Source organism: Hylobates moloch, unplaced genomic scaffold (genome assembly GCF_009828535.3).
Source record: "Hylobates moloch isolate HMO894 unplaced genomic scaffold, HMol_V3 SCAFFOLD_6, whole genome shotgun sequence".
Lineage (NCBI taxonomy): Eukaryota > Metazoa > Chordata > Mammalia > Primates > Hylobatidae > Hylobates > Hylobates moloch.
Genome location: NW_026652281.1, coordinates 136908647 through 137052825, shown reverse-complemented (window position 1 = coordinate 137052825; position 144179 = coordinate 136908647). Strand labels below are relative to the sequence as shown.

General features: G+C 43.7%; 2 protein-coding genes, 2 long non-coding RNA genes and 1 pseudogene across 6 annotated transcripts in view; 3 read left to right on the top strand and 2 right to left on the bottom strand.

The window, feature by feature from the left end:
• Nucleotides 1-13377, bottom strand: part of TTC1 (tetratricopeptide repeat domain 1) — a 56926-nt gene extending 43549 nt beyond the window's left edge. The window contains exons 1-2 of one of the 2 annotated variants that reach the window (XM_032158525.2): nucleotides 13295-13377; nucleotides 11632-11990 (exon numbers count right to left, since the gene is read on the bottom strand). In XM_032158525.2, coding sequence (XP_032014416.1) covers nucleotides 11632-11961 — 330 coding nt within the window. In that variant the 5' untranslated portion in view covers nucleotides 11962-11990; nucleotides 13295-13377. The remainder of the gene's footprint in view (nucleotides 1-11631; nucleotides 11991-13294) is intronic. The other variant, XM_032158526.2, reaches the window with a different exon arrangement.
• A 37438-nt stretch (nucleotides 13378-50815) lies between these two features.
• Nucleotides 50816-106854, bottom strand: ADRA1B (adrenoceptor alpha 1B). 2 transcript variants are annotated; one of them, XM_058440093.1, is made up of 3 exons: nucleotides 105474-106808; nucleotides 97719-97826; nucleotides 50829-51943 (listed from the first exon to the last, which is right to left on the bottom strand). In XM_058440093.1, exons 1-3 carry the CDS (start codon nucleotides 106420-106422, stop codon nucleotides 51336-51338), a joined length of 1665 nt encoding a protein of 554 aa, XP_058296076.1. In that variant the 5' UTR covers nucleotides 106423-106808; the 3' UTR covers nucleotides 50829-51335. The 2 variants fall into 2 exon arrangements, with proteins under 2 accessions (XP_032014409.1, XP_058296076.1); XM_032158518.1 differs by lacking the exon at nucleotides 97719-97826 and having other exon boundaries at nucleotides 50816-51943; nucleotides 105474-106854.
• On the top strand, nucleotides 72206-73199 carry LOC116471788 (glyceraldehyde-3-phosphate dehydrogenase-like; annotated as a pseudogene).
• Nucleotides 85601-90147, top strand: LOC131383681 (uncharacterized). The gene is made up of 2 exons (XR_009213884.1): nucleotides 85601-85680; nucleotides 89678-90147. It is a non-coding gene; the product is annotated as an uncharacterized LOC131383681 (long non-coding RNA).
• Nucleotides 106855-138677: 31823 nt separating the features above from the next.
• The window catches only part of LOC131383708 (uncharacterized), an 8153-nt gene continuing 2651 nt past the window's right edge, over nucleotides 138678-144179 (top strand). Inside the window, exons 1-2 of the long non-coding RNA XR_009213945.1 lie at nucleotides 138678-138762; nucleotides 140321-140452. This is a non-coding gene — a long non-coding RNA (uncharacterized LOC131383708). The remainder of the gene's footprint in view (nucleotides 138763-140320; nucleotides 140453-144179) is intronic.

The window sequence follows — 144179 nt, the reverse complement described above, 5'->3', positions numbered from 1 at the left end:
TATGTGCCAGACATTGTGCTAAGAGCTTCAAATGGATTGATTCACTTGCTTAAAATATTAGAAGTAGCTTGAATATAATTTTTTAATTGGCAACAAAAAAACCACCCTCCAAAAAATCCAAAAATCCAAGCTGGAGAACTTCAACTGATATAATTTAAAATCCTGGGTAGCATGGCAAAATGTTAGAAAGTGCTCCTCTAGACCCTTATAAATAAACCACTCTTCAACAGACTACAATGCAGTGGCTGAGTAGGGTATTTCTTTTACTTTAGGTCAGTGAATACAACATAAGCACACTTGACTTCGAGCTTGTAAGTGTATACCCCATCTATCATCATTAAATAGTTAAAAACTTGCATGAAATACATTTAAACAATAATCTCATATTTAAATAATCCTATGGTAAGCATGTGCTCAACAGACAAACAGGGATAAAACCAAGACTCTCACACCGGCAAGCTTATGTGCATATTACAAATCGATCAGCAGCTCTCTGCTGCCCTCTGCAGTTTTGTGAAGTAATTGCTACAAAATAAAATGGCATACACTTTATGCCAAGCACAGTACCCAGCGATCACAGTACCCAGAGATCAATCGCTGGAGTAAAAGAGAGCGTAAAGAGAGCTACATACTTGCTCAACTGCTGGAAAATGGAGGCACATGCAACAAAACTTTCTGCTTTAGTCTTATCTAGGTGGGACGAGAAAACTACACTTGGAATGCAAATATTGGAAGGGCTAGGGACACCAGTTCTACAAATTATTCTGAAGGGAATTCCTTATTATTAAAAAAAATAAGCTTTTGGTTTTGTCTTCTTTGAAATCAGATATCACTTGCTTTACATACATAAAGACATATCTGTTCTTTCCACAAGTCACCTTTACAGGTCCTCTAGGGAGGCACGAGGGAGGATCTTTAGATCTAAGCCACAGTTAGAACCTGCCTCTCAGTAGGTGTTATCCTTCTGAGGAAAAAAATGACTGATCTATGAGGAATTAATCTTGGAAATAGCCCCTTGTTTCTTAAATCAGAAAATTCTATTTCCCAAAACTCAATCTTTAACAGAAATAAATTTTCTATGTCAGGACTGCTTAAATTCGGCCCAACAAGTTGTTTTTAGACCTTGATCAACGGATGTGGGTAAGAGAAAACCTCCTATTCAGTTCTTCCGATGTTGGATGCAGTCAATGTACGGGTTAGGTCAATACTTCTTGTTTTGGAAGCTTAGTCATCTGTGTCCATCTGGATCTGTTTCCCACAGCGTGGCCACAGTTCTTCCTATATCAAAATTACCCAGGAGGCTTGCTAACAAAGCAGATGCCTGGTTGTCACCTCACAGGTGTGTGGTGTCAGACACTTCTCAGGCTGTGCATGGTTAATACATTTCCTGTGATGCTTAGACACAATAAAGTCTGGAAACCACTGATCTACACAAAGTGACCTTTCTTAATAAACACAGGAAATACTGAACGTCATTTTAACTTTTCTACCAGCAAATAATGTAAACACACCTCACTAACTTCCAAATGTTTTACAGCAGCAGTCCCTACCCTTTTTGGCACCAGGGACTGCTTTTGTGGGGGACTATTTTTCCACAGACTAGGGTCTTGGGGAAGGGGGTGTTCGTAATGATTCAAGCACATTACATTTATTGTGTACTTTATTTCTATAATTATTAAACTGTAATATATAACCAAATAGTTATACAATTCACCATAATGTAGAATCAGTGGGAGCCCTGAGCTTGTTTTCCTGCAACTAGATAGTCCCACCTGGGGGAGATGGGAGACACTGACAGACTATCAGGCATTAGATTCTTGTAAGGAGCAGGCAACCCAGATCCCTTGCATGTGCAATTCACAACAGGGTTCACGAGCCTACGAGAATCTAATGCTACCACGGATATGACATGAGGTGGAGCTCAGACAGTAAAGCAAGCGATGGGGAGTGGCCGTAAATACAGATGAAGCTTCGCTCACTAGCCTGCTGTGTGGCTCGGTTCCTAACAGGCCACAGACTGGTACCAGTACATGGCCGGGGGTTGGTGACCCCTGTTTTAGAGCAAGCAACATTTCCGCTGGTTTAAACTCAGGATCAGGCCAGGCAGGGTGGTTCATGCCTGTAATCCCAGCACTTTGGGAGGCCAAGTGAAAGGGCCTCTACAAAAATAAAAATAAACTCGGGATCAGAAATCTAAGCTCCTTCTAGGATTTGATTTAATCGTTTGTAGACGGCATTAAGTTCAACAGTGGTAACTCTAAGAAGTTGGTAAAACTGACCACCTTAGTTCCAAAGGATGCCCATTAGAAACGAAAGAAAAGGAGGCTGGGACAGGCGGATCACTTGAGGTCAGGAGTTTGAGAATAGCCTGGCCAACATGGTGAAACCCTGTCTCTACTAAAAATACAAAAATTAGCTGCGTGTGGTGGTGGGCACCTGTAATCCCAGCTACTTGGGAGGCTGAGGCAGGAGAATCACTTGAACCTGGGAGGCGGAGGTTGCAGTGAACCAAGATCATGCCACTGTACTCCAGCCTGGGCGACAGAGCAAGACTCTGTCTCAAAATAAACAAACAGAAAACAAACAAACAAACAAAAAAAAAGAAAACAAGAAATGAAAGAAAAGGGAGGCAGGAGGCAGGGCGTGGTGGCTCATGCCTGTAATCCCAACACTTTGGGATGCCGAGGTGGGTGCATCATGATGTGAGGAGTTCGAGACCAGCCTGGCCAATATGGTGAAACCCAGTCTCTACTAAAAATACAAAAATTAGCTGGGCGTGGTGGCACACGCCTGCAGCCCCAGCTACTCCGGAAGCAGAGACAGAATCACTTGAATCCGGGAGGCAGAGGTTGCAGTGAGCGGAGATCGCACCACTGCACTCCAGCTTGGACAACAGAGAGGGAATCCATCTCAAAAAAACAAAAAATAAAAATGAAAGAAAAGGGAAACAACAAAATCAGAAAGGTTGCTCATGAAGTTAACAGGACTATGCAGGCCACTATGGAAGAAGTTACTGAAAACTTTTTGGAAGCAATCAAGAGAGTATTCCCTGCAAACACACCCACAGCCACAACATTGGTTAGATTAGAAAATGGTGCAATAAGGTGGTAGAAACACGGAAGTCCAAAAGATTAAGTAATGTGGAATTTAGGAAAAATGACAGAGGGAAGAGACTGAAATATAACTTCTGTTCTAAACTGAAACTTCTGAGCTTTGATAATGGTTCCTAAAGAGAAAATGACCTTAAAGAATAATCCTTAAAATTTTCAGAGCCTAATGTTTTAAAATCCCAGATACCAGGCATTCTGAATGCATGTTCACCAAGCAACAGACTTTTGGATCCCTTATGTGTACATGTAAATGAATACCATTTGCAAACCACTAGTGAAAGGGAGCAAACCCATTGAAATGATTAAATCTGCATTTTGGCTTACAAATAAAAAATATATGTTTGCAGGAAAGAATTAAATCACCAGAACCTGGATGAGTTCAAAGTTCCTTCATCTTCTTCATATTAATAAAGGCCACCACCATCCATCCAGTAGCTGAAGACAAGGAATCATTCTAACGTCTCACTCCATCCCTCCAATCGAATCCACTGCAATGTGTGGTCAGCTTTACCTCTGACATATATCCCGAAATCATTCACTTCTCTTCAGATCCACAGTTCAAGCTACTATCATCTTCACCGGGCTACTGCATTAGAGCCTAATTGGTCTCAAATGTTCTATTGATGTCCCTCCTCCATCCTCATACCCCTCCATTCTCTGTACAAGAACTGAATTCTCTTATTAAAATATAAATAACTTCCATCTCTCCCTGGCTTAAAATTATCCATCTGTTTCCTTCTGCACTTGGAATAAACTTCAAGTTCTTTACCACGGCTTAGGAACTATTCCATAATCAGACCCTTGCCTACTATCAGCCCACTCTCTTCCTTAATCATTATGCTTCAGGCATCGGCTCTTCCACTCCTTGAACATGACAAAACACCAAGCTTATTGTTACTTTAGGGCTTTATTCAACTGCTTTCTTTGTCTGCAATGCTTCCCTCTCAGACAGTCACACACTTGGCTGCTCCCAGCACCACCCTCCCCCAAGTCTCTGCTGAAAGGCCACCTCTCCAGAGAGGCTTTCCTGACCAGCCAATCTAAAGTAGTCCTCTCCACCTGTCTTAGTCAGGTTGCTATAACAAAATAACAGACTCGGTAATTTATAAATAATAGAAATTTATTTTGCACAGCTCTAGGGGCTGGAAATTCCAAGATCAAGGCACCAGCAGATTTCGTGTCCGGTAAGGGGCTTGTTCTCTGCTTCAATATGGTGCCTTCTTTCTGCATCCTCACTTTGTGGAAGGGGAGTAGAAGGGCCCAACAGGTTCCCTCACGTATTTTATTGGTATACTTTATAAGGATACTAATTCTTCTAATCACCTTCTAAAGGCTCCACCTCTTAATACTATACATTGAGGATTAAGTTCAACATGAATTTTGGAGGGAAACATTCAAACCATAGCACCATCCTTCCAACCCAACCCATCCTTCATCTTAACATTTTGTCCTAATTCTCCAATGAGAGAACAGAAACCCTGTCTTATTCACCACTGTATCCCTCAGGGCCTCAAACAATGTCTGGCAGGTGGAAGAAATGCAAATATTACTTGAATAAATGTGAGAAGAAGGCCAATTATGGCTCTCATGGGGGAGAAAAAGAAGCTATTCATTCAACAGCTATTTAATGAAGGAAGACTGTGCAAAGCCCATGACAGTGGTCCTCAAGCCTCAGCATGTGCATATGAATTACCTAGGAAATTTACACATGAGACCTAAGAAACTGCACTGTGACAAGCAGTCCATAAAAGGTGATTTTCTTATGGAATCAATACCAGCATTCTGCAGTATGTGCCATAGGTCCTAATACTATAAACACTCGCTATGGTCTGAATGTGTCCCTCCAAAATTCATGTTGAAACATAATCCCCATTGTGTTGGTATTAAGTATAAGTCATAAGGGCTCCAACCTCATGAATGGATTAGCGTACTAATAAAAGAGGCTGAAGGGAGCTGCCCTGCCCCTGCTGCCATGTAAGGACACAAATGGTGCCATCTGTAAGGAATAGGCCCTCATCAGACACTGAAATTGCTGGCACCTTGATCTTGGACTTCTCAGCCTCCAGAATTATGAGCAATAAATTTCTATTATTTATAAGTTATCCAGTCTAAGGTATTTTGCTATAGCAGCTCCAACACACTAAGATAGCATTTTTGTATCATAAGGTTATTATTGCAATTCTCTTCTGCTGCTACATCTGTCCTTCACCTTAGCCAAGCCTCTCAGAACCAGTTATTTGCTTCACATACCTAGTACATCTCAAATGTTGGCTAAAATTCCATTCCTGTGGGTAGTTATACCTACATTTAAGCTTTCACAAATAGTAAGATTTACTGCTGAAATAAACACACAAATACACTATACTCTCATTGAGAGCTTTTCCTGTTTTTACCAAATCTTAACTGCTTTCCTCCTCAATTACTCTGGATTTACGAGTCCTGCTGAGAAGTGACACTACATTTGAGCCTGAATTATCTTCCCAGCCACAGGACAAGTGAAGTTAGCTTGATTAACAGACTTTGGCTACTATTATTTGGTTGTGTCCAACAAGAAACCTTTAATAACACATAGACCCTATATGGAATAGCACTTCTTTCCCAAATCATCAGGGGTCAGCTTCATGTGCTTTTGTGGTAGGGCACACACTTTGGTTGTAAAGTAATCAATTTTTATTTATTTAAATTCTTAAAATGGAATAATGTAATATAGGCTTACTGTAAAAAAAGCAAGTATTACAAAATTGCATTACATATAAATTAAAATTCCCTAATAATCACACCTCTCAAAGTTACTTACTGCTTATACTTTGGTGTATACCCTTCAAATTTGTATGTATAAACATATTTTCACATAGCCTTAACTTAAAAGAAATCATCACCGTTGTATAACCTGATTAATTAATTTGACATTATATTACAGGCAGCTTCCCACGTCAATACCTATGATTCATCTTTTTAAAAAAATTTTTAAAATTATTTATTTATTTATTGAGACAGAGTCTCATTCTGTCACCCAGGCTGGAGTGCAGTGGCATGATCTCGGCTCACTGCAACCTCCGCCTCCTAGGTTCAAGCAATTCTCGTGCCTCAGCCTTATAAGTAGCTGGGACTACAGGTGCGCACCACCATACCTGGCTAATTTTTGTATTTCTAGTAGAGATGGGGTTTCACCATGTTGGCCAGGCTGGTCTTGAACTCCTGGTCTCAAGTGGTCTGCCCACCTTGGCCTCCCAAAGTGCTGGGATTATAGGCGTGAGCCACTGCACCTGGCCAAGATTTACCTTTAGCAACTGCATTGTATACTACATAAATATAACAACAAAATTTAAGTAATACTCTGGGAAGAACATATTTTTCTCTCCTACTATACCCTCCCAATAGGTCTGACACCAGATGAGAGTTTTTTCCACACTAAACAATTCTCCAATGGACACCAACAGGGTGTCCTATAATTCAATTCAGTTCTGTCATATCTCCAGGTAGACAGTGTTTGATCCCACAGGTTAAGAGTTTAGTCTCACAAGCCTGGCCCCTCTTCAGACACTAATCACAAGTCCCAGGTTGTGACCTATGATTCCGACTGAATGGTTAGCACAGGGTTCTTACCACCCCCTCTGTGGGTTCAATAGTTTGCTAGAATGGCTCACAGAACTCTGGGAAACACTTTACTCACACTTAGTAGTTTATTATAAAGGACATTATGAAGGATATAGAACAGCCAGGTGAAGAGACACACAGGGAAAGGTAGAGAGAGAAGCAGTGCAGAGCTTCCACGCCCTCTCTGGGTGCTACCCTCTTAACACTTCCATGTGCTCATCAACCTGGAAGCACATCAGACTTCTTGTTCAAGAGTTTTTATAGGCCAGGCGCAGCAGCTCACACCTGTAATCCTAGCACTGTGGGAAGCTGAGATGGGAACATTGCTTGAGTCCAGGAGTTCGAGACCAGCCTGGGCAACATAGTGAGACTTCATTTCAAACACAAAAAAATTTAGCACGGTGTGCTGGAGGGCGCCTGTGGTCCCAGCTACTTGGGACACTGATGGAGGAGGATTGCTCGAGCCCAGGAGGTTGAAGCCTGCAGTGAACTATGAGCGCACCTCTGCATTCCAGCCTGGGCAACAGAGCGAGACTTGGCTCAAAACACAAAAAGAAAAAAGTTTTAATGGAACTTAATCTCCAGCACTTGCCCTTCTCCTTTCCTGGATTTCGGTAGGTGGTACCAAAAGTTCCAACCCTCTAAACCTCTAATCACTTAGTCTTTTTGGTGACTGGCCCCATCCTTCCTTAGGCTATAGATAGGCCACACCCTAAAAGTTATCTCATTAGGATGAACTCAGGTGTTATCAAAAGGGGTACATTAAGAATAACAAAAAATACACTAGACTATCAGAAAATTCCAAGGGTTTTAGTGGCTCTGTAACAGGAACCAGGGACAAAGACCAAATATATTTACTATACTACAAATACCCTGTTTAACATTGTCTAGCTTTCCAAAATTATGAATGATGCTGCAACACATCTGTATATACATTTGCATATATTTCTAATGTTCTTGAAATATTCCTTGAAATAAATGGCTACAAGAGAATCAGCGTTAATGCGGTCATGTCCAATATGGTAGTTACTAGCCACATGTGACTATTTTATTTTAAAATTATTTATTTATTCATTTTGAGACAAGGTCTTACTCTGTTGCACAGGCTGGGGTGCAGTGGCGTGATCATGGCTCACTGCAGCCTTGACTTCCCAGGCTCCAGGGATCCTCCCACCTTAGCCTCCTGAGTGGTGGGGCTATAGGCTTGTGCCACACGTGATTATTTTTATTTTTAAAGGCTTTAAAAAAAATTTTAATTAAAAAAAATTTTTTTTATGGAAAGACAGGGTCTCACTATGTTGCCCAGGCTGGTCTCAAACTCCTGGGCTCAAGTGATCCTCCAGCCTCAGCCTCCCAAGTGCTGGGATTATAGGAATGAGCCACAATGCCTGGCCCATGTGACTATTTATTTATTTTCTGAGACGGAGTTTTGCTCTTGTCTCCCAGGCTGGAGTGCAATGGCCCAATCTCGGCTCACTGCAACCTCGACCTCCAGGGTTCAAGCAATTCTCCTGCCTCATCCTCTGAGTAGTTGGGATTACCGGAGCCCGCCACCAGGCCTGGCTAATTTTTTTTATTTTTGGTAGAGATGGGGTTTCACTATGTTGGCCAGGCTGGTCTCGGGTCGAACTCCTGACCTTAGGTGATCTGCCCACCTCAGCCTCCCAGAGTGCTGGGATTATAGGTGTGAGCCACCCCGTGTGACTATTTAAATAAATTAAAATAAAATTCAGTTCCTCAGCCATAATAGCCACATTTCAAGCGCTCAACAGCCTGACGTAGTCAACAGCTACCATACTGCATGGTGCAGGATGTAGAACATTCCTATCATTGTAGAAGAGTCTATTGATAGCCCTATCTAAAGAAATGTTCACATAAAAATTTGCTATCTGCGTCCCATGAAGTGACACAACAATTTAAATTCCCAATATTAGTATATGAGTTCCAACATCCTCTCCTTGTCAACATCAGATCAATATTCTGATCTGATAGATGAGACATAATGTTTTAGTTTGTATTTTTTTTTTTTTTTTTGAGACAGAGTCTTGCTCTGTCACCCAGGCTGGAGTGCAGAGGCCTGATCTCAGCTCACTGTAACCTCCATCTCCCAGGTTCAAGCAATTCTCCTGCCTCAGCCTCCCAAGTAGCTGGATTACAGGTGCACACCACCATGTCTGGCTAATTTTTGTATTTTTAGTAGAGACGGGTTTTCATCATGTTGGTCAGGCTGGTCTCGAACTCCTGACCTCATGATCTGCCCGCCTCGGCCTCCCAAAGGGTGCTGGGATTACAGGCGTGAGCCACCACGCCCAGCCTGTATTTTTTATTATTATTAATGAGGCTGAAAGTCTTTTCACATTTTTTGGCCATTTATACTTTTTTAGTCATTGTTGAACTATCTGAACTTTATTTTAAAAGATCCAAATATAATACTATCCTGTTCCTGATGAGCTATTAAAGCTAAACCATATATGCAGAAGACATTTCTTCAATCTGTTTCGCTGGCTTCTTGAAAATTTCGGAAAGATATTTATCAAAATAGCATAAAAACACCTAATAATGTAGTACCACAGTTAGCTGAAGGCAATCTGCACTCTTACAGGTTGCTTCCTTAAAGTAGAGTCAGTGGCTTTCATTTCTCTAAATAATAGGACTAGCACTGCAGTATGTTACTGTTATGAGATATTCTTACAAATTTTCAAATTAGCTATGAAAACACTTAGACTGGTATATAAATGAATAGAAAATATTTATGTTTTAAACATGAATACTACTGTATGATTATGTTTATATGAATGTCTAGAACAGGAAAAAACCACCTATGGGACAGGAATCAGAAGAGTGGTTAACCAGAGACTGGCAGGGTTGGGAAAGGAACGACTGATAAAGCACACAAATGGAGTTTCCTGACATGATGGAAATGTTCTCTATCTTGATAGAAACGTGAGCTATGCAGGTGTATACAACTGTCAAACTCATTGCATTCTACCCATGAGAACTGATATACAGTTTCACTAAATTATATCTCAATTTTTAAAAGGAGGGAAAAAAGTGAAAAAAAGTATTGTTCTACTTAGAATATTAAACTTACAGGCAATAAAAATAATTATCCTCACTGGGTGTGGTGGTTCACGCCTGTAATCCCAGCACTTTGGGAGGCCAAAGTGGGAGGACTGCTTGAGCCCAGGAGTTGGAGACCAGCCTTGGCAACGTGGTGAGACATTGTCTCTACCAAAAAACCCACAAAAATTAGCCAGGCAGGGTGGTGCAAGCCTGTTGTCCCAGCTACTCAGGAGGTTGAGGTGGGAGGATCCACTTGAGCCCAGGAGGTTGAAACTGCAGTGAGCCATGATCGCATCACTGCACTCCAGCCTGGATGACAGAGTGAGATCCTGTCTTAAAAAAAAAAAAAAAAATCCTAAAAGTATTTATAGAACTTAAAGTATGATTTTCTGGCCTAAGAGACATGAAAAATGTTTTACTAAATTAGAGGTGGGGATCAGATTTTGTGACACCTTGAGCCAAACCATTCAACTGTCAAATCTAGAGGGCACTAGAAAATTAATATAATTTCAGGGCAAAATATATTAAGGTATCAGAAAAGCACTGCTAACTTTTTAACACAGATGCATAATCAGTGCTTCTAAAAAGCCTGAAACCTGTTATAATGTTATGGAACAGTACTTAATTTTTTTGAGCTGTATTTGCTGTGGTAGTTTATGAACTTGGCTCATTTTTGCCCTTTTTCCTCCTGTTCTGGTGGCGCACACTAGCACAAAAGCAAACACGTTCACATTAAAGCTAACTGATTTGATAATGAAAAGTGTCTAAGGAGAGAGAAAGAGAAGATGCTCCTTCCCACCCCAGGCTACCTTCCCACCCCCATTGTTAGGCTTAGGCTGAACATTTATTATCTCAACTCAATACCAATGTATCACAACCTGTTCAGTGAGTGAGCTCCTTAGTGGCATAAACTACAATCTAGTTCAAGTTCTTTGTAGACAAACTCAAGACATTACAGTAACTCTTCAGAGACTACCTTGCTTGTGCAATCAGAAGGAAGTAGGACAGCAGGACTTCAGTCTCCAAAAGTGAAGGCTTGCCCAGTTAAGGGTGTGGCCCCAGGGCAAAGAAACAGGAGAGTGTACATTTTATTAGTCTATCTGCTTTGCAGCAAGACAGATGTTTTTGTTATTACATTCTACATTATACTCTAGCTTTGGAATCCAACAGATTTGATTTGAGAATTAGTTTTGTAATTCATTAGGTGTTTGATCTTGGGCTAGTTACTTCATCCCTCTAAGCTGTTTCCTTATGGGAAATAACAGTATGTATCTCATAGGCATGTCGTGATGATTAATGAAAACACAAGTAACATTTTAAGTCAGTGGATGGCACATTGTAGGCATTCAACAAAGGATAGCTAGCTATAATCAACACAATTCTGTTCCTCAAGACCTCTGCAACCAAAACCCCACCAAGATATTCAGGCAGTCATATTTTGCTAATAAGGGATTAGCATAAACAGGAAATGTTTATAAACATAAATGTAGCATAAACATAAAAATGTTCATTACAGAAATTTCAACAGCCAACCATAGAAAAGGTCATAACAGAAAACTAAAAAGTATATATAGTTTTGAAAATAAACAAATAGACTCTTACATTACAGACTCCTGAAGTACAAGATGAACATAACTCAAGGTTCACAGAAAATAATGAAAATTTCTTTGCTAAGCAGACACACTCAAGTGCTTCCCTGTCATGCCACCGATTTATCTCAGATCCAACACTACTAAAGCCATAAGAAGACAAAGGGGCAAGTTATTCTTTACCACAGATGAGGTGGTCTATGATACAGTATCGACCACATTTTAAAATGCAGTGTAAGTGGCAGATCCTGCACAATAAATAAAATACTTACCTGTTTCTCTTCATCCGACATGTTTTTTTCCAGTTCTATTAGGTATTCTTCATCTAGTTCAGAGGAATTCACATCTTCATTAGATTTGTTCTCAACCTTGTCCGCTCCTGGCTCCTCTTCAAATGAGGCACTGCAGTCATGAAAACACTCCTCTTCTCCCTGGTGCTCCTGGAGATGGACCTCATCATCCCTGAGCAGCTTACTCTGGGAATGCTGATTTTTGGGATCAGGAACTGGAGGGCCAGCACACTCGGCTTCCTGAGTATCTGTAACCTTCAAACCATTTAACAGATCCTCTGGAACCCTACAGTTCTCTGACTTCTCCCCCATGCTGCCCAGTGAGGGAGGTGACGCTAAAGCTGGGGGAAAACAAAACAAAACTGCTATGTAATGGTGCTTATATTTTTAAAAGTTCTGTTTCAAACCTAAACCAACCTCTGCATTACAGCCAAAAAACACACCGTAACTTCCTTTCACTGGAATTTATTATTTAAACATATAGCTTATCATAAGTAATAATAATAATAATAATGTCAAACGTCATTTTAACTGAGACCCCTTTTCTGGTCAAATCTGGTACCAGATCTTTTTTTCTTTTTTTGAGACGTAATCTCAGTCTGTCGCCCAGGCTGGAGTGCAGTGGCGCGATCTCGGCTCACTGCAACCTCCACCGTCTGGGTTCAAGCGATTCTCCTGCCTCAGCCTCCCGAGTAGCTGGGATTACAGGCGCCTGCCACGGCGCCTGGCCCAGAACTTCTTAAAAGCAACAAAAGAAGCCGTTTTTAATGTAACTCTTCCACGTTCCACACCGTTCGCGTTCTGTTTGGATAGCAAAAATTAGGCAGATACTAAAACAGTGACAAGAAAAAGGAAGCAGCCCTAATCTCCATTCAGAATGAATAACCAAGGCACGAATAAGAAACTACGGTCCGTCTTTTTAGCACCACCACAGGAAACCCAACAATACGTTTCTAGTGGACTTCAAAATAAAATCCGTGCCAAAATTGTGATCACTTTAACCCAAATGCGTGTGGTAGAGCCCACGCAGCTTACACTGGAAGGGGAACGCTGGCGCAGGTGACTCTAATCAGGATTACCGCGGGGGCCAGAGTCAGGCATTAGAAAGCGTGACTCTGAACCCTAGCTGCCCAAGAGAACACTAGAGATACTTTAGAAAATACCACTGCTCAGACCCTGACCAAATTCTGATTTATTAGCGTCGCGTCAAGCAAGGGCAAAAGGTTTATTCATTTATTTATTTTTTTCATCCCAGGTGATTCTGATGTGCATCAATTGCGAACCACTGCTGTAGAAGCTGAGTCAGAGCATCAGCAGCCCAGATATTTGCAAAAATTTGCTAGAGATTTGCAAAAATGTAAATTGCTCTAGTAGCAGCAAAATCACGCCAACGACCCTTGTATCACGACAAGAGTCTGAATTTGCCCTAGTATGTTCCAAGAACACTTAAAAAACCAGCAAGATCTTAATACGGAGACTTCGCCTCCACAGCAATGTCTTGCTTCTCTTCGCTCCCAGGTCTACTGGAAGAACACAGGAGTTTGAGCTCCTAGGGTTAGGGAAGTGACGCCTCGCGCTTCCCAGAAGATTATTCCCCAGCTTTGTTCCTCAAAGCCAACACGCTTAGACCCACGGGGTTACTCACAACCTCACAGCTTCTCCGGTCTCCACCTTCTTAGCCTCTGAGAGCTCCTGCTTCCGCTCAGTCAGGTGCACTTCCGGCGATGACGACTAATAGCGTCGCTATTGGCAAAGCATCCTGGGAAATGTAGCGAAACTCTCAGGGAGGAAAGGCATGGTCGCTGTGTGACGTCATTGTACGGCGTGACATTTGAGAGATAGTTGCCATCTTGGGTTACGGCCAGACTCCGCGTTAGTCTGTACGAAAAGAAAAAAGGACAAAAGGAAGTCTGTCCCTGTGGTGTTCGTTTCACTATGTATGTATGTATGTATGTATGTATGTATGTATGTATGTATGTATTTATTTATTTATTTATTTTTGAGACAGAGCCTCAGTCTGTCGCCCAGGCTGGAGTGCGGTGGCGCAATCACAGCCTCTACTCACTGCAGCCTCAACCTCCTGGGCTCAAGCGATTCTCTTGCCTCAGCCTTCTGAGTAGCTGGGACCACAGGTGCGCGCCACCACGCCCAGCTAATTTTTTTGTATTTTTAGTAGAGACGGAGTTTCACTATATTGCTCAGGCTGGTCTTGAAATCCTGGGCTCAAGCGATCCTCCCTCCTCGGCCTCCCAAAGTGCTGGGATTATAGGCGTGAGCCACCACGCCCAGCCCATTTTTATTTTTTAACGGCTAGCCAACTCAAACAGTGGGAGTGGAGAAGAAACAAAAAGATCTGTAACTGGTTGTGATCAGTTAGTTGTAAACACCACTGCACTCAGACTAACCTCAATAATATTTAAGAATGTAAGGGAACCCTGAGACCAAAAGTGGTTGCCCTATACATTCATTTGAGAAATGTTCTTTGAAAGTTTATTAGCCCCTGGGCATTGTGCTGGGATCACAGAATTGAAATATAGTACCCATCCTCGAGGTAGCCAGACAGGTAACCAGCAATGACAGCAGATAATTCGTTTTCTGTAATTCACAGAACCTATTGCAGAGATAGATAGCTGGAAGAGACTTTTTCAGGAAGAGTATGAAACTTGTTTCTTGAATTTCCGTCTAAATGAGGTTATGCATACAGTTGTATTTTTTGTAAGTCGAAAGCTTTATATACCAAAAGAAAACATCAAAAATATATTATATTTTTGGTTTTAATATTTCTGAATTTAAAGAAATACACCCAGAATTTAAAAAGTGTAAATGGAGGCTGAGTGTGGTGGCTCATACCTGTAATCCCAGCACTTTGGAAGGTGGACATGGGAGGATCTCTTGAGGCCAGGAGTTCAAGACCAGCCTGAGCAACATGGCAAAACCCATCTCTATCTATATATACATATGTGTGTGTGTGTGTGTGTGTAAATTAGCTGGGCACAGTGGTGCATATCTGTAGTCTCAGCTACTCAGAAGGCTGAGGTGGGAGGATGCTTGAACCTAGGAGTCAGAGGCTGCAGTGAGCTGTGATCACGACACTGCACTTTGGCCTGAACAACAGAGGGAGACTCTGTCTATTTTTAAAAAAAGAAAAAAAAAAAAGCAAATGGTTAGGCCTCTTTAAGAGGCCCTGTTAATTCAATTCTGGTGTAATGGAAAGGCTCTAAACTTTGGAGCTAAATAAATAAGTAAATACATAAAACTTGAGTTACAGTCTCAGCTTCCTTTACTAGCTGTACAACTCTGAACAATAATTCCCATTGCTAATATTCATAGACTATATGCTTATTAAGCACCACATGCTGTGAAAAATGCTTTAGGTGGCTTATTTGAATACTGAGTTCTAATTCAGGCTCTGCCACTGAGTAGCAGTGTGATTTTGGGGCCAGTTACTTATGCTTCTAAGGTTTTTATTTTACTTTTTTTTTTTTTTTTTTAAGAGACGAGTTCTCACATTTCCCAGGCTAATTTCAAACTCTTGGGCTCAAACAATCCTCCTGCCTCAGCCTCCTAACATGCAGGGATTATGGATGTGAGCCACAGGGCCCAGCTAACTTTTTAGTGTATACATTTACCTCATATGTAAAAATTGGGATCGATAACTGTGGTACCTACCTCACAAGCTGGTTGGGAGAAAAAAATACCTAGAAGACAAGGAGCACAGGGCGCGGGAGAAAAAAATATCTAGAAGACAAGGAGCACAGTGTTTAATGAATATTAGCAACAATAATATTATATGGCGGGTCTTGTGCCAGTAGCTGGGGACAGAAAGCCTAATAAGACAGAATCCTTGTCCTTCCCCATCATCAGGAGCTCACAGACAAGTGGGGGAGTGAAGAAGGGAAATAAAGAAGTTACTGAGCCCAAAAGAAGAGCAATCTGCCTTTCTTTGTATGCCAAAAGAAATCAAAGTGCAGCTGGCCCAATTTGGTAGGTCTTCACTAATAAGATACTCGAGTTAGGCTGTAGAAAGAGGAATAGTTCACTTAGTGGAAAAAAAAACAAAAAACCAGGATCGGTAGAAGGACATGGAATCTGGAGCATAAAAATATCAGAAGCATTTTTAGGAACAATAAGTAGTTGGATGCTGTTTAAGTGTATGTAGAACACAAAGCAAGAAACAAATTTTTAATGATGAAAGCCAACTCATCCATTCCTGGAAACATGAAGATTTTGTTTCTTAGTCCTTCCAACTATCCTGTAAAAGGACAAGAAATGTTTTTGATTCAGAGGGTGGCTCTGTTTGCATTTTCCCAGGGCAGAGACCATGTTTGTCCTGTTTACAGTTGTAAGGGATCAGTGAACATCCTATTTTAGAAATTTATGGCCAAAACACTGGCCACTCAGCTGTCTGAGTTGAGTAAGTAGATACTGACACTTTTGGAGTTATAGGGTTGTTGTAAGAATTAAATGGTGTCATGTCTTATCTAAAACACAGAAAATGAAGTGCTCAAGATAGAAAAAATACTTAAAATATTTTTTGAAGTAGATTCTCTCTCTGTCACCCAGGCTGGAGTGCAGTGGTGCAATCTCGGCTCACTGCAGCCTTGACTGCCTGGGCTCAAGCAATCTTCCCCACCCCAGCCTCCCGAGTAGCTGGGACTAATTACAGGTGCTCACTACCACATCTGGCTAATTTTTGTATTTTTTGTGAAGACGAGGTTTTGCCATGTTGCCCAGGCTGGTCTCAAACTCCTGAGCTCAAACGATCCGCCCGCCTTGGCCTCCCAAAGTGCTGGGATTACAGGAGTGAGCCACTGCATCTGGCCACTTTAATATTAATAGCACGTAGCACAGTAAGTACTCAATAAATGTTTGTTGTTATTGTAATCATTATTACTATTAATGAAGATCTCACAGATATTACCATTATTATGATTAATTACTAATAGTGATTTTATTATTACTATTGTTAATGAATACTACTACTACTATTAATAGTGGCAATATTTGTGAAGCTTTCATTCACACCCCCCAGATAGGGAACTGAGCACCCAAGTTTGTTGAAATAATCAGTGCTGAACATAAATTATTGAATAATGAATAAATGCTAGGCATCATACTAGGTCCAGTGGTGGGTATAGCAATAAATCAAGAAAGTAGCAAAAGAATCAGTTTCCCTCAGTGTTTTTTTTGGGGGTGAGCAGCTCAGTGGTTTCTTAATGACACATGTCCATCACCTAATCAGTTGTATTGAGCCCAGTTGGTTTTGGGGATAAAACCTTACATTCTGGGACCCTCTAAGTCCTGAGCTCCATCCTCTATGTTTCCCCTGGGACTGAGCTTCTTGAGCTTGCCAAAGGAGGGTCTAAAATCCAGGAACAGTCAGGGATGCTAAAAGAACTCCTTGAGAATGAGATGTATATAAAAATAAATAAGGCTGGGCATGGCGGCTTATGCCTTAATTCAGAACATTGGGAGGCGGAGGCAGGAGGATTGCTTGAGGCCAGGAGTTTGAGACCAGCCTGGCCAACATGGTGAAACCCTGTCTCTACTAAAAATACAAAAATTAGCTGGATGTGGTGACACAGGCCTATAATCCCAGCTACTCGGGAGGCTGAGGCACGAGAATCGCTTGAACCTGGGAGGCAGAAGTTTCAGTGAATTGAGATCACGCCACTGCCCTCCAGCCTGGGCAACAAAGTGAGACTCTGTCTCAAACAAAATATAGAATAAAATAAAATAAAAATAAATAAATAATTACAATGTAGGTTATGCCTTCCTACAGTGTTTCCAAAAGATGCTTTTGTTTCTTATTTTTTCCCAGTTCCAATCTTTGAATTAAAATTTCTGATGAGACATAATCAAGAATTAGCATTCTGTGCATTTATGTCTACATTTTTGTTTTCCCTTAGATCAGCATGCCCAATAGAAATACAATGTGAACCACATATGTAATTTATTTATTTAGTAGAGACAGGATCTCACTCTGTCACCTAGTGAGTGCAATGGCATAATTGTAGCTCACTGCAGCCTCAAACTCCTTGCCTCAAGTGATCCTCTCATGTCAGCCTCCCAAAATGCTGTGATTACATACATGAGCCACTGTACTAGGCCACACATATTTTATTAGTTTATCTTTGTTTCGTGACAGGGTCTCACTCTGTCACCCAGGCTATAGTGCAGTGGCACAATCATAGCTCACTGCAGCCTCGACATCCTGGGTTCAAGCCATCCTCTCACCTCAGCCTCCCAAGCAACTGGGACTACAGGTGAATGCCATCGTGCCTCTTTTCTTTTCTTTCTTTTTTTTTTTGTAGAGAGAGGGTCTTGCTATTTTTACCAGGTTGGTCTTGATTTCCTGGCCTCAAGGTATCTTCCAGCCTTGGCCTCCAAAAATGTTGGGCTTATAGGTGTGAGCCACTATACCTGGTCAAATTTTAAATTTCCTGGTATCGGCATTAAAAACAGTAAAATAAGTAAAATTAATTTAATATTTAGCATTATTAAATGCAATTAATGTTTTATTTAATCAAATATGTCTAAAATATCCTTTGGGCATGTGATCAATACAAAAATGTTTATCAAGTGTTTTTTGTTTTTTTTTTTTTTTTGAGACGGAGTCTCACTCATTCTGTCTCCCAGACTAGAGGGCAGTGGCACGATCTCGGCTCACTGCAACCTCCAGCTCCTGGGTTCAAGTGATTCTCCTGTCTCAGCCTCCCGAGTAGCTGGGATTACAGGCATGCACCACCATGCATGGCTAATTTTTTGTATTTTTAGTAGAGATGGGGTTTTGCCATGTTGGCCAGGCTGCTCTTGAACTCCTGACCTCAGGTGACCTGCCCACGTCAGCCTCCCAAAGTGCTAGGATTACCGGTGTGAGCCACCGTGCCCAGCCGTAACAAGTTATTTTACATTCTCTTTTTCTTACTAAGTCTTTGGGGTCATGTGTGTATTTTATAGTATATCTCAATTTGGACATCAAATTTTCATAAAAAATACTTGAGTCTGCATTCACATTTCATAAAATCTATATTTTAAAACATTGATTCATATATGTAAGCTTTTTTCAAACATACTTCCCAGTAACTGAATTGAATATCAGTTTTTAAATTTAAATTAATTAAAATTAAATAAAATCAGAAATTTAAGTCCTTGGTTGCACTAGCCACATTCCAGATGCTCAGTAATCACATGTGGCGAATGGCTGGTGTACTGGACAGGACAGGCTTAGACTTTCCAGAACAACTAACTATCATTCATAGAGAATTTACGTGCATCAGGGGCTGTGCCCATTACATTTGTAATTGCAGGTAATCTTTATAATAACCCTGGCCTCTCTTGTTTCTTATAATCTTTTCACAAAGCATCAAAACTGATCTTTTCAAAACACGAATCATAGCTGGGCATGGTGGCTCATGCCTGTAGTCTCAGCACCTTGGGAGGCTCAGGCAGGAGGAGTGTTTGAGGCCAGGAGTTCGAGACCAGCCAGGGCAGCATAGTAAGACCTTATTTCTAAAAATGAAAAATAGCCAGGTGCCATTTCAGGTGACTGTAGTCCCAGCTACTCGGAAGGCTGAGTGAGGAGGATTCCTTTACCCTAGGAGGTCAAGGCTGCAGTGAGCCATGATCACACCACAGCACTCCAGCATGGGTGACAGAGCCAGACCCTGTCTCAGAAATTTAAAAAAAAAAAAAAAAAGAAAAGAATATATGAACCCTGTACAATTCTTTTATTGACTTCCCACCCCGATTAGAATAAAATCTAAAATCCTTACCACTATGCATAAAGCCCATGTGATCGGGCCTCTGCCTCCCTCTCTGACCTCATCTCGTACCGCCTTCCCTCTTGACACTATGCTACTCTCTGTTCCTAAAACAACATTTTTTTTTTTTTGAGATGGAGTCTTGCTCTGTTGCCCAGGCTGGAGTGTAGTGGTGCAGTCTTGGCTCACTGCAACCTCCCAGGTTCAAGTGATTCTCCCACCTCAGCTTCCCAAGTAGCTGGGATTACAGACACACACCACCATACCCTGCTAATTTTTCTACTTTTTTTTTTTTTTTGGTAGAGACGGGGTTTCACCATGTTGGCCAGGCTAGTCTTGAACTCCTGACCTCAAGTCATCTGCCCACCTCGGCCTCCCAAAGTGTGGTGTTACAGGCATGAGCCACCGTGCCCAGCCCTAAAACAACACCTCTTTTCCCATCCCCACGCCTTTGTGCTCCATGTTCCTGTGGCTTGATACCATTAACAGCTCTTCCCATGGTTATTGCTCATTCTCATACTTCAGGTCTTCCTTCAATGTCACTTAAGTGGCTCACTCTATTACATCACCCTCTATACCCCTTCGCATCGTTTATCACCATCTGTAATAATCTTATTTACTTGATTATTATAGTGCCTTCTATTAGATGGTAAGATTCACAAGGATAAGGATCTTGTCTGTATTATTTGCTGTGAAATTTATAGCTTTTCACAGTGCCTGGCACACAATAGGCACTCAAATATTTGTTGTGCAGGTGGATGAAATTGGTAAGTACTGTTATTGCAAATGATAAGACTGAGGCTCAGAGAGGTTAAAAGTTTTTCCCAAGGTCACACAGTTAGTAGAATGGATCAGGGACTTAAAACCCAGTCTAACCACAAGTCTATATTCTTCTAAAGAACAAAAGTGCTGGGCAGATTTAGTAAACTTAACTGCAGAGAGGAGAAGTGACTTGAAGGTGATTTAGATCTATAAAGAAAAGTAGATATATATTTGGCAGGAAAACTCAGCCGTTTTTCAGTGTCAGGCAAATGGCTCAGTGCCTGGTTAAAGATTAGGCTTTTAATGCTGGTTTTGGATGGGTGGAGGGACCAAGACTGACAGTCTTGGAAAGAGTCATTCAGAGGGTGCCCTGGCAAGCATTCTGCTCCCACTCACTTGAGTGCTCATTCCCCTTTTGCCCTCCACCTTGGTCTTCTGGACAAAGAAAGATAATTCACTGCCTCAACCATAATGGAATGGCTGACCTGGCTGACCTAACACATTCCCCTCACTGCACCCACCACCCTCGCACTCATCAGCTGGACCCAGTTTATTCTGAGTTGTGAAACTTACTTCCAACCCTCACTTTATTGTATGAAATGTCAATGTTGGTTTTAAAGCATAAAGCATTGTGTCCATGACATACAAACCATTGCAAGTTTAGGCAGGTGGCCAATTTTGGTCCAGCAGGTGGCAAGGGCAGGTGTCGGAAGGAAGGGGACGTTTGCTGAGTGCTGACTGGGTGCCAAGCACCGCACAGAACACCTTCAGCTGTCATTTAGACTCATTTTGAAGGGTAAGGAAATATTTTCACACCAGAAAGGAGACAAGTTTCTTTGTCATCCTCTGTTCACGTCAAAGCAAAGATAGTGGGTATCTGGGGAGCTGACTAAACTACAAATTCCTCAGCAACAAGCTCACTCTGGGGATTGAGATCTCAGCTTGGAAGTTCCCACTCTGGGGGCTCACATTTTAAAGAGGATGACTCTACGCTCCACCACTCCAGTTATCCACAACTGCTCAAACGCTGTTGTCACACAAAAGCAGCCATGCACACCACATAAATGAATGAGAATGCCTGTGTTCCAATAGAACTTTATTTATAAAAGCAGGCATGACGCGGGACTTAGCTTTTGGTCTGTGGTGTGCTGACTCCTGTTTTAGAGATGAACTGTGATATCAGACTGGCCAAGACTGAATCCCAGCTCTGCTCCAACAAGTCCTATCACCTTGGACGAGCTCCTTAACTTAAGTAAGCTTCAGATTCCCTATTCGTAACATGGAGACAATGACAGTATTTTCATCCCAGAGCTACTGGGATGTGTAAATGAATTAACATATGTAGAACGCTCAGAGCCTGTCTTTTAAAAAGTAACAGCTGGGTGTGGTGGCATTTGCCTGTAGTCCCAGCTACTCAGGAGGCTGAGGCGGGAGGATCACTTCAGCCCAGGAGTTCAAGGATGCAGTGAGCCATGGTTGAGCCACTGCACTCCAGCCTGGCAACATAGTGAGACCCTGTGTAAGGAAAATAAAAATAAGTGATCCACATGTCTCAGCCTCCCAAAGTGCTGGGATTACAGGTGTCAGCCACTGCCCCCAGCATAATCAGTTGATTTTTTTAAAAAAATATAAAAGTGGGCTTTTCAGGACGGGACGGTGGCTCGTGCTTGTAATCCCAGCACTTTGGGAGGCTGATACGGGCAAATCACTTGAGGCCAGGAGTTTGAGGCCAGCCTGGCCAACATGGTGAAATCCCATCTCCACTAAAAATATGAAAATTAGCTGGGTGTGTTGGCAGCTGTATGTAGTCTCAGCTACTTGGGAGGCTGAGGCAAGAGAATTGCTTCAACCTGGGAGGTGGAGGTTGCAGTGAGCCAAGATTGCACCATTGCACTCCAGCCTGGGTGACAGAGAGATGCTCTGTCTCGAAAAAAAAAAAAAAAAAAAAATGGGCTTTTCTTTTTTCTTTTTTAGTAGCATAGAAATTTCCTCAAGCCTGACTTTTAGCCAGATTATTTATATGACTCAGACCCCAACATCATCCTGAAATTCTCTTGAAGCGAGAAAAAAAGAATAGCTTCCAGTGTGCAAATCAAACATCTTCCCCAACATAAATATCTCAGAGTATTTCCATAAATATTTGGAGAAACTGATCAAAATAGTAGCTTGTTTAGGAACTATCTTGCTTGTCCATGTAGTCTACCTCACTCACAGTAACCTGTGTCTTTTAGTTAAAGACTATGAAAGCATTCAGCAGTACTTCAAACATAATTTGAAGTACTTTCTTAAACATAATTTAACAAATAAGATATTCATAGCCTGGGCATGGGGGCTCGTCCCTCTAATCCCAGCAGTTTTGGAGGCTGAGGTGGGAGGATCACTTGAGGCCAGGAATTCAAGACAAGCCTGGGCAACATAGATCCCATCTTTACAAAAAATGAAAAATTAGCCAAGTGTGGAGGCATGTGCCTGTAGTCCCAATTACTTGGGTGGCTGAGGTGTGTGGATCACTTGAACCCAGGAGATTGAAGCTGCAGTGGGCTTTTGATGTGGTTTGGATCTGTGTCCCCACCTAAATCTCGTGTTGAAGTATAATCTCGAGTGCTAGTGGCGGGTCCTGATAGGAGGTGATTGGATCATGGCATGAGTTTCTCATGGTTTAACACCATCCTTGGTGTTGTGGTCACAATAGTAAGTTCTCGTGAGATCTGGTTGTTTAAAAGTGTGTGGCATACCCACTTTTTTTTTTTTTAATGGCAAATCCACACTGTCGGATGAGGCCCATGGCCTTTCTAGTGTTTTCCTGCACTGTCCTTAAAATGTGTCCATAATATCCCTCTTCCAGGCAGGAAGAAATGTGACAAAGACAAAAGGCATATACAAGGCCAGGTGTGGTGACTCATACCTGTAATCCCAGCCACTCAGGAGACCAGGATGGAAGGGTTGCTTGAGCCTAGGAGTTTGTGACCAGCCTGGGCAACATAGCAAGATCCCCTGCTACAAAGGTAGAGGGTGTAAGGTATTTCTTTATAGCAGTGCAAGAACAGATTAATACAGCTGTGTTCACACCACTACACCCCAGCCTGGGCGACAGAACAAGACTCTGTCCTAAAAACAAACAAACAAACAAACCAAAGATATTTGTAGATCTTTACTGGCTATTTGAAACATTAATTATGGCCACCTAAGCTGACTTTTAGATGAATATTTAATAAGTATTCACAGATATCCAAAGACACAGATTATGAACAAGACAAACCAACTTTCCTTATTTTTCTGTCCTTGGTCCAATTATCCCTGTTTAGAAGTTGTAGACAAAATGAACTGTGTTTGATCTATAACTTAAAATCACGATACATTGACTCAAGCTTTTCAAAGAGCCTAAGATAATTGGAGCTACAAGACCCATTGGCGAAATCTCATTTTATCTTCTATTTTTGTAAGTAGTTCCATCCAAGCGCACTTAAGATGCATTTCCCCCTTTATTATTGAATTTTATATGAATTCAGTCCTAAACTGGCACTAAAAAAATAATATATGGTTATAGCAGGACACTTACATGGAAGTGACAGGAAAACATCAGCGTCTCTGGGAAACAGGTCTAAAGTTGAAGAATATAGTAAGACTCAACATTCACTCAGCACTACAGAAGCCGATCCTGTGTAATTGAATATGCATAAGCTGTGCATTTGTGTGTGCTTATATGAAGATTACTTTGGTTCCCGTAAGAGCTCTGAGCTAGACAAAGCAAGTATTACTTCCATTTTACAGAAGAGAAACTGAGGAAATTGAGAGCTGAAACGACTTGTTCAGGAGGACCACGATAGCTTATGACAGAGTTATATTTATAGCCAGAGGGACTAAGAGATCTCTGTCCAGTTCTTCATATCATTTGTTCTGTGAACTCCTTTGGTGGGCTGCTGAAGCCTCTGGATCCCTTCTCAGAGAAATTTTTTTAAATGCATAAAACAAAATACACTGGAATATGAAGGAAATAAATTATATTGAAATACAGTTCCTATAATATTAACAATAAAATTAGCAAGATATATATATCTACATATCTATATATTCTGTCTGTCTACACACACACACACACACACACACACATTCCTTTTTATTAACACATTAAATATAGCAGGTGTAATAGCTACCACAATTTTGAAGTAGTGATGAGTATATTCAATATTTCAAGTCATCTGAAACAACTGTAATATGCTATGAAATATCTGATATTCTTTTGGTGACAAAGTCAAAAGCTCTGCTAATATTACTATGGTCTATTGGCTAAATTCATAAAAGAAGGAAAAACTAAATTTCAGTTAAAAGTTAGAGGCCAGGCACAGTGGCTTACCCCTGTAATCCTAGCACTTTGGGAGGCCGAGGCAGGAGGATCACCTGAGGTCAGGAGTTCAAGACCAGCCCGGCCAACATAGTGAAACCCCATCTCTACTGAAAATACAAAAATTAGCCAGGCATGGTGGTGATCGTCTGTAATCCTGGCTACTCGGGAGGTTGAGGCAGGAGAATTGCTTAAAACTGGGAGGCGGAGGTTGCAGTGAGCCGAGATTGGGCCACTGCACTCCAGCCTGGGTGACAGTGCAAGACTCTGTCTCAAAAAAAAAAAAAAAAAAAAGTTAGTGAAGATAAGAATGTAATTTTCCCCCCATCTAAAGTCATGACCCTTCCCTCTGAATTTTATCCATTGTCCCTTTAGGGGTTTGTAGATCTCAAGTTAAGAACTCCTTATCTAGTCCAATCCCTCATAAAACAGATGGAAAAATGAGGTCCAGAGAGGGAATGTGATTTATCTAAGACATTTTAGCCACATAGCAGGGAATAAACTAGAACCCAGAGGTTGATAATTCCTTCTCTACAAGGCTGTTATGAGGAATAAATGTAATAATACATGTATTAGCACAGTACCAGTGACACAATAGGCATTTGTAGAAAACTGGCCACACAACACAGTAGAAGCAGAGAGATGAGACTTTCTGGAAATCTCTTTAACAGAGGGCAAACTCAGCTGTATGTGTCTTTTTGTTTGTTTTTATTTGATTTCAAAAATTCTTTTTGCCACACTGGAGGAGAATGTTTGTTTGTTTGTTTTCAGACAGTCTCACTTTGTCACCCAGGCTGGATTGCAGTGGCGTGATCTTGGCTCACTGCAACATCCGCCTCCTGGGTTCAAGCAATTTTCCTGCCTCAGCCTCCTGAGTAGCTGGGACTACAGCCACCCGTTACCATGCCCGGCTGATTTTTGTATTTTTTGTAGAGACGGGGTTTCACCATGTTGGCCGGGCTGGTCTTGAACTCCTGACCTCAGGTGATCCACCGGCCTCAGCCTCCCAAAGTGCTGAGATTACAGGCGTGAGCCACCACACCTGGCCAGTTTGTTTGTTTTTATAGACAGAGTCCCACTCTGTTGCCCAGGCTGCAGTGCAGTGGTGCAATCATAGCTCACAGCAACCTGCAGATCCTGGGCTCAAGTGATCCTCTCGTCTCTTGACTGGCTGGGACTATAGGGGCGTACCACCATGCCTGGATAATTTTTTGTTTTTAAATTTCTTTGTAGAGGAGATCTTGCTATGTAGTCCAGGCTGGTCTCAAACTCCTGGGCTCAAGCAACCCTCCCACCTCGGTCTCCTGAGTGGCTGGGATTGCAGGTATGAGCCACCACACCTGGCCCAGTATGTGCCTTTTGTCTTTGTCACATTTCTTCCTGCCTGGAAGAGGGACATTATGGCCACATTTTAAGGACAGAGTAGGGAAACACTAGAAGGGCCATGGGCCTCTCCTGACAGTGTGGATTTGCCATACTGTCCCCACTGTCCCCAGACTGTCTACTTCCAGACTTCTCATATGAGAGAAAAAATAAACAGCCCTTTTTGATTTGTTCAAGCCACTATTATGTGTGTTCTGTTATGTGCAGCCAAACTCACTCCCCTAACTGATACACAGCTCTTCCTGGCTGGGTGACTTACTCTCTCTGAGCCCTAAGTCCTCCATTTAGGGTTTTTTGGTGAGGATTAGAAGATACAGAGGACTTAGGCAGTGCCCGGCACAGCAAAAAGCAGCTATTATTATTATTACTGTTTCAGTGGATTGCAGTTCAGTGCTCTTTCTACCAAATTGACTCACAGCTTAAAAATCACTCACACACACTCAAAATCCCATTAAACCCTCCCCAACCCCAGCCCGCTTTATCCAGCTGCAGCTCTGGTCCACTGCCTCAAAGTCAGCCTGAGGAAATGCTTATCATGTCCCAGGGAGAGGAACAGTTTATGAAAATGCTGACACAGACGAAACACCTAATAATTAGTGGATAACAACCACAGGCATGGAGGCAATTAAGAGGGTTGTGTAAATCGAGGGGACTAAAGCAACTTCTCATTTATTCCTCAAATGTTTTGCCTAAGCCTCCGAGATATTTCTTCTGCCAGCAGTGCTGACTTTACAGGAAGAAAGTGGGATGAGAAGTGGTGGAGAGTTTGTAGGAGTTGTGAAGAAGCTTTGGACTCCAGATGCCTTCCCTGTTCCAATGACCACTCTGCTAGGCTTTCTCCCATATGAGCTGGGGCCATGTGGGTCATGCAGGGCATGCGTGAGCCCGTAGGACTTACAAGGGTTCAAGGGGCAAGGATGGCCTGTGGTTCCCGAAGGCACAGTTGGCCTACAGTTCTGTCGAAGGATGGTGCCATTTATCTACCTGGCTTTTTTGTTTTCTTTGACACTACTTCCTTAGCATTGATGGTTAGGGACCACCGAAGATGTTAATGCCTACCAAAGTGGCTTCCTTAGATGTGGGGCTTAGAAGTGAGGCACATGTCTCTCTATACTGGGGGCTGGTTGGGTCCCCAGAAGTACACTGGGCAGGCTAAAATTTGCCATCCCTTCTAATTAATATCCCTTCATCATCATCATCTTTATAAAAATAACACAATTTAAAAAATCCAAGTGTTAAAATAGGACTAACTTGGAGCCCCAGTACCACTCTCCAGAAGTGATATTAACAGGAATGAGACCAATGAACTTTTCCAGTAATTTATCCCAGCAATGTTTTAGCATTTCTTTTAGATTCTCCCTCTCCTTTCCTCTCCCCACAACCACCCGAGGGGGCTCTGTTTTGCTACTTAATCCAGCTGTCTATACGAAAATTTGGGGGCTCTCAAGGCATCAGCTTGAAGGACATGAGGGAAACTCTCAAATTTCCATTTTCTTATCTAGGGAGATTTTCCTAAGGACTAAGGCACAGTGAGTTGCTTTTGTTATTCCTTATAATGAACAGTCCTTTAGATCTTAGATTTAGGAATAATGTTCATTTGGGATTCCTTAGTAATTACTGCTCTGGACGGCTCTTGGCATAAGATGAATGATGAGAAGGAATATGAAGGCTTGTGGGGGGTGCTCTGAGAGTTATCTTGACCATGCTTATTTCTTACGGGAACTGACACCGCCAGTAGCATCCCCTTGGAAGGGTAAGTATGACCAGCAGTGTGAGCACAACTTATGAAGGCCTATTTCTAGAAGATTCTCTCACCCCTGTGGGATAGGTGAAATATGGGAGGCAGTGAGAGTGACTGGGCATTTTCTTCCCTGCCGTCCCTTTCCCTGCTGAGGGCTTCTGCAATGGAGTCACATCAGAGTGCCCAGTTACTCCTAGGGCCTGCACAAAAGGTCTTGGACCTGAAGCCAGTTTCTGTCCCCTCAGCTTTATTTTCCAAACTGCAGGCCTCCCTGGCCCATTGCTCCATAAAGTGACACAGTGGGATTGATGAAGCACGTATGATCTGTTCTTAGCCAAAGCTTTGTCCACAGCCTATAATTTATTATTTTTTCTTTTTCTGAGACAGAGTCTTGCTCTGTTGCCCAGGCTGGAGGGCAGTGGCACGATCTTGGCTCACTGTAACCTCCTTTTCCGAGGTTCAAGTGATTCTCCTGCCTCAGTGCTGGGATTACAGGCACCTGCCAACACATCTGGCTAAATTTTATGTTTTTAGTAGAGACGGGGTTAGGCCATGTTGGCCAGGCTGCTCTTGAACTCCTGACCTCAAGTGATCTGCAGGGCTTGGCCTTCCAAAGTGCTGGGGTTGCAGGCGTGAGCCACTGTGTCCAGCCAACAGCCTATAATTTCTAAAGGACTGATGGGCTGTAAGTCCTGCTTTCAGTTCCCAAGAAGTAGCATCAGTAATTGAATAGTGTACTGTTTCTCAAACGTCAGTGATTAGCATATCTACATTATGATTTTTGCTATTTCTGCCGTCTTCTATTAAGTAAATTTAAAAAGAATTCCATCACTTTTTGACTCAATAAAATTTATTTTAAGAAGAAAATTTTATGTCATCTGTACAGTTGAAATACTAGTGTCACTTGTGCTAAAGAGATGTTTTTAGCAGAAGTAAGTATAATAGAAACAAAATAATGTTATTAAAATTGAGGTCTGAGGTTGTCTGCCTAAATTTCTGAGCCTGAGGTCTGATATCTCTTTACTTAAAGAAATAAACAAGTTGGGGGTAGCGGCTCAGTTTGTAATCCAGTGCTTTGGGAGGCCAAGTTAGGAGGATCACTTGAGGCCAGGAGTTTGAGACCAGTCTAGGGAACATGGATAAATCCTGTCTCTACAAAAAGGTAAAAAAGTAAAACATTAAAAACAGCAACAACAACACACATAAAGAAAGAGATTAGCAAGCATTAGAGGGGTGTTAGGTGTCTACTAGTAAGACAGTTCTCTGGGTAGCCTTGGATGGACCCAGTTCTCCCCCTCGTCTTACTTATAGTTCTCAAGCATAACTATAGAATGTGCTGGGGATATAATATCCTGAGATTTGGAGGAGCTGACTGGTACAGCTTGGGCTTTGTTTTGGTCCCTCCTAGAAACAGGATGTCCTTCAATGCTTTAGCTCAGTGAGTCCCATATGTCCTGGTATAAAACCCAGGATGAGCTGCTTTCCTTCAGCTGTGATGCAAGAGGGGCATGTGCAGATGAGTCTTCATCTGCCCCAGGCAGCTTTTCCTGAGCCTTGAGGGACTGGCTAATTGTGAATCCTGGGCTTCTGTTGTCCCTTGCTGCCTATCTGTGAGTAATATGTCCATTTCATGTAATGGGTTGTATGTGTGAATATTCTATCTCAACTTGGCAAGCAATTGGTGAACAGTGCTTTGCACTAGCACCAAAGCAAGACTTTCAACTTGACGCAATCAGAAAGAGTAAAAGAGACTGAAAAGAGAGTAACTTTTTAATTTTGTGGTTTAATATTATTGTTGCCTATTTGGTACTCTACTTAAGTTATCCTATAGGTAGGCAGAGTGCAAAGTACACTACCTGAGCAGTTTATGGTGTCTTAGAAAGTTAGAACCTGAAGGGCACAGTGAGCTCAACTTCCTTCTTGCATAGATGAGGGAAGTAGGGTGCCAAGGGGGAAGTGAGGACAAAATAACTTAAAATTTTTATTGTAGTAAAATACATATAACATAAAATTTCCTATCAGTAACATATAATACATTCATAATGTTGTGCAACCATCACCATTACCAAGTTCCAGAACATTTTTATCACTCCAAAAATAAATTCTGTACCTATTAAGTCATTCCTCATTTCCCCCTCTCCCCAGTTCTGGCAACCACTCATCTGCTTTCTGTTTTTATAGATTTAATCCGGATATATATATTTTTATTTTATTATTATTATACTTTAAGTTTTAGGGTACATGTGCACAATGTGCAGGTTTGTTACATATGTATACATGTGCCATGTTGGTGTGCTGCACCCATTAACTCGTTATTTAGCATTAGGTATATCTCCTAATGCTATCCCTCCCCCCTCCCCCCACCCCACAACAGTCCCCGGAGTGTGATGTTCCCCTTCCTGTGTCCATGTGTTCTCATTGTTCAATTCCCACCTATGAGTGAGAACATGTGGTGTTTGGTTTTTTGGCCTTGGGATAGTTTACTGAGAATGATGGTTTCCAGCTTCATCCACGTCCCTACAAAGGACATGAACTCATCATTTTTTATGGCTGCATAGTATTCCATGGTGTATATGTGCCACTTTTTTTAATCCAGTCTATCGTTGTTGGACATTTGGGTTGGTTCCAAGTCTTTGCTATTGTGAATAGTGCCGCAATAAACACACGTGTGCATGTGTCTTTATAGCAGCATGATATATAGTCCTTTGGGTATATACCCAGTAATGGGATGGCTGGGTCAAATGGCATTTCTAGTTCTAGATCCCTGAGGAATCGCCACCCTGACTTCCACAATGGTTGAACTAGTTTACAGTCCCACCAACAGTGTAAATGTGTTCCTATTTCTCCACATCCTCTCTAGCACCTGTTGTTTCCTGACTTTTTGATGATGGCCATTCTAACTGGTGTGAGATGGTATCTCATTGTGGTTTTGATTTGCATTTCTCTGATGGCCAGTGATGACGAGCATTTTTTCATGTGTTTTTTTTGGCTGCATAAATGTCTTCTTTTGAGAAGTGTCTGTTCATAATCTGGATATTTCACATAAATGGGATCCTACAACATGTAGGCTTTTGTGTTTGGCTTCTTTCAAGATTCATTTATGTTGTGGCATATATCAGTTCTTCTTTCTGTTTTATGGCTAAATAATATTCCATTGTATGGATATACCTCATTTAAAAAACCCCTTTATCAGTTGGTGGACATTTGAATTGTTTCTACCTTTTGGCTACTATGAATACTGATGCTATGAACTTTTGTGTGTAAGTTTTTGAGTAACCTGTTTGCAGTTCCTTTGGGGATGTAACTAGGAGTGGAATTGCTGGGTCAAATGCTTATTCTATGTTTAACTGATTGAAGAACTGCCAAACTGTTTTTTTGAAGTGGATTTGCCATTTTACATCCCCGTCAGCAGTGCGCAAGGATTCTAATTTCTCCACATCATTGTCAAGACTTGTTCTCATTTTTAAAAAAAATTATACCCACCCTAGTGAGGAGGATAAATTAACTTTAATGCAGCACAAACTCCCTCTCTCATCCATCATCCCTCCACCCACCAACCAGACTGAGCTTTCCAAAATGCCCATCTGGATCACATCACCTGCAAAACTGGAAATTTTCCTCCCAATTTCTTAGGATGAAGACAAAAATACACCCCAAACCCTCAAGATCTGCCTATCTTCCCAGCCTCCTTATGACTCTCTCTCTCATTCAATCAGTACCATCCACACTGGGTACTGAAAGGACTTTCAGAAAGCGCCCTCCGGCGAGAGCCACTGCCTGAATTGTTTCCTCTGCCCGCATTGCTCCCTTCCTGCCTCACCTCTAAAGCTCAGCTCAATCCAGGCATAATGGTGCACACCTATAGTAGCAGCTACTTGGGAGGCTGAGGCAGGAGAACTGCTCAAGCCCAGGAGTTCAAGGCCAGCCTGGGCAACATAGTGGGAACCCCATCTCTAAAAAAATTAAAATAAAAAAGCTCAGCTCAAGCTCCATTGCCTCAGGAAAGTCACCTCTGAACATCTCCTCCCTCGCCACCTCCAACTAGGCCTGGGACTTGGTGATCAGCCCTCAGAGCACTGTGCATCTCTCCTTTGTAATACTTACTCTTGTCTGCAATTATACATTTATTCACGCCATTAATTGATTATGTAGGGGAGCTCCACTTTCCCCTGCTTATGAGGCAAAGAGAGATAATGAGGGCTTAGAAGTTGTTTGAACCTAAAGCAATTGTCTCCTCCCCTCTCCATTTGGTCCAATGAAGGCTCACTCTAATTTCTCCTTACTCTGCATTCCTTAACTGAAAGACCAACTGTTTCTCCCCACAAGCTTCATCAAGCAAGCAGGGTTTTTTGCTTTCCTTTTTTTTTGGACAGGGTCTGGCTCTGTCACCCAGACTGGAATGCAGTGGCACAATCATGGCTCACTGCTGCCCCCAACTCCTGGGCTCAAGCAATTCTCTGGACTCAGCCTCCCAAGTAGCTGGGACTACAGGTGCGCACCACTATGCCAGGCTAATTTTTGAATTTTTTTTGTAGAGAAAGGGTCTTCCTATATTGCTGAAGCTAGTCTCAAACTCCTGCACTCAAGCAATCCTCCCACCTTGGCCTCCCAAAGTGTTAGGATTACAGGCATGAGCCACTGCACCCAGCCTGCTTTCTTTTTAAATAAAACAATTACTTACAGGACAATAAAAAGTATGCACTTCATTGAAATTAAATATGCCTGCTTTTCAGAAGACACTGTTAAAGAAATGAAAAGACAGGAGAAACAAAAAGACTGGGAGAAAATATTTGCAAAGCATATATATGTTAAAAGAATTACACATAATGTAAATAAATAACTTACATCTAAACAAGAAGAGCAAAATCGCCAATAAAAATGAGCAAAAGATTTAAACAGACACATCACCAAAGATGTACAGAGGGCAAATAAGCGCATAAAAAGATGTTCAACATTATTAGGCTTTAGGGAAATACAAATTAAAGCCACAAGAGAGCACTACAAACCAATTAGAATGACTAAAAATGAAACAGACTAATATACTAGGTGTTACTAAGGATGTGGAGCAGCCAGAAATCTCATGCATTGTTTGGAGAAACATGAAATAGCACAGCAACTTTGGAAAACAGTTTGGCAGGTTTTTTTTTTTTTGTTTTTTGTTTTTTGTTTTTTTTTTTAAGACGGAGACTGGCTCTGTTGCCCAGGCTGGAGTGCAGTGGTGTGATCTGGGCTCACTGCAACTTCTACCTCCCAGGCTCAAGTGATTCTCCTGCCTCAGCCTCCCGAGTAGCTGGGATTACAGGCACCTGCCACCATACGCAGCTAATTTTTTTGTATTTTTAGTAGAGATGGGGTTTCACCATGTTGGCCAGGTTGGTCTAGAACTCCTGATGTTAGGTGATCCGCCTGCCTCGGCCTCCCAAAGTGCTGAGATTACAGGCATGAGCCACTGCACCTGGCAGTTTGGCAGCTTTTATAAAATTAAACATATACTTACCATACAACCCAGCAATCTGACTCCTAGGTATTCATTCAAGAGAAAGGAAGACCTGTATGCAAATGTTTATGGCACCTTTATTTACAATCTAATGTCCATAAACTGGTGAATTAATAAACAAATTGTAGTATATCCATACACTGGAATACCACTCACTGATAAAAAGGAATGAATTACACATACAACAACATGGATGAATCTCAAAGGCATTATTTTAAGTGGAAGGAAGCCAGACATAGAAGGATACATAGGGTATGATTTCATTTATAAGACATTCAGGAAAGATAAAACTATAGGGGAGATTAGTGGTTGTCAGGGCTGATGAAGGAAGAGGAGTTTGATGGCACAGGGGCCTAAGAGAAATTTTTGGGGTGATGAAAATATTCTGTATTTTGATTGTGGTGTTGGTTATATGATTGCATACATTTGTCGAAACCTATCATACACTTAAAATCTTACACTTAAAAATAGTGAAATTCATTTTATATAGTGAATTTTATTTTATATAAACCCCACCCCCCAAAAAAACTGACTTAAAAGACTTACTTGAAAATCAACAACAAACACAAATAAGTTGATTTAAAAAATGAGCAAAGGACTTGAATAAATGTTTTTCCAAAGAAAATATGCAAATGTCCAATAAGCACATGAAAAGATGCTCCACATCACTAATGATTAGGAAAATGCAAATCAAAATCTCTGTGAGGTATCACCTCACACCCATTAGGGTGCTTACTATAAAACAAACACCAGAGTGCGGTGGCTCACGCCTGTAATCCCAGCACTTTGGGAGGCCGAGGCGGGTGGATCACAAGGTCAGGAGATCGAGACCATCCTGGCTAACATGGTGAAACCCTGTCTCTACTAAAAAACAAAAAATTAGCCAGGCGTGGTGGCGGGTGCCTGTAGTCCCAGCTACTCGGGAGGCTGAGGCAGGAGAACGTTGTGAAACCAGGAGGCGGAGGTTGCAGTGAGCCGAAATTGCGCCACTGCACTCCAGCCTGGGCAACAGAGCGAGACTCCATCTCAAAAACAAACAAACAAAGAAACAAAAAAACCAAACACCAGAAAAATAACAGGGTTGGTGAAGAGGTGGTGAAAATTGAAACCCCTGTGCACCGTTGGTGGGAATGTAAAATGTGCAGCCGCTATGGAAAACAGTATTGGAGTTCCTCAAAAAAATCCATTTCTACATATATATCCAAAAGAATTGAAAGCAGTGTCTGGAAGAGATATTTATATGCCCATCCTCATAGCAGCATTATTCACAATAGCCAAAAGGTAGAAAGCAGCCCAAATGGCCATCAATGTATGGCCTCAAGTAATCCTCCTGTCTTAGTCTCCTGAGTAGCTAGGAATATAGGTGCATATCACCAAACCTGGCTAATTTTTAAAACTTTTTTTTGTAGAGATGGGATCTTGCTATGTTGTCCAGGCTGGGCTCAAATTCCTGGGCTCAAGCGATCCTTCCATTCAGCCTCCTAAACTGTTGGGATTGCAGGCATGTGCCACCATGCCCGGCCACAGATGTAATTTAAATTTTATCTTCCTAACTAGTTCTGAAACTCTCCAGGAAAGGGACTCAGGTGTAGACGAACCTCTATGGCATGGGTGAGTTCAGTAAATCTACTTCTGTAGTGTCAGTTGGACTTTCTGTCTCTTGGTTGTTTCCTCCTGGAGAGGGGAAGGGCCAGTGATACAGAGAATCTCAGCATTGTAAAGGACTGTGGTCTCTTACCACTTTTAGAGTCTGATGCCTGCTGAGATGCATATTAGCTTCCTAAAGCTGCTATAACAAAGCACTACAAAATAGTGGCATAAAGCAACAAACATATTGATTCTCTTGCAGTTCTGGAGGTCAGAAGTCTACAGTCAGTTTTACTGGGCTAAAGTCAAGGTGTCAGCAGTGGGATTCTTTCCTGAGGCTCCTGGGGAGAAGCTGTTTCCTTGCCCTTTCAAGCTTTCAGAGTCTGCCCACATCCTTTGGCTCACGGCCCCCTTTCCCCATCTTCAAAGTCTCCCATCTTCAAAGTCAGCAGTGTAGCATCTTAAAATGTCTGTCCCTTTGTTCTCCTGCTTCTGTTGTCACATTGTCTTCTGTCTGTCTCCTTTTGTGTTCCTCTTATAAGAACCCTTGTGATATCAGGCCCACCAGGATAAACCAGGCTAATCCCCCCATCTCACGATTCTTAACTTGATCAGATCTTCAAAGTCCCCTTTGCCATAACGGGTAACATTCACAGGTTCCAGGGATTAGGATGTGAACATATTTTGGGCGGCCGGCCGAGGGGGGCATTCTTCAGCCTACCACAAAGACTACAAAGTCCACAAGGAGAAGTGACACGTCTGCTTGATCACCACTTACCACCAATGGCTTGCACATTGCCTGGCACTTGGTCCACAGACCATATAAAATTAGTCAGACTCATGAAAAGTGTGCACACCTTTTCCAGAAAAATATTACATTGTTTGTAGCATTTTAGAGAGCTCCCAGATTCCCTGAAGCCAGCGCACGGACCCCAGGTTAAGCATTCCTAACCTAGAATTCTAGAATATCTGGCTGCATCTACGAAGGAATAGGGGAAGTGCCGCAGGGCCGCAAAAGCTGAATTGCCAAGCAGCCTCGTTTCTTTGCAGTCCCGTCGCTTAGGCGCGTTGGCCAGCGGGTGGCGCGCGGGTCCACCTCAATGCCGAGCATGCCCCACGTCAAGCACCTGCTCAGGGGAAAGGGGCGTGGAGCGGGCTCGGTCACTGCAGTGTCTAAAGAGCTGCTTCCCAGTCTCTGCACGTACAGAGGAAGGATGCCCAGCTCCAGGCAGCGAGGAGAGGCCCCAGGAGGCTTCGTCTTCTTTGCTGCGCTCTGCTGGAGACGCCGCGGCGCCGGCCCGCTGAGCCCGCAGGAGAGACCCGCGCACCTGGGCGCCCCCGCCGCGGGAGGTGGATCGGAGCTCCTGGCAACGGCAGAAAACACAGAAACCCAAAGGCAAATATTTACGGGCCTGCAGAGGAAGAAAATGAAACCTCTACGCGTGATTTAAAAGGCATGATAACAACTGCTGTTTGGTTTCTGGAACCGGGCTCTGGACGACCGGGCTTCTTACAACACCGCCCTTTAGCCCGCAGGCCCCGCTCCCCCGCCGCTGGGGGCAGGGTGTGGACGTTAACCACCTGGGAAGTGACGGGTCAATGACAAGCTTACTTTCTCTGGAGCCATCCTGGGTTCTAGGGACCCTTAAGGCAGAGGGCAGGTAGAAGTTACACCTGGAAGCGGCACCATCAGAGATTGGGAAAGAGAGGAAGCTGCTTTTCCAACTCGGTGTTTAGCAAAGGGGGCCCCGTAAGACAGTAGGCGCCGTTGAGGGGGGAGTAAAACCTAGCCCTTACCCGGGCAATGTAAGTTGGATCACCCATGCTCCTGGAATTACGATGGAGCCACGTCTCCAAAAACCCATCGTAAAGTCGATAGATCGTAAATCGAGTCCTCCTGAGTCATTGACCGTCTGTGCAATGCTTCTCAATATCTGGTCCATGGACCAACTGTATCATTTCTTTAAAATGCAGATTACTGGGTCTTATTTCCATCTGCTAAATCCGTTAGACGGGGCTGGAAGTGACTGTGAGTCGGTATTTTTAATCAGCTCACTGAGTGATTCTTCTCCTCTCTGAGTTTGAGAATCACGGCTCCAGCTCTTGGTACTAAAAGCTGTCAGTTCAAATAAAAGAGCCAGCCTCAGAGCACACACCTCTTTTCAAAGATGACCCTCTCTAGTCTCATAAGTCAGAGGGTGCAAATTAGGTCACGTGAGTGTGAATAATCAATATTTTCTGTCTAGGTTGGATATACTGGCTTACACCTGTAATCCCAGTGCTTTGGGAGGCCAAGGCAGGAGGATAACTTGAGGCCAGTAGTTTGAGATCTGCCCGGGCAACATAGTGGGGCTCTGTCTCTACAAATTTTAAAGATTAGAAGAGCATGGTGGCATGCACCTGTAGTCCCAGCTACTTGGGAGGCCGAGGTGGGAGGATCCCTTGAGCCAGGAGTTCGAGGCTGCAGTGAGCTATGACTGTGTCACTGCACAGTCTGGGTGAGCCTGGGTGAGCATTGTCTCTTAAAAGAAAATCTGTCTATTAGTCCTCACCTGTGAAACTCAGGCCCTCTTAAAAAGGCTCCCTAGATATTTCTGGGGGCCCTGTGGGTTCCTTTCTTCCCACCACCTTCTTAATAACTGCTTTCAGCAAGTTGCATTAAAGAATAGTCACTGCTGCTGATGTTTCTGGTGCTTCTGTGAGCTCTCCTCCTCCTTCAGGGCTATGCTATGTCCAAGCCCTCCCAAAGCTGCAAAGCCTCAAGGGCTAGATGGAACTCTCTTCCCTTCAGGTCCCACAGTGCCTTGTTCCAAGCAGAATGCTCCTCTTCACAATGCAGGATCAGGCTTTGTCACCAGGGCCCAGAGGCAGCACTGCTTGGCCTCTCAGTGATCCAGAGTCCTTTGAGGAAAGAGTTTCTTCCAAGATTATTTCCAGTCCTTTTCCAGACCCTTTGGTGTGCTGGTAAATAGCTCTACAAAAAAGAAAAGAAAAAGGAGCCCTGATTTGTAGTGTTTGTCAATTTCTGTGGTGTACATATTCCCATCAGCATATTTCAGGCTGTCAGTACGATGTCACTGAACGCAAAGTTGAACAGAGATGCTTATAAACTGCTCTCAGCCGGTACAAGTCAGCTTTAGCATGCTACTACTTGGGGCCTGGCCATAGACCAGATATTAAGACATCATTCATTCATTCAATAAATATTTAATGAGTGCCTGCTATGTGCCAGTTATTATTCCCTGATACAGGAATCCAGAAGTAACCAAAGTAATTAAAATACTTGCTAAGATGGATTTCATATTCCAATGGAAGAGATAGCCCATAAAGAAATAAATAATAGATCAGTTCATAACGTGATAATTAAAAGGTAAAACCAGGTAAAGAGCTACAGAGTGACAGATGATGTGTTTTAGAATGGGTAATCAGGGCCTCTTTTAGGAGGTCACTTATTGAGTCCTGAAGAGTGTGAAACCTGTAAATATCTGGAATGAGCACAGGCAGAGGAAACAGCAAGAGAAAAGGCCCTAAGAAGGGACTGTCCCTGGTGTGTTCATTAAGGGGACCCATGTGGCTGAAGTGGAGTGAGGGAGGGGGTAGTGTCAGAAGAGGAGGTGGGAGAGCAAACAGAGAGGGGCAGACCATTGCAAAGTGTGGATTTTATTGTGATGGGAAATCACTGGAGGGTTCCAGCAGAGGCATAGTCTCATTTACTTTTCTTTTCTTTTTCTTTTCTTTTTTTTTTTTTTGAGATGGAGTTTTGCTCTTTTGCCTAGGCTGGAGTGATGTGGCCTGATCCTCACTGCAACCTCCGCCCCCCAGGTTCAAGCAATTCTCCTGCCTCAGCCTCCCAAGTAGCTGGGACTGTAGACACCCGCCACCATGCCTGGCTAATTTTTTTTGTATTTTTAGTAGAGATGGGGTATCACCATGTTGGCCAGGTTGATCTCGAACTCCTGACCTCAGGTGATCCACCCACCTCGGCCTCTCAAAGTGCTAGGATTACAGGCGTGAGCTACCACGTCCGGCCTCATTTACTTTTCAAAGAGATCATTCTGGTAGCTGGGGAGGAGGTGCGAACTGACAGTCTTCTGAGGTGGAAGCGCAGAGGTTAGTTAGGAGGCAACTGTAGTTGTTCAGGCTGGAGAAGATGGGGTGGTGGTGGCAGTGGAGGTGGTGCGAAACGGATGGATTCTGGGTAGCTTCTGATGCTTGATGTGGGGTCTAAGAGTCAGAGAGAAGTCAAGAATGCTCTAGGATTTTTTATTTTGTGCAATCATGTGAACATTGGTCCATTTCCTGAGATAGGGGAGCAGCCATTGTGGGAAAGAAACAAAAGGTCAGTTTGGAATGTGTTAGGTTTGAGATGCCTATAAAAAGCCTGAGCTGGTGACATAATTTGGGAGTCACCATTGTGGATAAACTTAAAGTCATACGAGTGGAGGAGGTCGCCAGGGAGTGAAGAGAAAGGCCTAAGGACTGAGTCCTAGAAACCTCAACATTTAGAGATTGGGAAGAGGAGAAGGTTCTCCATTGAGAAGGAGTGGTCAGCGAGGTTGGAAGCAGTGTGAAAGAAGTGCTCAAAAATAAAAAGCAGTGTATCAGTCACACCAAATGTTGCTGAGAGGTTCAGGAAGATGACGCCTTGGCTCTGGCAGCATCAAGGCCCTTAATGACCTTGACAAGCAGGGTTCTCAAGGAGAAGTAAGGATGAAAGCCATCTTCAGTGGATGGCAGCAAGAACCCGGGGAGGGAAAGTGGAGTCAGGGAATATAAACATGGAGTGCTTTAGTTAGGGGAAATACCAGAGTAGTTTGGTAGCTGGAAGGCAACATGGGTCAACAGAGGAAGAAAATGAGAGATCAGCGATGCTAGAAAAAAAAGATCTCGTCTCTCTGCCCCCAGAGACCCACCTGCAAAATTCCCCTTCTTACAGAATCCTGTGACCCATGCATGCCATTTTATGCAAACAGATGTTTGGGAGGACCTGTGAGTCACTAATGCAGCAGACACAATCAAACTTCAAATCCTAATTTCGGTTCGGCTGTCACCCTTGCCACATTCCCACTGCCAAGGCAGTGATGAAGATCCTTGTTCATCACTGTATCTTAAGCGTGTCTGGCTGAGAAGAGGCCCCAGCGGCATGCGGTGAGTGGGTGTTGAAGGAATACCTGTCTCTGTTACATTAGTAATGAGAGTGGGAGACCGTAGTGCTAGAACACATGGGGTTTAAGGCTTGTAATGGGGAGAATCCTAACAGAAGGCATCTGGTCCTCTCTGACATCTCTCTGCAGGTGTTTTCGGGGTGGGAATGGGGGATGGTGGAGAGGAAAGCCTTGTCCAGGGTATTCTCTTGGACAGATCACAGCCCTGGACTGACCCGCCCTTGGGGCTTTCTGAAGCAGCAGAGGGATCTGGCTGGGATAGGGAAGTCCTGCTCACTCTGCCCTGGTGGGTAAGCCACCAGCCTCTGCCTTTGGAACCCCTTCATGAGAAACCTTTGGGCTCATCCTGGGTCAGGTTGAAGGGGAAGGAAGGTGGTTACTTTCAACCTTGAATTCTGCAGCAGGTGCTTCCTCATCAATCCCTGCACTACATAAACTTTTGAAGAGTGGCCTTGAGCAGGATTAATTGAATGTCATCCACATCAGATTGAGTCAGAGCCATGTCCTGCATGTGTGTGCACGCACCCGCAGAGCATCTTAGTAACTGCCTTAGGATAGGGACTGATGAGACATTTAGGTAGTGAATGACTGGATAATATTTTGTGATATTCATTCATATTTCTGTCCCCACCCGTCCCTTCCCTGGATTCAATCAGGTAGCAGGCTTTGTGCCTCCCTCCTTCAGGTGAGGTGTGGGGGAGAGAGGGAAGCAGGAGAAACTTGCAATTTTCCTGGCTTTTGTTTTCTAAAAGCTAGAGACCAGAAAGAGGACAGAGGTAAGTAGGAGCTTGGAGAAGCAGGAGGATGAGAGGAGCTTCCTCCCAGATACAAAGGAGGATTGTCCAGGCTGGGGGTGCGCAGAACAAGGTTGGTTGGCTGCATGACTCAAATCCTGGCTCTCTGCCACCTAGAAGCCATGTTACCTTGGACTAATTACCTTAACTTTTCTAAGCCTAAAAATGAGACAGTAATAATGCCTACCTCATTGATGTGTTGTTCTAACATTGTGGTTTTAGTCCCAATGTTCTGGATTGTTGATATTAAGCTTTGGAGGTCCCCGAGACACAAAGCTGCCTACCTAAATTGGATGAGAAAAAAGTCAAACAAGAAAGCACATCTCTTCCTGGCTTTATGCCCTCTGACTCCTTTGCAAGTCAAGACCAAAAGATACCAGATCTCAAATATTTCCCATCATTTCATTAGCTCTGTCAAGACAGAATGGACATTTCTAGGGCACCTGTTAGGTGTCCAATCATTTATTATTGTTACTTTCATCACCATTATGGGGATTGGCTGGGCTCAGCTAGTTGATTCTCACTTAGGAGTTATTTACATGTCTGACAGTTGAGGCTGGCTGTTGGCCGGCACCTTAGCCAGTAGGAACATCTCCATGTGGCCTCTCCATGTGGCTTGAACTTTCTCATAGAATGATGGATGGGTTCCAAGGGTGGGCATTCCAAGAAAGAAAGACAGGTGGAAACAGAATCACCTTATATAACTTTGGAAGTCCCACAGGTCACTTCTGCTGCATTACATGCAAGGCGTGAGTGATTAGGCTTCACCTCTTAATGAGAGTAGTGCCAAAGAATCTGCAGAAATATTTTAAAACCACCAGACCTTTCTAAATATGCATCATTGGTTAAGTTACTTAGCTTCTTAGAACTTCACTTTCCTTATCTGTACAGTAATGATAATAACCATAATACCTTGTTTATAGAAACAAAGTGAGAACTAAATGAGTAAATCTGTGTAAAGCCCTTAGGACAGTGCCTATCACTTAGTGATGGCTCAATTAGAGTCAGTGCTTATTTTTAAGAATTATCTTATTAATGTCCATCAAAGACTTTGAGATAGGCATTTGACCCCCATTTGGCAGAGGATGAGACAGAGGCCCTGAGAGGATAATTATCTATCCCAGCCCAAACATCTTAGGGAGTCTCCTCTGGGAATGACGGGGGACATTGGAAAATAGTTACAACTAAGTTCTTCAGTGCCTGGGATAAGTAGAAACCCTCACCGGAAATAGTGCCCCTCAAAGTATGGTTCTTACGGTGTAAAATCAAGTTAGTGGGCCACAATTAGCACTTTTATTATTATTATTGTTATTATTATTTTTTGTAGAGACAGGGTTTCACCATGTTGGCCAGTCTGGTCTTGAACTCCTGGCCTCAAGTAATCCACCCGCCTCAGCTTCCCAAAGTTCTGGGATTACAGGTGTGAGTCATTGTGCCCAGCCCCAAATTAGCACTTTTAAAAAGTGACATCTAGGCTGGGTGCAGTAGCTCACGTCTGTAATCCCAGCACTTTGGGAGGCCGACACGGGCGGATCACGAGGTCAGGAGGTTGGGACCATCCTGGCTAACATGGTGAAACCCCATCTCTACTAAAAAATGGAAAAAATTAGCTGGGCATGGTGGTGGGTGCCTGTAGTCCCAGCTATTCGGGAGGCTGAGGCAGGAGAATGGTGTGAACCTGGAAGGCGGAGCTTGCAGTGAGCCGAGATCGCGCTACTGGCACTCCAGCCTGGGTGACAGAGCGAGACTCCATCTTAAAACAAACAAACAAACAAACAAACAAACAGTGACATCTAATAATACAAAATGGGAACTATTAGAGTACATTTTGTAAATATGGGTAACCTTCATGAAACTTTTGTTTCTTACATCTCTATCCATCAGAGGTTTTCAATTGGGGGCCATTTTACCCCCCAGGAGGCATTTGGCTGGAGACAATTTTGATTGTCACAGCTGATGGTGGGAGATGCTGCTAGCATCTAGTAGGTAGAGGTCAGGGATGCTGCTAAACATTCAACAATTTGTGAAAAGTGCCCACCCCTGCCCAACAAGCAATTCTCCAAATCAAAATTTCAATAGCGCCGGGATTCAGAAATCTTGATCTATGTCTGTATCTATATCTGCTTATCTGTATTTCTCTATGTATAGTGGGTGGTAATGTAAAATGTATTTCATCCTATGGGTTGCAGTTGGAAAGTTTGAGAGCCCCTGGCCTAGAAGTTTCTACATGAGTCCAGCTCCTGGACCTTGTTTTGCCCCCAACATTTGCTCATCAGCCCCAGTTAGCATCTGCCCTTGCTCAGACGATTTGGATTTATGATTTGTTTTCTTCTGGTTTTCTTTTATTGTGAGGTCTCCCAAAATAGTACTTATCTCAGGAGAGTTGAAGCATCTCATAATGTACCCTCGAGAGAGAGTCCTCTAATACCTCTTACCCCTGGTTCAGAGAGGTTTGCATTTTCCTGATGGCTAATTCTAAGACTCCATTTTCCCTGTTTCCTCGCACTAGATAATGCTATCACTAATACTGTTGGCTATTAGTTGAGCATTTCCTATATGCCCAGTACTTCTCAATTCCATGCATTGGCTCATTTATTTCTCATAGCAACTTTGTGAAGAAGATTCTATTATTCTGCCAGTCTTACCAATCAGGAAACAGAGGCTGAGAGAGGTTAAATCATTTGTCTGGGACCACATAGCTGGCAAGTAGCAGAACCAGGATTTGAGTGCAGTTCTTTCTGACCTCAAGCTCAGGTCCTAATGACCAGGCTGTACTACTACTTGTCTGAGTTATGTTTTGGGCATCATAATCTGGGGTTGAAACACATCTGTCACATAGAAAGATCTAGTAAGAGAAAAACATTTCTCATTTGGGGCCAGGCAGTGTGGAGTCTTGTTCTGGCTCTCCCTCACATTAGCTATGTGACCTAAGAAAGAAATCTTTTAGAGTGTCATTTTCCTCCTCTTTTGGGTGGAGATTATTGTACCTGTTCAGCCTGTCACATGAAAACCATAATGGGGCAACTCTATGGACATGGAACCTCTTGGGTCAGTTCTGTGGCCACCCACCCAGTCACCTTTCACAGATCTCACCTTGAAACTCCCTGCTTGAATCCTCATTGTTGGCTGGTTGTCAGGGCCCCCAACCACCCTCCCAACCTGGAGTCCCTTCTTCCACCTTTCTCTTTTGCTGCCCAGTGGACCCCGTGAAACATGACTTTCCCTATTCTACGGCAAATCTTAGGCTCTCCACACACGATGGTCCGCTTACATGGGTGGGACTCCTTCAGCTGCCTTGATCTGCCTCTGGCTTCCTTTCCCAGCCCCATCTTCTCCTCTTCCTCATCATGCTTTGTCTCCTCTGCTCTCCTTCTTGCCCTCTCTACTTGGCCACATCTTTTTTTTTTTTTTTTTGATGGAGTCTTGCTCTGTTGCCCAGGCTAGAGTACAGTGGCACGATCTCGGCTCACTGCAACCTTCTTCTCCCAGGTTCAAGTGACTCTCCTGCCTCAGCCTCCAGAGTAGCTGAGTTTACAGGCATGTGCCACCACGCTTAGCTAATTTTTGTATTTTTAGCAGGGACAGGGTTTCACCATGTTGGCCAGTCTGGTCTCGAACTCCTGACCTCGGGTGATCTGCCCTCCACGGCCTCCAAAGTGCTGGGATTATAGGCGTGAGCCACCATACCCAGCCGGCCACATCTTTTAGACCCATCTCAGATGCCACTTCCTCCATGAAGCCTTTCTGATTCTGTGCAAATGGACATGAACCCTTGGATTCCCAAAGCCCTTTATTGGTATGCCTACAATGGTGCTTAATAACTTCCATTTACTGAACAAGTACCATGTGCCAGGTACTGTACTAAACATGCTACATCCCAAGTGTAACAGATCTTCATGACAACCTTTTAAGATAGGTATTATTCTCATTTTACAGAATAAGAAAACTGACCCTCTCAGAGGATAGGTGACATGCCCAAGAAGACACAACTAATAAATGGGAAAATCAGGATTGTCACCCAGTTCTAGCTGACTCTATGGTTCTAGTACTTAACTCTTGTGTTACACAAACGTCTTTCTACCTTGTATGTAAGGTTTTTCTAAATTAATTTTTTTTTTTGTAGAGATAGGGTCTTACTGTGTTGCCCAGGCTGGTCTCGAAGTACTAGCCTCAAGCAATCCTCTTGCCTCGGCCTCCCAAAGTGCTGAGATTACAGTTGTGAGCCACTACCTCTGGCCATTTTGAATGACTGTACAATCTCCCCTTTCAGAATGAAATTTTCATGAGAGCAAAGACAGGGTTTGCTCAAGTCCTTGGCTCCAAGCTTTGCATAGGTGTTTAAGAATAGTTTGTAGAATGAATGAATGAAAAAACAAATGAGTGAATGAAGTACTGTACAGGTGTCAGTGGTTGATTGGGTTTCAGGTGCTGTTTGGTGAGGACATAGCATGCTTCTGACAGTAGTGGCTGACACAATATTTGAGAGCATTCACTAGGTTTTAGCGTTTTCCTCTGCTCCCAAGCAGTTTTGTAAATCTCTTGTGAAGATGCTGTTTCTCTGAATAAGGCCATGAACAAGGGCCAAAGCTGTTTGTCTTACTAATCCCAATGAAGTTGTCTCCACAGATAGCTTATCTGAGGACTGTGCAATGAGGAGGGGAGAACAAAAGCTGGAGTGACAGATCCACAGAGTTTAGCTATTGTCTCTGGCTTAGTACAGGTAAAAGACAGAGCCCTAGAGAGGGCCAGGGACTTAGGGGCTGAGCCAGAATCAGACAGCAGGCCTTCAGACTCCATCCCCACTTAGGAGCACAAGGGAGAGCGCTAACTATGGAAACACCAGGGTTGCCAGGCAATGAGTCCCAGATGACATTCATCAGATGCCACTTCTTACAGGAAGCCCTCCCTGACCAGAACTGCTCCATCAATTTAGAGGTAGGACCCCCTGCCATGTGCTTCCCATAGCACTCTGTTCTGCTATTATAGCATTTTTACAGTCATGGCAGGGTAGTACCTATTAATTCATTCAAGAATATTTAGTGAACACCTGCAATGTGTCAGGTACTACATGAAGTGCTGAGAATACACAACAGTGAGCAAACAGATAAATATCCCCACTCTCATGGAATATACATTTCTAGTGTGTGTGTGGGGAAACAGACAAGCTTTGCATAGGTGTTTTGCATGATCACTGAGAAGGTGACATTTGAGCAAAGAGGAGAAGGAGGTGATGGAGGAAGCCACATGGAAAGAAGGGGCTCCAGGCAGAGGGGACAACAAGCGCAAAGTCCCTGAGCTAGGAGTCGTGAGGCTCCCCCTGCTCCTGTCATTTGAAGAGTAGCAAACAGGGATGGTAGGAAAGAAGATCAGAGAGGGAATAAGGGCAGGTCATATCTGTGTGCCCCCTCCTCACCCCAACACCCACACTTCAGTGAATTAGCTTGGACACTAAACCTCTGACTCCAGCCAAGTCTGCTGGAAGTCAGCCACTCATTGCCCAAGGGAATGGCTGTCAATGGGAAGCTGAAGAAAAAAGTGTCAAATTCTTGGCTCTTAACTTTCAAAAGGCAGGTCCAAGTATATGCTGGGAAAACTGTGGAAGGATGCAAATTCTTCCAAATCCAACCAACCTCGGGGGGCAACCTCCTTGCAAGAGCCCGGAGCACTTCACCATCACCTCCATCCCTCCAATGGGACATGGAGCCTGACACTGGGATCTCACCAAATGACAGTAGTGGGCCACCTTCTACCTGTGATGCATTTGAAGGGATTGCTTGCTGACCTGCTGCCTCTCACCCAGGCTGAGTTCCCTGAGCCTGGGTCTTGGTCTCCTTCCGTGTTGTGTTCACATGTCTAACACGGGGCCAGATTAATCACTCTCGTATGTTCTCTCTGGCTTCTTCTATATATTGAGGAAGCCATATTTGTTGCAAAGTTTATAACCTGGGTTCCATGTGTCCTTTGGGAGATTTAAGGGGGCGGGAATAATAGGTGAAGTCTGGGCTTGCTATGTTCATCTTTCTTTAGCTTTTATTACATTCTTAAAGGAACTGCTGATTCAGGAAAAGTTGAGAACTGCTGGAATGGAGGATATACAAGGTCCCCCATAGTTAATAAAAATAGTGCCTACTCTGTGCCAAGCTCTTTCATATTTGTCTCATTTATTATTCATCCCAACCTTGTGAAGTAGGTGCTAACCGCATCCCCAATTTACGGGCAAAGTGGTTGGCCTCAAGAGGGTAAGTGCTTGACTCGGGTAGGACTGCTGGGCCTTGAATCCAGGTGCATGCTCAGGTCCACCGTCCTGGCCCCCTCCTCCATCTCTTCTGACACAGGATGTGCTAATCCTAACACATGTGTGCTTCCCTTACCCATTTTGGTTTTGTCACCTGGAATGTTCCATAACTTTTATTAAATGTTTAAATGTTATTTTTAATTTTAGTTTGGACTGATGACCTTTTTAAGTAACGTGACTTCATGCTGTAGGACAATTTTTTTTTTTTTTTTGAGACAGTGAGATAACTTGTTCTGGGAGTTGTCTCGGCTCACTGCAATCTCTGATTCCCAGGTTCAGGCAATTCTCCTGCCTTAGCCTCCCAAGTAGCTGGGATTACAGGTGCATGCCACCACGCCCGGCTAATTTTCATATTTTTAGTAGAGACAGGTTTCACATGTTGGCCAGGCTGTTCTCGAACTGCTGGCCTTAAATGATCCACCCACCTCAGCCTCCTGAAGTGCTGGGTTTACAGGTGTGAGCCACCACAACTGGCCAACAAAATTCTTTTACTCTGTGATAAACTTATGTCTTTCTTCTTCAGGGTGGACCCCAAGTCCTAAAACCTGGAATCTGACCAAAAAAACCTGAATTGTTTTGTCTGTATATCCAGATTTTCCAAATTTCATATATCCAAGTAAATAATTGAAAAATGACTACCTCTGTTAATAGCTACTGTTCATGGGATGCTCACCGAGTGCCTGGCATAGTGTCAATCGTTTTAGTCTCATGATCTCATTTGATCCTCTCAATGTCCCTATGAAGTAGTTAGTATTATTATCTCTATTTTACAGTTAAGGAAATGGAGGTTTAGACCCATGATGTAAGTTGCCCAATGTCACATAGCTACTAACTGGCAGAGGTGGAATTTGAGTCCATGTCTGGAAAATTAACTAGTATTCCACTTGCCAAGCCACTGGCCTCTTGACTAGGGTTGACAGATTTATTCCTGTGCATCAGTGGTGACAATGACCCAGCAGTCTGGGTGGCTGGAGAGGAAAAAGTAGGGCTGCTTTGCTGCTAGTTGGGAGATCAGAACAGAGAGGACCCGTCTGCCTGAGGGGCTCTTGAGGAACTCTGGGTCCTCCTAGGGCCTGGCTACAAGGAGGTGACTTGGAAAGGCCAGCAAAACGTAGACTATGGCTAGGGGCAGGTCTGGACCCTAGCACCTTCTGGGGGATGTAAGCCACTGCTTGGCCAGTCTTCCTTCTGGAAAGAAACAGGAGGCTGCTACCGCCTCTCTATGCTGTCTGGGTGACCTCCAAACACCAGTAATGAATGAGATCATCAGAACTGAGCAGCTCAGGAAATGCCTTTGGTGCCTTGTGGCTTCAAATATCCAAGGTCCAAATTATAACTTGCATCTGCCCAGTGATTTGCATTTTGGTGTTTATACTACAATGATCTCACTGAATCCTTTGTGTGTCCTGGTGGGCTGTGATGATCATGTCCATTTGCTAGACCAGAAGAGGCAAGATGAACTGCCCAAGGTCATGCAGAGCCAAGACTTGAACCAAGGCCCTACTGACTCCAAATCCCATTTACTTACACTAGACCAGTGATTTTTAAACATCATTCTGTGGAACCCCAGGGTGATTGGGGCAGGCCAGAGCAAGTGTCTCAGAAGACGAGGAGGCTGAGGAGGCTCTGTCTTCTTCTCTCCACTCCACTATGGGCTGATCTTATATCAGATTTCTGTGTAAGATTTGTTAGAAGATTTGTGATCCTAACAAAATGTTTTCAGAACTTCCCCAAATGATTCCTTCTTCTCTGGGGATGGAGTTGGGCCTTTTCTTTTCCTAGGGCCCCCTTTTCTCTATTCGGGCAAGAAGAGGACTGCTCTCTGTTGGAGGATGTACTTAACTACAGAATGGTAGCACAGGGGAATGTAAAAGGTACTGGACAAAGCACAGAGGAATGTAAAAGGTACTGGACAAACAGGCAGAAGACCTGGGTTCTACAGCTTTGGTGTGACCCAGTCAAGTTATTTACCTCAGTCTCCCCATGTGTAAAATTGAGGGAGTTGGCCTAGATAATTACTAAAATCCAGTTCAGAGCATATAAACCATGGATAGTGAGATCTTACACAGGGGTACGGCATCTAAAATTGAATGAAAATGTAATTTTTTTTGGTATGTGCATTTTTATGGAAAGAGAGTTTATAGCCTTCATCAAAGTCTTAAGGGGGTTTGTGATACAGAATTTCTGGCTTCCTAGGATTTTTTTTTTGACGGAGTCTTGCTCTTGCAGCCCAGGCTGGAGTGCAATGGTGCGATTTTGGCCCACTGCAACCTCTACCTCCCGGGTTCAAGTGATTCTCCTGCCTCAGCCTCCTGAATAGCTGGGATTACAGTTGCCCACCATCACGCCCAGCTAATTCTTTGTATTTTTAGTAGAGACGCAGTTTCACCATGTTGGCCAGGCTGGTCTTGAACCCCTGACCTCAGGTGATCCACCCGTCTCGGCCTCCCAAAGTGCTGGGATTACAGGTGTGAGCCACTGCACCCGGCCGATTTTCTTTTTCTTTTTCATTTTTTGACAGAACTGCTGGGCAATCTTGTTTCTCCTTTTGGGGTATCAAGTTGTAAGAATGTTGTGAGGAAGGCATTTGCAATAAGGAAACTAGGGTAATACACAAAGATAAGCAGAACTGAAAGATGGAAGCTACAGGAAGGAGTAAGAGACTGTAACTTGACAATCTTGTTTGTGCCCCTGGATCCAGCCATACCTGACACCCCTCTACTTTTCAACTACATCAATCACTGGCTCTTTCTCCTTTAAGTATTTTCTCTCTCAATCACCTACAGAATGAATGATCGATGTGCTAATATTATTGGAAGAAGTTCTTGCCATTTGCAAAATTATGAAGCTCAATTTAGAAAAGCAAAGTAGAAAGAGAAAAAGGGATGGGATGGGGGAAGAGCATTCCTCCTAGGCTTTTCTGAATCTCTGAAGAAAAATGTTTCATATTTTGCTCAGTGTCCTTTATTCTCTTTTCAAACTAGGGGCTTTCAGAGGCAGCAAAGACCTTAGAGTCAACTCCACCATTACACAAATGGGGAACCAAGATCCAGAGAGGGAAGTAAGTCTCTGCTCTTCATACAATAAATCAGTAGTAGGACTGAGACTAGAACTCAAGTTATCAACTCCAAAAAATGCTCCACCTTTCTGTGCGACCTTCCTCAGTGCTTTTTTCTAGGCAGGGTCACAAGTCAGCAGAGCTTGGGAGGGTTCTCGTGACTGACCCTGTGTGTTGCTGAGCCCCAAGGATCCGTATCTTATCCAGAAACGTCTGCAGTTTGGATGTCTTTTCAAGTTCTGTGGGCACAGGCAAACAATCAGTGGAGTGTTGGCCTGGGGACGCAAAGGGGAGGGGAAGGGAACCAGCCCCTCTCTCTCTGCCTGGGCTTCATCATCTCTCAGGGAACAGGCCCATTTAGGGGACTGGCGGGGGAACCCCAGCTGGGGTTGGGGTTCTAGGGATCAGGACCAAGCCAGACGTTGCTCAGTGTTGGTCACAGCAGGAAGGAGCCGCAGGAAGATTCAGATTCTGCTAAGAGTCAAAAGCAGGTAAGCAGGATTTATTAGGCAAGTCCAGGGCGTCACGTTCAGCCACAGGGCCAGATTGGTGCAGCCCCGTAGGTCAGTAACCGCAAAGGCATAAGTGGGACCTAGGGGAGCCAGCACTAATTGTCCTCAGGACGTGGTGAGAGCGGCTCTTCTGGGGTGGAGACTGGAGGGCACGGGAAAGGAAAACGAAGAAGGACCCTAAGACCTAGGACGGGGTCAAATCCGAAGCGGAAGGAAGAGGAAACGCAAGGCTCTGCCTGACGCTCGTCCACAAACCACTCAAAGTCGAACAGGAGAAATGACCTTTAATGTCGACTTTGTTTCCAACCCCACCAAAGTGCCATCCTTCAGTGAAGTACAAGGAGGGGCTTGAGAGGTACGAAGTCACGACACACACAACGCCCCCGGCTGCCTCCTGGGCGCACACTCGCTCCGCCCCCACAGGGCGGCCCCACGCACACACACACAAGCGGAACACACGCACACCGCACAGACACACTCACGTGCACCCACGGTTAAATACAAGTAGAGAGGGACTCGTTTATATATACACAGAGGGAGAGAGAGGTAAATCCCGGCGGCGTCGGGTCCCCCAGGCTCTCAGCATGCTCGGCCCGGCTCTCCGCGTGGTACCTGGCACCCATGCCCCTGCCAGAAAAGCAGCTGCCCCTCTCCCCGGCCCTCCCCCCGGTTCCCCTTGGGGCGCGCGTCTACCCGGCGTGGACGCTCCCCTCCCCCCTCCGCCCCGCCCTCCCCTCCCCCCAACGATGTTTTCCTCCCCAGGGAAAGGAGGCTGCGCACGGGGGCCCTAAAACTGCCCGGGCGCCAGGGGCATGTTGCTTTTGAAGCCTGGCTGCCCGTTGGCCACGTCGGCCGCGGCCTCGCAGCCTCCGTTGCTGGCGCCGCCGTCGGTCCCGGGGCTCTCGGGCTCGGTCAGGAGCTTAAAGGTGAATAGCGGGCCCGAGTCGTGGCGGCCGCGGCGGCCGGGGGGCTCAGGCGCGGGCAGGCTCAGGAGGGCGCCGGGCGCCTTCCACTCGGGGAAGGCGCACAGCTCGACTGGCGGCTGCGCGCCGCGGCCCAGGTAGCCCGGGCTCGGCGAGGCCGAGGGCAGGGTCCGCTGGCTGCCGCTCAGGCAGCTGCCGCTGTCGTCCAGCGAGTCCTTGCGCGACTGCGAGCGCTCCAGCGAGCCGCCGCGCGTCCACGGCCGGTAGGTGTAGGCGCAGCCTCCCAGGCGACGGCGGCGGCGGCGTCGGCGGCGGCCGCGGCACTGGCACCCGAGGATGCGCACGAAAGCGCGCTTGAACTCCTTGCTGGAGCATGGGTAGATGATGGGGTTGAGGCAGCTGTTGAAGTAGCCTAGCCAGAACACCACCTTGAACACGGCGTCGGGGGGCTTCAGGGTGGAGAACAAGGAGCCTGTAGTGGGGAGGGGGGTGGGCACGGGCAGAAAGACAGCAATTTGTGAGTAGTCAAGCTCTCGCCCCAATATGCTCCTCCTCAACATTGTCAACCCGCAGCGTTCCTGCCCCCAGGCCTTTCCCCGAGCCAGTTCCTCTCCCTGGAATACTTCCCTTTGCATTTCAAAATGAATGAATCCTACATTCATTTTTAGGGACAGCCTCAATAACTTCGCCTTTATCCATGAAACCTTTCTTGATCTAGTTAAACAGCATCTAAGCTCCTATAATTTTCTCCGGCAGCACTTGCCACCTTCAGTCTAAGTGATAACAATAATCGCCCACAATTGCACATCTCTTTGGGGTCAGGTACTGTGCTAGGTGCTTTCCCGATATTAGTTTATCCTTCACAAAACGTCATAAAGTAGATGTCGACTTATTTCCGTGGAAAACAGAAGGTGTATTAAAGACCTAAATGTGAAAGGTAACGTTTTAAAGGTAAAAGAGAACAACATAAAAGACTATTTTTTTTGATCTAGGGGTGAAGAAAAACAATACTTCAAAAAGACGAATCATGAGGCGAGAATCTGAGAAGATATTTACAGTGAACAAAACAGTCAAGGGATTGATATTTAGAACATGTAAGGAACTCTTACAAATCAGCAAGAAAAAGTGTTCCCAGTAGAAATGTGGGCCATGGAAATTAGCAGGAAATTTACAAAATAGGAAACGCAAGGGCTAATGAACATATGAAAAGATAATCAAAATATTAGGCAGTCAAATAAAATAAAAACCGCAAAGAGGCCGAAGTGCAATGACTCATGCCTGTAATCCCAGCACTTTGGGAGACCAAGGCAGGAGGATCACTTGAGCCCAAGGGATTGAGACCAGCCTGGGCAGTACAGGGGAACCCCGTCTCTACAAAAGAATTAAAGCATTAGTCAGGCATGTTGGTGCGTGCCTGTAGTCCTAGCTACTTGGGAGGTTGAGGCAGGAGGATCCCTTGAGCCCAAGAGTTCAAGGCTGCAGTGAACTATGATCGTGGCACTGCACTCCAGCCTGGGTGTCAGAGCAAGACCCTGTCTCTAAAAAAACAATAACGAAAACGAAAACCACAAAGGGACATATCTGATAGGCTGGCAAAAATTAGGAAGCTGGATAGTTCCAAGTTCACACAGGGGTGTGGGGTGTGGGGACATGAGGAGCTTTGTGCATGGCTGGTGGGTGCACAGGCTGTACACACATCCTGGAGATGACTCTGGTAGCACTTGGTCTAATTAAGTATACATACACCTTGTGACCCAGCCATTTTGCTCCAGGATACTGATCTCTAATGAATTTTCACACAAGTCCATAAGGGTTCATATATGAGGGGGCTCATGGCAATATTGTTTGTAGTGACAGGAGGTGGGAGACAACCTGGAAGTCCCTCCCTGGATAAAGTAGAATGGGGTAGATGCATTCTTAGATATTATGCAGCATTTAGAGACCCAGGGTGGCATGTCCACATGACCACGTGGAAAGATCTGAAATACATAGTTCTTTGTGAAAAAAGTAGGAAATAGAATGAGATTTATGACATAATACCATTTAAGTAGCTCACCAAACAACCACGTGCATTTTTCAAAAACACATTCAAATTAACAAAAACATATTAAAGACAGAATGCCTAGGGGTGGAGGCAGAGGGAAATGGGAATGGGAATAAAAGGAAATAAATCAATATAATAAGAGAGAGGCCTGGCATAGACTCATGATGATGAGACGTTATGAATAAGAAACATGATTAACTCACCCCTCTGAATTTGAGATCCCAAAACATTTTATGGCAATATTAAATTAAAAACAATTTCCATTTTAAATATAAGTCAGCTGAAACTTGGAGAGGTTAAATGACTTGCCCCAGGTCACACAGCATGCTTGTAATATATCTGGAATTTAAACTAAATTCTACTTGAATAAAAATGTGTTGTTTTTTAAAAGATGCAATTAATAATACTCTGTGTAAAGATGAGAAAATAGAAAAATGCAAAAGGAAAAACTATTTTAAAAGCACATATAACTCCGCAGTGCCAAAATACCGTATTTTGGTGTCTATACTTTCAGATTTTTCCTCTTGTATATACAAATTTAAATATCTTAAAAAATGGAACACTTTCTAGAACATTTTGTACCTTCTAACCATATCTCTGTCCTTGCCACCTGGCTTGTGGCATATTTTGTATTCCTGACTTCTCAGACTGAGCTTCCCAAGGGCCTGGTCTGTGGGATCATCACTGAATCTATTTGTTAAAAGAAGAGCCAACACTCTTAGAGCATATCTGAATGGGAGAGATCTTAGCAACTGCCAAGTCCAACCAGTTTGCAGGTGGAGAAACCAAGACCCAGAGAGTAGCTGGAAATCTCTGAGGTGGTTGGCACAGATGCCACAAGGATTCCCAACTTTGATTTTGGATTGCTCTTGCATTTCTTCTTTGTAGCATTTCACTTTCTTTATTATTTGAGATTTGGCCTGTTTCAAACCTCAGATAATCAGGAAGAAGAAATACAGGAGCCTTACTCCTAATTCTCTGCCCAGTAACTCAGTGGTGGCTGCTGGGGGGCAATGGCTGGGCTCCTGGTGCAGGAGTAAGTCAGCCAGGAGTTCAACTTAGAAAGGTTATCCATACCTAGATGTAAGCGCCAAGTACTGACCTCTTTTCAGGTCAGAGGGGGCTACTTTCTAGGTTTGGTCTAGGTGAGACAAGGGAGGGCACTATCTTGTGGCCTGATTTGTGACAAGACTCACACCATTAGGTTTGGGTCTCACCATTGGAGCTATTCTTTTGGATTAAGACTCTGTACAGAAGGCCCCAGCTGAACTGCAACTATGGTGGCTCAAGTCTGTAATCCCAGCACTTTGGGAGGCCAAGGCAGGAGGATAGCTTGAGACCAGGAGTTTGAGACCAGCCGGGGCAACATAGTGAGATTCCCGTCTCTACAAAAAAGAAAATTTGGGGAAGAAGTTGAGTGAGGGAGGTAAAGTTTGGAAGCCTTGTGCATTACACAGGGATGAGTGTGTATACAGGCAGCACATTACTTTGCATGAGGACACATAGAGCCCAGGATGGAGGCCAGAGCCGTGGCCAAAGGTGGGATGCTGTAATCCCAGCACTTTGGAAGGCTAAGGTGGGCAGATCGCTTGAGACCAGGAGTTCGAGACCATCCTGGCCAACATGGCAAAACCATGGAAAGGATCTAGAACAAGAAAGCATGTTTGTTGAGGAAAAAGTTGTAACTTTGTTTGGTGCCAACCCCATTGAAGGTGGTTGTGAAATAGGCAATAAATGGATTAATGGGGATGCAACCTGAGAAACTGGCTCTTTTAAAGGTTACACAAATATCAATAATGCTAATAGCTAAGATTCATCATAGCCAGCATTTATCTTGTGTGTGTGCTCTGCAGGTCCTCTGCTAACTCTTCACACCACTAGCTTATTTAATAATTACAATCGGAAGGTACCAGTGAGGAAGGTTGGTCCCATTTTTTTGGATCAAGAGACAAGTATATGATAGTCATAGTTATTAAAATTTTTATATGTTCATTCATTTGTTCATTCATTCATCCATTCCACAAACACTAAGCTCCTGCTAAGTGCTAGGCATGAGGACAAGCTGTGGGAATGCAGAGATGAGTTTGGAGTGTGGTGTTGCACAATGGCAGCTAAGAGGCCATTCTACAGAACAAATGTAGCATTAGGAAGGGGGCATAAATTTCACTTTCCCCCTGTGTCTGCATGGCATACGTTTTTTGGTTGTTCTTCATGTTCATCACACTGGAAGCACCTTGTCAGGAACAACGATGGGCTAGATTTTTGCCCTTTTTTCTTACAATGTACCCTCCAAGGACCGTGGCCTTGAGAAGTGTTCAGCCAAAGGTGAGGGGGTGATGCCAACTTTTCTCATGGGCATTTACTGCCACATTTTGGGTTTGGGCTTGTTACACTGTTTATTCTTCTGAGAAGAAGCAGCCAAGGGCCATTCTTTGCCCTTGGCTGATTAGGCAGTGTGGTCAAGTGGCTGGAACCCAGAACTTGGGATGACACAGACCCGTATTGAAACCTCTCTTGAGTTATTGGCTGTTCAGCTTTAGAAGGGTTAATTAGCCATCTCAGCTTCCATTTTCCCATCTGTAAAATGGGGACAATATCTATGTCATAGAGTTACTGTGAATACATGAAAATATCCATGTAAAATACTTGACACAGAGTCTGGCATCTTGAAAATAATAAATAGTGACCATTTTCTAAATATACTTTATATCCTGGCCCATTCTCTTCCAGGAACTCAGCTCTCATTAGCCCCACCCAACTCAGATGGACTTATTTCTTCTGCACCCCATAGAATTCATAAAAGCAGATCGTATTTTGTTATTTTATTATTTGCTTTTTCATGTTAAGCCATCCCAGGGCTGGCTGAATCCTAGTTCATCACCCAGACTGTAAATTCCTTCTGGAAAGGAGCTATATCTTCATTTCTTTTCTTTTCCCCTCAAGATTTGTGTATATTTTTTTATTTCAAAAGTAATACATGCTGAATTTAAAAAATACGTATTACAAAAAATCTGTTAAGTCTAGAGTAAAAATGCTCCACTTAAGCAGAAGGGATCAGAGTTAACAGTTTTATTTGGAATCCTTCCAGATTTTAAAAAATGGGGTCATACTGCACATACCTTTCCCCAAATTGCTCTCTTTGCTTAGAATATGTAAAAGATATTTCCTTGTCAAAGTACGTGGTGCTATTTCACTTCTCTCCCCACCCTACAAGGGCTGCATTACATCCTACTGTCCGGATAGATGGTAGTTTTATTTAATGCCTTCTCTATAGCTGATTTCCAATTTTTGGCTATTACGGACTGCAGTGATGAAAAGCCACATTCTTTCACTTTTTCATGCACATTTGGGTGTTTCTGTGCAATAAATTCCACATGAGGAATCACTGGGTCATTTCCACATTTAAGCCCTGACAGCCAGATTGCCTTTTGAACTGGTTGTACTAATTTACCCACCTATCAGCTGTGCCTGAATCTGACATTTTCCCCACAACTCCCCAGCTCTGGGCTCTTACAGCCTTTTTAATCCTCACTTGTTTGGTAGGTGAACACTGATCTTGCCCTCTTGTTCCGTTTGCACTTCATTTTATCTTGTCCTCCTGCAAAGGAGAGCACCCTGAACGAGTCCTCAGTGACTTCTGACAGGTAGTCCCCTTTTTTATTGGAATGGGACTCCCTGGGATAGAATCCTGGCTGTGGCCATGTGACCTTGGGCCAGTTTCATACTGTCCCTAAGCCTTAGTTCCTCATCAGTAAGATGGGCTAATAATAGTACCGACCTCTCTGATTGTTGTGAAGATTAAGCAAGGTAAAAATATGTAGAGTCCTTATGAGCACTCTGGATCCCAGGTGTCTGTCACTCAGTCAACTCTGCATGAGTAGTAATTAACCAAATACTAATTATTGTCCCTGTAAATCCCTGATTGGGCTGGAAATCTAATTTTAGGAAACATATTTGGGACCTATTTTACTACATGTGTCATTTTGGGTGAACTGCTTTCCAATTTTGTGCCTGTTTTCCTTCTTTAATTGAGTGGTGTGAGCTGGGTCTTTTTCAGCCTTAAAATTCAGAGTTCTGGCTGGGTATGGTGGCTCACACCTGTAATCCAGCACTTTGGGAGGCCGAAGCGGGCAGATTACCTGAGGTCAGGAGTTTGAGACCAGCCTTGCCAACATGGTAAAACCCTGTCTTTACTAAACATACAAAAACTAGCCAAAATGCTCGCTTGAACCCAGGAGGTGGAAGTTGCAGTGAGCTGAGATTGCTCCATTGCTCTACAGCCTGGGCTGTCTCAAAAAAAAAAAAAAAAAAAAAAAAAAAAAATTAAGTGTCCTCATGAAGTCAGAGATCAAAGCCTTGCCCATCCCTGCTGGGGCGTGCCTGCTTCCCTAGACTCTCACCACAGCGGGGCAGTGTGGGTCAGGGACTGGACCGCCAGGCTGCCACGGATTCCACAAATTTTTCGGCCCCCTCCTTTCTCCTTCTTCCTCTGCCAGCACGGTAGCTGCTGGGATTAGGGAGGTCCTGTTTGCTGCACTGGCATGCCTTGGTACAAACCAAGAAGCTGTCGTTAAGTAACAAGATGCTGAGCCTGTTAGGCATGTAAGAAGATGTGTGTGACAGGGATCATTTCCCCTGGGCAGCCAAACAGACCTGTCACTGGAGGAGAGTGTGGTGGATGAAGCTGCCAGGAGAGGGGACTAAATACAACAGGAATTGTGGGTTCCTGGAAGGCCTGGACACTCTGTGCTGGAAGTCAAGGCTGCGCTTGGCTCTTTAAAAATCCCACTAACCCCCTGTGCGTGTTCCCGAGCCTGGCCCTGAGCCTGCCTCCACTTCCCTTGCTCATGGAATGTTCCTGATGCTCCTTGCTCTGCCTCTTGGAATCATGGCTCACCAGGCCTGGGAAGCCTCCTTCCTTAATGGAGGGTCAGTGAGCGTGAGGGGAGTGACTCAGTCAAGGTCACTCACCTGGTGAATGGCAGAGTGGCCACCAAGACCTTTTCAAGTTTCCATTCATTTTCTTCAGCAAATATTTATTGAGGCAGTGGAGTTTAGTGGTTAAGGACCTGCTCAAACATCACTGGTAGGTAGATCTGGGTTCAAACCCTAGCCTTGGCATTCTCAGCTGGGTGACCTTGGAAAAGATCCTTAAGTTTGGTGAGGCTTGGTTTCCTGGAAAATGGGGAGGGTAATAATTCTTTTCTGTACAGATGAGGTGAACTCAGGCTTGGTAAGTACCTGGCACATTGAAAGCACTCAATAAGTATAGCTATGATGACTGCTTTGAGCGCTGCTACTATTACAACTGCCAGCACTGCTGTTACCTCCAGTACCACTGCTACCAAGATGAGGAAGGTGGTGAAGAGGATGAGGTCTATGTGCTGTCTGGGGATTGAGACTTACCCTAATGCTCTTTTCAATACCAGCTGAATTATGGGCTACACATGGTTCCTGAACCTGCTAAAATTGTGGGCAACATTCCTATATTTTCTTGGTGAGAGTCCATGGCTGTCATCATGGTCTCAAAGGGATCAGTAACTCTCAAAGGATTGAGACTCACCTATCCCAGGTCTAAAGCTTGCTAAGCATTCATTCTGCCACCTGGACCACCATTTACTTAGCACTTTTCTTTGCGTCAGTTAGCTTTTGGTATCTCAATTCTTTTGAAGGAAGCTTTCTATCACTATTTAAAAACTTGCATCATTTACTATAAATAAAACATCATGGTGGAGAAAATAAGATGAAGACAAAACAATGTTTGTACCTCCTGGATAGCTCCAGACTGTGGGGCCTGCTCCCTGTTTCTCAGAAAGGGAGATTAGCAGTGGTTGAGAGGTGCTGAAGACATTTTGGCCCTAAACTGAGAGGCACTCCTCTCTGAGGAACCTAAAGGATTGAAAGAGAAGTGAACAGGGAACCACTTTGTCTCTGGAGAGCCCAGGCCCTGGCACACGTAGTAGGTGCTGAGTAGATACTTGCTCAGTGTGGACTGACTGAATATGTGACTCACAGTTTCTTGTGCTATCTCTAGATGTCATTTCAATCTTGCACACCACCCAAATCCATAGTGAATTTCACCTGCTGTGTAGGTGCAGCCCTGGGAAACCACATGTGGGAGGCATTTCTATTATTTTATTCTTTTTTTCTGGGGTGGGGTGGTGAGGGGAGGAGGGATAAATCGAGGAACAGATGTTGCCGTGAGCCCACCCACGTCACTTAGTCTTTGAGTGCCCAAGGGCAATTTAGAAGGACTGAGAAGTGCAAGGATCAAAGGCTCACATTGAGCAGGATATACACAAGGAGAAACATTTCTTGGCTGGACATGGACCCAGCAGGTCATCCTTAAGTTGCCATTCAACAAATCTGAACAGTAAACAACGAACAGTGGAGGTCTCAACCCTCCGTGAGCCTCAGGGCCACTCATCAAAACCTCAGGGCATGTCTGTAGAATAGTAGCTACTATTTAACAAGCTCTGACTCTGTGCCAGGCGATGGGCTAAGTGCTTAACTGCTGCTGGGCCAGTTACTCCTTCAACAGCCAGTGTTCCCAAGGCAGTCCCTCATGACTGTGCTCTAGAAGGCACCATTCATACTGTCATTTACAACAATTCTTGATGACTGTGTCCAACCTGCATTGCTGGCCTGGGGGCCATGATTCTTACACATGGGGGAACAGAAACTCAAATTTGATAGGTAAGTTGCCCGAGGCCACAGAGCTAGTAGGTAATAGAGTTAGAATTTAAATCCAGGCAGCTGTGACAGAGGCTCTTAATCACCACAATGCAGCTCATAGGAAAACAAAATATACATACTTATGTGTGTGGATATATATATATATATATATGTATATAATATATATATACTTTTTTTTGTTTATTCACTGCCAAGTCTCAACATAATGCTCATGTATAGAAAGGTCTGGGAGGGTGTGTACTGGAATGTCAACTGTGCTTATCTTTGAATATGGGGGAATTATGGGTGAATTTTCCTTCTCTGTGCTTTTCGGTGTTTTCCAAAATGTTCTCCATGAACACAAATTCCTTCTGTAACTGGGGAAAATCCAATGAATGTTATCTAAAAGCTAAAAGGCCAGGTGCAATGGCTCATGGCTATAATCCTAGGACTTTGGAAGGCTGAAGCAGGAGGATCGCATGAGTCCAGGAGTTTGAGAACAACCTGGGCAACATAGACGTTGTCTCAAAAAAAAAAAAAAAGAAAGAAAGAAAAGAAAAAGAAGAAATAAAAGCTAAAAACCAAACAAGCCAAAAAGAAAAAAAAAAAAATAGCCAGGTGTGGTGGCCCCTACACCTGTAGACCAGCTACTCGGGAGGCTGAGGTGGGAGGATTGCTTGAGCTCAGGAGGTTGAGGCTGAAGTGAGCTATGATTGCATCACTACATTCCAGCCTGGGCAACAGAGTGAGACCTTGTCTCAAAAAAAAAAAAAAAAAAAAAAAAAAGCTGAAAAACAAGCCAAAAGATGCTGTGCATATTAGGTCCTTGTTATGTGCCGCCAACTTTTTTAGCTCCTATTTCCTTTGATCTCGACAACAGCTCCCTGAGCAGGGTGGGATTATCCCTATTTTACAGATGAAGAAATGGGTAGATGGCAGCACCAGGGCGAGGTCCCTCACAGGTGAGAGACAGGTTTAAAATGAAATGAGATGATTTGAGAGATTTGAAATGAAAATGAAATCTGATGATTTGAGAGGTATGAAATGAAATCAGATGGATGGCAGCACCACTCAGACAGATGGCAGCACCAGTCTGAGGTCCCTGAGAAAGACAGTTTTTAAATGAAATCTTTTGTTACTAAGCCCCCAGCAGCCGCCTCGTTAGTTCTTGATGTGCCTGTGGTCCCTTGTCCCTATCTCTTTATTGTGGGGCATAAATGGAGGAATCTTTTTATTCTTTACATATTCTTTTTTCTTTGAGACAGGGTCTCACTCTGTTGCCCAGGCTGGAGCACAGTGGTGTGATCTTGGCTCATTGCAACTTCCACCTCCCAGGTTCAAGTGATTCTCCTGCCTCAGCTTCCTGAGTAGCTGGGACTATAGTGCGTGCCACCATGCCCGGCTAATTTTTGTATTTTTTGGTAGAGACAGGGTTTCGTCATGTTGACCAGGCTGGTCTTGAACTTCTAACCTCACCTTGGCCTCCCAAAGTGCTGACTTTACATATTCTTAAATCCATTGGCCTTCACTCAATATTGGCTGAAGAAATGAGGCAATGAGCGGGCTCAGAGACTGCAGTGTGGCGTGGGGACCTAAAGCATCGTTTATCTGGTCCACAAAATGCCAGCCATGGGCGGGGTGGTTTCTAACATGCCTCTGGGCCCTGACATTCTGGGACTCTGGGATTATAAATTTGATTTGATTTATTTCACAGTCAGTGTCAAACAAGCCAATGACCTCAGGGGAGTCAGTGGGTGGAGAAACTGTTTTGATGCTCTTGTAAATGGAGTGGAACTCCTTTGCAGTGTGGCTCTTATTAGGGGCCTTTGGCTACACGGTCAGCCAAACCACATCCCCTCAGCTGAAACAATTTGGTCCAGTAAAAACTGGAAAAATTTACAATAGTTGCTGCTTCTTTCAGCACCAGCTGTGTAAAAGAAGGTTTCCTTGGATTTGGAAATTCCCTTCAAGGTTTTTCCATTTTTATTTGCCACTTAACCCTGGAATGAGATCATAAACTTGTCCAATGAATACAATATCTTTCGGCCAACAGAGCCGTGTTAAGTTTTAAAACAAATGCTGAAAACAATAATAACCAGAGCCACCTTTTGCAACAACTCCATTCCCAAACCAGTTATTAAGGTACCACATTTACAAACATTCTCTATTGTAATTCTCCAACAGCCCTGCTACTATGTATTTCATTTTGCAGAGGAGGAAATTAAGGCTTAAGAGGTTAACAAGGTCACATGCCTAGTATGTGGTGGACTGTAATTAAAATCCAATTTTGAAGTGTGGGTTTTTACTCGTTTAATAATAAGGAAAAGGAGCATTTATTCATTTCCTTAAACACTAGGGAATTTCTCCCTTAACTGGGAACACTGAATTGTCAAAGCATTTTTTCTGAAACTAAAATGTGGCATTTATCCCTTTCAAGCTTGGATTACAATTGCTTAGGTCTATATCTCATCTCCTCTGATTAGACTGTGAATGACTAGAAAAGAGAGTTCATGTCTGACTCTTCTCTCTCTGCCCAAGGCCTACCTAGCACAGTGCCTGACATATGAAAGGCACTCAGCCAACAGGTGTTGCATGAATCATAGTGATAAAAATAGTAAAACCAAAATACATTAGCCTCTGGCTATGCAAAATGAGGTTCATGGATAAGCAGCACCTGAGTGCTGGTTAGAAATGCAGACTCTCTGATCCAGTGCATCAGAATCTGCTTTTATTTTTTTTTAAGAGCTAGGGTCTTGCTATGTTGCCCAGGCTGGCTCTGAACTTGCTATGTTGCCCAGGCCAGACTGGCCTTGATCGCTGGGTTCAAGCGATCCTCCTGCTTCAGCCTCCTGAGTAGTTGGAACTACAGGCAGGTGTCCCCATGTTCAGTTCAAAATCTACTTTTTAACAAGATCCCGAGGTGAGAAGTATTGCCTTAGCCCGCGTTACAATTTTACTTTTAAGAACTGTTTTTGTGTGTATCTTGGGATTCATGGGTGAGCAAAGGCTGGGCTGAGAGCCACCTCACTATGGGGTTGACTCCCTTGGCCCCAATCCTCCAGTGACTCCTCTAGTTTATAGGATAAAGTTCAAACGGCTTAGGTTAGAATATAAGACCTATTCAACGTGGCTGCAACGGACTGATTCTCTGCAAGAGCATTGACTTTTCTGGCCCCTTTCCCTTTATTCGTGCTGTCCGCACTGGTCTGAGATGCCCTTTTCTCTCCATCCTTTCCAGGCCTGGCTCCAATTCTTTCTTCTCATAACCACTTTCCTCTGAAGTGTGAAAGCAGAAGGAAGGAATGAACAGCCCGAGAAGACCCGCTAAGATCCAGATGATTACACACCTGACCTATTAGTATTTTCATCTTCACAATAGGCATGAGGGTGCCTCGTGTAACGCCTTGGGTTCTGTAACTCCCAATTTCCAAACGTGGAAATGGAAGCCATGAGTGTATGGAACTCACCCAATATGACACAGATATTAAGTGGTAGAGTTATGATTGAAACGCTAATCTTCCTGGCCTCAAATTAGTTTCCATAATACGCAATATTATTTCCAAACTCTGAGAATACTTCTAGGGTGGGGAAGGCCAGAACTAGGTACTTAGGTTTTTCGTAATGGTTTTTTTTTTACATTTTTAAAATTTTTATTAAAGTTAATATTATTTTGCTTCTACAAATGACAACTCCTGGAAGTAATGATACCTTCACATATATTTTATCTGGCTATTAAAATGCAAGTATCTAGAAGCCAGGAATCTTGTGTCACTTTTAACTTGACAATGCTGGTTAAGCAGATAATTCAGTGCCATGTAATTTCAGGGGCTCACAGGCCTGCTGAATCTCATCCACGGATGTCCAGGAAGTACACAGTCCCCAGATTAAGAGTCTCTGCTCTTCTCTCTACAGATTTCCATCGTAACAGTTGAACTTATTTAAGGGTTTGTCTTTCTTTTTCACAAGCTCCTTAAGACCAGGGTCAATCTTACTTGTCTTGGTTTCTCTAGCACCCAACACAGAGCTTGTGTTATAGTGAATGTGTAAAAATACTTATTGAGAACATAACCTCCTTTTCATGTGCCTAACTCAGTATCGAGTTCATAATAGGTGCTGAATAAACGGTTGTTGCCTGTATTTGATTCCTTTCTCTTCTTTACTTACCTAAATGACATTCATGTGCCAACACCCAGCTCAGTTTCCATCTCCTCCCAAAACCCTTCCTGACTGCTCCAGACTTCTTCTTTTTTATTTACCATCAAAGAGAGTCCATAGTACATGGGTTAATATAAAATGCCATTGTTAGGGGGTGTGCCTCTTAACTCTTTGGGGACTGTAAAAGCTCCTTAAAGATGAGGTTTGTGTCTTGCCCTTCTAGCACAGGCCTGGGCATGCAGTCAGTGCCCATTGATTACCACTGATTAACTGATTGACCCATTCCAACTTCCAGAAGGGGAGCTACCTTTTGGCTTAAGCCCGGAGTTGAAATCAGATGGGATGAAATGGTTTCTGCAGCACTAAGCTTCCATCTTTGATGCCAGACTGAATTTGTTCCATGCTTTGACCTCATTGGAAATAGTAATTTCCCTGCAGAACACTTTTAGAAACTGAGCATTGGTGGGACTTACCATGAAGAAGCTATAAAACTTTATAAAGGGTCATAAAAGAAGACATCTATAAATGAAGATACATAGATTGCTTTTGTATAGGAAGTCTCTATCCAAGATAACTTCCGTTTTCCCCAAATTTAATCTGAAAATTCGAAAGAGTCTAATTAAAATCCCAACAGGTTTTTTGTTGTTGTTGTTGTTGTTGTTGTGTGGAGAGCTAAATAATCCAAAACCAAATTTAAGGAAGAATATGGAATTTGGAAGAATAACCATGAGAAAAATATCCAGATCAATGGACATAAAGAGGAATGGCAAGAGTGGGTATGAGGAAAATGGGTAAACTCAGGTCTATAAATATTAAAACCTGTCATAGAATCATAGTAATTAAAAAAATCCTAGGGCAGGAAGTGCAGAAAAAGGCAGAAGAAAGATCAATGAAATTACATAGTTTAGAAAGAGAACCAAATATCCATGAGAATTTTATATGCCATTTCAATGCTTGTGGGAAAAAACAGACTGTAAGTTGGGGCAACAGGATAGCTATTTAAGAAAGAAATAAGGCTGGATCTCTACTTTATTTCTTACATTAAAATAAACTTAGATCCAATATCTTAAGTATAGAAAAATTGTTAGAAGAGGATATAGGTACATATCTATTAGAAGAGGATATAGGTACATATTTTTATAAGAATGAAATAGGAAAGACCATTTTAAGCACAGCTAAAAGTCCAGGATCTGTAAGTAAACGTACTGATGAATTTGTCTAGACATTTTTATAAGGCTGCAAACTTCAAAAACAAAAGAAGAATTGAGAGAAATATGTGTAATTCAAATGACAGTAAAAGGAATGATATTTCTTTTCTTTTCTTTTCTTTTCTTTTTTCTTTCTTTTTGAGATAGGGTTTTGCTCTTGTTGCCCAGGCTGGAGTGCAATGGCGTGATCTTGGCTCACTGCAACCTTCGTCTCCCGGGTTCAAGTGATTCTCTGGCCTCAAGTTGCTGGGAATCCAGGCGCCTGCCACCATGCCCAGCTAATTTTTTGTATTTGTAGTAGAGATGAAGTTTCGCCATGCTGACCAGGCTTGTCTCGAACTCATCACCTCAGACGATCCGCCCGCCTTGGCCTCCCAAAGTGCTGGGATTACAGGCGTGAGCCTGGCCAAGGAATGGTATTTCTAATATACAAAGCTCTCTTTCAAATAAATAAGAGAAAACTCAACAGAAAACTAAATCATATGAATAAACAAATAAGAAGAGTAAGTATAATTGACACCCAATGAATTAATGGAAAATATAAATTTTTTTTTTTTTTTTTTTTTTTTGAGACAGAGTCTCTCACTCTATTGCCCAGATTGGAGTGCAGTGGCATGATCTCAGCTCACTGCAGCCTCCACCTCCTGGGCTCAAGTGATCCTCCCACCTCAGCTTCCAGAGTTGCTGAACTACAGGTGCGCACCATGGCACCCAGCTAATTTTTGTATTTTTTTGGTAGAGATGGAGTTTCACCATGTTGCCCCAGCTGGTCTCGAACTCCTGGGCTCAAGTGATCTGCCCACTTCAGTCTTTCAAAGTGCTGGGATTATGGGAGTGAGCCACCATGCCTGGCCTGAAATTTCTTTACAAAATAAATAATGTAAATTAAAAAGCAGCAAAATAAGGCTGGGGACGGTGGCTCACACCTGTAATTCCAGCACTTTAGGAGGCCAAGGCGGGCGGATCACTTGAGGTCAGGAGTTCGAGACCAGCCTGACCAACATGGCAAAACCCCATCTCTACTAAAAATACAAAATTAGCTGGGCGTGGTGGCGCACGCCTGTAATCCCAAATACCTGAGAGGCTGAAGCAGGAGAATTGCTTGAACCTGGGAGGTGGAGGTGGCGGTGAGCCAAGATTGCACCATTGCACTCCAGCCTGGGTGACAGAGCGAGGCCCTGTCTCAGGAAAAAAAAAGCAAAATATTAAAATATTTTAGGTATATTTTTGTGGAAGATATTTTAAAAAGTGCTTATGCTCAATTTGGCAAGTGTGTGGGAAAACAGACATTGTCATACATTCTGGGCAGAGATGTAAATTTTGGGTGGAAAACTGGCATTATCTAATGAAATTCAAATGAGCATGCCTTTTGATCTAAGTATTTGACATTCAGAAATTTAGCCTACATAAGTATTCTTGAAAGAGACCAAAGATGAAAGTATAAAAAATTGCAGTAATGCTTTCCACAGATAGGAAATAATTTAAATTTTTAACAATAGGGGCTTGTGAAATAAACCATGTAGCATTTACATAATGAAAAGCCATACATTTATTAAAATGGTAAGCTGTCAACAATGGGATGATGTCCATAACAAAATTAAGTAGCAAAAAAGCAAATTTCAGGAAAGAATGCTTAGAATGCTTTGGATTTCTATTAAAAAAACCTCTGTGTGTGTGTTTTGGTATATTTACAGCCAACAAAAAACTAAAATTTGGAAATCTGGGTGAGTATACACCAAACTGTTCATAGCTGTTATCTCTGGAATGTGTTTATGTGAACATTTTCACTTTGTATTTAAAATTCTTTTTGCAATGAACATTTTTGTTGTTTGTTTGCTTTGAAAAGGGTCTCCCCCTGTCATCCAGGCTGAAGTGCAGTGATGTGATCATAGTTTGCTGCAGCCTCAAACTCCTGGGCTCAAGCGATTCTCCTGCCTCAGTCTTCTGAGTAGCTGGGACTACTCAGTGTCACCAGGGCTGGCCAACTGAAAACTTTTTTGTAGAGATGGGATCTCCCCTATGTTGCCCAGGCTGGTCTCAAAACCTTGGGCTCAAGTGATCCTCCTGCCTCAGCCTCCCAAAATGCTGGGATTACACGCAGGAGCCATTATGCCTGGCCTAAAATATTTCTTTGGTAATCACAGACAGAGAGAGAGAGAGAGAGAGAAAGAGAAAGATTGAGCGAGAGACAAAGGTCAAAAATATAGGGATGGGAAAAGAGCTAGAAGAGGGCTAGTAGCTGGTAGACCTTCAAGCTGGGTTATGGCCTTTCTGGGCTCCAGTTTCTCCATGTACAAAACAAGGGGGTTGCATTAGCTACCAGGGGCCCCTCCTTCTCTGACTCTTAGCCTTGTGTTCAGCCTTTAGAGGTAGAATGGAAATTAGGGAAAAAGGTGCAGGTATTTCTCCAGCCAGAGTTTCTTTGAGCCTAGGACAAATAGGACACACAACACTGGATCCTTCCTTCCTAAGCAGTAGATGAACCTGCCGGCTGGCAGAGAGGCACAGGTGTCTTAGGATGAAAGGCTCTACAAGAGAACAGGGACAATTTCCAGCCTTGGGGAATCAGATGGTAAAACACTGAGATTGGGCCACTTAGGCCATTAGGCTCCATGCAGTCCCTTTCATCTCTCCTCTCAGCAGCTGTTCGCTGATTTCCCTGCCCTCTTCTTTCTGACTCATCCCTTTGTTCTGTCCTTTGGCTGGTGGGCATCAAAACTTTTCCTGCATCCAAACTGATATGGCAGGTTAAGGTTATGTCTGGACCCCTGGATGGCTCTGTGTCACCTCTCGCTTGTTTGGCTCAGTCTGGGACACATTCCTCCCTGAGGAGGCCACATCTGGGACTCATACCTTCTTTGACACCCGCAGCCCTCAGGACTTCTCCAATACAGAGTGAATGATGCTGGTACACCATCTCCAGGGTGTCTTGTCTTCTCACCAGAGCCCTTTCTTGTCTTTCTGTATCCTGAAGGCTAAGCACATTGCCTGGCATCATAAATATTGTATAATTAAACGATTAGTCTTTGCTGCTGAATGCATGCCACTCTCCAGGTTCCAGCAAGATGAACCCTTATCTTGCTTCTCAGTCTAGGTCTACCGACATGCCATAAATAACCCCGAAATTCCAGCCCTCAAAGGCTCCTTACAGCGGGGAAACCTTCCAGGTAGCAGTACAACTTGAAGATGTCCTGTAGGACACCCAGCTGGGTGGGCTTACTGTGGCCATACAAGAATGTTTTCTGAGAATCTCAATGATAAAAGGTCTGAATGTGTTCAGTATTATTGCCTGTGCTGGCTACATATGGTAGCCTGGATGCCAGGTGGAGGAGACCTTCCTACTCCTGGAAAGTTAGGTGAGATTATCCCCCGTATCCCTTTCCCATAACCCTGGAAGTTCAAAGCCCTCCCTTGGAGTCTCCTGATTCCTGTTGTGGGGCAGGGACACTACCTTCCTTGTGGCCTCTCCTGACTCATGGGCTCCATTTCCCTTGGTGGCCTCCTCTGTTTGCACCACACAGAGGCAATGATTCCATAAGAGAAAAATCACCCATACCAAGTGCAATGGAGTGATTGTCCTCCTAAAATCCATTTTTGAAGTCCTATTCTGCCATGTGATGGCAGGGGGTGGGGCCTTTGGGAGGTAATTAGTCACGAGGGTGGAGCCGTCATGAATGGGATTCATACCCTTATAAAAGAGACCCCAGAGAGCTTCCTCCCCATCTTTCTCCCATGTAAGGCCACAACAGGAAGGCATCTGTCTGCAACTCGGAAGACAGCCCTCACCAGAACCTGACCATACCAGCACCCTGATCTCGGACTTCCAGCCTCCAGAACTGTGAGGAATAAATTTCTGTTGTTGATAAGCCACCTGGTCTAAGGTATCTTGTTACAGCAGCCAGAGCTGATTCAGACACCAAGCATGGAGGAGAACTATTGATGCGGATCTCCCTGACCCCCTCCTTGTCCATTCCCATCTCTGCTCCTCTCCATTTCCCTCCCAGTTTGCTCCAGGAGTTCCAAATTCATATAAATGTCTTTTGTCACTTTTCTTATGTCTCTTTTCAGGCGAGGATTTCTGTCCTGTCTTCTGGCAGCTTTGGTGTCAGCCTTGTTGACAGGCAGCTGGGGAGAGAGAGTTGGGAATGGTGATGGTAGAAAATTGCTTTCATTTTCTTTCTTTTTTTTTTCACCAGCTCTTTTCACACAGATAAATGCTCCATTCTCAATTTGGCATAGGTTCTGGATTATCGCCCTCAGCAGGAGGTCCCCGAGCTTCGCTCCCCTTCACAGCAAGTCTGTATTGAACATCTCTTAGATGCCTGCATCTGATCAAGGAGATTAACACTGATTCAGGAAGCAAGCAGATTTCACTAATTATTCAGTCCTCACAAGCCTATGAGGTGGGTATAATTATTAGCCCATTTTATAGATGAAACAATGACAGCTCAGCCTGATTAAGGAATTTGCTCAAGATTACACAGTGATAGAGACAGGCTTCAATTTGAGGCCTGACCCAGAGCTACTGGCCCTTCCACACCCCAGTGCTGATTGCCACAGACTGGAGACTTGTGACTCCCTTGGAACATTCAGTGTGGGGGTGTCTAGAAGAAGATGGGGAGATGCTGGTTACACGCAGGGATGGAGAAATGTGTGGTGGGGATAGTTTGGAAAGGAGGCATTGTTTGACATTGCCACTATCTTTTTTTTATTTTTTATTTTTTTTTTTTCTGAGACAGAGTCTTATTCTGTTGCCCAGGCTAGAGTGCAGTGGCATGATTTGCTCACTGCAACCTCCACCTCCCAGGTTCAAGTGATTCTCCTGCCTCAGTCTCCTGAGTAGCTGCAAACTCCGCCTCCTGGGTTCAACTGATTCTCCTGCCTCAGTCTCCCAAGTAGCTGGGATTACAGGTGTGCACTATCACTCCCAGCTAATTTTGTATTTTTAGTAGAGATGGGGTTTTGCCATCTTGGCCAGGCTAGTCTCAAATTTCCGACCTCAGGTGATCCACCTGCCTTGGCCTCCTAAAGTGCTGGGATTACAGATGTGAGCCACCACACCCAGTTCTTGACATTGTCACTTTCAAAGAATGTTCCTATAAAAGTGATTCCATATTCACATGTTTTGAGGACATAGGAGCTGGAAGGGCAGGAAATAGCATATCCTCTGCGTAACTGCAACAGAGCAAGTGTGTTTCAGAAAGCCTGTAAAGTAAGAAAGTTATTCAGCTCTTGAGAGGGGAGGCCTGGCTTCTTACACAGTGTCCTGATTACAGAGAAGGTGGAGAATGTGTGCTGATTCTCACAATAATTAGAAATTGACTCTGTCTTTATGACAAAATTCAAAGAAAAATACAGAAGATGGTGGGGATCTGAATTTTATAACAATAATAATGACAATAAGAGTAGTTATCATGTACAGAGAGCTTATAGGTGGTAAGCACTGTAATAACCCCTAACATGCACCTCTCATTCATACCCAAAACAATTCTATGTGGGAGATGCAATTAACTGCCCCCATTTTACAGATGTTGAAATCGACACTCATAAGAGAAGTAATTTGCTCAGTCATGGAGCTATCTCAGTACGACCCATGAGCTCCTGCTCTCCCACATGCTGCTGTTTTAACCTGGTGAGGCAGGCCACTCGGAAGCCAAGGACAGTAGTTTCCCCATTATCCACACTTTCGCCATCCATGCTTCAGTTACTTGAGGTCAACTGCAGTCCAAAAATATTACATACAATAAGATGTTTTGAGAGAGCAAGTGAGACCACATTCAGATAGCTTTTATTACAGTATATTGTTACAATCATTCTATTTTATTATTATTATTCTTAATCTCATACTGTGCTTAATTTATAAATTAAGCTTTATTGTAGATATGTGTGCACAGGAAAAACATAGTGTATATAGGGTTAGGTACTATCTATGGTTTTAGGCATCCCCTGGGGTCTTGAAACATATCCCCCAAGAATAAGAAGGGCCTCCTGTACCAAAAGGCAATTTAAGAAAGTGTAGCAGATTACACAGGGGACTGGAAAGTGCAGGGGATAAGCTTTTGACTGTGAATACACTAGCTTTCAGATGACTCATTTTCCCAGCCAAATCCAGGAGAAACTGTAATAATTTAGAATTGAAAAGTCATCCTTTTGCCATCTCCAGGCCTTGTGAAAGTAAGTTCTGGGCCTCCAAGAAGGTGGAGGGAGAAGAGATGCCTAACTCACAAATCCTTCCATGATCTGTGGACGAGCAATGCCAAGAACAAAAGTGAGAGGATAGAGCAAAGAGTGAGTTTTCAAAGGATGGAAAATATAAGTAGGGATGAAAAGATAGAACTAAGCCAGACAATAAAAGGGCACAACAGCCCTTGTTCCCCTCACCACTCTGCTCCATATTTCTGACTAGGATGAGGTGGTTTTGTGCACAGTGAGACCCCAAAGGTGGCTATGGGTGGGTAGCCAGGTCAGGGCAGCTCAGGTTCCAGCCCAAGGAGCAGACTGCATTCTTTGCCCCTGTCTCACAGTGGTCTGGTCTATCCATCCAGACTGTGCTAAATTCTCCACTAGGGGCTCTCTGCTCCTCCCGTTGGACAGACAGTGGCATCTTCTTGTGCATTGCCAGCCGCATCCCCGAGACACCATGGTGAAGGTGAAGGCTGGAGTCAACGGATTTGGACGTGTTGGGCATCTGCTCACCAGGGCGGCTTTTGACTCTAGTAAAGTGGATAGTGTGGCCATTAATGACCCTTTATTGACCTCAACTACATGGTTTACATGTTCAAGTATGATTCCACCTGTGGCAAATTCCACGGCACTGTCAAGGCTGAGAAAGGGAAGCTTGTCATCAATGGAAATCCCATCACCATCTTCCAGGAGCAAGATCCCTCCAAAATCAAATGGGGCGATGCTGGCGCTGAATATGTTGTGAAGTCCACCAGCGTCTTTCACCATGGAGAAGGCTGGGGCTGACTTGCAGGGAGGAGCTAAAAGGGTCATCATTTCTGCCCCCTCTGCTGATGCCCCCGTGTTCGTGATGGGCATGAACCACAAGAAGTATGACAACAGACTCAATATCATCAACTATGCCTCCTGCACCACCAACTGCTTAGTGCCCCTGGGCAAGGTCATCCATGACAACTTTGGTATTGTGGGAAGATTCAAGAACACAGTGCACGCCATCACTGCCACCCAGAAGATTGTGGATGGCCTCTCTGGGAAACTGTGGTGTGACGGCTGTGGGGTTCTCTAGAACATCACCCCTGCCTCTACTGACACTGACAAGGCTGTGGGCAGGGGTCATCTCTAAGCTGAACAAGAAGCTCACTGACATGGGCTTCTGTGTCCCCATCACCAATGTGTCAGTCATGGACCTCACCTGCCATCTGGAAAATCCTGCCAAATATGATGACATCAAGAAGGTGGGGAAGTGAGCATCAGAGGGCCCCCCCAAGGGCATCTAGGGCAACACTGAGCACCAGGTTTTCTCCTCCGACTTCAACAGAGACACCCACTCCTCCACCTTTGATGCTGGGGCTGGCATTGCCCTCAATGACCATTTTGTCAAGCTCATTTCCTGGTATGACAATGAATTTGGCTACAGCAACAGGGTGGTGGACCTCATGGCCCACATGGCCTCCAAGGAGTAACACCCCTGGACAACCAGCCCCAGCGAGAGCATGAGAGGAAGAGAGAAGCCCTCACTGATGGGGAGTCCCTGCCACACTCAGTCCCCCACGACACTGAGACTCTCCCCTCCTCACAGTTTCCATACAGACCCCCTGAAGAAGGAGGGGCCTAGGGAGCCCCACCTTGTCATGTACTATCAATAAAGTCCCCTGTGCTCAGCCAAAAAAAGAAAAAATTCCCCACTAGGGTCACCCAAAAGGGCAGATCACTTAAGCTTGCTAATTCCTCTGTCCATCTCCTTCCTTGCAAGCTGGAACCAGATGTTTCATCCCTAATCCTGAAATGTCACCGAGCCTCAATGGATTATTACAAAAAACTTCCCTGATGGATCATTACAAAAAACTGCCCCATTCCTCCCAGGGAGCACGTGCTCTGGTCAAGGAGGGCTCACAGAAAGATCTGCCTGGCACAACAGCATTCAGAGCAGATGGACAGGCGAGGCCCTGGACCTCACTCTCTCTTCCCTGCTTGCCCTGATCCACTGCTTGTGACAGGAGGGGAGTGGGTAGGGTTGGTGGAGGTTTGACTTATCTGGGACAAGGCTTTGCAAGCCATAAAGGAGCAGGATGCAAGGGGAGAGAATGAAAAACGCCAGCGTGTGAAGAAGTGCATTTGGCAAGAGAATCCAATACTTATTCTTCTGAGGTTGCTGAAGTGCACAAATGGAGGCAGGGCTGGTGCCGGCCGGTCCATCTGCTCTGAGATCTTGCTGATCTTAGTGGAGGACAGCATGACCTCAGGAGAGAGTCTTGACCTAGTACCTCCTACCACATGGCAAATACACTGTTATAGTGCCTGGGTGTTTCGTTCCAGTGTCTCCTGATCCAGTTCCTTATGCTTCAGGATTGTTTAAAAGAACAATCTGGCAAGACCAGCATTTGAAGAATGGGTGTATTAGTCCTGCTTTTAATTTTAGTTTTCATGTTGTTGATGCATCAATCGTCTGGCAAGCCCAGAAGTTCTTAATGGTGTTTGTGAGCCACTGAAAAATAAAAGGTTATTTGATGTGCATATGTACATTTTCTGCATAGCTGTTTCACAGCTTCCCTCAGATTTTCAAAAGCGCCCAGGTACCAAAAAAAGGATAAGAGCCATTGATTTAGAGAAAATCACTGTTTTGATCAGGAACCACGTTGCATGCATGCTCTAAAAGCGTGAATGAGCTATCAGAAGATTGGGCTTCATTTTTCCCTAATGAACAATACAAATTGAGTAGTACCCCATGTTGGTGATGATGTGAGTGAATGGGCATTCATACATTGAGGGTGGGAGTATAAATTGGAATATGCTTTCTGGAGGGTAATTGAGTAAGGTGATTCAAAAGCCTTACAGTTTTACGTATTTAGTTTTCCTGAAATTACAATTTTAAGAATTTGTCTTAGTGGTTAAGTGTGCTAGCTCTGCAGTCAGGCTGACTTGAATTAAATTTTAACATCACTACTTATTATCTATGTCACTGTGGGCAAGTTACTTAACCTCTCTCTAGGACTCAGTTCCCTCATCTATAAAATGGAGATAATATTATTTATCCATAGGATTCTTGGAAGAGTTAAATGAGATAATACATTTAAAACACTTAGTACAGTATCTGAGACAAAAAAATACTCAATAAATGTTATTATTCTTTAGATACAAGGATTTTATTGGCACATTATTTATCATTATTTATCATAACTAAAAACAACCCCAAATATTCAACATAAGTGACTGGCTTAATGACACATACAGTTCAACCGGTAAAAATTAACTAAGTGAATATGATTAGAAACGTGTTCATAATATGTCAAGAGACAAAGAATAGGTTACGAAATAGTACATTTGATATGCCATAGAAAAATGGCTGAATAAATATGTTTTCAACATTTCAGTGGTTATGTTTAAGGGGTGGCTTTTTATTATCTTTTTTTGTTTTTCTGATTCTTTTAAATTTTCTACAATGAAAACACGTGTATAACTTCTTGTAATAAAACCTAACTAACCCAATAAAAGTTACTTTTTGAAAACATGATGACTGATCTCTGTTGAAAAATGCTTTGTGGCTTTGAATCATCATTTCTGTGAAGGTTCCTTTCTTCATGTTGAAATGAGAGTTATATTTTCTTTCCTTGTTGAGATACCAGGAAACTCAAATGAAAGGGTGAGCATAAAGTGCTTTGTGAAGGGCAGTGCATAGCATGTGTGAAAAGGCCCAGCTTCTTAACCTGTGGAGCTTTCACAAAATAATCTGTGCTGTAATGCAGGAGGACTCCGGAAGCCCTGTTGTCCAGACTTGGAGAACATGCCTCCAGCACTGGGTCAAAGGCCTGTTATGATTAACTCTAGGGAACTGGTATGGATTGAGGATGAAGGTACAGAGACTTTCAGCTATGAAAATTGGTCTGCAGTCAGGATTCCAAGTTTAATCTCTGTGAAACCGATGGGCCAGTGTGGCCATGCTTACTAATTAGACAGCAGCAGTGTAATTGATCAAATCAATTCCCTTCATGATGCAAAGCCAAAGAATCCAGGGACAGCTTGAGCTTGGAAGAGCTTGCAGAAAGCCAGAGAATGTGAATCCCTCTCCCAGAGATGTGAGCGTGGTTAATCTAAATTTTTGTGCTAATTGCTGTCTCCTTTCTCAATAACGGATAATATGGTGATGCAATGTAGCTCCCGTGTCCCTCACGTGGCCAGACTCTAGGCTGGAGAGACTTAAATTGTGCTCATTCATTTCTTTCCTGGATTTACAGCAAGCATTCAACGTCATCAAGCTTAAAGAGCCTTTGCTTTCTGGAAAGAAGCAAAGTCATAGCCAGGTCCCCCATTTCATTTATGAATAGCTTTAGCATTAATTTGAAAGCCAGTGTATTGAAAAAAAGAATGTAAAAGGGAAACCATTAAAAGAAATGAGGCTTATTGCAACAACCAAGTATTGAGGCCAATACTTCAATCTATTTCATGCAGATCAAATGAAAAAAAGTGCTATAGAGGCTGCATAGGTTGAGTGAAATAAGCATGGGATTTCGTGGCAGACAGAGCTAGTTGCAAGCTCAGCTCTGCCACTTATGAGCCCTGAGAACTTGGGTCAATTATTTTACCTTTCTGAGCCATGGTTTTCTTTTCTTTTCTTTTTTTTTTTTTAGGATGGAGTTTCGCTCTGTTGCCCAGGCTACAGTGTGGTGGTGCGATCTTGGATCATTGCAACCTCTGTCTCTCAGGTTCAAGCAATTCTCCCTGCCTCAGCCTCTGGACTAGCTGGGATTACAGGCATTCACACCACACCTGGCTAATTTTTCTATTATTTAGTAGAGATAGGGTTTCACCATGTTGGCCAGGCTGGTCTTGAACTCCTGACCTCAGGTGATCTGCCCACCTCGGCCTCCCAAAGTGCTGGGATTACAGATGTGAGCCACCGCACCCAGCTAACCATGGTTTTCTTATTTGTACAATGGAGAGAATTATGCCATCCTCAAAGGGTTGTGAAGATTAAATAAGATAACATACTGAAACACCTAGCTCAGTGCTAGGGACGTCATAAGTGCTCAGTAAATATTAGTTCTTCACCAGGGTCTTGTTTTCTGAACAAAGCCCTGAAATCATGTCTTTGTTCTATGCTACAAACTCATGTCTCATAATCCTACACTCTGTGCCATTGGATTTCCAGATGATTCCAGACAAGGTAACCTGCAGGCTTTCCAGAATCTATGCCATGTTTATGTGTGAGCTCTGATTCTTAAGAGAGGGCACAATAGAATCTAAGCATATTCAATATTATACTATAATTTAAATTGTTTTCATAATATACATCATAGAATACAAAATTCAAATAATCGTGGCTGGTGGTATCAGAAATCTCTGATTGCAGAAGGCATGCAACTTTTGGTCTAGAAAAAGAGGTCATGAGATAAGCAAGACTGACAATATGGATTTACAGAATGTCATTCTGGCAAAACACGTGACAGACACACACTTGGAATGCCAGAGATGGACTGGAAGGAGAAATGGGGAGGCTTTGCGGGTACTGATAATCTTTTCTTTCTTATTTTGGGTGCTGCTTACCGGGATGTGTTCATTTTGTGAATACTGACACAGCCATCCCTTCTGATTGGTGCTCTTTTCTGTATGTATGTCATACTTCAATAAAAAGTTTATTTAAAGAGAAATAAGTGTCACAGAGTTTGTATGCATTCAGCATGAGGTGGGATAAATCCTGGAGAAGTCTCATGTCAATTTACTAGGGAATTCTCTGTAAATCGTGGATCAGGCTTTTTCCTGGATGGTCTAGATTTTTATAGATAAGAACAGAATGCAATCCAAAGTTACCATCATCTCTTCTGGACCACGGCCTCAGCCTCACAACTGACCTCTCTGTCTCTACCCTTAAGCCTCTACAATCCATTCTCCACTTACCCGATGAAGTCTTTAAAAACAGAAATCGGATTACATTATTTCCCTTTCCAAAACCCTCCCGTGATTTTCAATAGCATTTAGAGAAAATGCTAACCTTTCTATCATGACCTACAAGGCCTCACAGGATATCCATGCTTCCTTCCTGTCTGACGTCATCTGCCACCTCTCTCCTCCTCCCTCTGTGCAGTCCAGCACTCTGGCTGCCATTTTCCATGTCACTCATGTCAAATGCTTTCCGATCTCAGGGTCTTTGCATTTACTGTCCTTGCTGCCAGGAATGCTTTCCCCTAGATTCCTGCAGGGCTGGCTCCTTCTAGTCACTCAAGTTTCAGCCCATGATCTCAACGAGCAGCTTTCTCTCTTTTTTCTTTTCTTATTTTTATTTATTTATTTATTTTTTAGACAGAATCTCGCTCTGTTGCCCAGGCTGGAGTGCAATAGCGCAATCTGGGCTCACTGCAACCTCCACCTCCCGGGTTGAAGCAGTTGTCCCACCTCAGCCTTCGTGCCACCATGCCTGGCTAATTTTTGTATTTTTGGTAGAGACAGGGTTTCACCACGTTGGCCAGACTGCTCTCAAATTCCTGACCTCAAGTGATCGTCTTGGCTTCCCAAAGTGCAGGGATTGTAGGCGTGAGCCACCGCACCCGGCCCTCTTTTTTCTTAAAATTAATTATTTTCTTTTTCAATCAGCTTCCTCAGGTTCAGCTCATACTTTTTCTTGATCATCACCACCTTGCTCCTCTCTAGCACACCACTCCATCTTATTTCCTCTATAGTACCTGCAATTATCTGATATCACATGCTTATTTATATGTACGATTTGTCCATGCCCACCCCTCAGGACTATAAGCTTCACGGAGGCAATGGCTTTGCCTCTTTTTTTCACTCTTGTATCTGCAGTGCTTTGAAGAGTACTCGAGACAGAGAAGGTACTTAATAGATATCTGGCTGTGTGATCTTTACAAGCCTCTCACTGTCTGAATTTCAATTTCCATATCTGTAAATTTAGGCTAATAACAAGCTTCTCCCCCCACCCCCAATCTCCCCCAGGGTTGTTGTAAAGATTGAAGGAGGTAATATATATGAGGCACTTAGCACAGTGCCTGGCACATGGTAAATGGTGGCTGTGTTCCCTGGGTGCTAATTGTAAGGCATTGTTAGTTTCTCTCATTCATTCGTCATGAGCAAGCAATCATCTTTTATTAGGGGCCCTTTGACAAAATGGTAACACAGCCTGTCAAGAGACCAGGTTTCACAGCATCATTCTGATGTTTCTTTGGCTAAGCATTAGCCTTTCTCTGTGTGATGTACAATAATTAACTGATTAACAGAGACCTTGTGCTACTTCAGATCATTCTTTAAATGGCACTGCGGATGGAATTTGTATCTAGAATAATGAGTAGCCTGCAGGACACTGCACCATGGTCAGACAGGTAATAAACGAAAGCACAGGAGCACGATACTCTGGCCGGGAGCCAGTGGCCAGCGAGAAAGCTGATAGCCACGGCTCTCCACTGTGACAAATGGGGCCATTTGTTCTTGGGGCATCCTGAATAAATTGGTATCTTTAGAAGAGTTTTGTTAAAAAACAAAATCTCTGCATGAAAGGTTCAGAAGGAAACAGGGCCTGCCACTTTAAGAATCTGAGTTCGTAAAGGTGAAAGTGGTCGCTCTAAGATGTGGTATAAATAAATGAGCAAATCTTAGGTAAGGTACCTCATTGAATGGTAAAGAGGTATTGGTTTTAAAGGAAGAGAGAACCAAGAAGAATAAAACTGGGGAGTGAGAATGTGTGTGTGTGTGTTTGTGTGTGTGTGTGTGTGTGTGTGTGAGAGAGAGACAGAGAGAGAGAGAATGAGAGCCAATTGTAGTAGTCAGTCAGTCACCCAGGTAACAATATACTGATTGGAAGGAAATCATCACAAAATTTTAGTTACAAAATGAGAAAATGTTTCATTGTGTTCCTTTAAAATTTTATCTTTTCTTCCTATGATCTGAGGAAGAAAAGATTGGGAAAAAATCAAATGAAAAGCAAATCTCTATCTCTCCCCAACCCCTGAAATCCCCTAAGTAGGTCACACACAGTATCCTCAATCGTCTCAGCGGAGGCTCAGCCTACAGAAAGCATAAAAGAATTTCGAGGCATTACCTAGATACATCTGGTTAGGGAGAGAGGCTGATGGGTTACACAGGGTGGAAGTCATCAGACTAACGATCTTTAATCAGGTTGGAGCTGTGGAGTTAGGGACATTCATGTCTGGCATTCTTTCATCAGGGTCTTAAACTAGAGGAACTGGCCCCGTAGGTTTACTTTCAGCCCTAGAGAGTTCAGAGCTAAGCAAAGTTTAAGAGGTAAGTTTGTTTCTCTGGGAGAATATGAGAGCTCAATTTACAAACAGAAAAAGTACCTCATTATAGTTAGGTAGTTTATATCATCGAAACTTGTTCTATATTATATTTCCCTTTATCCTCCACTGAGATGATCTAATTTATTTATTTTTATTTTATTTTTTTCTGAGACAGAGTCTTGCTCTGTCACCCAGGCTGGAGTGCAGTGGCGCAATCTCGCCTCACTGCAACCTCCGCCTCTTGAGTTCAAGTGATTCTCCTGCCTCAGCCTCCCGAGTAGCTGAGATTACAAGTGCACGCCACCACGCCCGGCTAATTTTTGTATTTTTAGTACAGATAGGGTTTCACCATGTTGGCCAGGCTGGTCTCGAACTCCTGACCTCAGGTGATCCACCCAACTTGGCCTCCCAAAGATGATCTAATTTATGTTTTTATTTTAATAAAGAAAGCATTACAAATTATTAATTACATATGTAATAAATGAATACTTTTTCTTTTAAAAGTTAAGAACAATTTTTTTTGACTACCATCCCTAATTTCATATCCCTACTTTATGGGGAACTGTTTTCATCTTTTTGGGGTATTACCTTCCAGTTTTTTTCTATGTATTTCCATACACATACTATTAGAAAATAGAATATTTGGGATTTAAAAAATGCAACATTTCATACTATATGCAATGCTCTGAAACTTGTTTCTTCCCCCAACAATTTGTCTTTTTTGTGTGTTTGTAGAGACGAGGGTCTCACTGTGTTGCCCAGGCTGGTCTGGAACTCCTGGGCTCAAGTGGTCCTCCGCCTTAGCCTCCCAGAGTGGTGGGATTACAGGTGTGGCCAGCCAACAATTTATCTTAAAGATCTTTCTTAGTCAGTTTCCAGATCTAATTCATTCCTTCTAACTGCTGTATCACAGTCCACTGTATGAATGTGTGAGAGTTTATTTCCTTACCTGCTTATGGATAGACATTTAGGTTGTTTCCCAATTAGAACAGTATTTTTTTTTTTTACAAAAAGTCATATTGAGCTATATAATTTCCATACCATAAATTTACCCTTTTTAAGTACAATTTAGCAGTTTTTAGTAATTCACAAAGTTGTACAACAACCCCACTATCTAATTACAGAACATTTTCATCAACCCCTAAAGAAACCCAGTATCCAGCCGGCCGCGGTGGCTCACACCTGTAATCCCAGCACTTTGGGAGGCCAAGGCAGGCAGATCACGAGGTCAGGAGATCGAGACCATCCTGGTTAACAAGGTGAAACCCCGTGTCTACTAAAAATACAAAAAATTAGCCGGGCGCAGTGGCGGGCGCCTGTAGTCCCAACTACTCGGGAGGCTGAGGCAGGAGAATGGCGTGAACCCGGGAGGCGGAGCTTGCAGTGAGCCGAGATGGCGCCACTGCACTCCAACCTGGGTGACAGAGTGAGACTCTGTCTCAAAAAAAAAAAAAAAAAAAAAGAGAAACCCAGTACCCATTAGCAGTCATCTCATTTCCCCTTCTCCTCAGTCTCTGCAAACACTCATCTACTTTCTCTCTCTGTGCATTTGCCTATTTTGGACATTTTGTTTTAACATAATTATATGACAAAATGTGACCTTTTGTGTTTGGCTTCTTTCCCTTAGCGTATTGGTTTCAACGTTCATCTGTGTTGTAGCATGTGTCCATACTTTGTTCTCTTTTCTTTGGCCAAATAACATTCCATTGTATGGATATACCACATTTTGCGTATCTGTTCTTTGGCAGATGGACATTTATTTCCTCCTTTTGGCCATTATGAATAATGCTGCTGTGAACATCTGTGTGCAAGTTTTTGTGTGAGGACATGTTTCCAATTCTCTCCTTTATATACTAGGATCAGGACTGCTGGGTCATCAGGCAACCCTTTGTTTAACTTTTGAGGAACTACCAAACTGTTTTTCAAAGTTGGTGTGCCCTTCTACATTGCCATAAATGTGAGTTTTTAGAACAAGAACAAGGAAGAACATGTTCATGCGCCAAATGGATGTGTTTATTCTTGAGACATCTCAGCCATATTTGGAGCAAGCTGAAAAACAACTCAGCACTGTCCAGCAGAACTTTCTGTGATGATGAAAACGTTCTAAATCTGTGCTGTCCAATATGGCAGTCACTAGCCACGTGTAGCTGTTTAACACTTGCAAGGTGACTCCTGTGGCCGAGGAACTGCATTTTTAATTTTAATTAATTTAAATATGATTACACTCATGTGTCTGGTGGCTACTGTATCGGATAGCACTGTACTTATTCTTTCCTGTATGTAAAGACCGACAGTACCCAAAAGGTCCCCATAAAGATATCAGACAAGTGATCCACCTTCTAGTATGCACCTTGCAACTCCAAGTTAGCTCTTGTTACAGACACCACAGAGAAGAAATTCAGAGATTGTGATGCATTAAATCAGAATCGTACCATATTGAAATTCAGGTAACTCCCAACTTTTGCAGTTATGCTTGGAAAGCTGGCATTTCATGTATCTCCTTTTAGCTCATCAGTTTAAAGAACTGTCTTTATATTGTTTTGTTTCTTTGTGCAAGAGCAATTCATGCTCACTACAGAGAAGCATGAAAAGAAAATAAAAACTGCCACAGATAATTGCTGCTAAAATCTTGGGTGTGTGCGTGTGTGTGTGTGTGTATGTGTGTGTGTGTATGCATGTGTGTGTGTGTATGCATGTGTGTGTGTATATACTATTAAAGAAAACATTATTTAATGATCTTTCTTAAAGCACAGTAAAGAAGTCTTTATTCAGAACCATTGAGATAGGTATAGGAACTACTGCAATGGGCTTTGCAGTGGGGGAGACAAAACTGGGCTCAACTGTGAATACAGAATAAGCAAGTGGGAATTTATGGCCAAGGAGCAGGGGTGGGGGCAGTGGACGGAAAATTACTAAGAGAAAACATCAGGAGTAAGGGTGATTCTGGCTAAACTGAACTAACAGGGTTCTTGCTGAAGGCAGGCCAGGGTAATCACATGTCACTTGGGGGGATACTGGAGGATAAGAGGCCTGATCAGACATTGAGAGTGATTGGATATTGAGGTTGATTAGATATTGATGTGGGTGGTTCTTTCTGAACTGACTCACCATGGTTCTTCCTAAAACTGGGTTTTACAAAGAAGTGCACAGATAAGTCTAGAAGAAGATTCAGGAGCTGGACTAAAGTTTGGTCAAGCAAAGTCTTTGTCAGTACACACAGAATTCAACTATATTTCAGCTTTGGTAGAAGAGCAGAAGTAACATTGGAATCAGTCTTGTTCCTTCCTTAAAGTTCCTCTTCACAGCTCTGATAAGATTTCATTCACTTACTGAGTTGTCCCTGTGCCAGGCCCATGCTAGGTGAGACCCAGTTTCCTGGGAGAGAGGGACATCAAAAAGCCCAGTGTGACAAGGCTCTGATGGGCATGGAGTGAGGACAGAGAAAGCACAGGAGGGACAGTCGCCACTGCCTGGGGAATCGTGGAAGACAGCAAAGGAGATGTTACATTTGAGCTGGGGGAATTCACAGTGCACAGGAGAGAAGGAAGGGTGTTACAGGCAGAGGGAATTGCACTGGCAAAGGCTTGGGGCATGATAGAGCCTGGTGTGTTCAGGGAAGGGAGACTACTCTTGTGTGGCTGGAGGAGCAATAGCAGGGGCCACGTGTGATTGCCTGCCTTACTGTCTTTTAATTCTCTTATCACCCCAATGAGGTAAGTAAAATGTCATCTCTGTCTTACAGGCAGAAAAAATGGGATCTGAGAGAAGTTAAGTAACTTGCCTGAGGTTGCACAGCTAGTGAGGGACAGGGCTGAGATTCTGATCCGTTTGAGCACAAAGCCCTATCTTGGGAGATGGGGTAGGTTAGATTCCAATTGCGAAGAGTCTTTTCTGTCACACTCAGAAGTTCAGAAGTCACCCTGGGGTAATTCAGCAGGGTACCAGCTTGAGCGGATCTGTGCTCTAGGAAGATCTTTGAGGCAGCAAAGCAAAGACAGTTTGTAAGCAGGTCAGTAATTTACCTTGGGCTGAACTATCCTCAGTGCATTGTGCACGCACGCACACACACACACACGCATTCTCTCTCTCTCTCCTTCAAAGAAAGGAGCCTCTGAGAATCCAGCACTCTTTGTTTCCCTCTTCTTTCTCAAATGAAAACCAGCAGCTCTGAGTTCTATGTTTATTCCAGATCACAGTGGAAGAAGACTAGAGGGGCTGGGGACACTGCCCCTTGCTGAGGGACCTTGGACTAATCGCTTCTCACATGGCTTCAATTTTCTTATCTGTAAAATGAAATTCTTGGCGTTTCCACCTTTACATGCCTTTTCCATCTTTAAAATTGTCTGGTTCCTAAGAGTGGTGGGACCTATTAAGGGATTTCACTCTGGCCGCATACTGTGATTTTTGGAGAGCTAAGATAGTTTCGGACTGGCTGCCCCAAATTTAGATAGAGTCTGTTAAGCATTTCCTGCATAAGGCCAGAGACTGGATTTTCCAGGCATCGCTGAGGACTTAAGAGTCTTCTTTGGTTTTCTGGCTAGGCCAATGGCCGCAAATAACCTAATTAGGACCTCACAAGCAACTTGCCCAGTGAAAGCTAATTTAATTAGGGTCTTATTAGTTGTTATAACTACTTTTTAATGAAGCTTTATTACATTCAACTACGCAAATCCTAAGCAATTGTATTAAATCCTGGCAAATGACCCATTAGTCTTCGATTTCACTTCTTTTTTGCATTGTTCACATCTATCCCGAGATTCAGATGCCTGTAGTTCATTTTTCCTCTTTGAAGCCAGGTGCAGCCTTGAAGGCATATTTTCTGTTCTAGTCTCATTACCCATTCTCTGGGATTCCCCATCCACTTAACGCTAATGATATGATATTGGAGTGATATGTGGGGTGGAGAAAGGCTGGGAAATCTCTCCCCAGTGGTCTTCCATATTCCCTAAATTTTCCATCATTAATCACTCCATGGTTGGAAGACTTTGAGGATGAGGACCCCTGGTTGAAATGCAGATGTCATTTTGGAGGCAAATGCAGAAAACCATTATTATGAATTAACACCTGAGGATTAGCTCATCATATTAGCTAATTGGTCAATACAAGATACTTCAACAGAATGGATTCTGGATGGAGTAGTTTTGATAGTTGCTGGTGTGTAGAGGAGGATGAAAGAAAACCAAGAGTTAATTCGTTTCTGCTGTGCAACAGTCACTGGGCTAGATATGTTCACATAGATTATCTCATTTAATTCTTTTAACAACCTTGATATGGATGTATTATTATCACTGATAATAAGAGAAGAAGAGTCAGCTTCAAAATCACACAGCTAGTAAGAGGAAAAGCCTAGGAGAGCACTGAAGTGTGGGAAGCTTTGGCCTCCAGTGGGGCAGTGTCATGACCATGGGGGGTTAACAACTTCAGAGAATTGCCTGAGGCCAGGCGAACCCCAGGACCAGTGACCGAGGGTCACTAAAGACAAACTTGACAGGGCTCACAACTTGGCCTGAGCAGTGCTGATCTCTTTTGTTCTGTTTCTTTTCATCCTCAATGGGCAGTGTGATGTCACAGTATGATGTCATCATTAAGAGACTAGGATCTGGGCCAGGCATGGTGGCTCACACCTGTAATCCCAGCACTTTGGGAGGCCGACACAGGAGGATCATGAGGTCAGGAGTTCAAGACTAGCTTGGCCAGCATGGTGAGACTCCATCTCTACTAAAATACAAAAAATTAGCCGGGCACATGGTGCGTGCCTGTAGTCCCAGGTACTTGGGAGGCTGAGGCAGGAGAATTACTTGAACCTGGCAGGCGGAGGTTGCAGTGAACTGAGATCGCACCATTGCACTCCAGCCTGAGTGACACGGTGAGACTCCTGAGACTCCGTCTCAAAAAAAACAAAAAAAACAAAAACAAAACAAAAAAAACAACAAAAAAGAGGCTAGGATCTGGCATGAGGCCGACTGAGATTCACATATCCTGGTTCCAGCCTTTTTGTGCAGGTATGACCCTGGGCAAGTTGTTTAAACTCCCTAAGCTGTGGTTTTCTCATCTGGAAAGGAGACAATAGCAACTTCCTCATAATCTGCTGGCAGTTATGGAATATGTGCCAAGCATCTGACACCAGGCAAGTGCCAGCGAGCAGGGATTCCTCCACATCTGAGCTGGTGTTGGAGTGCTTTGTGGCTATAGTGGGAAAACAGGAAATACACACACAGGGAACTTGAGGTCCGTTCTTATTAGCCTGGTGGTTCTTAAACTTAAGTGTGCATCAGTAGTACCCAGAGGGCTTGGGAAAACCCACACTGCTTGGGGCGTACCTCCAGTTTCTGATTCAGTTGTTCTGGGGTGGGATCTAGGATTTGTCATCTATAACAAGTTCTGGGTGATGTCAATGCTGCTGGGCTGAGGACCCCACTCGAAGACCCGCTGGATAAGGCCACTCACAGTGGATGCACTCTGACAACACAGTCAGCAGCTGCAGGACAGAGTGTTCCAAGTCCACCTGAGCCTGGGCTGAGTCAGAGAAGCAGAGCTCTGGCTGTTTTCCTCTTTCCCATTTTCTACCCTGCCTCTGTGGCTTCCTGAGTCCTTGAGAGCTAGTCCTTGTGAACAGGGGCCAAAAATATTCTCTTAATTTTGATGCCTTATTTATGTATTTATTTACAGCTACGCCAGTTCCTGGGCCTGCTTAGGTTGAAGGGATTTTTTTTGTGGTTTGAATGAACTAGTTTTTTGGCTAAAAGCACTGATACAATTTGTTTTTCACTGAGAGCAAAGAGAAGTTAGGCTCCAAGTAAAAACTTCCAATTAATCTATCAGTCTGAAAGTTTACATTTTTAATAGGCTTATCATTTTGATTTAACGAATGGTATAGACATCCTCAGACATGCAGAAAAAACAGTGCTTGCTGTCCATCATTCTTTTCATCAAGAAGGTGCAACTCACTGGATACCAGTGAGATAATTTATGTAAAATTGTTTAACACAATGTCTTTCAAAGAACAAATTATAATAATTTATGTTATTGTGTTTACTGAACAAATGTTCATTGAGCCCTTATAAAGTGACAGAATGCTTGATGTCAGGTTTTCTCCACTTCAACAATGATTGACATCTTGGGCTGGGTAATTCTTTGTTGTGGGAGCTGTCCTTTGCATTGTAGGATGTTTAGCAGCATACCTGACCTCTCCCAGTTAATGCCAGTAGCACCCCCAATGTGACAATAAAAAATGTCTCCTGACATTGCTAAACGTCCCCTGGGGAAATATGGCTGTTGGTTGAGAACTACTGATTTACATGAATAATCTTATTTCACCTTTGCAACACCCAACAAAATTAGCTGTTATTTGTTTATTTTAGAGACGGGGGGGAAAAGAGGATCAGAGAGTTGAGCAATTTGCTGAAGGCCACACAGGTAGTAAAGAAGCAGGAGTGGAGTTTGAACCCAGGACTGACAATCCAGAGCCTCAGTCTCGACCACTATTCTTGCTTCTTAAGAGTACACATTTAAGAATGTATAGAAGAGACTAGGCACAGTTGCTCACGCCTGTAATCCCAGCACTTTGGGAGGCTGAGGCGAGCAGATCACTTGAGATCAGGAGTTGGAGACCAGCCTGGCCAACATGGCGAAACCCTGTCTCTACTAAAAATACAAAAATTAGCTAGGTGTGGTGGTGCATGCCTGTAATCACAGCTACTAGGGAGGCTGAGGCCTGAGAATCGCTTGAACCCAGGAGGTGGAGATTGCAGTGAGCTGAGACTGCGCCATGGTTCTCCAGCCTGGGTGACAGAGCGAGACCCTATCTCAAAAGAAAAAAATATTGTATAGAAGAAAGTCCACTCAATCACAGACAGTGTGGTAATTGCCTTTGGGAAGGAGAGAGGTGAATGAGATGAGGGGTGGGAAGCCTTTTAGATATATTTGTAACATTTTTATTTCTTAAAAGAAGATGTATAGCAAATTCAGCAACATGTTAAATTTGGATGGAGGACTCATGGGTGTCCCAAATTACTTTTGTACTTTTTGGAATGACTGAAATATCACAAATCTAAATATTGAAACAATTTTAGAAAGAGAGAAACATGACCATAAATATTAGGTAAAGTCATCTGATATTTTTGACCACGTGAACATCATACCTGGCACTCTAAAAAAACTTTAGCTTTTTACTCTTTTGCCCTTTTTTAACAGAGGGTTTTCCCAACTATTCAGTGAGAAAGAACCTGTCTCATTTTTGGTTCCTCAAAACACATAGCCCATTCACAGAATTTGTCATGATCATAATATTAACAGGTACTTAAATATCTCCTCTGAAGTGGATGCCAGATTAGAGGCTTCATATATATTAATAGCTGACATTTATGAAATATGTACTAGTGTTTTGCACCCAGCTGAGTCCCTTTCATCCTTTTCTCGTTTATTCCTCACTACAATTCTTTGAGGTTGATGATTTTGGTCTCGTTTTACAGATGAGTTAACTGAGGCTTAGCAAGCTGAGCACCAGAGCCAGACAGATATGTCAGATTTCAACGTCCCTGTTTTTTTTTTTTTTTTTTTTTTTTTTTTCGAGATGGAGTCTGGCTCTTTCTCCCAGACTGGAGTGCAGTGGTGCAATCTCAGCTTACTGCAACCTCCACCTCCTGGGTTCAGGCGATGGATTCTCCTGTCTCAGCCTCCTGAGTGGCTGGGATTACAGGTGCCTGCCACCACACCCGGCTAATTTTTGTATTTTTAGTACAGACAGGGTTTCACCATGTTGGCCAGGCTGGTCTCAAACTCCTGACCTCAAGTGATCCGCCCACCTCAGACTCCCAAAGTGCTTGCTGGGAGTATAGGAGTGAGCCACCACCTGGCCTTCAAGTCCCTATTCCTTCTAGTACAGCAACTCAAGCAGGAGTCATGAAGAGCTAACAAGGGTGTCTCAGAGAAGAGAAGGTGCTAGCCCTCTTCCTCAAGATGAGGGGGTGGGAAGGCGGTGACAGAGGCAGGTGACAGGAAGTGCTTTCCTGGTCAGATTCTGGGAATCACTTGGTGAGCCCAGGCCCCTGGCTTAGTGGCATTCCCAACCCTGTGGTAAGTGGGTCAAAGTTCACCCAGCCCCTGCCTTGTCCTAGTTGCTGGTTCCAACACCTCTAGATTTAGTACAGTTTAAAGATAACCCAGCTTCTCCCTCTAGATCAGTAGTTCAAGGGTAGGATTAAATTATGCCTCTGACTGACCAGGGCCCATTGGCTCCCTCTCAAAGGGCTCCTTCCCTGGCAGAATCTGCTCAAGCAGCCAGCTCCTTGCTTCTTGAGTGGTGCTCAATTGAATTTTCAATTCGTGAGTCTGGCATCTTCCAGGGCCAATCCGAATTTTGCAATTAAAATGTGATGCATTTGCCATGCCCTGATCTAAATATAGGCTATCTACTGCATTCCCTTGAACCACATTCCCAGGCCCTCATGGTGGGGTAGGGGTGAGCTTGGATGCCTAGAGGAATCCTTCCTTATTAACTCATCCTTTGAGTGCCTCCAACTGGATTGTTTTCCTGGGGATGGCAACAGTGTTTTCTTTTATTTTGTTATGGTTTTAAATTGGGACGTCAGTCCTGGAGCCTCAAACCACTGATGCGGACCGTGGTGGGCCTGGCAGCCCACCATGTGTGAAAGATCAAATTTGTTTATACGTTGTGGCTGACTGCTTTTTTTTCTTAGCTCCTGGACAAAATACACACATTCTGAGGCTGTTGTCTCCTCTGGCTCCTCTGATGGATGGGTGTTGCATCCCAAGAGGGCAGCTAGCTAGCCCTGAACTCTGGAAAACTGACACCAAATTAGCTGCAAGGATTTGAAGCTTTCAAGACATCTTATCACCTCAGGAGGAAGTCACATAGATGCGTGAAACTTCTTGTGCCTCAGGCAGTGAGAAGCTATCAGCATAAAAGCTGGCTTCTTCATCAATGTTGAAACATACTTTGTGGATGTGCAAATTGCTACACCCTTCCCAGAGAGTAATTTGACAATATACATCTGAGGCCTTTCCCGGGAGTCTGCCTTTTGATCTAACCATTCAAAGTGGACTTTATCCCAATGAAATCCTAAAGGGCAAGTGCCCTAAAGATATTAAGGAAAAGAATGTGTGTAACAGAATATTTATCACAGCTAAAAACTGAAAACAAATTGCACATCAAGAGGGAATGGATTATTTTAAACATATGAAAAGATGCTTAACCTCGTTCACAAAAATTCCACCTGTTAAGTTGGCAAAGATCCAAAAGTTTGATAATAGCTCTTAGTGAATGTGTGGGCACCCTCAAATGTCAGTTATTGAAATGTAAATTGATATAATCTCTACATAAGACAATCTGGTAATATTTATAAACATGAAAACATTTACTCAGAATGGTCCACTTACAAAATTTTACAGATATATTTACTCATGTGGAAATTGGTGATGTATAAAAATATTGTTTTGTAGTAACAGAAATTTAAAATAACCTACAATGTCTTTCCATGGAGATCTATCTGAATAAAAAGAAATACTATAGAGCTACTAAGAATGAAGCTGCTCTATTTGGAAATGGAATTTCCATTGAAATTGAAAGACCTTCAAGACACATTGGTCAGTGAGAAAAGCAGAATGAGGAATAGTGTTTATTTTCTTTCCATTAAAAATATCATATAAATATATTTATATATGCATAGAACGTATCTGGAAGGATATAGAAGAAACTGATAATAGTAGTTGCCTCCGTGGAGGGGAATTGGATGACTGGGGCCAAGGAAGTGAGAGAGACAGACTTTTCACTCCACATTTGTACCTTGTAAAGTGATACCTTGTGTGTATCTTATCTATTGGTGTAAATGGTTTGTTTACATAACTGGATTGGTTAAGTATATTATGATACCTTCTATTATGGAATTCAGTGCAGCATTAAAAAGATGGGAAGGGCTGAGCGGGGTGGCTCATGCTTGTAATCCCAGCACTTTGGGAGGCTGAGGCAGGATGATCGCTTGAAGCCAGGAGTTTGAGACCAGCCTGGGCAACATGAGGAGACCCCATCTCGACAGAAAAATTTACAAATTAGCTGGGTGTGGTGGTGCACACCTGTGGTCCCTGCTACTTGGGAGGAGGAAGTAAGGGGGGGATCGCTTGGGTCCAAGAGTTCAAGACTGCAATGAGCTATGATTGTGCCACTGCACTCTAGCCTGGGTGACAGGGTGATACTCCGTCTTTAAAAACAAAAAAGAAAAGAAGAAAAGGAAAAACAAAAAAATGAAAAGACTCAGATTCATCGATATGATAAGAAGTCAGTCAGGATGACTTGCTGATCAGTGAAAAAAGCACTGGGTGATCCAACTTGTGTTAATACACACAACAACACATACAGAAAATTCTGCAAAGTTGCATAGGCAAATACTAAACATGGTTATATCGATGGTGCTATGGTCTGAATGTTTGTGTCTCCCAAAATTAATATGTTGAAACTTAATCCCCAATGCAGTGGTGTTGGTAAGTGGATCATGTGGAAGGCGAGTAGGTCACCAGGACAGAACTCTGATGAATGGGATCAGTGTACTTATAAAAGAGGCATTCAAGAGCCTGTTTGACCCTTCTGCCATGTGAGGACACATAGAAGTCACCATCTATGGGCAGGTCCTCACCAGTCACTGAATGTGCCTGCTCCTTGATCTTGGACTTTCCAGCCTCCAGAACTGTGAGCAATAAATTCTGTCATTTATTATAAATTATCTAGTCTAAGGTATTTTGTTACAGCAGCCTGAATGGACTAAGGCAGGTGATAGGATTATGGATGATTTTTCCTTTCTTTTTTATATTTTGCTGTTACGTATAAATTAGCTTTTGCTACCAAGAAAGAGAAAATTCTTCTCATTTTGAAAAGAATAAAAAATCAACAACTTGACAGCATGATTTTGAACTGGGGGAATGAGCAGGGCTGTAACCAGCAGAGGAAAGGGCTGAAGTCATTTCTTCATTTTTTTTTTTTTGAGATGGGGTCTTACTCTGTTGCCCAGGCTTGAGTGCAGTGGTGTGGTTATGGCTCATTGTACCCTTGACCTCCTAGACTCAAGGGATCCTCCCCACTCAGCCTCCCTAGTAGCTGGGACTACAGGCCCGTGCTACCACATGAGGCTAATTTTTATTTTTTATTTGTAGAGATGGGGGTCTCCCTATGTTGCCCAGATTGGTCTTGAACTCCTGGGCTCAAGTGATCCTCCTGCTTCAGCCTCTCAACGTGCTGGGATTACAGGCATGAGTCACTGCTCCCAGCACGGGCCAAAGCAATTTCTAAGTGTTCCAGGGCTGGTAATCACAGAGCGGGAGATATATTAAATATATATATATATATATAATATATGTATTATATATTTTATATATATGTTAAATTAGATTGAAAATGACTAAGAACAATCTTCTTTTTTGGCCATTGATAGTTTTTCTTCTAAAATTATAAAAATGTTTAATAGTCCCCACTATAATTCTATTGAAATCCAATTTGTATTCTATCACATTTTCTTAATTTGATGTTCTTAATCACAAATAGAGTATTTGCTTATTGCAACATGTGAAATAATACAGAGGTTATAAAAAAGCTAATAATCTACTCCTCCTCACTCCATCCTATCCCTTGAGGTAACTAAACTAATAAATAGCTTTTAAAAGTTGGGTTAGACATTACTCTATAACTTGCCTTTTTTACTTAGATATCATGAGCCATCCTCCTAATAGATTAGTAGATGTAGATCTAACCTATTTGTTTTGTTTGTTTGTTTGCTTTTTTTTGAGATGGAGCTTCACTCTCACCCAGGCTGGAGTGCAGTGGTGTGATCTCAGCTTACTATAACCTCCGCCTTCTGCGTACAAACGATTCTCTGGCTAATTTTTATATTTTTAGTAGAGAAGGGGTTTCGCCATGTTGGCCAGGCTTGTCTCGAACTCCTGACCTCAGGTGATCCGCCTGCCTCAGCCTCCCAAAGTACTGGGATTACAGGCATGAGCCACTGCGCCCGGCCTAACCTATTTAACACCACTTTACATTTTACTATAGTTTAAATTTCTTATTACACATAATCAGGTTAAACCTAAAATACCAAATCTTCCTTGCCCCAGCAACTACATTTTTAGGAATTTATCCTGAATATGTGGGCACAGACATATATACAAGAGTATTCATTCAACATTGTTTGTACTAAAAGACCAAAAATAACCTAAATGTCAATCAACTAGGAAATTGGTAAGTAAAATAGGATACTTCGTAAAATGGATTATTATGCAGCCATGAAAACCAGCGGTAACTCTATGCATTCTGACACAGAACTATGTCTAAGATATGCTATGCTGTTGAGTGAAAAATGAAACTTTCACTGAAGTGTTTCTAAAATGACACCATGAATCAAAATAAACAGAGTGAAAACACATACATTCTGCATGCAAAAACACTCAAACATACACATGTGGATATGTATGCTTACAAATAAATAGACTATTTTGGAAAGCATACACAATCTGGTAACAGTGTTTACTTCAGGGGAAAAAATACTGGGAGTGCTGGCTGTGAACGTGGGGTAGGTAAGAGCAGAAGAATTTTTTCATTTTTTTTTCTCATTCAAATAAGAATCTATGCATCGTTAAAAAATAAACTGGTTGATTTTTAAAAATTGCTACAAGTAATCATGCAAAATAGTTACAAGGCGTGATGGCACGGTCCAAGTTCCCTGTGGTCCTAAGTCTAAAAACAGGCATTCTTTACAAAACATTGTAAAGAAAAAAAGTATAGAAAATCTCATATCCTGAAGTACATCTTTGTAATGTCCCAAGGCAGGGTTTTTATTCTGGAGTTAGAGGGTCCATAAACTTGGGTGAGAAAAAAACCCTCTTTAAAAAAAAAAAAAAAATATATATATATATATATATAAACCAAAAACCCCCAAACTAAACTTTGGCTGAAAGTTTGCATTTCCTTTGATAGGAAAGTGGGCAAGCAGCCACACTAGAGTCAGTAGGATTTGTCACCAATAGAAACCAGATCTGTGATATAACATTACATTTGTTGCAGATATCATGAAATATTTCCACTTGTCAGTACTTCAAAATTATAGTAGTTATTTATTTGACTTGCTGCTAGATCTTGTTTATTTAATATGTTAAAGGACTTTTTTTACTCTATAATAAATGTTTTTTCAACATTATAACTGTATTTCAATATAATTGGCTTTCTTTGAAATCCTGTGTCTTTTATTTGATGTGTTGACTGTGAGAAGGGGCTTCATCAGATTGCCAAAGTGGGCCGCAAAACAATGAAGCCAAGAAACCTTGGTGTTAAGGTAAATGCTAAAGGGTTGGGGACAAGGAATCACAAACAGGTGCTGTGGGGAGTGTCCCTAGAAGCTGGGAGAAGGGACCCTACTGCTTCCTCTTGATGCTGGGGGCTGATTAATGGCCTGAATATATGAATCGGAGATGTAATTTTTTGTTGCTGTTCCAGTTGGTGGATCCTCCTCCTCCCCAACCAGCTGCCTCCCTGGATCTCCGCCCGGCCCAGTGCTGGTGGTGTGAGCCCTGGGGCTGACGCCTGCGAATGACAGTGAGCCCGGCTTGCCCTTGGTCCCATTTTAACCTCCTTTTGGGGCATGGCCAGGGTGCTAAGCTCAGCCTCTAAACAACGCACGTTAGCCTGGCCGGAAACTCTGTCTTGAAGAATTAAAAAAAATTCTTGTGCAAAACCAAGCCCCAAATTCATCCCAACAGGAGAGAGAAAGCTTAGGGGGGAGTAAGACACTGTAGGCAGACACCCTTGGAAAAAGTTAAATGGGGCTCTAGGAGGAATGGGCCACTTACATGTGCTAGAACATTCTGTTTCTGAACATTTTAAACTGAACTGCTCATTGATGCAACTTTTATAGCACAATTCCTGTGCTCGCACCAGAGAGGGGCACTTGAGTGTTCAAAGGGTGGTCAGATGAGCTGCGGGTGAGTGTGGCCAGGAGCGTGCTGTCAATAGAGTCGTAAGAGCAGAGCCTGCCAATGCGGACAGATTCTACTGTATCCTGAGCTGACTCATGTGCTGTCATGCCAGGAGGCGTGATGATGGGTGGGGTGAAGATGGCCCTCCCCCTGCACTGATTCCAGCCTTACAAGTCCTTAAAACACAGCTCACTTTCCTTTTCCTCCCCCAAATCTTATTTCAGCCCACTCTTCTTTCTGTCTCCTCTGCATTCTGGAGACACCCATCATTCAGATGGCACCTTTTAGCTTGTGCTGAAATTGATCCATTCCTTCATTTAATCATTTATTCCCTAAGTATTTAGGGCTGGCCAGCCATAGATTCAAATCTCAGCTCAGCCACTCACTCATGTCATCAGGGCAAGTAAAAGAAATGAACACTTTATTTAAAAATTTCAAGCCCACATTTGCAAAACTCCTGCTTCCCACAAAATACACACATGGGTAAGTCACATTTTTTCTTCTTAAAAGGATGGTGGCTTTGCTTTCTCATCATGGATCTTTCTCTGGACTGTTGAGCCTGTTAGTGCCAGTTTCTCTTTCCTCCCCATTTCAGGCTGTGGCATGAAACTGGTGTACTATTGGATGTCCACACTATAAACACCCTTATTCCAGGTTTTAATACAGGGAGACATTTTTATTGTTCAAATTGAGACACTTTTGAAAATAAGAAAGGGTTATTATAATAATTATAATGATGCTTTGATAATAGGCATAAAAAGAGACCCTCTCAGTGAAATGGGATATATGGTCACCCCATTAGAGAACAGTGATCTATTACTCAACAGAAAGACCCAGTGTGTCTTCAGAGCATTCGCAAAGCTGGGGCACCTGTATTTTTCGTAAAATAATCTGATATTAAAGAAATCAAAATTACCTCCATGGAAAGAATCAGAATATCGTTGGCCTTCCTTACATTTTTTTAGGGCTCTGTGCATACGTGTGTGTGTGTGTGTGTGTGTGTATGTTTTAATTTATAATTTTATTATTCCCTTTTCAATACCTTAGGCCTTTAGAGGTCTCTATCTGGCTCTGCTATAAAGTCACTGGAAGAGTTTCCTCTTTTCCTGCTTCTGCAGGGATCAACTCTGACCATATCCCTCTCAGAGGTGAGAGGCAGGTGACCAGGGCTGGGAATGTAAGGGCCAATTGGCAATGGGACAATCTCCCCCAGAGGCAGGTGGAACGGCAGCCTTTTGATAAAGAATGAAGAGGCCATCCATTTTTAAGATCCTACCTTGTGTCCACACGGGTCTTGACCTAGCCAATCTCGCTTCACTGGCTTCATGACCAGGCCCAGATCGGCATTTTGGTTTTAGAACACCAGTCTATGACAGTCTCTTTGTAATGAACTTGTGGTAGTTTTGAGGAATGAGACAAGCCACTTAACCCCTCTAAGCCCATTTCCTTATTTGTTTACTTATTTAATTTAATATTTTTGAGATGGAGTTTTGCTCTGTCTGCCAGGCTGAAGTGCAATGGTGCAATCTTGGCTCACTGTAACCTCCACCTCCCAGGTTCAAGTGATTCTCTTCCCTCAGCCTCCCAAGTAGCTGGGATTACAGGTGCCCGCTACCACGCCTGGCTAATTTTTGTGTTTTTAGTAGAGGTGGGGTTTCACCATGTTGGCCAGCCTGGTCCCGAACTCCTGACCTCAGGCGATCCGCCTGCCTCGGCCTCCCAAAGTGATGGGATTACAGGTTTGAGCCACCATGGCCGGCCCCATTTCCTTATTTATAAAATGGGCAAAGCATGAATACCTATCTGGTGGGCTGTGGGAGGTTCAAATACTAGAAGAAGTCTGGTACACACTGTATGAATCCTATTGGTCATTGCTATTTTTTATTGAGTTTACTATGTACACATCCCTGGGCATGAAGGACAAGAAGACAATTTGAACTTGGACCCTGCAAAGTTTTGCAGCCTGGCAGTGCTGCAAAAGTTGTGCACATCTGTCTTTATCCCCAGAGAGAAACGTGACAAGCACCATAAACCAGGGATAAAGGGAGTGATTACTGATGGGGTAAAGGGTGGGATCCAGGAAGACTTCGCGAGAAAGGTGTCAGCAGAACCGCATGTTTACAGACGAGCAGGAATTGGATATTCAGAGGGTATGAGAAACACACTGGTGGCAGAGGGAACAAATGCACACACAAAAAATGCAAAGTGTATTTGGGAAGTGGCAAATAATTTTACTTCAATTGAGTGCACTCCTAATTCTTCTGCTAGGCTCTGTACTACTCATTCATTCATTCATTCAGCTTGTGTGAGCACCCGTGTTCGGCAGAGATTTGGTCACTGCTCAGAAGACGTCCACAGTAGGTAGAGGAGAAAGAGCAGTCACGAGGTTGCTGGAGAGAGCCCTGAGGAGAGTAGCCTTAGGGCTTCCCTCTTCATGGGACCCTACACGGCCTGAGCTGGGGCCCTGCAATGCCCCTCCACGGCCACACAAAGTTTTCAGAAGTAAGGTTTATTAATGCAATTGGTAATTCCCCTTATTTAAATATTATTCCCATTTCTCCTTATGTAGGTGGTAATATAGGGGCCATGGACACTTTTGGGAACCGGCTAAGAGTTGAGTTAAGATAGATTTTGTTAGGGTTCTGTTGAATATACGTATGTGGTTTACAGTCTTTTCTTTCTGTATAGCTAGGTCACCACTAGCCACAGTAACCGCAAAGTGAAAAAACAGCTTCTAGAAATACTCTCTTGCCCACGATGCCAACTCACCTGATCTTGTGGCATCAAGAGGCAGGACCAGAGGCAGATTCATGATGGAAGAGTGTCCCCATGGTGCTGGCACCACATGTAGGTGGGTGGGTGGTGGTGAATCCGGGTCTGAAATGTATGCAGCCAGAAACTAAACTGTAAAAAAGTCCTCTAAATTTTATGTTTCTCCAAATTTGATAAAAATCTGAAAAATGTATGTGACATTACCAATAACAAGTTGTGAAGCTGAAAAAAGTCTTCTAAAGCATCAATAATACAAGAGAAATTTTGACTTATCTTCCTAGAGGAACGACCCAATTATTTTTATCTTCTTTATGGTTTCACCAGGATATGGTGCCTCTTGGTTGCTGAATGACGGGCAGCCACATGCTTTTTCTTTCCTCCTTCTAGAATAAACTCTGACTTCCCCAGTTTCCTTCCTGCACTTTCTTAAATCTGGCTCAGAGCCCCACCTCTAGGAGAGCTCCAGTGATGAACCCATCTGACTGCCTGCATTAGAGTCCATGTTCTGTCATTGACCAGCTGGGTAACCTGAGGCAAATCACTCAAACTCTCTGAGCTTCTGTTTCCTCATCTATAAAATGAGGACAATACCAGTGCCCACTTCACAATCCTGTGGACAGGTATAAATGAGGGAATACAGAGAAAGAACCCCTAGCCAGCATGGAGAGCACAGTAAGCCTGGCACTCTATGAGACCCAATAAATGGTAGCTATTAGTATTACTATTATCAAATGTGGTTAGGAGGCACAGTGACTACAGAAACATTCTGCAGATATGGCAGAAAGCAATTTTCAGTGCTGCCCGGCAGACGTCAGTTTTTTTTACTAGCCACACACACACACACTCAGGTAAAGGCATTTCCTGCATAACATATCTTAATAGGCGCATCCATGATGGCACTGCAGCTACACATGCACCTGCTGGCATTTCTGTGAGCCGTTTTGCTCCAGCAGGGGTGGGTGCCTCCACGACTGGCCCCGTCATCCTGTCAGACCTGACAGGGATAGCTCTTCACACATCATTCTTCCCCTCCCTGCCCCTCTGCCCCAGACCTCCGAATCTCACAGCAAAGCTAAGACTAACTCATTCACCCAGCCCTCCTTCCTTCTTTTTTGCTGTCACTTCTTTCCTTCCTCTCTCCCATTTTCCTCACAAATATTTGTTGTGTCTAGCTGCCATGGTGTCTTCTATGATTCCAAGACTTTAGGAGACTCAGTAAAGTTTGAAAGAAATTTCTGAAAGGGACTGACATAGGGTACTAACTTTTAATTTTACCAAGTAGGATATCAACACACACACACACACACACACACACACACACACACACACACACACACACACAGACATACACACACTATTGCCAGTAATTACCATTGTTCCATCAAAGAAGTGCTATTTCAGTGTCCCCAAATAGAAAAGACACAGTCTTTAGAAGAAAAAGACAATAATTTATATGAAATATATTTAGTTTTTCTAAAAAAACACAGCATTTTCCTAACTTTTTTTCTGATCCATCATAACCCAGTAAAATCTCTGGGTGCCAGGTCTCAGATAAATGTTGGAGAAGAAGTGTACTAACAACAGGAATAATATAATGAATGTTTATTGAGTGCCAAATGTGGTATTTGATAGACTCTACCATTTACTAACTGTGTGATCTTGGGCAAGGTACTGAACCTCTCTGAACTCTAGTTCCCTCACCTGTAAAGACAGGGATGACAATGCTTGCTCTGCAAAGCTTTCCAGGGGTTTCTAGGCACGGGGAGGACTTGTGCGGTGCTGGCTGCATAAGAGTCACCTGGGAAACTTGTTAAAATTAAGATTCTTGGCACTACAAGGAGAGAATCTGATGCAAGAGATCTACAGTGAGGTCCAAGGATCTATGCTTTTAAAAACAGCCCCCTCCTCCGGATGTTTCTGATGAGCAGCTAGGTTTGCTGTTGCTCACAGCCCCTGGCTTTTGGGTTGGACATTCTGTCTACTCGACTTATGTCTCTGGCAGATTGTTCCTAGCATGGTGTGTTCAGAGCAAAATCTTGGGAGGTATCTTGTTTGCTGTGTTAAGTCTCCCCCCTCCTACTCTGTTCCCCTTCTCAACAAATGGTACCTCCATCTACTTAGAAACCCCAGGGTTATTCTGAACACATTTCCTCTCTCGCGGACTCTCTTATGCCGTCACCAACCCATCCCCAGGTCCTTGAAGCTGTCTGCTTCTCCACCTCCACTGCCCCAGCCTAGTCTAGGTCATCATCATCTCTCACTTACTGCAAAGCCTCCTACCTGTCTCGTCTGAAGTGTATGCTCCACACAGTGGCTGCAGTCACTTTTAAAAGACATGATTCAGACAGTATCTTTCATCTGCTTCGAACCCTGCCGCAGTGGCCAACGCACTTAAGATAAAAATCTAAAGTCCTTAATGTGGCCTAAAAGCCCCTGCATGACCCGGCCTCTGCCCACGCCTCTGGCCTTGACACACACCTGCCTCCCTTCTAATTCTCTGGGCTCTGTTAGTTCTCCACTCTCTCTGGCCTCAGGACTTTCAAGTGTGCCCTCCTCCTGCCCACACCTTTCTTCCTCTATCAGCCGTCTTCACTGAATTAGCTTCTCCATACTGTTAAGGGCTCTACTTAAATGTCACTGCCTCAGGGACCTGTGATGTGCTAACCCCTGTTTTAGAATTCTAGCAGCATCACACTCCTTTTCTTCAAGTCACTTCTTGCAATTTATGTTCATGTTTGTTTGTGCATGCGTGTTTTTCAATATATCTGTGTTCCCTACTAGAGCCAAATTCTATGAGATGTAACTATTTTGCTCACCATTATATCATCAGTATAATGCCTGGACACAGTACCCACTGAATAGATATCCACTGAACAGATATTCGGTGAATGGATGAATGATTAAAGATGTGAACCCACATCACTAGAAGGGCAAGATCCCTCCCACTTTCTCTTTTGGTTGGGGTGACTGACAAAATGCCCAATCCTGAGAGACCCTTGTCATACACAGCACAGGAGAACATTGAGCCCCAAGCTAGAACATGGATGACCCGCCCTGATATGTCATGTGTTGGTTATTTTTTCAGAAGTGAGCAGGCAGTGGAAGAAAGGCAGGTTTTGCAACAGAAGCATCGTTACTAGTTCTTGACAGGGTGGTTCTGGGTTTCCTGGAGAACATGTGCTATGAAAACAGGTTGCTACCAGACAGCAAAAGGGCCAGACATTTCCTTGGTGTGGTGGAGCAGGTATGGGTCTGTTCTGACAGATTTGGATTCAACTTTTGGCCCTATCACTTACTTGATGTGTGACCTTGGACAAGAAGTTTTACCTCTCTGAGCTTCAGTATATTCATCCATAAAAAGGGAGCAGTCACTTTTGCCTGTTAGAGTAGCTGTGAGGACTAATGAGATAACATCTGTAGGAGGCCTAGCAGAATGTCTGGTACATAGTATGTATCCAATAATAAATACAATCTCACCAGGCTGTAAGCCTTCTTCAATCAGGGGCCATGTTTGTTTTTGGCTTGATAACCCTGTGTCTGGTACAGTGCCTTGCATGTAGTAGATGCTTCAGGAAGTCCTTATTCGTGATTTAATAAATGGGTTTTACTTTAGCAGGATTTCCCTCTTCCAGGAAGGATTCCCATGTGTAAAAACGTCCCCCTTGCCAAGTACTCAAACCAATTGATTTATTTGTGGGCAACTCAACTCCCTGTGTTTTGAAATCTCAGAGCTGGAAGATTAATGTGTGTTTGTGGGGTGGCTCTGTCTTGAGTCATCTCTGAGACCCTTGTGCTTGTGGAAGGTGGAAATTCGTCAGCCCGCATTTGAATGAAAGGGCTGGAGGATCAAATCAATGGAGAGAGGGATTTCTGTTTTGTTCCAATACTATAGAGAGCAAAACTGTTTCTTTGAAATTGACCTTCATTTATTTGGAGGGGAAAGCAGTTAGTTCAATAATGACTTCCTGGTGCCTTCCAGCATTTTAAAAGACAGAAGAAAGATTTGGAGCAAGGCAAGGTTCCAGTGTTTTCTAAACAACTCACTAAGCCCAGCTACTGGTTGGCTGCCGAGCACTTCCTGCTACCGGCCCTGCATCCCCCAATTTCCCCCGCTGCCGCAATGCACATCCTCAATAGCTCAGCCACTTCTTGAGACCCTGACCAGGCCTTCCCCAGGTGGGCTGGAAGTTAGTCTTCATTCTAATGCTGGGCAGCTGAAGATTCTCTGACATCTTGCAAATGGCTCATGGAGTAAGAAATACTGCTATATTCTATTCCAGTTATTTCCTGTCCCTCCCTGGCCTGATTCCAGGGGCCAAATAAAGAGGCGCTTGTTTGGTGGAGTCCATCCCTGCTCCTGAGTAAGTGAGCACTGGTCCCTGGTCCAACTTGGTCTGAGGCCACAGGGAAAGGGTGGGAGGATGTTGGGGAGGAAGTCCCAGGTGGGGAGAGCTTAGGAGGAGACAAGAGGCTCTGCTCTGCAGGCAGCCCAACCCTGCTCCAGAAATAAAAATAAGAGATGAAGGAAAACAAATGGGGCCCCTAAACAGGATCCTGTAGGGGTCACAGCTATTTTCCCTCCTTCCCAGGAGAGATCCCAACCCTTCTCTCCCACGGAGAAAACAAACACAGCTATGGAAATCTTGTGCCATCCTGGCACCTGAAAGTCTATCACCAATTGGAAGTTGCTCCTACCTGCACTTCTCCCTTTGCCAAACACAGTCCTCCCCCACATCTGCTTCCTCCCCTTATGAGTGAAAAGGTTTTCACGGAAAATTTAGAATTTGGAACCTTCTTCAGATTCCAAAGAAGTTATTGTTCTATATCATGCCACTTCTGCTTGGGTGTTATTTCAACTCAGAGGAAGTAGAAACTCACATCTCTATTTTGCTGGAATGCTCTTCCTGAATCATTAAGAAAACAGTAATTAAGTACCTTCTTTGTTTGAAGCTCTTGAGTACTTTTTGAAGCCCATCCCAAACCCAAGTCCTAGAGTCCACATTCCCCACCTTATCAGGGAAGAAGGATGTTGATGGGATCGGCTCAGGGACAAATCACTGGAAGATCTCTGGGAGATCGTTGCATGATAGTTGGAAAGTTTTCATTGCAAGGAGAAGAGAAACAAGATAGCATCAGGGTGGCAAGAACTTCTCACTTTCTATTGTGTGGAAGCTCAGTACCTGAGATGCTAGGGGGGCAAGGTCTCAGAAAGGCACAGACAGAAAGGAGAGAGACGATGGGGGTAATATGAATGAGAAGAAACTGAGGGTGGGCTTGATGACTTGAAGAGCAAGACCCAGAGAGAAGCCACATCATCTCACACTAAGATGCGGCTGGGAAAGGTCTGAGATTGGCAGCATTTAACACCCTGGCTTCCAAGGTGCTGGGGCCTGAAGGAAACTGAGAAATTTTCTGGCCAGTGATTCTCAAAGCCTGGTCTGTGGACTACCTCTACAGAATCACCTGGTGGGCTGATTACACCTGCAGATTCCTGGGATCCTTCTGACTTACTGAATCCTATTTGCTGGGGGTTCGGCCCAGGCAGCTACCATTGTTTCTTAAGTTTCACAAGTGATTTTGATAGTTCTCAAATTCTGAGATCCCTTAATCTAATTCAACCTCCTCGTTCTCCAGATGTGAGGCCTGAAGCCCAGAGAAGCAAAGCAACAAGCCTAGGGCCACAGAGCTAACTGATGGCAAAGCTCAAATGGGAACTCTTTTGCTCCTGATCACCAGAGCCGTGTTCTTCCCATTTCAATATGCTGGAAGCCTCCTTACCTGTTTGGAGCTATTTCCCCCGCCCCTAAAAGCCAAAGCCTGTACCTTTGATCCATTCCTGCATCCTGCTGAGGGCTTCTCCTTCCTGAGCATGCTCTGGTCACAGCCTCTGCAGGCTGGAGGGCAGGGGCAAAGAAAGAAAGACTCAGTTCTCTTCCAAGACTTTAGTAACAGGTGTGGGATTGGCAAATGTGTAGAGAAGGAGAAAAGACACAGTTATACCGAAGGGGAGATTGGGGTTTGGTTTGAACTGCTCATAGCTAACTTTCACTGAGCATCTGCTATATACCAAATACTGTGCTAAGTCCTTCCTATACATTAGGCAAACTCCATGGAGCAAATATTAATCAGCCCTGTTTTGTAGATGAAGAAACTGAGGCTCATACAGGAGTGGTCACTTGGCCAAGGTCATATGGCTAATAAGAGGCCAAATCACCTCCATCAGCTCCATGTACAACCATGATCTTTGTAATGGCCCAATGCAGTGTGAACTGTCATCCATTGTAAACCAAACAAGCCTGCACAAGAACCCCGAGACCTTGGGAAAGAAAAGCAAGCTTCCCTGCAATGGTATGTGATCACGCCTGGGGAGTAGAACTTTTTCAAACCCTTTCTGCTTAACACTAACCGTTGAAAATATTTAGAAAGGCATTAGCCTGCAGGCCTGCTTTAGAAAAGATGACATGGAGAAAAGGTTAGACGGCTTTTGAAAATCTTTTTCTTTCTTTTTAAATGGAAACTCGATATCCGTTTGCTTCCTTTCCATTTGCCTTTTTCTCTTGAAAGCAGTGTGTCTTCAGAATTTATAGCTGCTTGAGGGATTTGGTTATATTTGGGTCTGACCTAAGACTCCGGTGTGATTGCAGGCTTATGTGGTCCGTGGCGTGTAGCAGCTGTTACCTCTCCTGATATCATGGCACATGACTGTCATGATAACCTCTCTCCATTCATTTTCTGTAGTGTCCCCCAGGGATAGGAGAAGGAATCAAAGCAGATCAGTGCCTCAGAGGAAGGACAAGGGTTCCCCAGGCCATGTGGACAGCATGTGACAGATGCCCCCCTTTAGGTTTACCTGCTAACCAGACCTTGGCTTCTTCCTTAGAAAACATCAGGTAGCCTTTTGAACAATTCAGTTAGTAGGACCACCAAACAAAAAGAAGATGAACACGTTTTCAGAAGAGGGGGAGGACGCACTGAATTCCATCTTACCAGGATTTGGTGTCTATCACCTGAGATGAGGAACAACTATAATTTGATTCTGGGCATTCCATAAATCACCAGAGTTAGAAATATTTCTGGGGAAAAACTAAAAATGTGTGACCCCCTAGTCATCTTCTCTTTCATATCTCAAGCTTCCAATAACTTAAAGGCTGGTTGGGGCTACGTGGCTGTAAAATGCTCTTACTAACGGATAATGAATGTAGTATTTCTGGGTGATAGCTGTCAGTGAAGAGGGGAGGGAGAGAATGCAGCCTCTGCAAAGCTCTTGAGAAGCGTGGCTTCTGCTCTAGCCCTGGAAATGCTGAATGAGTGCTGCCTTTCTGTGTACGAGCTGCCTCCCTGCTTCCCAAATGCCGCGTCTGCAGTAACTACAAACTATTTTGTATGCTGCATTAGTGACGCTGCCTTAGCCGACACATCATTACTACTGAAATAACGCTGGTGTGATATTCAAGCCCAGTGTCCTTTTTAATTAAACTGAGGCTGTTGAGTGAGTCATTCCCCATACCAGATTTTCCTTCCTTGGTTCTATTTCTAGAAGCTAGTACCTTAGCGTGTTCTACTAACACCTGAGTTGGTTTTTAGCCAGCTCCCCAGTCTGCAAATCCTTTGCAGAACAAAAAATATTATTCAATCTCCAAACACGCACAGACTGCATAAGAAACAAAACCCACAAAAAACTTTAGAGTAAGTTCATCAGTAAACCCAAGGTCCAAAAATGCCCAGTCCCCCTTCTGCTAGTCCCCAACTTACCAAGCGGTAGAGCGATGAAGAAGGGTAGCCAGCACAAGATGAACATACCGACCACAATGCCCAACGTCTTAGCTGCTTTCTTTTCCCTGGAGAACTTAAAAAGTTTGACAGCTATGGAACTCCTGGGGTTGTGGCCCTTGGCCTTGGTACTGCTAAGAGTGTCCTCGTGAAAGTTCTTGGAGTGGATCCTCAGGGTCAGCTCCTTGGAGTTGGACATCTCCTTCATGACTCCTGCCTCTAGGTTCTTGGTGGTTCTCTTGGCCACTATATAGACACGGCAGTACATGACTAGAATGACCGCCAGAGGGATGTAGAAGGAGCCCAGGGAGGAGAAGAGGGCATAGAAGGGTTCTTCGGTGACCCCGCACTCCTTGTCATCGTTGGGTGCCGGCTCCTTCCACCCAAGGAGAGGCCCGATGGAGATGACAGTGGACAAGACCCAGACACTGAGCAGCGCCAAGATGGCCTTCCTCCGGGTGACCAGCGTGGGGTACTGCAGCGAGTAGCGCACCCCGATGTAGCGATCGATGGAGATGGCGCACAGGCTCAGAATGGACGCTGTGCAGCACAGGACATCCACGGCTGCCCAGATGTCACAGAAGATCCGCCCCAGCACCCAGTAGCCGAGCACCTCTAGGGCCGCTGAGAAGGGCAGGACGGTGAAGCTCAACAGCAGGTCGGCCATGGCCAGGTTGACGATGAAGTAGTTGGTGGGCGTCCGCAGGTGCCGGTTGCAGGCCACAGACAAGATGACTAGGATGTTGCCCACGATGGCAAACAGGATGAAGGCGCCCAGCACCAGGCCCACAGAGATGGCCCTGGTGATGTCCAGCTGGGGCAGTGTGGAGTTGCTCGAGGTCTGGTTGGGGCCAGTGAAGTTGGCATTTTTCAACTCTCCCCAGCGGGCAGGTGCTGATGTGTTGTGGCCGGTGTCCAGATCGGGATTCATCTTAGAGTCCGCCCTCCATAGCCAGGGGGATGATTGGGCTCGGAAGGGCTGCGGCGAAGGCTCCTCAGCTGCCCTGAAACTTTGCTTCCCCCGTGGTCTTCTTCCCAGAGGCGCCCTCCTGGCGAGGAGTCATCTCCCCCGGGCAGCCCAGCCCGGCAGCACGTCTCCTGCCTGCACCGAGCCGCTCGCTCGCCTGTCAGAGGGAGGAGGAGGAGAGAGGGGACGAGGCGGCAGCTCCAAGTTTAATGGTCCACGTCAGGCGCGCCGGGCCGGGCTTGAGGGGGAGCGGCGGGGAGGAGGGGGCGGCAGGGGCGGCAGGGCCGGGGGCGCCCGTAGGTGCCCAGCTCTCGCGGGTCTGCGGACCGCGGCGCGTCCTCCGCCCAGAGAGCGCCGAGGAGGGTCTGCTTTCAATGAGCCGCCTCTGGGTTGACTGCACGGCGGTGACATCAGGCGGGGGAGCCCGGCGCCCTGACTCCGCGCGGCACTAGGGGGCAATGCGGGTCCAGCCAAGGCTCCCGCAGCCCCGACGCCGCCACCCCGGCAAGCCGGCAGGCCAGCCGCGTCCCCCGCCGCTCCCAGGGCGCGCCCTCTGAGTGGGGCGGGGCGGGGGCAGGGGCCGGGAGGGCGGGACCTGGGCGTGGAGATGGCGGGTCACTCACCCCTAGGCGGCCCGCTGGCGTTATTTTCCCCGCTAGTCACTCTTCCGTGTCAAAGGTGGGTTGGGGGCTGCTTACCTCTAATAGGGGGCTCCCAGAGTGGGCCCCGAATTTAACGGGATATGCAACTTGTCCGGCACCTGAAAGAGGGAAAGAGAATTCTAGGATTAGGCAGGTAGGAGGGACTTGAGTCGGATCTGAGGCCAGCCCTCATCCTTCATCTCGCTCCCCTCGCCCCGTGCAAACTCTTTGGCCCCAGTAAAATCCGGCTTCTCTTCATCCTTTCATTCGCTCAGGCATTCACTCATTTATTCAGCCGATTGTTACTGAGTCTCCACTCTCTGCCCTGGCTCTGGGCGCTGTGAACATAGCAAATGAACAAAATAGACGGACTCCTGCCCTCTAGGAGCGTAGCTTCTCCCGACAGAAGACAGACAGTAAACTAAATAAGCAGATAATGAGGTGTGTAATGTGATGACAGGTGTTAGGCTGAAAATAAAGTAAGGAGGGGGAAATGCAGTGGGGTGTTTATGGGGTGGATTTGAATGTTAAGTGGGTGCTTGGGATGTCACTGAAGTGATATTTGAGGAAACATGAAGGGAATTGAGGGAGGAAGCTAGCTGGCTATCTGGGAGTGGGGGTGAGGGAGGTCAGAGACCTGGGGAAGGGATGTAGAGGATCTTGGTTATTTGTTGAGTTTTTTCCTTTCTGTCTGATATCCATCTTGGACATTCAGTCACAGGGACGCACTCCCAAAGGTGGGTGAATGGTACTTAGAAGAGAAAGTATGGGCCAAGAAAGAAAGAAAGAAAGAAAAAGCCAAAGAACTTTATGTTAGTTCACATTTATCCAACATTTATTTTGTCCTAGACAGTGTGCTGAGTTCTTTTTGCATTTTCTCATGACTCTCATGAGAGAAAGAATACACTCTTCACCATTTCTATTTCATGGATGAGACACCAAATTACGGGGAAGTTTAGCGGTTTGCCCAAGTTCACAAAGGCGTGGAGGAGAGCTGCTGGGAACTGAACCCAACTGTGGGGTCTCTCCCAAAGTTGGGTACTCAGCTACTGTGTCACACTTTTCCCCTTGGGGCAAGGCAGGGGATGGAACCACTGTTATAGATGGAGCTGCCTTTCGAGTGGTTAATTTTGGGGCCTGAGCCACTGGTGCTGGGCAGGGACTCCCATGAACTGAGCGCTTACTGATAGCCATGCATTTACTCATTTTCTTTGACACTTTATAATTCTTTGTGAGAAGCATAACCATTGTTCATTGACAGATGAGAAACAGTGGTCCAGAGAGAGTCAGTTGATTCCTGGGGTCATAGGCTAGCAGATACACAGCAGAGCAATGGGCAGTGGCAGCTGGAGATTGAAATGTAAAGCCTGATACCTTCTTTTACTCCAGTTCGCAAGCCTGCATCTTGGGTTTCTCATCTTCTGCTCTTGATACGTGTTATAACTTGATCTTCACAGGAGGGGAAAACGGAAGTCACTCAGGATGACTTACATCTAAGCTTCTCAACCTAGAGGTAAGTTCTTAACCTCTTTTTATTTTTGTTTTTTTGAGAAGGGAGGCAGGTGGTTATCACACACGTATCGAAGGTTTTAATTTACTCCCAGCAAAATGCACAGACTCCACAAATGTGCAAAATACACAATTTCAGGGGGTTTCCCTCGGGTTAAGAAATCTGTGGCAGAGACAGCCCTGAAAATGGATTATTTTCTATTATAATTAAATTGCCCTAAGCTGTATTTGAAGATTTGATAATAAGAGATTCACAAGTTTATAGTGATTTAGATCTTCAGAAGCTCTCAGAATCTTGGTTTGCTTATCTTCCCGTGTTGGAGGTGGTGCACTAGGGAAAGAGACTTGGCAAGATGGTCAGGTGCAGGGCTGGTTAGCAAACTCTGTTTCCCTGGCCTACAGGACAGTGCTCCTTCTGCTCCTGCAGCTGCTCATGACCTACACAGTGGGATGTGAGACTGGAAGAACTTGGCAGCCCTCTGTCAGGGGTCTTTATTGAAAGGAGAGGCTGTCCTTGGTCCTGGGTGGCTCAGACTAGTCTGTCTGCAGATAGGAGCTGGCTTAGATGATCTTTGAGATCCCATAGCTCCAGGTGGTCAGCTTCTCTTGCTGGATAAAGTGGCCCCTGAAGGCACCTGCTATCCTTTCTGTCATGCATCTTCCAGGGTAGGGGTGAGAGTGAGGTATCATGAACTCAGTTCCCACCATTCCCAATGTATCTTTAAGTCTAAGATAATGGGGCTTCTCTTGAGCTGGTTTACTTACAAGGGGAGAGGGAGGAGGAAGAGAATACCAGTAACTTGACACGTAGCTGGCATTAGCACAAAGACAGGGGTGTAGGGGAGGGTAAGGGTGGGATAGAACAAAAAGCAAGTTCCAAATCCACATTTTGATTGTGGTGGCCCATTTCCCACTTCCCTGGGCACTAATTTCACCAGCTATTGAACAGCCAGCAACACACCATTGAATTTACTGAGGCTGTGTCTACATAATCACAGTAACCAGCTGTAATGTGAAAACTCAGCCTATCAGACATTTTTCAGTGGTGGCAAAAGGCCAGGAGGAAAAAAAAAAGAGCAAATCTGAGATTCAGAGATGGTTTATCCTCGTTGTGAAAGAAAATAGTTTGTTACCTAGATGAGAACTTATGTCTTGATTCAGGTGTCAGGATGTGGAAGAAATTATTGGGTCAGATGGACAAGTTCAAAATCCTTGCAGATTTCAGACTTGTTGTCATTTACCAGTGTCTTTCATGAAGGCAAAACAAAGATCTCACTGTAAGGGGAACAGGTATTAGCCTTAATAACAGCCATGTAGCAGGACCCCACTCAGCAACCTTTGCTAATGGTGCTTTCCTTGCTGCTTCTCCCCTCCCTTTGCTGGAGATGCCTCTTAACCCCTCTGGCTGATTTTTGACCCATGGACTTGACCATTTGTTTAGGTGTCATGAGAATACAGACGATATTTCATTTTCTCGGTACTCCCTGGGGCAAAGCCAAGCACAGAGCTCTGACTCACTCGACGATTGTGGAAGAAGAATCTTTTCATTATCCATCTTATTGCATTAGAAACCTCTGATGTTGCAGAACTCCCATTTCTGTGAACCCTCCAGGGGAAGCTGCCACTGAAGTTGACCTGTAGAGAAACTGAAGCTATGGGAGATTCAAGGATCTGCTTAAGACATCTATGGGAGGAGATCTGTCACCTGTGATCATGCAATTTTTCATGGTGCTCTCTCTAGCTTTCAATTCGACCAGGCATATAGAGATGCATGTACTCTGTGTAAGCAGCATGCTAAGTACCGTGGGTGAATCAAAGATGAATGAAACCAAGCAAACAATAACCTAACACTGAGCTAGGTGCTGTGGGAGATGACGATAACGCTAAAGCACCTTTCAGAGAGTACCTACTATGTGCCAGGCACTGTGTTAGGCAATCTATGTGCATTTACTCAAATATTCACAGCAATGCAAGGGAGGAATTCTCTCCATTTTACAAATGAGGAAACTGAGGTTCAGAGAGGTTCTGTGACATGGCCGAGGCCATTCAGTAAGTAGCATTGGTATTCAAAGCATTGTTGTCTGGCTCCGAAGCTTGCATCCTTCTCTCTGCACCAGACAGAGATTAAAAAAAGAAAAAGGCAGCAGAAGGTTCAATGTTAGCCTGAAGGAAATAACAGCAGAAAACAGAATGTGACCAGGGTCCTGAGTAAGGCAGAGGTCAGGGAGGGGAGGGCAAGGGAGAGCTGTCTGGGAAAAAAGTTCCCCAGTGGAGCACCTTAGGTTACTCTTCCTTGCCTTGCAGGCCAGCACTTGATCTGCTCAGGGAGTTGAGAGCTAACTTGGATTCTAACTGCACTTCTGTCATTTAATGTTTACTATGACCCTGGGCAGGAGAGTGAAGTGATGAAGAGCCTGGATCAGACACACCTGGGTTTATGTCCCAGTTCCACTAATTTATTAGCTGTGTGTTCTTGGGCAAGTCACTTAACCACTCTGGGCCCAGTTTCCTCACCTGTGAAATGAAGATCAGAATAGTTTCTAGCTCTACAGGGCTATGGTGAGGATGACATGTGAAAATGTGTGTAAAGTGCTCAGCAAAGACTAATAGTAATACTATCTGCTAGGAGTCAGCACTTACTAGGTGCCAGGCATTGGGCCCAAAGTGCCTTCTGTACATTATCTCATTTAATCCTAATGATAACATTATGAGGTAGGTACTATTATTATTGACATTTGATAGATGAGGAATCTGAGGCCCAGAGTGGTTAAATGATTTGCCCGAGGCCACAGGACTAACAAGTGGCACAGCTGAAATACACAACACCCAGTAAATGAGGCTAAACACAAAAAAGGAATTGGAGGAGTGAGGCATCTGCTTTAGGAGGTACACTAGGGTCTGTGGGGACTCGAAGAAGAATTTTTGCCCCACCTGTACCCTGGTGGGAGGATGAAATGCATTCTTTCTCCTGGGTGGGGTACACTAACTACAGCAAAGCCTTCTCTTCTACCTCCAAAGGCAGCAGGTTCAGAGGCTCCCAAGAGTGAGGAATTTCAGCTCCCTCTGGGAAGGACTGCGTTTTCTGTCTGGTAATTGCAACTTGTCACTCTCTGGTGAGCATGCATTCCCCCAACCCAGAACTTCCAGTCATACAGCACTCCCTGGTAAGGCAGAGAGAGCCTAGTGGCAGCCCTTTGCAGCAGGCTGGTAAAGATTAATTGGCAAGTCACCCAGGGGTTGAAAGTCACCCAGGGGCTGAATGCACATCACATGTTTGGGGAGAGCCCAGGAGCTGGGGAGTGAGGCAGGGGCTGGGGTGTGCAGGCACAGGGTGCCAGAAGGAAAATCCGAAAGGCCTGCTGTCTCTGAACTAGAGAGCAGATCCATTCTCTCTTATGCTTTCGTGCTATTCTGGTGGGACAGTGGAAACAGGCTGCCAAAACCCACCCATGCTGCTACAGAATCGAGGGTGAAGGGGACCATGTGCTGCTTTCTTGAATGGCTCTGGCTGACCCTTGCTGGCCATGGGCTTGCCATTATCACTTTGCCCAAAAATCTATGGTGCCTCCAGAATTTCTCTGGAAAAGATCTTTTAAGTTGTAGTCTGGTTTGAAGGTGGGCATGCAGCTGTTTGCCCCATGACCTTCTCAAGATAGATGTCACTGTCCACATCACAGATTCAGGTCAGGGAGCTGATAGAGATTTTACTGGGGCAAAAGTCCTCCCAAGCTTTCTTGGTATTGCTACTGCCAGGATCTATTTCCCAACCACACGTCCTAAAGTCATCAAAGGTAAAAAACAAAAAAAAAACACGAAAAACAAACAAACAAACAAAAACAGCAAAAAATACCTATGGCAATAGGTTCCTTACAGCTGACATTTCAGGGCCTTGGTCCCTCTGGGCTGCACTGCCACAAGTCAGGATCAGAGACTACAGAAGTGTCAGAACTAGAAAACTCTAGAGATCATCTAGTTCAGAGTCTGCAAACTACAATTCATGGATCAAATCCAGCCTTGTGCCTATTTTTGCAAATAAAGTTTTACTGGAACACAGCTTGCCGATTTGTTTGCATGTTGTCTGTGGCTGCTTTCCGGTTATAATGGCAGAGTTGAGTAGCTGCAACAGAGACCGTCTGTCCTGTAAAGCCTAAAATATTTACTCCCTGGACCTTTGCAGAAAAAATTTGTTAATGTTTCATCTAGTCTAACGCTCTTAATTTGCATATGAGAACACAGAGGCCCAGAGAGAGGGAGAAATTTGTCTGAGGTAGAGCCAGGGTCTCTAGCCAGGAGATTTGACTCCATTCCCACAACTTGTTTTTGCCACCACTTTCATCTGTTTCGGCAGCACGGCACAGACTCTGAGTTTGAATCCCGGCTTTAGTTGACCCAGATGTGTGACCTTGGGCAAGCTACATAAACTCTTTCAGCCTCTTTATTTTCATCTGTGCCCAGAGGATAATGCTTTCTATTTCTTGAGATAATGCACATTCTAGGTGGTTGTGAAAATTAAATGAACTGTATATAGTCTGTGTTGCTCAGGCTGGGACCTGGCTCGTAAAAACACTCAACAAAAGAACTCTACTATTATTATACTGATGTTCTCTATAATTTATACGTGTTTGTATGTGTGTAGGATATATATGTGTGTGTGTATGTATGTATATATATATATACATATATATATACACATATATACATATATATATGTATATATAAGTTGTATCTCTCCCACTCCAAATTTCTGAAGGGAAAAGGCTGTCTCTTACCTGTGGTTCTTAAACTTTTTGGGTTCTAGACCTTACTGAGAATTTGCTGCAAGCTGTGGATGCAGCTGTGGATACGTTCTTTATCCTACACTTTTCCTGAATTCCTTATAGGGGCTTCCTAAGTGCCAAGTCCTTGGCAGGGACCCTTGATCAATTGATTTCCATTTCCTTACTTTTATTTTTGTTTGAGGAGCCTCTCTGTTGTAACTCTCTTTGTCTAGGCGTAACCTCTTTCACTTTCGGGCAATAGAACTAATTCAGTGTTTCACCATTTATTACGGAACAGAACTTGAACTGAATGTAGTGAATTGATGCTGGCCTTCCTTGTCCTCCCATAGTTTACAGTCTAAGATGAATAACGGGAATGTGCAATGGCGGATGCATAGAGGATTGTGTCTGACATTGAACAGGGATGTGAGTTAAATTAGCAAATAAATAAACACATGACACAAATCTCAAATTTCTCCATCCTTTCTCTTCTTCCTTTTTCTGTGCTCTCTGAACCAAACCATCCAACCCTTTTGGGGGATTTTCACTTGTAGTACCAAGTTCAGAAAAGTCTAAAGGAAGTGGTGGGAACTTTTTCCTTGGGGTCATCTAAAAATTGTATCTGGACAAAGTGTTAGAGTCCAGCTTTGGAGAGGACAGACCAGGCCCCAGGGGAGCAAGGCAAGGAAGTGATGTCAGAAGGCAGTTTCTGCCTTCTCATCTCCATTGTCTGGCAGAGGTGGCTGTGTAGGGTCTTGGAATGAGTGTAGGCTTGCTTGGGAAATAGCATATGGCATGACTTGGGAACGGGGAGCATAGTGAAGGGGGGAGCAGGGTGAGAAAGAGGCAGTTTCCTTTGCCCATCTTCATCGTGCATTGAGGAATGCTGGGACAGGAAATGCCCAGCTTGTCTCTGCTGTTTACTGGACACCAAACCAAAAGATTTGGAAGGTTGCCTTGGGAGTCCTAAAAAGGTGAGGGGAGAAAGAGGCAGTATTTTGTTTTTCTGGCTTCTTGTGGCACTTCTTGAGTGAGTGCTTGGGGAATGGGGAAGATTTTGTGGAGACTTTTAGACAGGAGCAGCCTGGTATAATGGCAATTAGCTATGAGGTGTGAACTGCTAGTGCCTGGGAGGGCCCCAAATATTTCCCCTGCCCTTTGGAGTGCTACCCACTTACAGGCAAGCATTGCCTGCTTTCTTTGGCCCCATTTGAATTAACTATGACTTACTGAGTGCAGTTATGCATGCAGCATTGTGCCAAGTGAATCCATATGCACCATCTCATTTAATTCCCTGAACAACACTTCTGTGGTATGTCTTAATCGCTTGCACTGCTGTAAAGGAGTATCTGAAGATGGATAATCTATAAAGAAGAAAGGTTTATGGGGGCTGTACAAGAAGCATGGTGCAGGCATCTACTTCTGGTGAGGGACTCAGGCTACTTCCACTCCATGGTGGAAGGGGAAGGGAAGCTGGCATCACGTGGGGAAAGAGGAAGAAAGAGGAGGACGTGCCAAGCTCTTTTGAACAACCAGCTCTCACTCACTCCTGCAAGAATGGCACCAAGCCATTCATAAGGGATCCTCCCTCACAATCCGAACACCCCCCACCAGGCCCCACTTTCAACACTGGGGGATCGAATTTTGACATGAGACTTGATGGGGCCAAATAAACCATATTCAAACCATAGCATGATTCATGTTGTTAGCTCCAATTTACAGGTGAGAAAACTGAAGATAAGAGAGATTCATTAACTTGTCCAAAATTATTCAGAGATGGGATTAGAGCACAGGCAGTCCAGAGAGGCAGAAGTTGTGCTGGGCTGTGTGCACAACACAAATATGTGCCCTTCTCCATGGTGAGGTCTGAGGATTGAATCTCTCCTCCTAACACTTCCTGGGGAACCTTAAGTGAGTTTATATCAGGATCCTGCCTTAACTCTTCCAAGAAGGGTGGGAGACCTGATTCAATAATTGTCTTTAAGGAGGGCAAAAATTATTGGTCCCATGATGGCAATGAACTGTGTGTGTGTGTGTGTGTGTGTGTGTGTGTGTGAGTGAGTGAGAGAGACAGAGAGACAGAGAGAGAGAGAGAGAGGGAGACAGAACGCACAGCTATGGATGTCAAAGACAAAGACAGCATGAGAAATGCCAGTTAGCCCTAAGGAAGTAGCTTATTAAACACCAAACTGGCTTTATCCAGACAGATAAAATTCTAGCTCCTGCCACTTCCTGGCTTTGTGACCTTGGGCAAGTTACTTTATTTATTTAAGCTTCCATCTGTTTATCTGTAAAATGGGGATTTTAATAGTATTTACCACATGGAGTTGTTGTGAAGATTAAATGGAACTGTGCCTGGCACCTAGAAAGCTCTCAATAAATGTTAGTTATTATGGATATTTTTGTATAATCGTAAAAACACACAAAAGATTTCTCAGTATCTGGAGTATTTAGGTACAGATTTTCTCTGTTAATCTCTCAGCTATCCTTACAGAGCTTTACTTGCCAAATGATGTTACCGATGCATTTTTTTTTTTCTGACATAAATTGCCCTGAACAAACAGCGGCTGGTAAAAGAACAACAATACAAATAATAACAGCTAACATTTGTCGAGAACTTCTGTGTACTAGGCATCTGTTATATACTTTACATGAATTGTCTCATTCTAATACAAGAATCTTATCAGGTAGGCAGAAATAATATATCTGGCCTTTGAGAGGCAACTTCTGAAATTGCCATATCCAGAGAGCCGGGGCTTGTTGGAAATATTTCTATCCACAGTGAGGTTGGAGATCAAGCTGGTGTGGGTGTTGGTGAGCTTGGGGAATGGGGTGTGGCGGGCAGTTGGCCAGTGAGCTTGCTGTGCAGTGGGAGAGAAACCCAGCTCAGTTCAGCAGGCAGAGTGGCAGGTCCTTGGACTATAATTCATGGCCATTGGTACAATTAGTGTCAACAGGAATTTTCCTTGTGTATCAGACCAAAGAGGCTCAAAGGCTATAAATCGTCTCATTGGAGGCTGGCCATTCATACCCTAGAAGGGCAGGGAAGGCAGGGGGACTCATGTGAACCTCCATCTTCCAGGTCCTCTGGGAAGGGGATGAAGAGAAGGAAGCAAAGGGCAGGGAGCGAATGCCAGTGAATTTGTATTTTCAATTAAATCCCAGGGACTAAGTGGAAAAGAAAAAAAAGTATTCAGTCTGGAGCTCTGAAGTCAAGCCGGGGAACTTCTCCCTAAAACAGTTGGATCATCTCCAGGTGTGAAAGTTTGGCCCTTTGTTGTCACTCAAAAACTTTAGAATTTTCCTTTGTTCTGTCTAGGGAACTGCTCACTTTTCCCCTTCTTGGTCCTGCTCCATCAAGAGCCTGGAATTTAGAAAGGAAGGAATGTAGAGTGTTGAGTAGGCAAAGGTTTGTCCACATAGCCAGCTATGCTCAAACTTTACAGGGAATAAAAGTCACCTAGAGCAAGCCTTAAGATGCAGATTCCTGGGCCCAGCCCTAGATATCTTGATTCAGTAGGTTTGAAATGGGGTTCAGGAATTTATATTTTTGTAAGTAACCCAATTATTTGATTGCAGAAGACTACATTTTGAGAAACATTATTTTAGTCCAACATCGCCATTTTTACAGATGATCCAATGGAGGTTATCTGTAAAATGGTTGAATGTTTCATATAGAGGGTTCTTATACACATAACTTGGTTGAATGTCTCATAGAGAGGGTTCTTAACTTGGTTGAATGTCTCATAGAGAGGGTTCTTAACTTGGTTGAATGTCTCATAGAGAGGATTCTTAACAGGACGCAGGTCTTAAACCCAGGTTTTCTGATTGCCAGTCTGGCTGTCTTGCCTCCACTGGGCTCATTAAAAATGGCATTGTGGCTGGTGTGGTGGCTCACCCCGTAATCCCAGCACTTTGTAAGGCTGTGGCAGGCAGATCACCTGAGGTCAGGAGTTCAAGACCAGCCTAGCCAACATGGTGAAACCCTATCTCTACTAAAAATACAAAAAATAGCCAGATGTGGTGGTGTCTGCCTGTAATCCCAGCTATTTGGGAGGCTGACAGGAGAACTGCTTGAACCAGGGAGGCGGAAGTTGCAGTGAGCCAAGATTGCACCTCTGCACTCCAGTCTGGGTGACAGAGCAAGACTCTGACTCAAAAAAAAAAAAAAAAAAAAGGCATTGACTTTCGCTTGCTGTAGTTTATTCTTGCCTAGTGTTTCCATTCATCACACCTCAGCTCAGGGTCGTTTCCTCAGGGAAGACTGTCCTGCCCCTCCCCACTCAGTCTAGGCAAGGTTCCTTTGTTTTCCATGCCCAGAAAATCACCTCTCTCTCTTTTATAGCATTTTCCATGGTTTGTGGTTACATACTTCTGCATATGACTCTTTGATCACACTCTATCTCTCTCCCTAGGCTTCAGGCTCAATGAGAGCAGGGCAGTGTTTCTTTTTGTTCCTCCAAGGGCCTAGTGCATTGTCTAATGGTTAGTAAGTGCTCAGTAAATATTTATTAGATGAGTGAGTGAATGAATGAATGAATGAATGAATGAAAAGGACAGTTTGATCTCAGCCTTAACTGAAAGTCAGAATAAAGCAATATTTGTGAAGCTTTTGTCTTTCGATGGCATTCTCTTTTTAGACATTTTAAAGTTATCATTCTTGTTTCTGGCCCAGGCTTTTTGATTCCAAATGCCCATTGCATTCCTGAAACCTCAGCTTCCAGCATGCAAAATTGTGTAGGAGGAGGTTGCTTTGTTTGATTGTCTATGTGTCTATCACAGTTTTTCTATTTCTGTAGTGAATTTTGTGTTAGAAACCTATTCTCCCCTCTGCAACCCTCTCTTCCTTTCAACTATAACCTCTTCCCAAGATCCCAATGGTCTCTTGTTGCTTCCAGCAACCACCAAATCTGACCTTTCCTAACCTTTTGTTCCCAAAGTCTACCAGTCCAATGTCCTATTTCCTGCAGGCCTGGTGCGTGTTAGGAACTCTTCAAAGAGGTAGGTTCCTGCTAACACTGGATAGTGACTTGATCTGTTGGTTCCTCTTTCTCTCCTTTCAGTTTTAACTAAGATCATCACTTTCTTAACTAAAGCTGTGTGTTCCAATGAGCTGGTCAAATCCTTGACTCTATGGAGCCCATCAAACACTGATGATAGGAGGAAGATTCTAGTGATTAGCAAATATTTATTGAGCACTGTGTTAGGGTCTGAAGTTCATACAAGGATGAATTAAAAGTATTTCTTTCTCCCAAGGCTCTTTATGGGAAGACAGTCATGGACTCCCATTCAATAATGGTGTGGCAGTTAAACAACACTTCAGGAGACTTCAGTATCTTGTTACTTGCCAAACAACTGATGATCACAAGTGCTATGAATTTAAATTAGACTGTGTGTATAATGCACTTTGGAGTGGGCCTGACACATAGTAGGCTCACTTGGTAATGCTAATCCTTCTTCTGTCTAAGGGAGGGAGAGATTTTTCTGGGCTAGAGTAGGTCAGCTGGTCTCCACTGAGGAGGGGCCTTCCAGTAAGGTTCTGGGAAGCCCATGCAATTTGTGAGGAAATTTTTTCAGCTCCAAAAATATACCCATTTGCATTCAGGATTAATTTCTATTTGGGAACAACTACTCTCCTTGCATTAAAGCAGGTCTCCTAGAACCTAGCTTATCCACACTTTTTCATGTGCTGTGTGTACATAGGAGAGAGGCATTTAGAATCAGAGCTGGAAGGGACTGTAGAAGTTGTGTAGCCCTTTCCTCATTTCCCAGGTGGGGAAACTGAGGCCAGACAAGTTACTTGACCATGGTCACTCAGAGCCAGAACCAGAACTGAAGACTCTAATGTCCAGCCCCATAGTCTTAAAAATAACTGCATGCTATTTTCATTATTTAAATACTAAACAAATGCAAGCAGCTTTTAAAAAATTATCAAGGTAAATTGTTCTCATTGCAAAACTATGGAAAGACATAGAAAACAAAAAGCAAATCACCCTCATTTCACTATCAAGAGAACATCATTGTTAACATTTTGGCAAATGCTTTCTAGTATTTACACACACACACTCATACATGCACGTGCACACACACATACACGTGTGTGTGTGTGTATAGGTCAGGTGCCTTTTGTTTGGACCCCAGCCTACTTTTAGCCTCCCTTCGTAACGGAAGCTGTGCCCTGAGTCTTCCACCTGTCAGGCCCAGGCAGACCCTCCCCTCCAGCTCTAGGGGTGGACTCCTGACCCAATCAGAGCCAAGGAGTACCCAGGTGCTCTTAAGATGTGGGATTTGAAGATGAGGGGATGTGAGGTTTGGAGTCAGGTCTGGAGGTGTTGTGGTTGCTATGCAGCCACAGTGAGAGAGCCTGTCTGGGTGTGAATGGAGCTGAGTGAATGTGGCCGCCCTTCCCACACACTCCCACGGGAGTTGCCAGAATAATTTCTACCCTTTAAAGTAGCTGCTTGGCCATTACCAGTGGATCCAATTCTTAGCTGAAGGACTTTGAGCAAGTCACTTAACCACTGAGTCCAGTTTCCTCATCTGTAAAATGGGATAACACTTGGAGGATCATAGTGAAGATAATATACCACTACTCCTACTAATAACAAAAATAGTAGTTAAATTTACAGCTGCTTTTATTAATTGTTTGCTAGATATCAGGGCTATGCTAAGCAGTTTAATATATTGCATCATTTAGGCTTCACGTGGACAGAGAGTGGAAGGAAGAGGGATTTGCTTATTATTGACTGTGTACGGGGAAGGACTAAGATGCAGGGCCAGGTCCCAACTGCCCTGATTTTTGGTGCAGTCATTTGCTAACTGATTGCTTCTGCCTATTTGAACATTTGGGGTGGGGACCTTGATGCTTTTCAGGGCCTCTTGGCTGGGGACTGCCTGGGTCCTCTAGAGGGACAGGATGCTGGTTCCAAACTAGAGAATGGTAAGGTCCTGCTGGGCTGTTGAAGGAGAGGTGGGGACACTGGCCAGAGCCCTCTCTGTCCGCAGAGTCCCCCTTCCTGGCTGTGCCCCAGAGTTCCCTAGGTAACCGCAGGGGATGCAGCACAGATTCATGGACCTGCTGCTCCCAAGCAAGTACCTGACATGTTCTGTCCAAGAGCGACAGTGTCTGATTCCTGTATGACTCATCAGGAGGGGAATAGACACACGCCGGAGGCATAGGAGGAAGGAAAACCCCCACATTCTCACCTCCCACCAGCAAAGGGAAGAAGAGGAATTTCTCCACTGCACACACTGCTTAAAAGGCAGGTGTTTTCCACGTTTTATAGATGGGGAAAGTGAGGATCCATTACATCCACTCTTTCATTTGTTCCATGGACATCGATTGAGCAAGGGCTTTGTTTCAGGCATCATGTTGGATTGTGTGGGAGACACAAACTTGGGAAAAACACTGACTCTACCATCAACTGGGCTGTTGACTAAGATGTGACAACAGGAAATGTCACCCAGGGTGGGGCCTTGAAGAGTGGGAGGGCCCCAGGAGTTAGCATGTCAGTCATTTGTCTTTGAATAGGTTCAACTTCACCTCATGTCAAACATTCCTTTTTTTTTTTTTAAATGGTGGTTAAAAAATACATAACATCTATTTACCCCTTTAACAGTTTTTAAGTATACATTACAGCATTGTTAACTCTATGGACATCTTTGTACAGCAGATCTCTAGAACTTGTTCATCTTACATGACTGAAACTGCAGACCCATTGAACAACAACTCCCCATTCCGCCTCCCCCAGTCCCATTCTACTCTCTGTTTCTATGAATTCAACTACTTATCTCATGTAAGTGAAATCATATTATATTTGCCTTTTTGTGACTCACTTATTTAACTTAGCATAATGTCCTCAAGGTTCATCCATGTTGTAGCATGCATCAGAATTTCCTTCCTTTTTAAGGCTGAGTAATATTCCATTGTGTATATATTGTGTATATATCACATTTTCTTTATCACTCATCTGACATTTAGGTTGCTTCAACAACATTGAGGATAATGCTGCAGCAAACATGGGTGCATAAATATCTTTTGGAGATACTGTTTTCAATTCCTTTAATATATACTGAGAAGTGGGATTATTGCATCAGATGGTAGTTCCATTTTTAATTTTTTGTGGAACCTTTATACTATTTTCCATAGCAGCTGTTCCACTTTACAATCCCACCAACAGTGTGCAAGGCTTCCAATTTCTCCCTAACCTCACTAACAGTTGTTATTGTTTTTTAATAGTGACCATCCTAATGGGTGTGAGGTGATATCTTGTGGTTTTGATCTGAGTTTTTCTGATGATTATTAATGTTGAGTATCTTTTCTTATGCTTGTTGGCCATTTGCATAACTCCTCTGGAGAAATGTCTATTCTTTGTCTACTTTTGAATTGGGCTATTTGTCACTGCAAACATTCTTTGAGCATCTACTTCTACATGCTGAGAAGAACTCAGATGAACAAGAAGCCCCTCAAGAAGCTTTCAGGAAGGCTTTTGAGATTTTTCTCAAAGCAACATATCTGGTTAATTATAAGAAATTTGAACTATACAGAAATTAAAATTATAACTTTTAACAGGTTCATCAGTTTATACTGGTATTCAGAAATTCTCCTTCCCCTCCCCCTCCACTCCCGCTTCCCTTCCCCTCCTGTCCCCCTCTCCCTCTCCCTCTCCCTCCCCCTCCTCCTCCCCTTCCTCCTTCCTCTTCTTGTATTGGTCCTAGTGGGGTTCTATTTGACTTTTTTGGCTGTGCTGGAAGAGCGAAGTGTGAAGGGTGCACCTGCGAGAAGTCCCCTCACTTCTCCCTCTGCCTTTATCCTCTGAGGAAGGCAGGAGGGAGGAAAATGAGATTTCTCTGGGTTCTTCAAGAGAGTGGATTATCTTTGATCTCTGACTCTTTGGGAGCTTGTTGGAATTTACATAATAAATAATTATGTTAATGTACCTACTTAAAAATAGTACATATATATTATATATCTAATATCTATAACACGTATAATAGTAATACATAATATAATGAATATATAATAATAAGTATATCCATAGGCAGATTTTCCCCTTCAGAGTAGTCACCTCAGGAGGCCATGAGCTTGTTTTCATAATCCAATTGCAACTATCTTCTCTCCTCTTTCACTATTCTTCTCAAACCAGTTTGCACATTCTTCTGACCACCATGGTGGAATTAAGTACTCATTCTTTGAGAGCAGATATAATTTTCAGAAGCAATCCATAGTCCTTATGAAGACACTCTGAGCTGGTCCTTAGCCTGTCTGTCCCAAGTCCATTCCATGGCCTGTCTTGCACTGCTCTGCATGGCTAGGGGGCTACCCACCCCCCATCCAGGCTCCCTGTCATGTGGCTGCCAGCTGGGCTTGATCAGTCGGGGGGATGGCAGAAGGGAGAGAGAGAAGAGAAGTGAGGACATTTCTCCCCTTTGCTGACTCTCTCTCTCCCTCAGGGCTATTTCTGATTAAGGTTCATCACTTTGATGGCTCTCACTACACCAGACAGATCTAGTAGTACAAATACATCTATAAAAATAAAATCAATGGCTTGCTACATACCAGCATGAACTTGCTATAAAATATAAACGAAAAGAGATTCTACTCACCATAACAACCAAATATGCAATGCCCAGGAATAACTTTAACAAGGAACGTCCAAGACCTATATGAAGAAAGTGACAAAACTTTACTGAGGGGAATTAAAGAGGCCTTGAATAAACGGAAAGATGTATTCCACTTCTGGGAGTACTGTAAGGATGTCAATGCTTCTCAATTTAACCTATTAATTTAATGTTATTCCATCGAAAATATCCCTGGAATTTGGAGGGAATTTAATAAAATGATTCCACAGTGCTTCTGGAAGAATAAATGCTTAAGAATAACCACAAACTTCCAGAAAAAAAGGTTAGGTGGAGGGAATTTCCCTACCAGATTAAAAGGCTTGATAATGTAACTGTAGTTGAAACAGTGCTACTGGCAGAGGGTCAGGCTGGCAGATTATTGGACTAGAATAGACTATTTAAACTAGATTCAGCAACGTATGAGAATTACTGTGTTGATAAAGGCATTTGTGAGGAAGGAAATATCACCTTTATCAATACATTAATTGGGTATTTGGAAAAAATAAAGTTACAGCCTTACTTCTCATCTTACATCCACTATACATTCCAGATAAATCTCTTGGCAGAGATTTTAGGGATACTGTGGTCTAAAACAGTCATTTCACAGGCTATAAAACAGATACAGAAAGGAGAAAGATCTTGCCTGAGGACACACAACACATTAATAGCAGGGCCAAGGATTCTTTACTTCCGATTTGGAGCTGTCTACCCTTTAAGGACCCATCTTTACAGTCCAGTTCATTGCCTCCTACCACAGTTTTCATTTCCATAAGGCATCACAGGAGCAGGGCTGCCAGGTGCCGTTGTGCAGGTTATGACTGTACCATTTCAGGGGGGTCCATTTACCTCAAAATCTATATGAATGGTACCCTTTTGGAGCTGTGCAGAGCACTGTCAGTATGGGCATATTTAGGAGTCCTGCTCAGGAGGATGGATCTGGAATTCATTCTTCAGCAAGGATGACAAATACTTATGACATATGGTGAAGCTTCTTTCTCCAGTACACCTGGCTGTCAATCAATTCTCCAGGCATTGGCTGTCAATCATGTTAGTCTTTCCCACTGAGCCCAGACTTAATCTCAGAATCTTTCCCAACCCAATCCTCTAAGATATCTCAACCCAGTTCTTCCACTAGTTGCCTTTCCTTCCTTCCTTCCTTCCTTCCTTCCTTCCTTCCTTCCTTCCTTCCTCCCTCCCTCCTTCCCTCCCTCCCTCCCTTCCTTCTTTTATTTCTTTCTTCCATTCTTTTCTTTTTCCTTTTTCTTTTTCCTTTTCCTTTTCCTTTTTCTTTTTCTTTTTCCTTTTCTTTTCTTTTCTTTTCTTTTTTCTTCCTTCCTTCGTTCCTGACAGGGTCTCACTTTGTCACCCAGGCTGGAGTACAGTGGCATGATCAAGGCTCACTGCACCCTCAGCCTCCCAGACTCAAGCAATCTTACTGCTTCAGCCTCCCACGTAGCTGGGACTACAGGTGTGCACCACCACACTTGGCTAATTAAAAAACTTTTTTTTTGTAGAGATGGCGTCCCACTATGTTGTTCAGGCAGGTCTTAAATTTCTAGGCTCAAGTTATCCTCCTGCCTCTGCCTCTCAAATATGGGATTACAGGCATGAACCATTGCTCCTGGCCTCCACTAGTTTTCAATTGTAGCTGGCCCTTGAACTAAATAAAATCCATTTGCTTTAACTGTTTTAAGTGAGCAGCTCAAATTTGTCCTCAGAAGGATCCCCCTTCCAAGTCTCTTCTCAGCTTCTATTCATTGATACCAACATAGATGTGATAAAACTGCCAAACAAAACGATCAATACTGCCATGGTAACATTATAGGATGCTTTAAGGATTAAATGCAAAAATGCAGATAAAATCTTTAGATAGTGACTGCCAATAATTAGTATTTTCAAATAACAATGAACTATTTAAAAATCACCTTGTTGAAATCTATAGACGTGTTTGTTTTGCTAACAGCCTCTAATGTATTCCTAATCTAACCCCTAGTTTCCGAACATACATTAGAGATAAAAACTGCTGAGTATTGTTGAGAATCAGATGTTTATCAGAGTTTCAGTCGTCAAACACACACACACACCCCACTTCTAGGAATCAGTTTCTGTGATCCAGAAGCTGCTAAAATCTATGGGCGATAGTTTTCTCTGCCCTCCTGTCTTACAGCTGTCTCCTGAGTCAGTCTCTCTCCCACTCTTCCTGCTCTATGTGTTCACAGGGAACCAGTGATATGCAGGGTTGTGGGGGCAGCAGGAGTTAAGAGCAGCTTCAGTGGCTCCCTTTGGCATTCTAGAAGCAACCAAACACATTTGCTGGACTCAGATGCCAGCACAACTGGTTCCTTTAAGTGGAATCATCAACAGAGCCAGGAGAGACATCACAGATCAGCCTTGCCAGGGCTTCTCTGCCTGTGGTTTGCCTGCCTGGCTGGGCAGGGTGAGGAGAGAGGAAGAGAGGGAAGGGGATGGGAGCAGGAAGTGGCAGGGAGCCCTATTAGCTATGACATAAGATGCAGGAGCTGTGCCAGCCCCGAGCCCTCTGTCATCCCAGCCTCTGGCAGGAACATTTGTGTTCAGGCGCCAGTGCCCTTGTCCTTACCCTGCCATTGGGCCTTTTATAAGTGGACAAGGAAAAGGTGGCCAAACCCCTTAGATGTCCCCTTAGGTCAGAATGACAGAGAATGTCCCAGCAGGAAGGGACTTTCAGGATCATGTGACCCAGACTCTTAATTTTACAGATGAGGGCACTGGGATTCTGGAAGCACCATCTTGATTCACATGTTTACCAACAAGGACAGGCCTGGGCTCTTTTAAAGACCCATACAGGACAGCTCTGTGGGAGGTTAGTAGTTGCGCCTGATCTTGAGGAGAAACGGGCAGGGATTTTAGGAACCGTGGAAGGCCATTGGAGGAAACATTTTTGGAAGTGGGGAAATTTAAAAAATCACTCCACCTAAATGGCTACCTGCTTTGAGGGACCAGTCCTTTTTTTTTTTTTTTTTTTAGACAGAGTCTCGCTCTGTCACCCAGGCTTGCATGCAGTGGTGTGATCTCGGCTCACTGCAACCTCTGCTGCCCAGGTTCAAGCGATTCTCCTGCCTCAGCCTCCCAAGTAGCTGGGATTACAGGTGAGTGCCACCACGCCCAGCTAATTTTTGTATTTGTAGTAGAGACGGGGTTTCACCTTATTGGTCAGGCTGGTCTTGAACTCGTGACCTCATGATCCACCCACCTTGGCCTCCCAAAGTTCTGGGATTACAGACGTGAGCCACCGCGCCTGGCCAGGACCAGTCCTAAGCATAGCCAGGTCAGTTAGTGAGAGAAGCAGAGGAAACGAGGAAAATAGTTGCTGGAGTTTAAAAAGCTGTATTTTCCTCCCAGCTCTGTCATCTCCTTGCTGTGTGACTTTGGATCAGTTGCTTGGTTGTCTGAGCCTTGACTTTCTAGCCATTGCCAATAGGCCCCAAAGGATTGCTGGGAGAAAAGAATAAAAGATATGCAGGCAATTTTTCCATGGTCTCATATTATATGAATAATTATTTGAGACCTGGGCAGAATTTGGTTACATGGAGCTGTTTTACTTGTTTTGATGTGCTGAGCATAGAGTTAGGTGCTTTTCCATGTGAATTCATTAAATAATATGCAACAATCCTGCATGTTTCTGACTTGGTGACTTGGAGAAATAGAATTTGTTTTCCCCCTGTGCTGGGCAGTACTCTCTGTCATTGAGAATTTTGTCAAGGGGGTTGTTACATTTGTGATTTCAGTGGAGCGCGGCCGATGAGTATGTTACCCTGAGATGATCACATCATAAAACAAGAATGGATTTGACAGAGGACCTAATATGCTCTTCAACATGCAATTCGTTTCACATCATATTTCGTTTCCAAACCCTGACAAATATGGGATACCTGTGCCCACATTCACTAAACAATTGCTTTTTAAATGTTTCTTCTCTCAGCACACACCTTTCCTCTGACTCAGGAGGAACACGAGAATTCCAGGAACACATTTAATCACTTAAAATTAGTTGTGCCATCAGTCTCAGGAGAATTGATACAAGAACTGGGAATTATAGCAAGCACACTCATGGAAGCATGTTCCCCAGAAGATGGCTCCATTTGGGCTCAGGTGTGATTTCACATCCAAAGCTTTTAAAAATTTAAGTTTATCTAAATTGATCTTGAGTAACTTCTTCCTTTACCTTCCTTCCTTTAGCTTGTTTATTTGTTTTTAACTGAAGGAGGTCCCATTTAAAATTCATCTTCTTCTTTTGAATTCTAGAAAGTAGAATTTCAAAATCTTTGTTCTGCTTCATCTTCAAGTAACAGGACTGTCATTTACTGATTCAACAAATATTTACTGAGATCCTTCTATGTGCCAGGCACTGTGCTAGGTACTGGGAATACCAGATTTCTGGGTAGATACCAATATAGCTTTTCAGCCATCCATTCACCAGCAAGTATTTATTGAGCACCTACTATAGTTGTCAGGCACAGCACTATGTGAAGGCGACACAGGTGAATGAAACAGAAGAGATCCTTGCTTTCATCGCCCCTATAGTCCGCTGGGAGCATTGAACTCCTGACCTCGGGTGATCCACCCACCTCGGCATCCCAAAATGCTGGGATTACAGGCATGAGCCACCTCACCTCGCCCGGGAACACTGAAATTGGACCATGCCTTCCAGGAGTTCACAGCTTGGTGTATGGGGCAGACATAGAACAAGAAATGCAAAATAGTATGTAAGGCCTTGAATACATTTGGACTGCAGAGAGCTTTGGAATGCCAAAGGGAGGATGGGAATGATCTTTTTTTTTTCTTCAATTTTTACTTTAAGTCCAGGAGTACACGTGCAGGATGTGCAGGTTTGTTACATAGGTAAACGTGTGCCATAGTGGTTTCCTGCGCAGAAAGGATGGGAATGATCTTAAGAAAGCGTGGGATTGTAAATACTGAGCGCGAGCTTGTAAACCTGAGACCTGGGTTTGAATCCTGGCTCTATCTCTAGTAGCTGTGTGACTTTGGTGTCTCCTTGTCTTAATTTCCTGTTTTCTAAGCAGGTAGCAGTAGCATCTGATTCCAAGTGGTGAAGCTTCAATGAGGCATTGTTTGTAAAGAAAGTATGTAGCACAGTTCCTAGTGGCTGCTCTTCTGCTTTCAGAGTTAATTCTGATGAGGACAAGATCCTTGGAAGGTGAAGATTCCACTGGGCCTGGGATGTGGTAAGCTGGTGAAATGGGTCCATGTGATCCTTGCTGCCATCTTGGTCTAGAAGGGCGGTGTCTTGTGAGAGGAAGAGCATCAGGCTCCGGCTGGCTCCACTTGTCGGCCTAGGTCAACCTTTCTCAGAGTGTGTGGGCTGCGTAGATAGCGCTGAAGTGGTACAGAGGCAAGTGTTGAACAAATTGAAGAGCTGTGTATTTTTCTATGTATTACAAAGATACCATCTTTCCATTTACAGTAGTTCTATAATGCTTCCTTTAAAGATAAATTTATATACATTAAAACATGATTTGATTTAAAGGAGAAACTTAAGAACTAGCAGAGGTATGTGAACGTGGTAAAATCATGATGGTGCTTGTCTGATGCTCTGTTGTGCTAAAAGGAGCATAGGGAATGCTGGCTTAGAATGAGGTTCTTAATGGTACCAGTTCTCCTTTTCCTTGTCTGTAAAATGACAGTGACAACATCACCTTCCTGGGGCTAGTAGAGCTGACACGAGAGAATGCGTGTGAGGGGCCCTGCGTAGTGAGTGGCCCTCTCCCCTGACGTCGCTTTATCCCTGCCTCATGCATGACCACATTACCCTCTTATTGTATCACAAACTAAAATTAATTTGTTTACAATTCCTCTCCGTAACACTGAAATTCCAAACATTCTGAAAACTGAATGTTAAAAAAAAACAAGTTCGGCACACATCAGTTTATTTTTGATACAAATTTACAGTTTTTGTAGCAAAATTTGACCTAAACCGATGGGAAGCTATCTGCCTCCTTAATTTATCTCTCTAAGTGTAAATATTTACATGTGTGGAGACAGAACTGTGAATATGCTTGACTCTGATGTGCTGGCCTGGATTCTATGGAGTATAGCATGTTATATGGTATTTGAACTGCATAACCTCTCTAAAATGTGAAAAATTCTCTATCCCCTAAAACATCTGGTGACAAGCGTTTTAGATAAAGGATTGCAGACTCTTAGTTGTTTGTTTTCCCAACCAGCACATAAATCCCAAGAGGGCAGGGATCACATTTGTTTTATTTAAGGCCATAGCCTCAGGCCTAGACCAGAACTGGCACATAGTAGGCACTTAGTAGATGTGAAGGAAGGCACTGAATGGGTGTCTCCCTGCGGGACACCACAGCCTGTCTGTGGGGAGGGGGTTTCTAACACTTCAGCGAGGTGTAGCTGTTGACCGCCTGGCCCCTTGCCAGGTAGGTGGACATTCTGGCCATGTGAGGGGCCAGCCTGAGTCCCATGAAACTGGGTCTACCTTAGTGTTTGGTTCCAAGAGTGATTAGGTTTACTTGGGATGGTCCAGACTGGACACACTATCCAGAGAGGCGTTTCCAATCCGAGCCCCTGTGGCCTCTCAAACTCCCAGAAACTGGTGCAGATTCAGGGCCTGTGAAGCTATTTGAACTGTGGGAAAAACTTGCAAGTTTCTGCTTGCTTCCTGACCCATCACGGCAGCTCCTAAATCTCTGGACTGGTATTTTCAAAAGCCTTTTGATGACAGTTGAGCCCCTGACTGCCTGTCTGCCCACCTTCCACAGACAGCAACCAGTTCTCTGCTCCTTTTGGCACAACAGAGCATCTTGCATACAGCAGGAAACTAGGAAATACTTACTGAATGACTGAACAAATGAAAGAAAGAAAGAATTGCATCTTTCTTGACATTTGACCTTTTCCCTTCTTCCTGGCTTAGTACAACCCCTAGTCTTTGCCTTTGAGGTCCCGGCATGCATGTCTTGTTTTCCACTTTGTTTTGCAACATACTCAGCTATCAGTCTTGGCTCCCAGGCCATGGTTGCCACTTGGAGCCCCTCCTTCCAAGCTGCCTCTCCATTCTCATATTAATGCCTCTCCCCATTAAGCATTGCTCCGTCACTTCCTATGGATAAGGCGCTGGGCATAAGCTCATTATATCATTTAATTGTTTTATTTCTGCTTTAGAGAGAGGTGAAGTAACTCACCCAACATCTGGCAGAGCTGGGATTCAACCCCAGGCTTGACTGGTTCTTCTGACAATCTTTCTACATAGCCTGGGTCTGTTAGAGCCTCTCCATTTTCCTCCGTTGAGTTGTCTCCACAGATTATCAAGATATACTCAACTTTTAGTTCAGCATGCTTAGCACTGCAGCCCGAGGCAAACCCTTGGACGCCTGGCATCAACTGCTCAAGTCACCAAAGGCATGAGAGTTACCAGAAATGGATTCTACAGCTTTGTGGCTAATATGTCAGGCTCTGGAATTCCACAGAGACGTTTTTCAGTCCCAGTTCTAACAGCATCTGCTTCAAAGAATATAAGCTCCAGGAAACCATGATAGGTACTCAATGACATATGTTTGATTAATTAATTCCATTAATTAATTAAGTTAAATAATGCTCATAAAATACAAATCAAAATCACAATGAAACACCATCTCATACCAGTCAGAATGTCTATTATTAAAAAGTCAAAAAACAACAAATGCTGGAGAGGTTGTGGAGAAAAAGGAATGATTTTACACAGTTGGTGGGAGTGTAAATTAGTTCAACTATTGTGCGAGACAGTGTGGCGATTCCTCAGCAACCTAGAGGTAGAAATACCATTTGACACAACAATCCCATTAGTGGGTATCTGCCCAAAGGAATAGAAATCATTCTATTATAAACATACATGCATGCATATGTTCACTGAAACACTATTCACAATAGCAAAGACGTGGAACCAACCTAAATGTCCATCAGTGATAGACTGAGTAAAGAAAATATGGTACATATTCACCATGGAATACTATGCAGCCATAAAAGAGAATGAGATAATGTCTTTTGCAGGGACATGGATGGAGCTGGAGGCCATTATCCTCAGCAAACTAACACAGGAACAGAAAGCCAAATACCACATGTTCTCACTTACAAGTAGGAGCTGAATGATGAGAACACATGGACACATGGTGGGTAACAACACACACTGGGGCCTGTCAGAGTGTTGAGGGGGAGAAGGGAGAGCATCAGGAAGAATAGCTAGTGGATGCTGGGCTTAATACCTAGGTGATGGGATGATCTGTGCAGCAAACCACCATGGCACATGTTTACCTCTGTAACAGACCTGCACATCTTGCACATGTACCCCGGAACCTTAAAAAATATATAATGCTCATAAAGCTGTTAGTTCAGTGACTGGCACAAACCAAGCATCTTCAAAGGATAGCTGTTATTTTCTTTTTCTGAAGGGGAGTCTCGCTCTGTTGCTGAGGCTGGAGTGCAGTGGCGTGATCTCAGCTCACCACAACCTCCACCTCCCGGGTTCAAGCAATTCTTTTGCCTCAGCCTCCTGAGTAGCTAGGATTACAGGCGTGTGCCACCACGCCCAGCTAATTTTTGTATTTTTAGTAGAGATGGGGTTTCACCATGTTGGCCAGGCTGGTGTCCAACTCCTGACCTCGTGATCTGTCCGCCTCGGCCTCCCAAAGCGCTGGGATTACAGGCATGAGCCACTGTGCCTGGCCAGATAGCTGTTACTTTCATTTATCACGAGGAACCCCTTTCAAATTTCAGCATTGATAACTCAAGCTTTTTGACAGGTGCAAGTTACTCCTCTTCTGTAGCCATGGTTGAATCCTAAGGCGGCTCTCCCCTACCAAAATCAGGGCCTAGATTGAGCAGTCTAGTTTGTGCCCAATTCTGTTTCTCCGCTACCACTTTGCCCTTGTTGCATGCAGAGTCAGGCCTGGCCTGCAGCTGAAGACCTGAGGGAGTAGGGCTGCAGGAAGGTGTTATGAAAATTCTCAACAATGAATCACTGATGCTTTGCCTGAGGGTTAAAAGCACAGTCAATTTATTTTGTGCCTTTCCACCTCCAAGTTGTCCAGCTCCTGCAGGATCGTTAGCTTGGGAACATTAACTCAAATGTGCCAGAGCCTCCCCTTCCTACTCTGTAAGCCACCTTCTTACCTGCTTTTCCCTCCCCCATCAACCAGATTGCTCATGTGGAACCCTACTTCTTGCTGAGGTGTCAGTCCCTGAGGGGCTGGGTCTTAACCAATGGCATTGAAGTAGGTGGGAATTGAGATGGGGAAGAGTGGTGTAAGTGATTTTCAAGCCATGTTTGTACTTAACACAGTGTAGTTTTATTTATTTACGTTTTTCATCAGAAAAGTCATCTTGGAGTTTATTGATTTAATAAGCCTGTGCAAGCAAAAGTACTATAAAGCAGTGCATAGCTCTGAGGGGTTATTGAAATTAGTATCATTGGGTTAACGTTTGTAGCAGGGAGCCCTTTTGAGTTGACATTTGCGTTTGTTTATTTGTTTTTCTTCAGAAGAAGGAGACAGAAGACCATCTGGAACTCACTGAACATAGCTACCCTCTTAGAGGGTGGGTAGGTGTAGGATATTCTGGACTCACTGAGGGAATATAGTTAGAATGGCAGGTGCAGCATGAGTTGCCATATGAGCCAAGGAGGAATGAGTCCAAGGAAGTCTTTTAAACCTGGGAATTATTGAAGGTGACTGTGGCAGGAAATATTTCCCCAAGATAGCCACATTCATGTATTTCCCATCTCACAGGTTTGTTTTACAATAAGAAATTGACACATCACCTTTAGGGTGGTGGTGGAGGATTGTTTCTGTTCCCTTCCCTTGAAATGGGGCAAGTCTCTGTAGCTGCCTTGACCAATAGAATGTGGTAGAAGTGATGCCACGTGGATTCCTAGGTTAGATTGTAGAAGGCAATACAGCTTCTGTCTGGCTCTTAGAGCCCAGGTGTCATGTGTAAGGAAGACCAGGCACATGTGCGGGTGTTTGACTTGATGGTCCCTGCTAGGCCCCCAGCCAAGAGCAAGCATCAACAGCCAGATATATGAATGAATGAGCCTGTAACTGAGTGCAGCCTTCTGCCTTTGAATCTTCTTACTGAGATCCCTGAACATTGTGGATCATGGAAACAACTTATCTGAACCCTACCCTGTCTGAATGCCGATCCCCAGAAATGATGAGAGGTAATAAATGACTATTGTTGTTTTAAGCCTCTACATTTTGAGGTGATTTATTATGCAGCAATAGATGACTAATTTAATAGATGATGATTTAGAATAGGAGGAGCAGAGCAAGTATCCTACACCTGGGAAAATTCTTGGCTGATATTGGAAGGAAGTTGTGGGTTCTGAATTTGCAAGGATGTAGAGATCAATAATTTCTGACAATGCTTCCTGGGGCCATCTATGGTCTGGGAGATGGCAGGAAATGCAACAGAACCAAGAGCTTCCTGGACAGGGTGAATCCTTGAGGGAGAGGCAGAAAAACAACTCGGTGTCTACTACTAGGTTTGGAGCCTGACCCTCAAGGCAAGCACCCCTTGCCCATGATCGTGTCTGGAGATCACATGCTCTTACACCTCTGGATGCTAGAGGCTGGCAGCATATCTTAGCACCTTCTGGAGGCTTCTTTGCCAGAGTCTATTTATTTGCCATTGTTCATTTCTTTTGGATATCATAGGAGATGAAGTTCCCTAAAGCCTTTAGACAGTCATAAGTGTTAGGTTCAAGATGGAAGATCTCTGGTTATAAAACAAGGAAGGAATTTATAGTAGCCATGTTCTTGGTTGCAAGCAACAGACAGTTATTCTAGATGATTTAACCAGATAATGAGATTATTGAAAAGATTTGGGTAGATCTCAAAATCACTGAGAAGTCTAGAGGATAAGGGCCAAATCACATGACAGAACCTGTTTAGTAAGGACATGGATGCCACAGCCATTGGAACCTGAATGTCATTGAACCCCAGATGCAGCCACTGGCATGACCCCCATTATGGTCCTTCAAACCTGGATGTAAGTGTCTACTGGCCATCAGGATGGAACCTCTCTGTCTCTACTTCTTCATATCACTAGCTCCTCTGATTGATGGAGTCTAGGTCATGTGCTACTTCCTAGCTACAAGGGAAGCTGGCAAGTCAGGGATCTAGAGTTTTGTCTTTGGACAATGGGGAATTCCCTCCAAATAGGAAGAGGCTTCAAGTACTGGGTAGAAAAAAATTAAAAATGCCCACTACTGTGCTGTTGGGGACTTGTTGCTATATGGGTATATCAGTGTGTGGATGTGTATTTGTGATGGGGAGAGGGAGGATAGACCTTGAATTGGAGAACTATGGAGAAATTGCTAGAAGGAGTATTACATGTAGAAAATACAGTGTGGCGGCTACTTCCTTGTTTATTCTCAGCAGCATTCTTGCCCTTCCATGCGGTGCATCACGGGTCCTGGACCACTGCAAACCACCGACCCCAGGCTCCCTTGGTAGGTTCAGTCAGTGTGAAGCACTGGCAGGAGGTTGGAAGTTGAGAGAAGGCAGGAAGCAATGTTCTTTCTCTTTCACTGTTTCTCATGTGATCTTTGGGAGTGACTGTATATCTTACAATTTCGACTTCAGTCATGAAAGCTCAGTAGTAGCTTGGAGCTTGGATGAGCCATCCGTTTTGGGATGTGGGATGTTTTTGGCTGCAACTAGTCAAACTTCCAGCTCAAAGTTGCTTAAAAAAGGAAGTGTAATAGCTTCATGTAAGCCGAAGTTCAGGTAAACAAGTAGGTTTCCAAAAGGAAGTGTAATAGCTTCATGTAAACCGAAGTTCAGGTAAACAACCAGGTTTCCACTAGTACTGGCTTGGTGGCCTCTCCTTGGTGGTTCCATCACCCTTCCTGGCACCCCCAGTGGTGCAGTCATAAGTGCATTCCTGGGCTTACATAATAACATAGTCTCATCTTTGTTCCAGCCCTAGGAGGGGTAGGTGATTTCTGCAGTTCCTATTCTCTGGGTTTCCTCTCCTTTCCCCCTTTTTTTTTTGTTTTCTATTATTTCCAACAGTGTATAACTAGGTTTCAGGATTAAATTCCCTCTATTTGAAATACTTAATATGCTTTTTGCTTCCTGACTAGACTCTACTGATATACATGGTAATTTGGTAAGAATAATATACTTTACATTCATAACATAGTTGTCAATTCCAAATAGGTTTCATGTTTGAAGGAGCCTATTCCAAATAGACTCCATTACTTCCCCTTTCCACCTGGGGAACTCGTATGCACTATTCAAAACTTTGTTCAGGCATTAGTTCTTCCATGACGTCTTCTCTGATATCACCCCCACACTCTGTCCTCCCAAGCTCTAAGGTGCCAAATACAGTACCACATACTCATAGTAGGTATATGACAGTAGTGTTTGTTGATGTTTACAGTGATGGTCATGAATATTTGAAGTGTATGTTTGCAAAAAAAAATGTTTCCGATAGCTCTTTTTAGGCAAGTGTGCTGATCTCTAAGCCTGGAATTCTAGTCCACATTTTATTAGTAGCTAGCTGTGCAACCTTGGGCAAGTCTTGACTTCTCTGGGCTGCATGCTTTTCTCCTGAAAAATAAATGGGTTCAATCAGGAGTGTGATTTACAAACCTCTTTTAAACGTTATGAGTAATATTATTTGAAAGCCCAATATGGAAAACAGAAATAGGTACACTGCTTGAAGTGAGGGGTGGGCATTCTAGAATTCTGTGTACTCTACTCCTCTCTCATCCCCAAACCCTTGTTAGCACTTCCACTGAAATGCTAGGGCTCCATGGAGCATAGTTATAACTCTGCACTAGATGACGTCTATATATTCCACCTCTACACAGAGAGGCTGGCACATGATGGGATGTGGGATGTTTTTGGCTGCAACTAATAAAACTTCCAGCTCAAAGTGGCTTAAAAAAGGAAGTGTAATAGCTTCATGTAAACCGAAGTTCAGGTAAACAAGTAGGTTTCCAAAACCAACCAAATATGATGCCCATGCATTGCTCAAATGGTAGTCTAAACATGGCCTTACTTATACCACTTGATTTAGAAGTCTGGGTGCTGATCTTCCTTAAAATCATGTCAAACAAGGCATGTATATTTTGGTCAACTGGATAGCCACACCACACTTAATGGTAGACAGAGATGAAATCCTGGGGAGGTATTTGAATAAGGATAGTTGAAGGCTTTTCAACATCAATCTGATAAGATGATTATAATAGCTTTGAACACTAAAGCTTAGTTGTCCTGTAACTGACATTCCCTATTGAAATTAACCATATCTGTGTTGGTTTATATTTTCCAACTCCACATGTAGCCTGACTAATTGGCTCTATTTAGTTGACCTGGATGTTTGCCATTAACATAGCTTGATATAATGGGAAATCATCTTTGTAGCCAACCACAGAAGAGCCACTTAATGGTTTGGTTAAAGCTCAAGTGTACTGAATTGTACGTAGTCTAGTCTTTGTTAGGAGGGAAGAAACATGGTAACATGTGGCAAAATTGAGGCAGAGAGTTTCTTTGAATGAGTCTGACACCTGTCTTGAGTTGTTACTAAGAAGAATCTTTGACCATGAGAATTAACCCGTTATCTATCCACTCAATTTTTCATCATGATCATGATCGTCGTCATCATCTTTGAAGTCAATATCATCGTCTTTGAAGGCATCGAGCATTACTAGGTGCTAGATACTATACTCATCATATCTACTCCCCACAACCATGTATATACATGTATATGTATGTGTGTGTATATATATATGTGTGTGTGTGTGTGTGTGTATATATATATATATATTTACAGAGGAAGAAACTAAATTCAGGGAAAGTTCCATTACTCTTATTTTTTCATCAGCTGGCAAGTAACTGAACTGAGATTCAGATCCGTATCTGCTTAATTATAAGACCATGCTCATAACCACAATGCCCCACAATGTAAGAGTGGGCTTCCCATTCCTGTTTGTTATATTAGCATGATGACATTGCCATCATCAATATGTCACCTTGCTCATGGACAATCCAAGGCCTATGAGGTCCCTATGGCAGGGCCCCCTGTGACTCATCCTTAGCAAGAGGCAGCTTCAAGTATTTGCTTTCTTCCTAGGCCTGGAACTGCTGGGCACTGCTGAGTTGTGACCTGGCTTGGGAGACTCACTGAATCAAGATGAAAGCAATTAGCATGGGAGACCTGCCAACTCATCCTCCATGCCCCCAGCAGACAGCTTAATTTCCTTGCTGGTGAGAACTCCTCATTGGCAAGGATCTTGCTCCTGTCATGGGGGATTTTCCAGGAGATTCACATGTCTCTCTTTAATGGCTACAGAAAGTCAATTAATGAGCTGAAAAGGCAGAAATGAAGAAGAAGGTGGAAGGGAGATGAGCATAGAGAGCCAGAGAATGTGGTCAACGATTAGAAAAAAGAGCCAGACATTTAAGGCAGACTATGGGTCCCATGAGAAAGGATGCCTTGGTTAAAGGTGATGGCACTGGCTACACTAGCTCCTGCTCTCCAAAATAATCACCATTACTTAAGCATTGAAAGACAACTGGATGTCAGTTTTAATCCCTGAATGATACTAACTTATTGTGCTTTTTGGAGCAAGTTTTTCCCTTTTCTGGATTGCATAGCATGGAGATTAAAGGCACAGACCCTGGAGTCAGACTGCTTAAATTTTCAATCGAGTCTCTACCATCTATGAATAGATTCTGAGAAAGTCGTTTAATCTCTCTAAGACTTAGTCTTTTTCAACTGTATCATGAGGATAATAATAATATTGTTCTCAGAGGGTTGTCACAAGGGTTAAGTGCAACAATGCTTGCAGAGTTACAAGTACAAAGGCTGGCTCATGGTAAACACTGTCTAACTTGGGATATTTTTTGTTGCAGCTCATCAAACCTCCAGCTCAAAGTGGCATAAAAATGAAAGTGTAATAGCTTTATTTAGAAAGAAGTTCTGGAAGAGGATGTCTTCAAGGTTGGTTAAATAAGTGCCTCAGTGGTGCCATCAAGGACCTGGGATTCCCCATATTTCTGTTTTGTGATCCTGTGCATTGGCTCCAACCTTAGGCTGATAGCAGGATGACTACATCACTTCCAGGCATCACATCTAGATGTGTTAGTGTTAGTGTCCAGAGGAAGAAGAATGATGTCTCTCCTGAGACTCTATATTTGAAATGAAACTTTTTTTTGTAGAATCCCATTAGCAAATACCTGCTTATGTCTCATTGGCCAGAACTGGGTCACATGCCTGTTGTGACCAATCACTGGTAGGCAGCATTTGACCAATGGAACTCACCCTGGAGGTGGAGGCTGCAGTCGGTTTCACCTGAGGTTACATGGAGGGAAGTTGATTGAGGTTCTATTAGGAAAGAATAAGGCTGATGTGGATGCTGGCTAGGCATCTGACAAAAATCTCCAGAAAAATAAATAAATTTCACTATTATTATTTTTATTATTACTGTTATTCTCATCACTTTCTTGTTTGGACTGCTTGCTCTTCCAGTCTCTTTCCTGTTATGATAGTCTGTGACTCTGATTTTACTCAGCATTCTTAGTGTGGGCTGGGCTAATTTGGTCCCTGCATCTTCTGATGAGAGGGCAGCTGAAATGTACCATTTCTGCTTCCAGCTTTCTTTCCCCTCTTACAAACACTTCAGGTGGAAGAGCCAAACATTCCCAGGTGTGCTGAGCTACTAAGAACCAGCCAAAGGAAATTAATTTCAAGATTCCAGCCTGTCACTCACAACAGTGAGTTGTGTAACTGAGTGGAGGATACAGTTGATTATGTGCCAAAGCATCTGCCTTTTCAGTTATATATATGGGAAGCCTTTCTCTATTCAAGATGGCAAGTCCCTCTCAAATAGTGTTTTGCATTGCAGGGTGGTCGATCTGAACATTTCTAGTTCATTTGGCTAATTCCTCTGTGTTTTATGGTCACAGATTACATAGTTAATATATTTTTTTCAAAGAAAACCAGTGTGGATAGATTGGTGAAAAACCACTCCCATTTTTGGAGAAACAACCTCTTAGTCTGTTTTGCACTGCTATAACAGAATATCACAGACTGGGTAATTTATAAAGAACAAAGATTTATTTTTTACAGTTTTGGAGGCTGGGAAGTCCAAGATTAAGGGGCCTGAATCTGGTGAGGCCCTCCTTGTTGTATTATCCCATGGTGGAAGTGGAAAGGGCAAGAGAACATACACAAGAGAGGGGAAGGGGGACAAACTCATCCAATTATCAGGAACCCGCTTCCATAATAACAAACCCACTTCCTGGATAATGGCATTAATCCTTGCATGAGGGCAGAGCCCACATGACCTAATCACCTCTTAAAAGTCCCACCTCTCAACACTGTTGCATGAGGAATTAAGTTTTCAAATTTCCAGCATATGAACTTTCAAGCCATAACACAACCCCAAACATAATAGCATGCCATTTAGGGATCGGGAAAATATTCCTCACTTACATGGGACAATCAATTATTTTTTGCATCCCAATCCTGAAGCATAGCTTAATTCTACATCCATAATTGATTTGATTTTTTTCTTTTTAATTGATTTTTGGCTTTAGGCCATAACAAAGGCTGCATGTGGAGAAGATGGCACAGACCACTTCTCTCTGTTGCAAGTAGTCAGCTCATTCAACCACTGGCAACCCCTTATCCACTGGTCAATTGGCTTGGGTCAACTAAAAAGTGATGTGTTTGGTATTGAGGGTATATATGAGCCTATTGCCTCATAGTGTAGATAACAATTTCTTCCAACAGTCATGTTAGACCCTGCTGTCTGACGTCATAAACTCCCAGGCAAGTGGCAGATATTCAGCACCATGGGAGTTCTCTCAAGAACCAGTCAGGAAGTCTCTGGAATCTGACGAAGTGAATTATGGTTCATTGAGTAAGATGTTCATCACCCTCTTCTTAGAAATAAATTCCATTTGCATCATCAGGGAGTCATAGACTCTTAGAGCTCGAAGTAACTTTGGACATTATGTGTTTAAATATTTTTGCAGCCAAGTCCATGGGGAAGGCCTAATTTGTGTCCTGCTGCAGGGACTCTGACCCAGAAGTTCTGTTTATATGAAGTCCCTGTAGGCCTTCTAGGAGAACCAGTGGGGAACATGTTGGCACTGACTGTTGCTCTAGGCTAAATTTCTTCAACCAAGGTGGACAACAAGAGTTGCCCTTTAAGTCTTGTACTGAACTGACTCTAAGTTTGAGTCTAATTCTTGGATAGTCTGTTAGAGAAGTGTTAATTTTGGATTCAACACTTTCTGCATCTTGCCCTCTGTTTCAATCCCAAAGAAATCTCTCTGAAGTTCCTAGAAGAGAGAACATGGTAAAAAATTACATGTGTGAGTCAAATAAAACAATCATCGTACCAGACTGCAAGACATTGAGAACACAAGGAAACGCTTCTTGGGAGTTTGAAAAGCGGTGGGTTTCTTGATTATAGGAGTGGAGGCATGACAAAAACCAAGTTGGAAGGGGGAAAAAGAGAAGGAGCAAGGGCCACTTGTGAGATAGAGAGCTTGCTTGAGTGACAAGTTAAGACTTGCCTCAAGGGTAACAGTAAATATGGTGGCTTGGAAAACCTAGAACCAGCAACTGGTACAAGAGAATGTCAGTGGCCAGTAAAGAGGTAATCATGTGAACTGAGCTTATACAGTCTGTCTCCCTCTCCTAGGACCTTGAATCTTGGGAAGATTGGTTGGCCTTCATTTATTCCAGCCATGGCATCTTGATATTGTCAGTTTGGAGAGCTTCTCAACATTCTCTCTCTCTCCCTCTCTCTCTCTTTGGTTAGAGTTGAGTTCTGTTGATTGCATTTAAATTGCCCTAGCAGTTACAGGGTCCCTTTGCCAATTAGCTAATTGCAAAATGAACAGACACCCAAGGAGCAAGTTTGACAATTTAGAGAGCTTGAGCCCTGAAGCCACTAGTTCATCCCTGTTCTGCAGCTTGGATACTACCAAGCACAGCTGTATGATCAGGCTGTTGGGTGATGGAAACATGTCAATAGTGAATGCCTGATGCTTTGCTGTGGGTGGAAGACACAGATGGTTAGCTCTTACGACAGTTTTCCTTGTCAGAAATCATTGTTCTCTTTTTTGTCTCAATATGACCTGTGCCAGCAGAAAGAGGGCTCTGGGAGTCAGCACAGCTGGGAACCAGTACTATCTGATCCTGGACAAGTTGCTCTACCTCTCTGCAGTCAGTTTCCTCACCTATAAACCAGTGAAACAACACATAACAACCCAACATACAAAGCTAAGAGCAGCAGGATTGCACTGCTGCGAGAGGATGCTGGTGGGTGGAATCCTGTCTACTCAGGAAGGATTCCTGTATACTTTCCTGCTACCTCCTCTTTTGGTCCTTGAGGTTCTTCTAGGGAACCCTTGAGGTCTGAGGCACACCCACTGATGACTACATGGCTAGATGATCTGTAAGGGACTTTCTAGCCTACGAGTCTATTCATTTATTTTACAAAACAGTCACATTTCCATAGTCCCTCCTCTTCATCCGCTCCCTACTGTATAAGCCTCAGCACTGCACACATACAAACTTTATGCACACAGGGAGGAAGAAAATGAGCTTTTTTTGTGTTCAGTGCTTGCGGATGGGACCTTCTGTGTTTCCAGAGATGGCCAGGATAATTGACAAGATGCTAAGGAGCCACAAATAGGTCCAGTGCAATGTTCTCCTGCAAAAGCGAAGCCTGAGCCCTTTTCGGGCCACCCATGTCACTAGTCAGGCTTTCCAGGACTTCATGGCTCTGAATCAGAATTTCAGAGGTGCCAGAAGTTCTGAAAGCCTCCAGTCCCTACAGCCCATGTCCAGAAATCCTAGGATAGTAAACTTCTCTGAGAGCATCCTGACGTCTCAGATCTATTTATAATATTGGTATTTAAAGGTGTACAAGAGATGTCAGCATTTCTATTCTGTTCACTCATACTCCTTCCCAAAGATTCTTCCTTCCTAAGACAGCCTTCGAATCCTTGCTAAAGAGATGCCTAATGCAGCCATGTTTTGTACTAGTAGATTCCTCCCCACTGCCTGACAGCCACTGCTGATAGGTCTAGGAGTGACCACTTGACCAGTCGATTCCTCTCTATTGGGACACAGAGCCTCTGTCATTTAGATGCTGACAGACATGAAGCTGTGAGGGGGTATGTCTTTGGGATAGCTGCCATGTTGAGCCATGTGCAATAGAGAAAATTGGCACACCAAGAAGAGAATGTAGTAGATACACAAAATGAAGGTAGATATAGAGAACATGGGAGTGGGTGGGGGCAGAGGAGAAAAGGGCAGAGAGAGAGAGAGAGACAGAGAGAACTTTCTGATATTGTTCTCATTCCACAAGACCCTGTAATCTTCTACATTTACCTGTCTTTAGAGTCACCTGAAACCCTCCATCATGCCAGAATTTTTATTAAAGTAGCCAGAATAGACTGTTCCTGGCAACCAGGCAATCTTTAATTAAGGCCAAAGATTTAATGAAACAAGTCATGGCACCATCTACCCTGAAAAAGCTCATGTATCTCTTCATTTACTCAACTGATATTTACCTAACCTAGATGTGGCAGCACTGTGGGTACCAGCATGAAGGATATAGTAATGAACAAATATTTAGGGATTTGAAATAATTTCAAGTGTGGAATGGCCTGGCTGGGTAAGGAAATGGAAGATGACTTATTTAAAAGGCAGTGATAAGGAGGAGGAATTAGATCTGCTTTGTTAGCCCCAGAGGGCATAAGAAAACTTGGGTGGGTAGAAATAAAAAGGGGGCAGATTTGGCCTCAACATAGAAGAGAGCTTGCTAGCAGTTTGGCACTGTCTGAAGATGGAACCACTTGTCTTGAGAGTTGAGTTTCTCCTACCACGGTGCTGAATGACCAGTTTTCATGAGTTTTGTAGGGTAAATGCAAGCATTAGATGAAGGTTTAGATGGGATGACCTTTAAGATTCTGCCCCAAACCCTTGAACTCACATTTTACCTTGGGTCCACATGGTCTTTGTAATTTTAGGCCAATTATTTAACTTCTCTAGGCCTGTTTTATCACCTTTGAAAACTGGGATGGGAAACTCTTGCGCTGTTTTAAGGAATGAATTATGTGGCACTTAGTAAGTGCCTGGTGTGGGGAAAAAGGAATTCAGTAAATGAATGTTTCCTTTACTCTTCTCTGTTATAGGTGAGGGTTTTCTTTTTATGAAATGCTGCTCTCAACTGCTGCCACCGCTTCAGGGATTTTATTTGCTTTAAGCAATTGTAGTCTATGAAGATGATAGAGTTTGTGTGTTATTCACCTTACTTAGCATAGGGTAGTGCCCCAAAAGGGCCTTCATAAATGGAGATATTTATGAAGACTTAATTTACTATGGAGCCTTAGCTAACAATCACCACACTGAAGTATGTATGAGGAATGCATCTCTTCTCCACCCTTTACTTTTTAAATTTTTAAATTTTAATTTAATTAATTAATTAATTAATTTTTGAGACAGGGTCTTGCTCTGTGTCTCAAGCTGGGGTGCAGTGGTGCGATCTCAGTTCACTGCAACCTCCGCCTCCCAGGTTCATGCGATTCTTCTGCCTCAGCCTCATGAGTAGGTGGGATTACAGGCGCTTGCCACCACACCCAGCTAATTTTTGTATTTTTAGTAGAGACAGGGTCTTACCATGTTGGCCGGGTTGGTCTTGACCTTCTGAGCTCCAGTGATCCGCCCGCCTCGGCCTCCTAAAGTGCTGGGATTATATGCGTGAGTCACTATGCCCAGCCACTTCTCTACATTTTAAGCTTAAACACTGAGTCACAGGTAAACACGCATCTACACACACACACACGCGTACGCGTATGGACTGCAACTAAGACAATGCACACAGCCTGGAGGTAGATATGCACAGACTTTCACTCCCCCTCCCCATAATTAAGAAGATAGAAGAAGAATTGGCTTGTGGAATGAGTCACAGAGGCAGCCAGGACGAAGGGCAGGATTCAGCATCCCCAGGGATTCTTTATTTATAGCCCTGGCTGCTGGAGAGGGGGCTGGAATTATTCCTGAAGAGTTTCAGTGATGGAGTGATAACCAAAAGATGTCATTCCCACCGTCGTGCTTACAGGCAGGCGCCTGTTGCTGCTGGAGCCAGCAGAAGCGCTGTGTCACT

Excerpts from the sequence above, each read along its gene's own strand:
- ADRA1B (XM_058440093.1), bottom strand. The coding sequence starts at position 106,422 with ATGAATCCCGATCTGGACACCGGCCACAACACATCAGCACCTGCCCGC. Across the intron at positions 97,827-105,473 it reads CTTCATCGCTCTACCGCTTG|ACCCGGATTCACCACCACCC; the intron begins GTAAGTTGGGGA and ends CATACATTTCAG. Across the intron at positions 51,944-97,718 it reads TCTTGATGCCACAAGATCAG|GCTCCTTGTTCTCCACCCTG; the intron begins GTGAGTTGGCAT and ends TCCCCACTACAG.